This window comes from Pholis gunnellus, assembly GCF_910591455.1.
Source record: "Pholis gunnellus genome assembly, chromosome: 18".
Classification (NCBI taxonomy): Eukaryota; Metazoa; Chordata; class Actinopteri; order Perciformes; family Pholidae; genus Pholis; species Pholis gunnellus.
Genome location: NC_136545.1, coordinates 17,009,746 through 17,131,641, shown reverse-complemented (window position 1 = coordinate 17,131,641; position 121,896 = coordinate 17,009,746). Strand labels below are relative to the sequence as shown.

Genomic DNA, 121,896 nt, shown 5'->3' with positions numbered 1-121,896 from the left:
AACGTGTGTGGTTTCACCCTGACATCGCTAGTTTGATATGACACCCCTGCCGAGGTTGAGGAGAAAAGAGCTATTTGAAAATAAAAGCCGTGCCAAAACTCAAAGTGATTTCTGCAAAGGAGAAATTCACAAACCCCGAACACCTGAAAGCTCTTCAGAGCCAACCACAGGAACATCAACGTGTGAAGAGGCCAAGAGTGACTGCTGCTCTCAAGCTGATCATCGCAATGGGTCCCCGTCATTGCTGCATCATGCCCTGTACTGAGAGTCTTCGTGTGATAATAGGCTCAAAAGGAACCGACTCTGGCGTGATGCAATATCTGTGCTGCAGCACTCACTAAGAAAGTTAATTTATTGCTCATATATGTCCCTGTGGGAATTTGAGAAAACTCGATTGAAAAACATGTTGACAGTTTGATTTTTTTAAATGCCCGACTTGCTTTACACGTAGAGATGTCAATTTTGCTCTGATAAACAAATCCCAATTTCTCGTGTTTCAGAAATGATTCCATAAAATCTCGCTTCATATGGAAATCAGATGGAGTTATTGTGGCAGACTACATATCTCTTGACAGACAGCATCGCTGCACCATAATTGTAGAGCCCTTTGAGGATATCACAAATCCCTGGCGGGTCTGACGACGGATCCCGTCCATGCCAGACACTATCAGCTGTCCAAGCACCGCGGGTGACATGGAACGAAGGCGACACTTACATCAAGGAATATTAAACAGAGGTCTCTGTGGCTCCAACTCCAAAGAACTCTAACTCCATGTGGAGATGCAATATTAAAAGAACAAAGACACTTACAAGGAAATGTTTAAGTCTAGAGGACACACAGCTTTGTATATGAACATATTTAATGATTACTTAATGCACGTGGTGTTAATGTAGATGATCTGATGGTAGGCAGCTTTCAAAGCAATTTTACACTGATAGTATACTGTATATAAGAACATAAATATAAAAGTTTAGCTTGTGAAGTGTGTTTGGGGGCTCTCTGAGGAATGAAGTAAACTTATTCTCAGGAGGACAAGAAGTAGAAAAAGGGCGATGTTCATGGATCGATTTGCAGATGAAAGAGAAATGGCAGATCAGGGAAGCAGAACATTTGTTGAGTTTATGTTATCACAGAGGAAGTCACAGGTAAACTCTTCTCATTATACGCTGGATTTATTGCAACAGTACACAGCTAATAGTACCAGATGTTGTACTTTAATCTAAAGGGCTGCGATTATTTTTATTATCGATTAATGGAAATTAGATTATTATGGATCAATCAATTACCGTTTAATTCATAAATTAAATGCTCATCACATGTTGCAGAAGTCCAAAACCCGAATATATTCAATTTACTATCATAGAAAGAAAAACACAAGATTTTCACATTTAAGCAGCTGGAACCAGCACATTTTGGCTTAAAAACAATTGCCAATTTCGAGGTTAGCTTGAATTCATGGTGTGTGAAATAGAACCCAATGGTAATGAGGTTTCACTGCAGAAAAGTGTAAAATATAGATAAAAAACTTAAACCACTCCTGCAGCATAAACCACCTCTTCGTTCTCCATCTGTGCACTCAATATGTTCCACTGCCGCTAAAGTATGGCTAAATAAACTTTTTTCAGTTGTAGCTTGCATGTTAAACTGCCTACATTGGTGGTCGTTTGCATCTGTGTTCGCTAACATCTTGTCGAAAAGGAAAGAAGCGAGAACGGGACGCCTGGGCAGTTGCATTAAACAGAAAAATAATTAGAGAGTGGTAAAACTTCACTTTTGCAGTTAGTAATGCAAGATATGTGCACCGCCCGCTGAAAAAAGAAGGACTTGAATTTAAAAGGGACGGGAGCACAACCATTATCTCTACTTGAATATGGCTGTACTACTGCTGTCACCAACTTGAAGGACATGCTGATGCAGGTTGAAAGGGGTTATATTCATGCACAAAAGGAGAGTGTGATTAAATCACCCAATTTAATTAATGTCACCTCAAAGTTACATTAAAGAACAAAACTAAAATGCAATTAATTGAGATTGCCGAGCAAACTTCCATACTGGCCCAGACTGCAGGGAAAGCAGACAGCTTCCAGGTCCACACAAACACACAAGCTCCCCTCTGAAGTCGGAAGTGCTCCACAGCCGATTAATTGTCATTTGTCCAAAAAATCCGACTGGTCTCTTTGTAAGGTCTTCCAATAGAGCAGACATTGAGTGGCCATTACTCATTGTGTTGGCGATGCAGTTACTGATCACACATGAAGAGAATAAGGATATCTGGCATCATTTTCTGTCTACAATACAATGTGTTAAAAGTGTTCCGCAGAATCATAATCGTATCACACTGTGAGAAAAATAAAAGAACATTGGTTCACCAGACAACAACAGCGATCCCATTACTAATTCTAATTGCTAAAATAGTCATACTTAGCAGACAAAATAAGCTTTCCATTCAGCCTGAAAGCAGGCCTACCGCAGAGTATGTAGACAATACACACTAAGTAATGTCAACTTTATTATTCATGAATACAAACACATTCTCATCTTCTTGTGTGTATGGCCCCAGTGTGTGTGTGTGTGTGTGTGTATATACAGTATATATGGCTCAAGGTCAGCTAGATAAAGAAGTCAGAGAATCATGTGGCGAGAAAACAAGAAATGAACAAAGAAGAAACAGCAAATGTGTCAGCTTCAACCAATCACATGACATCGGCAATGACCAAGGCTGTTCACGAGTGTGAACCGAAGCCTGTAATCTGCTTTCACAAGTTTGCCTGTACGAGCAGATTTGACTTTGCTAGAGCACACTACCAGCCTTACTGTCTGGGTTTTTTTGGGTCTGTGCATGACACGACACAAGGTTTTGATGATCTGGCGGCTTTACATAGTTTTCATATTCAGAATTGTAAAACTGTGTCCATGTTTACACCTATGTTTTATTTGCAGACTGCAGGATCATCAATTTAGGTTGCGATTAAATCAAAGTGCCTTGTAACATAACAAATTGACGTGACTAAAGATGACACAAAGCAACATGCATTTGATTCAGTGGGAGATGCACCACTGACGGAGCAAAAAACAAAGCAACAAAGCGTAACACAGGTCCATTTGACATTCCTGTCTCTGCAGCAGGCTGCCCTCTGCTTTCCCAGCAAGCATGCTGAGGATATAGCCAGGTTGTAATTCGAATCCCCCCATGGGTGTTCACAGAGTAAAGCCAGGGCAACAACAGTACTGTGTTATCGGTGTCAGAGCCACTGGGTAGACTATATCAGATAAAGGCTCAGGGAGGTGGGGGCAAGGCTTTACCTTGAAGCAAAATGGGGTTACAGCAGTTCATACGGCAACAATCAGAGTACGGCAAGTCATCCAAATAGACTGATGGAGATTGGTCTGTGCAGCGATTAGCTGATAGATTAGCAAAGCATGACATGTGTGCTCTGCCTGAACTAATACAATGCTCTCTTTCAGACAGGTGTTCATGTGTTTAGTTGGTTTTCACGGCTCTGCAGTAATCTGTACTCCCTACTCTGCTGGCATGCTGAAAAGAGATGCAGGGAAGAAATGCTAATCCCTCCCCAAACCCAGAACTGTGTGGTAAATAAAGTGGAGCGACCAACAAGTCTTCATACCTAACAACACAGAACACAACCTGGACACAAGCCTCCCTTCTCTTGGTTGGGGCTGCCTTTATGTTTTACTTTACCCCCATGCAGGTTTTTTTTTGCAAATTAAATGCACAATCAAAGTCTGACATTTGGGGAAATACTCGTATTCACATACTTGCTAAGAGTTACATGAGGAGAACCAGATTGTATACCTGTGCATGGAACTTGAGCAGACAGTTGATTAGCTTTGCATCTCAAGGAGTCATCAGGAAGTTATAATGAATGAGTGAAGATCAAGCGGATACCGCGGTCCAAGGTGGCGCCCCATTCATTCCTACGACAGTTGGTCACTGTCGCAGTTGGTACGGCAAAATTCTTTTTCAGACTTCTGCGTTACTGGACCCATGAAGTCAAAGCGTTAAACATTTTTTCTGGCTGACTTCCTGTGAGCTCCGGAAGACAAACAAATGGTATAAATAGTTTGACTCCCCTAGACGTTCCAAACTTTATTGAACCGAATGGATCAAAATCCAAACGTATAAAGAACCAGTGGAGGAGTTTGTGATACCTCACACAAAAATATAATCAGTGTTTTTTAGGCAAATCGTGCACAACAACATATTAGGGCCATTGCAGGTATTGTAAATTTAGAAGAACAAAAAAAAAACGTTTTCATTTTTGTCAAGCAACCGCATCCCTTCACTTGGATTTACCTCATCACACTGCAGTCAAGCCGTCAGTCGCATCTCCATGGTCCAATCAGCCATTCTTAAAATTGTAGGGCACCCATGTATTTGACTATATACTGATTTTAGGGGAAATTAATTCAAATGGCCCAGATCAAGCGGACAGGGAGAGCTACGGACTTGGAGAAGTTAGAGACTGCGTCCAGTTTTCAAAATAAGGCGTCAACAAAGGATAACATACACAGATAAATAAGATTGATTGGATTATATTCACAATATAAAACATGTTACCTGTGTTCCTTATTAATTAAAAAGACAATAACATTAAATAGTGAGGGGGAATGTCTTTAGTCTTCAATGACTGATACACTTATTCAGACACAAAATCAAACATTTTTAATTTAGAGATATGCAAATAATAATGAATTATAATGGCACCTCACGTATTCAGAGACTCTTGCAGGCTTTTTTGATCTTCATCATCTCAGGGAATATTGAAGTTTTCTTTTCTCAGATTATTACCCCCATTATACTCCGTAATAATAATAATAATAATCTTTAATTATTGTATTTGTACCTGGGGCTCTAACACTAATAGTGTTAGAGTGTGTGTTACCACGTCTACAGCGCTTGAGTGTTATGTGCTGGAACTATTTCTCTCCTCATGCAGCGACTTCCTGTTGTCATTGTGTCTATCTCCAACGTAGGCTCATGTAACCTCGTTAAAATGAGTCACTTAATAAGACTATAACTTAGTAACTTGTTAATATATTGCACAAAATATTACACTGATGCTGCATCAGCCATCCTCGACGGATCTCTGTGAGAGCAAACAACTTGACACCGTTCCACAAATAAGCGAACACCTTTGCTGCCAATTCTGCACACGCGGAGTGTCAAGACCAGACTTTTAATGTCGTGTGCATCTAGTGGCTCTACAGAGATAGAAACTCAGTCACTGACATCATTTGCTCTCTTTTGAACTATGAATTGACGAGCGCGATCACACACGCCTGGCATACCCTCCTCGGTGTTACTCCTGCAATTTACACCCTCCCAATGAGTCACACTACTTCCAGGCAATTAGTAAGTGCACCGTACCGGCTTGGCTTTTGGCCACACGCAGACACTTCAAAATTTGATCAGTGACAATTTGCATTTGCTGCAGGGTTTCAAAACACCAGGGCATCTTAGGAAGGATGTTCAGCATCAGGAGACATTTGAGTTACCCTGCAGGAGAGGACGCCTGTGATCCTGGATAGTCACTCATTAAGCTAATGTTGGAGTAACATGTATGAAAACTAACGAGAACGTAACAACAAATAAAACTATAAAAGCAATAGAAAGCGTAAACAGAAAGCAATAAAATCAGTCAAGCAAGACTTAAAGACTAAATAGCTGTGGATTTCCAGCATTTCTAACACTATTTTGCAGAACAAACTAATGGATAAACATCCGTATCTTGTCTACATTGAAGTTAAATGTTATGTTGTTTATGTTCCTGAGACATGAGAGCTAATTATATTCTCCCAGGTTGGTAGATACGTAGGCAGCCCTCCCAACCTTTTTATTCAGCCCAGATGAAATAATTGGACGGATGTATTACAGTCCTGCAACAGCCACAGACACCTTTTAGCTGTCGGGATGTAAAGAGAATTTCAACAAATATGAGTGTTGTGACTTATTGGCCCATGAACGCGCAGGTTCGTGACGCTCATACCTTTGGTTCATCTTTGGTTGCTTGCTTCTTCCAGTGACGCTGTAGTTGTAGATGGCAGACTGTAGTTTCTTCTGCTGTGTCAGCATTATTTAGAATCTAGCTTATTGTTTTGTGTCGCGTAATTGAGTTTGTCTTTTTCGGTATAAGCACCATTACGTCTCCAGCGGTCCAAACACACAGAGACGCCGCACCTGTGTCGACTTGTTATTGATTGAGAGCAGAGACCCATCACCTACATGTTAACGGCCCCCTTGTGGCGCAGCGCACTAATTCACCCACACAGATTTAGACTAAGAAAACCAAAAAAAAACACCCATATTGGCTCCAACAATGAGCCAGACGAGGGAATCATGATGGTACATTTTACTGTCAGATTATTTGGATCGATCAATTTGTATTCAAATATATTGTCAATTTCTAGGTATAACCTTATGCTTGGTGATAGCAGCTCCTCTAGGGTCGATAATGCAATACGGGCCGTTCTTTTGTAATTATTATTGGGATTATTATTCGGCGTAAATAAGTTTTAAAAAAAGTTGTTTATAGTTCTGTGGAGTAACTGGGACGTTGCATATGGAAAAGACACGGTGCTGCTGAGTTCATGTCTTTCAAAATGTCATTTTCTAAAGCTCCACAAACAAAACATTTGCCCCTCTATTACAATGGGTTGGCAGCAAGAACACTTTGAGGCGTTATCTAAAAAACCTTTTCAAGTAAAGCCTTAACTCGTAGCGTGGCCCCTCTGACCTAAAGCATTTTCACACTGTGGGTCTGCTAAGGCTGCCTCTCTCACCGAGCTATATGTTCTATTGTCACGTTCCAAAACATTAACAGAGTTTTCTTTTGACAGGTGAGAGGCTATCAAATGTCCGTTGCCTTGTTTGTATTCAGCTTGATCAAATCAAAGTCACAAAAATCGTAACTGCTGTAAGCACGCACGGACGCACTGAGAAACCCCCCACACACTTCAGGGTGTTCCCCATTTATAAAATGTGAATGTTTATTAAATGTTGACAAGAACATTAAAACACAGTATCAAGATTCAGCAAAACAATCTATAGTACTTCACCAAAAAGAAAAAGAAACAAAAAGACAGAGTTAGTTCTGCGCTGGGGACTGAAGGGAAAAGGGAGGACTGAGAGCCGGGGAGAGGAGAGTGGTGCAAAAAAACAACAAGCAGAGCAATAAAGAGTCGGGAGCTGGGAAGAGAAGAGGGGAATTTAGGAGCTATGGAGTCAGGGGGAATTGGCAGCAGAGGCTAAGGCAATTAAGGAGGTACAGAGTAAGAGAAGTAGAAGGTTTGGGGACATGGGGGATCGATCCGGGTGCTGATGCACTGTAATGAGCGGGATAACCGGGAATGATTAGAGCCTCTGATTTCCCTCTTTTATCATCTCTTCCGTCGGAGACTTAGCAAGAGAGAGTGACTGCAAAGGCAGAAAACACAGACGGGGGCGGCCATGGCAAAATAATACTTCACATTGAAATTACAAGGGAGCATCAACATATACAGTGAGCACAACGTTGTGTCGAGGTGACTGAAGATTTTGGGGAAGCGGGTTTTCTCGGGGGTTTTCGGGGCACGAGCGCAGTTCAACACAGTACCAGAGGGTGGTGTCCACTCTTATGGGTTCACAATCACAATAAGTAATAGTTCATTATAATTATGTAAATCTCTCTGGTATCAACACAAATAGCTTGGGGAGGCAAGTTTTACAGAAAGCATCACGTTACTCCAAAATTCCACAGAGAGACGCACTCAGCCTTCCGCTCCGTCGTCTGGCTCATGCACACGGGCATGTACAAACCGAAGCATGTGCATATATGTGTACACACACAGAGATGCTCTAGACGCACACATTTACACACACACACACACGCTCTCTCACACACACTCACAGAGACACGCACACACACACATTTGCATACGTTCACACACTGCTCATTCTCCTTGAGTGGTCTCACACATTTCCAACTTTTACATTTGCTAGTATCGTCTGACATTATCAAACCTCAATACTCTGTGCCGTAAGAACACCAAGCAAGTATTTGTAACACGTGTCCGTGCTTTGATGTTTGAAGAGAGGTGGCAGCAGTCCACCGAGACGTGACCTAGAGCTGGTTGCACACGGCCGAGGTGCTGCACACACACACACACACACACACACACACACACACACACACACACAGCAATGGGAGATCCTTCCTAGCACCGGTGATGACAGAAAAACTCGCAGCTGTTCCAGCATCAGGGGTATTCTGTGCAACATTGCTGTCAGCTGGGGCAACACCCCTGAGCACACATTCAAAATTGTCTCCCAGTGCGACGAGACTTTCCAAAAGCCAAGATAGTCAGAAAAGATCCCATATGTCCAGCAAGGCAGCTAATGTGCCGAGGGGGTTTTAGAATCTCTCTCATGTTGTGCCTCCGTTTCTAGGATTTGTATTTGTGCTGCAGGTTTGAACGGGCGTGTGCTTTAGGAACAATCACATTCCTCCTCTTCACTTGTATCCGTCCTTCTGTTCTTCAGGTAGAGGAAGGGGGGAAAAAGTTCTATAAATACTTCTTGCTTCACTTAATTTTTTATTTTTTTTCAACTGAGGGATTTTTGTGAAGTCCATGTGCTTGAGTATTCTTTGTGTTTTAGCATAGTAAGAAAACAGCTTCACATGCTCTAAAAGTCAAGTACAATAAAATCTACAGACATTTTTTTAAAGCTTTTAGTACATCCAAATAAACTCGATGGAAAAAAAGCTTCAAAATAAAAATTACAAAATTAAGAGACGGAAAAAAAAGGGATTGCACTATTTTCTGCCCACAGTTTGTCTTTGTGCTTTTTCCTCATAACACGTTTTTTCTTTTTCTATTTTTTTGTTTTTTGCCATAACACATTGTAGAATTCCTACTCAGAAGAAAAAGACAGTGATTGAGAGCGTCAAATCTTATTTTACAGCAACTTTCTCCCCCTTTGCATGACAAAGTAACTGTGTCACACATATGAAACCCATAGGCATCACACAGAATGGACGGGACAAAAAAAATACGACAAACCAAAGAAGTGAGAATGGGGGGGTTGAAAATGAGATCAACTGGGGGAACAATGACGCATTATTTGTTTCCTCTTTCATTCTGTGATCCCATTGGTCTCCTTCAAACTGTTGTCAATGTCTTCCCCTTCCTAATACACGTACGTACATTACAGTCTTTGTTATTTCATGGTAACTACAGTACCGAGATGGAGAGTGAAGGTATGCCAGCCATGCATCACGTTTAGTCCGTTGGTGCTAAACATTGTAGTCAGTCGAGACGCTCTACTGAACTCATGACAGGAAATTGATAATGTTAGAGAACTCCGTCTGTCTCTCTGTTGTCGAAGACGCACGCACACACTTGCAACACACACACACACACACACACACACACACATACAAAGTGCTGGGTTACCATCTGTGAATGCTGCATCAGTTGGCCAGTACTCAGCTGGCAGGCAGATCAGACAAAGTGCCCAATATGCTTCCTAATGGCCCAAGTCAGATGAATGAGATCCTCCGATGTCTCTTCCTTTTTCTCATTTATCTTTTTTTATCCTTTTTGCACCTCGTCTTCTTCCACCCCCCCCCCCCCTTCCTTCGACTAATTCAACTCTTGTCAGATTTTTTTTTCCCTCATTCTCGCCGTCTCTGTCTCCCACTAATTATCTGACACCCCGCTCTTCTTGCCACTACCCTGCTGGGTCGCGCTCACACAGATCAAGGATGTAAATGTGACGTAGTGTACCACTGCGCTGTCTCTTCTCACTAGTGAAACTCTGGAGTTCCTCGCAGGGGGGGAAAAAGGGGGATTTGTATCTCCTTTTTATATTTTGTTAAGGGTTTGTTTCTACTACATTTGGAGCAACCCTCTCCGTTCACAGATTATACAGCAATGGGCAGTGAAACTGAACCGCAGTCGAAGTGCCATGGCAGCACAGATGGGAGGTCAGAGTTACATGTCAGGAGCGAACTACTGGTGTGTGGTTCTGCAGGCGATGCTTGGACCACCACGTCAGACTGAGTAAAGCTAGCGCAGTGGACTGTGGCTTCGCAGCTCTGGTATGCTGCTTTCGTGAACTGAATGATCAAAAAAAATAAATATGCATGATGCTTATGTTATTGTTTTTTTTAACAAAGGGACCTGGGGTAAGGATAATGGTCGCCAGCATGACACCAGTAGCTGAGTGATGGAGGAAGAGGAGCAAAAAAGGGAGTGAGACATCGGGAGGCAAACAACAGAGGCAACTAAACTCAAAGAGGTATGTTTTAGTGAATAAACGATATCAAGACAAGAAACTCTGCCTAGCTGTCAGAAATTGTGGTTTGTAATGTTTGAAAAAACTTTTTTTTATCTACTTTTGTCTTTCTCATTTGTTCTCTGGGTCGCGGGTAGGCCGTATTTTCATCTCGGAGAACTTGAGGGAGTACTGCCAGCCAGTCCAGGAGGACCACTCGATGCCATCGGCATAGGAGGTGTGCTGGCCGCGCAGGTACTGCCCGTTAAGGTTGGCGGTGTGACAGTTGCGGTACCACCAGGCACCGTGGTAGAAGGAGGCGCAGTTGTTCTCCGAGTGGTCGTTGTCCCGGTCTTTGGTGGTGAACTTCATCCCGTTGTGCTTGAGCAGAGAGTCACCTAGGGCGGGAAAAGATGGGCAACACAAATTGAATGTGTGAGTACATGTATAAAGAAATGGGATAAAGGTTTATTTAAAAGGAATGATACAAGCTCTCATAAACAAGTGCAGCAGGGAGATGGCACAGCGTTTGCACCTCAATTGCGCTTTCTAATTTGAAATTGATATCTGTCTGGAATCAAAAAAGAAGACAAAAAGGCAAAACACTATATTTGTGTCTTTCGCCGACATATTCTTGGATCTGCAACGAGAAACCAGTAATTAGATAAATCCACAGGAGATCAACTTGAAAATAGTACAGGACATTTCAATTCATCATTTCTATAAACAGAGGGAGATGATAGGAAAAAAAATTAGGCTCCCCAGTTCTCCAGAGTAGTGCTTCTCATTATCTAAAGCAGGAAGTCAGACGGCTTTGTGGCCAATTTATCAAAGGTTCCGCGGTGACCTTTCTATCTTCCACACACCCAGGGATTTCATCAGGATGTCTGTCAGTTAATTGACAGAAGTGTTGAAAGAGAGGAGAAACGACATAGTTAATGGACTTCATCGCATATGCTGATATCATTCTTTCTATGTTTATCTCCGAAGTATTTTTGTAACTGGTACGGAAATCTTGAAAAGCATGAATAACAGTGACATGGCATTCTTTCCCGCAACCTGTGTGATCACGATCATGATGTAAGACCACTGCAGGCAAGTCGAATCACCTACACAGTACGTGCCCTTAATCGCCGTCTGCAGGGCAAGTCTGATCCACACAATCAAATTGCCGAGCTGAAAATATCTACTCACTATATAAAGATTTCTCATTGGCAAATTCTCGAAAATCGATAACTGCTTCGCCAGCCATTGCTCTAAGAGGCTTACAAGTAAAATGAAAGCAACGCCCTCGCAGACACTGCGGTAGATCTAAAATTTTCAGCAAATGGATGTTCAAACAGCTCATAATGTCCATCGAACTCCCCATACCTCCACTGCACTCTCTGTCCGTTCCTTTCTTTCCAAAGCAGGCTTCACACTGCGACCAGAAGTGGATAGAAGGACAAAGCTGAGAGCAGAATGAAAGACAGGCTCACCAGCAATCAGGTGATGGCTAACAGCCCGTCAGGGCATCAAACAACCCTTAATTGCTCAGGATGTGGCCGCCAAGCTTCTTACCCTCTCACTCTGCCCTATACACTGCTCTCCATTTGGCATTACCATGGTAACAAGTCAGCCGGAAAAGTATTCCGACAGCCATGCCTGATATTAATGTTGTGTGCTGCTCGACATTAGGAAATGAAGGAGACAGTGGGGGAGAGAAGAGAAGAAAAAGCAGCAGCTCAATGGCACCGACGATGGTATTGATGTCCAGGGGGTTTAGAAAAGAGGAGACAAGGAAGAGACAAACCCCCCCCCCCCCCCAAAAAACAACAACAGAGGCACTTAAAGGCTCATTTGCAACACGCTGGATGTCACCTTGGTGGCAGGGGGGGAGCATCCTCCTCTGATGCCCATTAAGATCCAGCTGCTCCCAGCACAAATGAGCACCTGTCAGCTGATCGGAAAAGCAGCCACAGCAGAGCAAAAATACTACTAATAATAACAGCACTCTGCCTGGAGGGAGGCCAAGGTGAGAGCGCGAGCATCCTGAGAGAGTCTGAGTACCCTTAATTTGACTGGATTCAAATGTCCAACAGGCAGATGAGTTCAAGGTCAGGCCAGGCTGAGGACAGGGGACCAGGGGCATTACAGGACACTGTATCTGGGGAAAAGCTGTTACAAACACAACACATTGCCTTTTTTTTACTCCCCTGTCCCTTAAATACCTGTATCCTCATTTTTACTTACCTCTCTCCTGTTACTCCCCTGTTTCTTTCCACACCTGTCCCCCCCTTCATCCCTCCATTCCAGTTCCTCCCAGCCCCTCCCTCCCTCCTCTCCGCTTCTTTTTCTTGCCCGATCTCTCATATCTGTCCCCATTCTCTCTCTGTGTTCTCGCAGCAGCGCTCCCCAAAGGTTCTTTAAATTGCTTCCTCATTTCAAACGGCTGCTTTCTGTTTACGCTGCAGGTCAAGCAGTGCAATTAATTGGCAGTAATTTAATCAAGGTGACAGGTAGCTGGCTTGGATCTGAAGGTTGTGGAGCAGAGACACAGTCCCTCTCCCTGTGCTGCTGTCTGCATGGTTTAATAACAAGTGGGCACATCTACTGAACTGTAAAAATAAAATTATTATTTCACTATGAGGCGGCATAGACTGGAAGTTGTCTGGAGGTTTCAGCCACTGCTGTGACTTATGTATTCGCAGTAAGATTAATAGAAAAACAAACGTACAAACACGGAGTTAAAATCAGAGTACAAGCACAGGAAGTCTTGCAGGCAAAGTCCGGCTATAGCTCACAGAGCTTACATACCTGCATTGCCAGAGTAGTCTCCCACAGTCAAAGGATATCCATCATCATCAGCGTCCACTGAGAAGAGGCCTACTCCAAAGGTTCCATACTGGGCATAAGCGGTGCTATTTTCAAAGTCCTCCAAGTCGATACGCAGCTCATAGTTCCCCTGGATGGACAGGGCATGGATCTGCTTCAGCCCTGCAGGGAAAAAGATTGAGACACAGACCAAAACAATCCATTACAAAGTACTGCCGTTGTTCTCAGCAAACAATTTAAAGCCATCTCAGCAGCCTCTCAACGACCGTACATTTTCTGGAAATAAGATGTAACATGGTTTTTGGCCCATTTAGAGTCTCCCGCTGCATTTTCTTTCTCTCGAAAACAAGATTAGAGTTTCTTTTCAAAGGTGCGCGGAGTGTCTACCGCTCACAGAACTGTTTGACATGAGGACGGAGAGACCAGCCCAATCCCCTAAAACTATGCATGTGATTTGAATCGAAGTCGTGAGACCCACTTCTTCACATTGGCACGCACTTTCAAGATTACAACTCAAGACAATCTGTCACAGCAAACAAATTACGATCACGCACATTTGCATCAACATTGCAAAATGTCTCTTTTGTGTTTCGTATGCTCTACAGATGTATTTTCATCTCAATCTCACGGGAATATCCTAATTCTCTCTCGCCCACCTCAGCCTCATACTGCTGGGTTAAAGCTCATCCATTGCCTGTAAAAGACTGTGAATGTGTCTTTAATTGCTCTGAACTCTCCATGAAATGGTGGGGCAAGGATATATTTATTTTTTAATAGAATGTTATGTGTTGTTTAGTTAAAGTTCCAAAATATTTTTGGGCTATTTTTTGGACTACATTCAATAAAAGAAAAACAAAGTATTTCTTCAAATAGCAGGGCTTCACAGACTTATCCAGGAAGAAGGTGAATTGCTTTTTGAACCAACTGAATCTTATTCACTCAAATGAAAAGGTATTCATAATTCAAAACATCCCCCTGCTCTGTCTCAGGAACATCAAAACCAGTCCCCTAACTCTTTCAAGGATACTTAGCTTGATAAAAAGTTGTAATATCGAAGAGGAACATTTTAACAGCAGGGTCAACAACTGTGTCCTCTTGGTAATGAGACATGCACAGTATGTTGAAGTCAAGTGTAGTCTGTTCTTTTAAATGGACTCAAGCTTTTTTTCCAAAACACACTGATGAGTATTTCTGCTCTCACTACAAAACTAATCATGCGATCATTTCAGTTCCCTTCAGATCAGCTCTAAAAAAAAAAACTGCTGAGTGTGCACTCACGTTGTGTATTTACTAAAGCAATGAAATGATGGCTTAATAGGCTAATGGGATGTACTGCTCGAGGAGACATTACCAAAGAAGAGTAGTAGCATGTGGTCGGAGTCCTCATTAGCAGGAATAGGTAGAGGTCTGATTGTGCTCAAGAGTTTCATAGTTTTTAAGGCAACACTAATTTGCTTTTCAGAATAACAAATAAATATATAAATCCTCATTAACTTTTGATTGCACATGTATGATTAGGCATCAGATCATCAGATCTTTAGTCATGAATGGAAGAAACACCCTTGAACTGATTTGCATATTAACGTATATTGTCCCCGCATCTTAATGTCTTTTTGTTTCAGGAAAAGTATGTTTGTATGAATCCTCGATTGTGGGTCTATGCTTGGAGTCACTACTTACAATAAAATCTCTTCCATAAGCCAAAGACACACTAATCTAGTTCACATCCACCTGTCTCAGCTATTGAACATCATTTGCCATCGCTTCATCGGATGCCCCGAACAGATCTTTTAATTGTTGCTCAATCCTTTGGAGAGAATGTGTTAGACAGAAAGTGCCGGAAGGAAAAATGGTTTCCATCCCTTCTTCCTTGCCCCCTGCTGCTCTATGTTTCCCCCTGCTGCGTTGGACTGATGGTGCTTCCCAGGGCAAGTTTCACTCTACCGAGCTGATCAAAGGCACGAGAGGGATAGTGTGTCAGGCGGAGAGGAGCAGCAGGAACTCGACCTGGGTGTCTTGAACGCAAAACTCAAGGCAGGAAGACAAACAAACGTGAACTCAGCCTCAAGACTAAACAGCCTTCCTCCATGCTTATAAATGCACTCGATACGGTTGCAGTGTTTATTCGGGAGACAAAAAAAAGAAGAAGAAAAAGTTGAAATAATGCACTGATGCAGGGGCTTCAAAGGCTTCATAGTTAACACTGGTTGGATTTAGAGCATGGAGAAGAAGCTATATGCTGCAATAGCTGGTTTAAGGCTTGTTTTCCTGGCACTCCTGTAATGTGAGTCAATGCAGCTGCACCGCACGACGAACGGTGATTTTATGAACCTGAACGCTGTCATTTTACCTCCTACTGCAATCATCCCGTTCCCAAATGAAACCCCCTTCTCCCTTTTAAAGCTTACTATCCTCGAACTGACATTGCCTAATTTGAATTCCGTCGTCGTCGAGAATTGCACTCTGAGAGCGCCTCGTCTGAAGTAGAGGGCTAATTTGATGACAAACACAGCTGAAAGAGACTCATTATTATTCAGAGACAGAAGCTTGCAGTCTGGGCCACGGCACTTAGTTTGGGTTTAATCTAGCCCAATGGGAGGTTGATCCCGCTCTTTCCATTTTCACAGCCGATCAGAAAATTGGAGGCGGAGGATCAGTCATTCATACATTCATGGGCAGGTAACTTCACGCAAGTCAGCTTTCGTTTCATTCTTGCACACGAATATAAACATGTGAGATACAGACACGGACAGAAAGACACACAATACAACACATTTTCGCACTCACTCGGAGAAACAAAAATGGCTCATTTTCAGAAATATATTTTGTCACCTAGTCCTTTGAGAGAAAGTATCAATCCACACAAACACCGAAAGGGAAAAGTACCCTGCAGTGATTTGACAAACTTCAAAAGAAAGACTTAGGATGTTTTCTCTTTCAGAAAAAAAAATAGAAAAGAAAATACCAGATGCAACACAACTCTATTTAAAGACTCTGCAGCTTCCAACTGTATTTACATAACTCTTATTCAGTCGCTAATTAAAGCCCCAGAGAATCTCAGCGAGACTCTAATTCAGAATAATTAAAGCGGAAGACAAGTGGAATAACAACGGAAACTTCTTTGGTTAAAATCTAAATGCTCAGGTGTAACTCCCTGTTAATTAAATGCTATTGTTAGGTTATTTAAAATGGGTTCTAATACAAGGGAGAATTTTGAGGTGTTTTGCTTCAGAATTAAAATGCTGATTGCTCCGCTGGGAAGAGACGCTTCTCTCTTCTCAATGATTTTGCCGTTTACGGGAAGCTTAGCAGAGAGTCCAAACACTTTGGTCCTCCTACGCGCTTTAGGATGGCTATTAGGGTATGCCTTCTTTATTTCTTCTATTCTGACTGCTTTTATATCTTATTAAGGGCAGATTACTTTTTAATTGCTGTTTGTTTTGATTGTACGGTCTACTTTGTTTTTAACTCTGCAGGACATAATAATAATAATGACAATAATAATAATAATAATCACCATAATGCTAATATTAATATTAATCATATTGACAATAACATTTTTAATATTATCAGTATTTTATAAGAAGTCTTCATTCACTCCAGGGTACTTCTCCGTTAGGTGTTTGTGTGGATTCATACTATTTCAGCATCATAGTTTCTCTGAATGTGTGTGCAAAGGTGTTTGCTGATGTGTGTGTCACATACATAACAAGGCCGAGAGTCTACCACCGCGCTAGCGCCTCGGTGGGGCTGTACTTGACGAATGCTAAATTTAGCATGGTAACACACTGACACTAACAGTGAGAACGTTTACCATGATCACAGTCTAATTCTGGCGTGTTAGCATGCTAACTTGTGTTAATTAGCATTACACACAAAGTACAGCTGTGTAGTTTGATCAAAAACCAAAGTGTTGGACGGATTAAAAAGTTGACCGGATGATGGTGCTCGACGAAAAGTTAAAGGAAAAGATAGCAGAATGGGCCCGTGCCTCATTGTTGGCCATCTAGCACTTCAAACAACCACTAGTGAATGGGTAGTAATCTTCTCTGAACTTCTTTCTGGATAAAACTCCATATCACACAAGCACCATACAGGAATAATTACTCAATGTCTCCTAAGAAGAAGATTAATAACACTGGAAAAATCAGCATCTCATTTTGAACAATCAATGTGTTTACTGATAAGGAATCTCATTTAGAGCGTGCCTGATTAACAAACACGTCGATGGGACACAAATCTTTAAGCCTTCTTTGGCATTAAATCATCCATGCCATTATGGTCTCCTTTACAATGTCTACACAGATACAGCAGAGCTGAGGGCTGATAGGCTGTAGTGCAGTACCTTCCATGGTATGGTGTCCACTGAAAGCAAAACAATATCTTCATCGTGTCGTTTGTGATGACTATGAAGCACTTCAGGTGGCAAAAATACAAAGAGCATCCTCTCTTCAACACGTGAAAAGCAGGCCCATCTTACAATTTCAATAAAAATGATATGTATCTGCAATTACCTCATTAAACTAGGCCATGGTAATCCATACCTCATTTTCTGAGGTTCACGGGAAAGAGGACAAATTTAGCTTGTTTAGAACATGAAGACGGTAATTTGTCATTTTGATCTTTTATTCATTCTAAGAGGGCATGCTGTGTTCTCCAAAGAAACGAAGCTGAAGCCCTCCATTGATTAAGCCATTACCACCAGAGACTCCTGCTCCTTAAACGTGATTTTACAGATAATGAGACTGACATCAATGACTTGATTAAAAATGGAGAAGAACTCTGCGAGATGTCTGTGATTCCGCTAAAAGGCCCAAATATTAATGATTTATTTGCTTTTATTTGAAAAGTGTGTCGGGGAATGTATTGGAGGCCTTTCGGGGACGGGTTACAGTCTCGGCGTAGTGCAGCACTACAGGGCATAAAGGAAAAGAATGAAAAACAGATCTCTAAACCCAACAGAGAAATGATTACACTTCTCTCTGCCGCTTGTGACATTTCTCAACGTTAATTATTCATCATGCTTTTCTCCCTCTGTTGCTGGGGGGCAGCTCCTGAGACTGTTTCAGCTGAAAAGGAGAAAAGGAGCAGCACTCTTCCATCTCCTCCTACCCGCTCCTACCATAACTCAACCCCTCCCTCGTTTTGTCTCTCTTTTTTTCTTCCATCTCTCCCTCTTGCTTGATCTTGCAGTCAAGCTCTTTTGCTCACAGATCGTAGATGGGGAGGAGTTAGAAGGGGATGGGCTATTTCCACAGACACAAGGACAGTCGCTGTGTGCCCTTTGCCAGTGGGGTCTGTGAACACGCGTCTGCTGAAAGGCTTGCTGTCGCCGGCTCTTAGGGAATAGAATGAGGTTCGCTTTTGTCGGCACTCCCCTTGTCATGAAAAGATGGGAGCGCAGGGAGAAAAACAGAGACAGGTGTGTGCTGAACCCTTGCTGCTCCCGAGGAGCCGACGATGACATTTTCTGGGACAAAAAGTGAAATAATGTTAAGATTAACTGTCTCACCTCCGACATGTCTACCTCTGTTTTTTTAAGTTTCCTTTAGCAAATTCCTATTTTCCCTTTGTAAACTTATGTCATTTATCATTAAAAAGGAAAATATTATTATTATGATTTCTAATGTTTGCTATATATGGAGGGATAGTTTTAATGCATTTGTCCTTTGTATGCTTTGAAGTCTAAGCTCCTAATCCGCCTGCACAAACATCCATAACTTGGAAAGGTCATATCCTTACTCACTCACTTTTCACTTTGAATGGTGAATGCTCAGACTAGCAGTAGATCAATCGAGATGTGGCCTGTTATGGCCGCTAACAAGGTCCAAATTCTTTCATGCTTGTTGAGGAATAAAAACAAAGAGTGTGGGGGCCGCACTTTTTTTGCTTGGTTGGTTGGTTGGTTTGCACTCATGCACGCTCAAGCGCCCTGACACAAGCGCATAAGAGGCTGATTCCACTGTATTCAAAAGCAGTGAAATACAGAATATTCCTTCACTGAATGAACATTTTGGCGGCACTATTTGTTCAGCAGCGAACACACGGTGCCGTTCCCCAGGCTGAGTCTAATTTGGGAATAATGATCTTGGGAATGTTTGTTCACTTTGCCCACAGCGCCCTCATTACTGCTTTCAGGAGTCACTTGCTTCATCTTTGAAGATAGATACATTTAGCAATATATTATTAATACACATTGTTTCCTTTGAATCCTTATGGGTTTCTGAAGACACTAAAGCTCGCAGAGTTGCAGTTTTCCGACCTGCAGCATTGTCACTGAATTAAATCCAGCAGCTTTAATGGGAGCCATCTCACTGTGGCATAGATGGAGTTGGCTCAGTGTGACTGCAGGTCTGAAGAGGTGCCATGAATGGTGTGTAAGAACAAGGAACTATACAACTCTGTTATTTTGCAACCGGACAGATATGTTAATACAATAATCATGAGAGCAGTATAACATATTTGGGCTTCTGTTCATTACTTTTTATATTCAAGGCCAAAGGGCCATATTTAAGTGGGCAGTTTGTGCACACAAAGCTATACAGCACCACAAAGGCAGACAGCCACTGAAAGGAAAGTTGTTTTTGCAGCAGTCCAGATGAGCTTTTAAGTGACAAAGAGAGACAGAGAGACAGTTATTATGTCGGTGTTCTAATGCAAGGTATAATTAAATGTTAATCCACCACAAAACACGTGTTCACTGTGCTTTAAAATTATCGTCCTCCATCAGGGACAGCTCCAACTGCAATACCATTATTCTAAGTGGCTGGAAGTATTTTGGAGGTTTTTATCTGATTAAAGCAATAAAATACAATATTTTAGCTGCATCAATACAAATCAACAGAGCTGTGGAAGATATATATACACAGTATATATATGTATAGCTTGTTCACCAGCTAGCTAACTTATTCAACTTCTTATTCATCCCTGTTTGCTACATTTTTACCACTTATCGAATACTTTTATCTTTGGTTTATCAACTCCCTTTAGCCATCTTTTTCAACCATATATACATTACTGTTAGCTTACTATTCCAAAGACACCACGTCTTTGACTACAGCTCAGCTCTGCTCGTTTAAAATTGAACTCTCTTTAACTTTCTCCTGTGACTGAAATCTCTCCGCCAGCTGTCACTCCGTTTCCTGTCGCACCACGTCTCCCGGCGCTCATTTGAAATGAATGAGTGCCGGTCACTTTGTCTCTTGTTGCTGCTGCCAGTGTGAGCTCACAGTGAGACATGAAGGAGGTGACAAGTTGGCTCATGTTGCTTGTGATGTAGCTTGAGTGGTTTATTCTCATGTTTGTACTGTATGGGTCAAATGCTAGTGAGCATATTTCGGCGCTCCATCCACAGAGACACTCGTCTGTTTACTTGAAAACCTTTTCATCCTTCATACACGATCTTGCGTTTCTCTGTCATGACAATAATTGATGAGCGGGTACATTGTTTTAATAGATGGGGACAGGCAGATGTTATTGTAACAGCAAGATGCATAGCTAATTGGCAGTTTACAATGATGAATATTAGCGATGAGGCTTGATTAAAACTGATTCATTTACCCCTCCAACTAACATTTCTAACAAAGAATTATAGCAACCAATAATGCATCAAGACCACACACACACATACACACACACACACACACACACATTTCAATTCATCGCTGACTCCCTCCATGTTTATTTCCTTCTCATCATCTCAGCATTTCACCGGTAAGACCCACGTGGAATTTCCTCGTGGGACCGTTATGATATATTATGTATAAAACTTTGCCTTTGCTCCAAGAATAATTCATACAGACATATTTGAGCACAGAAGAGGATGCCAAAATGTCAGCTATGACTACGCAGTTGACAGTGATTACGGATGGTTCTAATCATAGAAATGGAATATGAGTAGAATGGATTTTCCCATTGAACTCAACGCAAGCTGGTTCAGAGCGGCGGCCATTTTTATGTGTACCGTTGCCATTGCAACCGTTGTAGCGGGCTAACTTTCATTTAAACTGAACCGACTTACAGCAAGTCGGGGACTCACCAGGTGAGGTTTGCAATAAGGACTAAAACGAGCAGCGGAGGAGGAATGTTACGAAGCATAGACACCCAGAGTGAATGAGAAAAATGTAACGACTCCACGCAACCTCCGCACTCCTGTCATAGCTCAGGAAAAGACATTGCTATCGCCAGATGAGGGACAAATCTTTTCTAAAAAATATCGCAATAAAAGCTTCCAATTTATCTATATTTTATATGTATGAGGTTATCGCTTTTCTATTGATAGTTTACAGAGCACTTCACTGGTGCACCTCATCGTAAGTGTCTTTTTGAGAGTATTTAAATAACAGCGTGGGTAAGTGAGCTGGATGTCATCCTATTGGTCCACTCCAGATGCTCTTCAAAAGCAGCAACGTGCCAAAGTCAGAAATCATCAGAACGGCTGCTAAATACCCAGGCAGAGCCAAGCCAGCTATCTTGTTTATTCCATTCAAACTGGATTCATTTGTTAGTGATGATAGGAGCAGGTAAGACACGGGTGACACAACAAATTTAAATCTCCTGAGGTCATGCAGATTTTAATGTTGGCTAATGTCACATACGATTAATCTCTGTGATGCTTGATAACTCAGATTGATGTCAGTATTAGATTCCAGGTTTGCGTTCAACCTCTCGCCTTTGAGAAACTAAATGCTTCCGAATGCCATCCACTGGGCAAAATAAAGGAGGCGATTTTGCTCAAGTGGCAGGATGTGAGTCATAAAATCATGAGAGAGAAGAATGAGAGCCAACAACCCATCACATCTGATATCATCAGAAATTAACCTTCGGGGTGGAAAGACTGAGCCAAGAGTGGTGAAGGGAGATACAGAGGGAAAGTGGAGAGAGAAAGAGAGGCAGGTAGACAAATGCTGAGGGAGTTGGCAGGCCTGTAAGGCTGTAATTCAGGGAGAAGACCACATTAATATTTAGAGGTGCTCTCAGGTAAAACAAAATGAGCTCCAGCTGGAATGCCGCAGTCACACAGACACAAAGCTTCAAGGTTCAGCGGTAGAAGACACAATTTTCTGGAGGTAAGTAAATTTGCTTCAAAGAATGTTAATTTTGCAATAACAGGCCTCATCACATGGAACAAGACAGGAACAGATACATCCACACGAGGTCTTCATGGTTATACAATTTCAAACCTGATCTAAACCAGGCCCCATGGAAAATCCACCTGAACCCGAAGCAAATAAAACATTTAAAAAATCTAAAAGGAACCCCAAAACAGTCAGAACCGATCCAAAATAGGCCGACAGATAATCCAAAATATGGTCCAGAGAGAGAGAACACCATCATCGGTAGCAGCTGGATTCACCATTAATTACCAAGTAGCTGTGGTTAAAAAAAGCAGCAATGCATTTTTATGAGATGGCCGTCGATCCACCATTTTGGTCCAGACTGAAATACATCTGCATGGATTGGCATGACGACTGTACAGACATGAATGGTCTGAGAGGATGGTGACTTGAGGTTGGCATGTCTTGACAACTATTTGTATGGATTGCCATGAAATTTGGTGCACAAATTCATGTTCCTCTCAGGGTGAATTACAATGTTGGCGACCCCTTTACTTTTCATTTCCTGTCTGCCCAGATACCATCAGCTTTGCAATACAAAAACATCAGCATGCTGGTGTTCCTGTTCCCATTCGCCCCTTGCAATTATTTTAAAACACATGAACAGAGCAGATGGTGAATTCACTTAGATCCACTTGGGTATTAGACAACTGGACCCCGGACCCAGGTCAGGACAGAACTGGACCTGACTAATATAATTTGGTACAGGGTCGAGTCTTGATAAAAATCGAGAGAACGGGAAAAGACCTCTGCTACCTCCAATACTCGATCTGCCCTGATGGGTTGAGTCCTTGGGGAGGATTGGTAAAAAATGTGGAATGCTTTAAAAGGATTGCTGAGCAGCAAATCTAACCGAGCAGAGAGGAAGTGTTGGTTGAGAAGGAAAGACACTGACAGAGAGGGAAAGATAAGGGGAGAGAGTCGACCTGGAGCAATGCATGATGAGCATGGAGTAGAGATGCCACGAAGACTTTGATCACGGGCACATAACACCATTAAAGCTAGGCAAGGGCAGTGTCTCGCTAAGCCCCACCTCCTATTCCAGGGTCAAAGTAATGAGGGGCTTTTGAGAGAGAGAGAGAGAGAGAGAGAGAGAGAGAGAGAGAGAGAGACCGAAGGGATACGCATCTTCAGACCCTTCAGCGCCGTGTGCCTGTAATGAGGTAGCTAAGAGTTTGGCACTAATTGAGCACCAGGCATCATTTGTCTTTTAAGTCATGACACTCCATCAAATATTAGTCAACAGAAAGAGTTTTTCTCACTATTCAGTAGGGTGGCCGAGAAGTGTTGACCGAACGCGAAAGCCACAAAGCAAACGCAAAACCCGCCTCGACATCGTGAGGTTATCGTTGCCCAGTGTGTGCGTGAAACAAATCTAACTGGTGATCGATTCTAGCTCATCTAGAATAAATCAACCAGCAATGATAGCCGGCTTTTTTCATTGCCAACTTCCGTTGTTGCTCACTTCTGGCTCTTGCATTTGCATTGTGGAGGTTATATTTGTGTTAGGATTTTTTTATTTGTTCGACACATTCCTTGGACACTCAGCTGATCAAAATCACAAATTCCCTGACTGATGGAATAAAATGAGGTTAAAATAGAAGCTAGAGAATTATTATTATTTTTTTAAATCCTATTGCCATGGCCTTCAAAAGTTCATGGGTACACAAATGTTCACGTGACCTCAAGAGTTGAACGAGGAGAACATGTCTATGAAGAGCTTTCCATAGAGGTAGTAATAATTACAAACATTATGAAAGTAGCACTGGGGTGAGAGAAGTGAGAGAAACATGCTGTTCACAGTCACCCTCGCCTCACCTCTTATTCACGGTATTATTCACAATGCAGTAGCTCACAACAGGGATGCAATCCTGCAGATAAATGTGCTTATCTCAGTGCAGAGGAGACGAGAGAGCGTTAGAAATGATGAATTATCTATGTACAAAGTACTGAAAAAGTGACACGTGTTTTTTTTAATTGAAGGCCTTTAAGAAAACCATGATGAATGATGAAATGAATTATTACGTGAAACAGAAAAGATGTGGCTGAAATCTGCGTCTTTGGCATAGAGACATTTCTGTCATTAGGAGATCAATCAATCACTCCTCAATATACATTTCAATCACCCAATTTGTGCTCGTTCAGCATTCCTTCGTGAGAAGATTCAGCTCATACATTTTTTTACAGCTTCAGGAAAATAAAATCCCTTCCCCTTTTAAGAGCCTTTTCTCGAGCAGGAGCTAAACTAGACTTTGGTGTCGGCACAAGTGGGGAGGTGTTGGAATACACCTGTAGGCTGGTGATGAGAGGCATCAAATAAAGTACCTCCCCGGTCCTTGTGGAGAGGGCTACGAATTGCTCTGGTTCTCATACATATCGAAATTACTGGCAGAATTGCTGCAAATTGCAGCTATCTCCTCTCCAGCAGTGCAATCTAGTGCAGATGGAGAGTCTGCCAGCATACAGCCACACCAATCAGAGACAGCATATACCCTCCTGAAGGAAGCAGAGGCAGAGCTGGAGGCTGAGGCATCATTGTAACAGCATCAGGGCTGATTGGCAAGACCTCAGCTGGCCGGCTCACTGGATCCCTGAGCAGCCAGCATCAGTGCGTCGGACTGACAGAGGAGGAATCACACTGTTGAATAATTGATTGGATATGAATGCAGTATTGGAGGAGCTTTAACTGCAAACACTTACGTGTGCTTTAAATAATAGATTGCCTTGGGATTCAAGTCCTGGGAGATATTGTAGTTTATCTTTGTCTTTGTTGTGCAGGATATGGTATAATATCATATATTCTTGCATTTCCTGACAGCTGGGTTGAACACATCTATGTCAGTTCCCCTGATATGTTTGGATTTGCACTCTGCAGCTTGTGCTTGTACTTTAATCAACATATCAAGTACATGTAATGAACATGTGCACCTGTACTCCCACTTGAAATCCCCTACACGTAGTAGTGTTAACTAAGGTGTCCTTGTAGAATAAGAGGTCTCTGAAGCTTTTGTTCTAGAGACACTGTTATGGTGGAGAAGAGTACATAGAGTACATATTGGAATTATGAATATTATTAATTTCTATGTTGAATACCGATCTGCAGCAGAGTGCATGTTGTGATTTTTTAAGTATGAATCGTAAAGGGTGAACTCATGAAGTGAGATAGAATGCTTTTGATGTCGGTAGAGAAAAAATATTCTGGAACGAAAAATATTGTCTCAGAAATGTTGCCGTGAGTCACTTCAATGAGCACACAAACGGCTATATTTGACAAAGCATAGCACCCACATTGAGAGCCACTTGTGAATGACCTCAGAGACCCATCATTTATCAGTCATATGCATTTACAGTGCAGTAGTATTGCTATTGTTCCTTTCCGGGGATTTTTGCTCTTCTTTCCGAGTATTAACTGAATAGTCAGGGACCATAATGTAATGCATAATAAAGCCATTTTCATGTGGAGCCACTTATTACGGCAGCAATTGTATGCAACACTCATAGAATTTTACACTGTGTCATATTGAGGAATTAAACATAGCGTTAGCAAACTGCTGTGCTTGTGCTAACCCATGAAATGGTTTTCTGGATTATAATTATCAGTGGGTACGGCTGGAGGGAAGTCGGCAGGGTAGGAAGCCAACAGGCAGTATGAGCCACATGGGTACAGTGCGTGGGCAGACAGTGACTGTAAAGAGCTGCACAAGGCACTATAAAACAATTAGTCTCCTGATGTTGGGGTCATCTTGAGGTGATCACAATAAGCATTGTTTGATGTTAGAATTGTGTTGTGAAAGGTTCGACCCATGGAATTAGTATTCCATTTAGTATTACTGAAAAAAGGTTCCATTATAGATTCAGTAGGATTGCAGGGAAACTGCAATGAACACATCATGGTCCTGTATAATTAAGTGGCTTGGATAATTATTTATCAAGCTGTGCACTTATATTATTCAGCCAAATAATTACTGATTCACCGGTCTAATGAAAATTAAATCTTGAGTGAAATAGAGTATGTTTTGGTAATATTTCTTCTTTGTTAATTGCTTATTATTACATCAGTGTTGTTCTGTTTTTTTGGATTACAGGCTACATGCTTTATGCTACATGATGATACACTGTAACGACATATCACCATGCTTATCATCGTTTACCTGCTGCATTTAAAACAGCAACATGCTCAAATGGAGCTAAAACATGCTAATGCTATACAAATACATATATGCAAAAATATGCAAACCAGCATGATATGGTAGAATAAAGTGTCTGCTCTGCAGTGTCTTGACATTCTATTTGGAAACCACATGAAGAGACGCAGCTGGCTTCTTGTGTACATCGGGAGTAATTCTGTCAACGCTTTGTGGATACAGCGGTGACATGAAAGCGTGAGTGGTTAATGAGTCGTAAAAAGAGTACCGACTTACAACCACGCCATTGTGTTGAAAGAGCAAACTGACATGTTGTAGGATACGTAAACTGACAACTCGTTTCTCTAGTGGAGTCTGGGGGGGCCTAACGTCACCTGCTCTAAACACCTCACCGGATTTAGAAGTTAGCGTTTGCTTCCTCAGGCATAACAAAGCACCATAAGGACTGGTTCTAAATTGCGCCATAGACAGACTGCAAATTATATTGTTAGAATGATGTAAAATGTCCAATAATTCTTAGCTGGTTATGGGGACTATTGTGAGAAGCAGACATGATTAATAGTTTAGATAGCGACGTGATAGGAGGAGAAACAATGGAGGCGACACACAGGTTTGGATGGTGAGCACCCGGAGGAATAATGAGGCTATTTATTCCCTCAAAACGGGAACGGAGAGAGTTCAGGTGGAGACTGTGTAAAGCCGTGTGGAGAGTTTCTCTAAGCTGTGACCTTCCTGCAAGGTAGCAGCCTTTATTGACTCTACACCAGTTTCAAATCAGCCTCTTATGCACATTGTGGCTGTGCATGTATATTAGCTTGTGCATATTTGGGCTCTGTTCATTTATGCATGTGCATCTGATAAAATACTCCTGGCAGCAATATGGTGGAATTGCAAAACGCTATTCATAAGGAACTGAAAAACATTTAAAGTAGCTTGCTAATCTGAGGCAGTTTTATAAGATTGCCATGAATATAAATGTCATATATACCTTTTTAATTATCTTTTTGCTTCAGCCCCTTTTTCACTCGATGCTTCGATTTATGTTTCTCTTCCCTCCTAACAGCCTATTGGATTTTTTTCCTCCTACCTAACCACTGTTTCTCCTCTTCATTGCGAACAAATCCTTGCTACGGTTGCTTATCTATTTCCAGTGACCTCACCAATTTTCTGCACACATCATCTCTCCCACTTTTATTCTTTTTTTACCAGTCTTCTCTGTCAAACTCCCTTAATGTATTAATTAATAATGCATTTTCACAAATTGTATCGGCTGGACATTGGCAAGCTGTGCAGCCACCTTTGAATGAGGCAGGAGCATCATCAAGACGGGAGTAATAAATCTCCCAGAGAACAATCGATCGGCACTCCGTCGCCTTCTCTTCACTAACCTGTGAGTAGTATGAGCGTCACTGACCCTTGACCTGGCTGCTGTCTGTGGTACTGCTGCCAAGCTGAGAGAAGACGGCAACACATGATTGGGGTGTTTGGCAGATTTCCACAGATAAACCATTGACAGGGTCAAGGCATGTCTAGCCAATTCTTTTAGCTGCCGCTGTCTACAATGGATGTTTCTGAAGGTTTGTGACGCAATTCCATCTTGGACTTCAGGGACATGAAAGGAAAAGTGGAGGAGAGGGGAGAGTTTAGGAATGGTCCCCATGAGTAGAATCAAATGTATTTAGTTTATAATTTAGTTTATTCAAACCCATGGCCCTTACCATTTTGATTTCTATCTTCACACCGCAAGCTACAGGTCCTAACCGACAGGTGCTGAAGCTTTCCTCAAAACTTTAGGCAAGGAATTAAAAGAGAAAAAACGTATCTAGGATTTAATATCCCAGTCTGTCGGTATAAATGTCTCCCTGAAGACGCTTATAATTTCACTGCAACCGCATATGTCTATTAGCACGTCATCTTTGTGAATTGGAATAGTTTTTCCAATGAGGCTCATTTGCATAAAAAGGGGGCTGTTACCTACTTTAAACATGTGCAGATAGCATAGTGCACCGATAAACTATTTGCTTAACGGGGCGTTTAGCGGTGCATTTCACCCCTTGCGGGTGCTTTGAGAATTACTTGGGTTGGTTTTGTCTTATATGTGGAGCAAAAAAGTTGCACAATCTTTTTGTGAATTCGCCCCTAAGTGTCCACAAACAGAATAATTGAAAAAAAAGATACACAAAGAAAGGCAAAATGGGCCGTCATCCTCACAGGAATTGTGATGTTCTTTGATTTGTGCTCTCTTTTGTAGATACAGTCCTCTTTAGATTTTCCACTGTGCGACAAGAATACAAATACAAGCCTCAGGATGCTGCATTGTTGTGGAGGCAAGCTGTGGTGGATAAATGTGTGTAAGAATGTATTTATGCTGGTTCCTGGGAGAGAAAAAGATTAGGAGGAATGGAATGATTTTAGAAAAGAAAAACAGAAAAATGGTTGCAAAGGTTAACTCTGTTCAATATGGTGGCGTATGACCTTAAAGGAGCTGTATTTAACGTTCTAAACATGAATATATCACCAAACAACGGAGCTCTTATACTCTGACGCAAATAAATACGGGCAACCATCAAATTTAAAGACCTCATCCACATTGTCGAAATCATCTGAGTATTCAGACATGACATAGAAAATATTTTAGATAACACTAAGCTATGATTTTTGTAGTCTAACACAACACACTCTGCATGGACAAGAGATTTCAGAAGGAGGCTACTCCTATGTTCCTCTCCTAACGTTGTCAAACACTTATCAACAATCAGAGCCTGTCAGTCGCAGAAATAAGCAATTTTAGTGGACGTAGATGATGGCGTCAGCTCGACTCAAAAGGATTCCATTGCCGCCTGGTGAGCGGCTGCTCTCTGCAACACTCTCACTCAATACTGGAACAATTTCAGAAACTGCTGTCCCTTTCAATCGATCGGACACAAAAACATGGAGAAATTAGGGTCTGAAAAATATCAAAGTTGCTCTTTTAAGAGCCCTTCATGAGAGATAATGTGGTTGTGCACCATGCAGTGTGGTCAAAGTCAACAACCTTGACACTGGTGGCTTAAAGACTTTCAAACAACCGCAGCTAAATCAAAGCATGTCTGTGGTTCAACAACACTAGGCTGTACCAACTCTTCAACAGAGTAACATGCTAACCAAAAGGAGTAGGTTTGCATATGGCATCCACACAGAGAGCTTTATTTTCTTACAGCGAATAAAGGCTCTCTTAAAGCTATCAGTCCCACTAAGCGTGTGTCCTCGTGTGGGTGTATGTTCTCTCCATACAGAGGTTAAATGGGATTCCATGCTGCGAGTGGCTCCTCTGCTTCTCTAAGCTCTGTATAGTTCTACAGGCTTGGAGTTAATTGCCACAGACTCTGTGCTGTTTCACATTGATCTGAGATACACGGGTCCTTGCACAGACAAAGAGACAAAGATACTTTGGATAGGAGAGAGATGGAAGGAAATTAAAGGGGCAAAAAGAAAGACAACAATGTCCCAGTCCACCTACAGGTTTACCATGTGTAGTCGTGTCTACACTTACACTATGCAGGTTTTTTTTCTCTCGCCCAATCTTTTCAGGCTGCCCTTTTGATGTGAAGTGGCCCTCACTCGCTCAAAACTGCAACAGACAGCCAAGCCTGTCAAACGCCCATCTCTAAATTATAGTCATCCCCCCGTCTGACTCCTGTCTGCAACCCTCGCTTATGCATAAACACACACAAAACACGCAAATGTCTTATTCTTTGTGGCTAACCTCCCTGTAATCACATGAGCTTACACTACTCGGGTCGGGCTAAGAGCTCAATTATAGCTCTTGTGTGTGCGCCCCACTTGTTTAAAAGGTGAGCTGTATGTTAAGTGGCTAACGCTGCAATTTCTGCAGAATTCTGGGCAATTTTTGTGCTTTTCTATCTCCTCTCAGTGGCAGCTGTAAGTGTATCTTTAATGAGGCAATCAGCCGAGGAATGTAAGATCACGATGAGGCACTCGTCAGATAGAGAACAACTTCCAGGGACAGCAGTTAAGACGCATGGATCTTAATGCATTGCTCCCCTTCTCGTACTGCTGGGGACCACCACAGAAATATGAGGATATATGACACGCTCTGAGCAACCTCTCTAAAAAGAGAATCACTAAATACTTGACGCGAAAATGACTCTTCTTTTTGTAGTGCTGGAATGTGATAATAGAGAAATATTGGCAGTTGTTTGGGCTTGTGGGCGATCTGTTCTCCGAAATGAAATTCATATGCTAATGACTACCAAGAACCAGAACTAAGTTTATTGGTGAAGTATGCTTTCACGATTGGACACAACAGGAATGTGGCTCTGGCTATCAGTGCCTCTCCATGTGCAAAATACAGCAACATTTCAATCATAGAGACACCAACAAATACACAGCTATACAGTGTAAAGAGCAAACATAAGCCAATCATGTACCATATCAAGTACACTGTGAATACATGGTTCTGGACTCATTGGAAACTGTATGTAAGTATGAGTGCAAAACGGGTCGAAAATAAATAATTATGTGTACTCAATAATATGATGCCGTATGCAGCTCTAGGCTTGGAACAATGGCTTACAGCTGCACAGCGAGTTGGATGTTATGTACAGGGTAGATGGCACTGCACAGCTGTTGGGCAGATATTGTTTTGAGACACCATGCGGCTGAGTTATCTGTTCATTACTGCAAAGACGCGTGGAAAGAAATTGTTTCTGTGCCCGATCGTTTTGGTGCACGCTGATCTGAATTACAGGGCTGCAACAGAAACACAAGCAGATCCGATCACCCCGGCATCATAACCACAGGATGAGCGCGGGATGAGAGTCCATACATGAAGCTATTAGAGCCTTTAAATATGTCATTAAATAAAGTTTCACTTTAGTTCCTGTGTTGTTTACCTACTCTCTCTTTGTACACTAGTTGTGCAGTTAGATACAAGCCTGTCATTTTTTTGGAAGCCAAATCTAATCAGAAACAAAACCACTACTGGAGTCTGACATCGCAGCATCTGGTTGCATCTCTTGCTATAGGAAATGACAAACTGCCAAACAAGGACACGATCCACAACATTTTCATCCACTTTTAGTCCTCGCCGCCTCAGGATGAAGTTGTTTTAATTAGGCTTATTTTCAGTTCACATCTTCTACAGCTGTCTTATTAAACAGTTGAATGACTGTATTAGTTTTTTTTGTTTTAGATTCAAATAATCCATGAGGGCTACACATGTCCTATTTTCCCTGAGGGATGTTCCAGGCCGATTTTCACCAGAATTCAACTAGAATTTCCACAACAGATTGTAGGCGACAGTGATCAGGATCAGAAAACCTGGCATAAGGTTGGAGAATAAATCCAGGCCATGGTTATTAAGGGACTCTGCAAAACATGTTTGACTCAGTTCTGGGGGGTAGATAGGTCGGTGCAATGATCTTTTCATCAGTTTGGACCATATGTTTTAGCCTGCTCTTTTCCCGTTTTGTTGCCAAACCAAAGCACCCAACCAACAAAACACCCAACCTACAGTTGGTGTGTACAATTGAAGTAACAGCTCCCGTTGCAATTTCCTCAGCTGGCACAAGTAGAGCAACCTCTGCTGGGTCTTTTTTACGACGCTTGGTGTAAACCTGAACATTCCAATATAGGCCGCGGTGTTGAGCGGTGAGGGAGGTTGTATGGGCAGCTGAGTCTCAAAAGAGCCTGGTGTCCCCAGAGGCACAGTCATTTGTGTAGAGGAAAAAGAGAAGTGAAACGAAAACACACACACACACACACACACACCGGAGGAATGCCAGAACAGAAAAGCGTTCTCCTGTTGCATTCTGTCTTTCAGCAAATTGGTGATTGAACAGCCTGCATACGAGTGAATCATCTGTATCCAAGCTGTTCTCATACCGCGCTATACCTACGGAAATGAATGTGCTGTAATTTGTAGATATGCCACGAAATCAATTTGTATGTAATGCACGTAATCATGAACCAGGAAGTATTAAGGAAGTATTAAGACCGCAATAAAACCACTCAGGGCAGGCGGGATTGGAGGTGGATGGGTCAAACAAAAACCGGTCTTTCACACAGGAGATTGCTGTTTGTGCCCTGTGTGAAACAAAAAGTCAATATTCTTTGTTGATATAACAGTCTGTTTTCGGTGAAGATGGAAGTTTACTTTGGAAAGACTGTATGCATGTAAGGAGCGGAATTTGACACGTGTCGCCTGACCTTTGTAGGAAAACGCACAAAGAATGAGTACATTTTTCGAGGAAGATACTTTGCTGTATTTGATTTGAGTGAGTGAATTCACTGACAGAGGAGTTCCATGACAAGAAACAAGACCCATGCATACAGTAAGTTTCCACTAAAGACTTTGCAGGATACGTGCAGTGCCATAATGACTGCTTCATTAACCAACGTATTTGCCTGGTAGACAAACTGCAGGGGATTCAGCAGGGGGGCTGTGATGTGCTTTATGTGGGCCAACACTAGTTTTTCAAAGAACTTTGGGACTACAGATGTGAAGGAAACACGCCTGTAGTCATTGCTCCTGCCATGCGAGCTTTACAGGGAACACGATGGTTATGGAGCATTTGAAAGAAGAGAGAAGCTCATACAAAGTGAGTGATCTGCTTAAAATCTGTGTGAAGATGGCAGCCAGTTGGTCACCACAGGCCTTCAGACAGAAGTGAGAGACGCCATCTGGGCCTGGGGCGTTCCTGGTCTTGTCTCTGAGAGAGTCGCAAGACATCCTCCTCACTGATGCGGCACGCAGGTTGACTGGCGGGAGCGGTGAGTGATGGGAAATCATTTGCAATTGAGGGTTGTGTTGGGAGTGAGTTGGGTCCAGAACGATTTCTTTTGTGGCTTTTCACCGTTCTTCTTTTGTCCCTGCTCGAATGCCTTTTCCACTGCTGTGGACCTCATTCGTTGGCCCGATGAAGCCGCCTGACTTTGGCTGCAAAACAGTTTCGAATGCTGTATAGAGGGAACACATGTTCCGTCCATCTGCACCTCACAGTGTTGCACTACCAGTAATCCCAATAAGATCATTGGCTCATGGCTTTTACAATTTTTACCATGGGTTTCCTGGATTTTGTAAATTGGGAGAAGATGAGTTGTGAGAAGCACAACAGTAAGCATCCTGTTTCCTCATGACTGAGGTTTGCTAAAAATTCCCAAGAATAACGAGTAGTGAGTTCTTGCTCAATACTGGTTATCTGGTTAGCCAAGCGTTGCATTCACATACAAGCTTGAGGCAGGATGCAAACACTGGCCAGAATTTAGGAAGAAAACTGCTTTGGTGAGTAAAATGGTTACCGTTGATGAAAAGAGCTTGAAGGTGAGGGCAACAGATTCTCTGTACCACCGGGGCATCGATACACCAACCTTCACTGATATAAAAGCAGATTGTCTCCCCTAATTGTCCTGATACACCGGCTCTAAATAGGTAGTCCACTCCTCCGAGGAGAAAACTAGGCAGATACAATGTAATGTCCTGGATTGATTCATCTTGTCAGGTTTACGTGACTCAAAGCGGCAACAGAGAGTGAGTGAGCCGTTCTTGCTGGTTCTGTCGAAGAGTAACATTTTGTTTATCTTATTGCCCAGAGAGCAAAGATCCATCAAGCGTACAGTGAAACCCCAACGGTGGGAGCTTAAGCAGTACTGGTGTGTTTTCCCTGTTGCTTCAGAGGACGGCTGCTCCTCAAACTGTGCCATCTGCAAAAATCCCTGTGTGTGACGAATATAGTGTCAGAATGATAACAAGGGATCAGCAGTTTTCCTCCCTTAAAGTACAGCGTCTGTGTTTAAAAAAAAAGAAAAAAGAGAATCTTGACTTTAGCTCTAAGTTTAGGGTTTTCTCCGTTAGATCATCCACATAATTATTGTACTTGTGTATTGATTAAAGAAAAAAAATGTTCACGGCAAAATGACTGCAGTATGACAAAGACAAAAAAGAAGGATGGCATTTTGCCCTCTATTGTAAATAAATAAACGGATGACAGGATTCCAATTCGGCAGTTGGTATGACAACGAATTAATATTAATTCCTATTACTCGGAGCTCCCAAAAAAACTAGAATTCTATTTAGAGATATTGATTAAGCTGTTAATGCTCCACTGATTGATAAAATTGAGTACTGCTCAAGGATGCCAAGTGTTTCTGTTTGTCTCTAAGGGAAACCAAAACAAATCTTTGACTCAGAATGAATATAATAAGATAATTCTGACTCAAAAACCTTTTTGTTTTAGTCAAACGAATCACTTTCCTGCCATTATACCGTCATACACCCAACAGTGTGAGCTGAAATGACAACAAAACCAACAACCAAACTTTTTGACGAATAGCCTCCAGATCACTTTGGAAACATGTCTTCTGAATGTCACTCCCCCGACGACAGGTTTCACCAAAAGAAAAGGACAAAATGTCACAGGGAATTGGTTGTGTCAACTTTAGACTGATATTCCATAATTCTACAGAACACAGTGACAGCTTCGGGTTTTTGTTGTAGTATGTTGTTTACACAAGTGTATACGCAAGTATACATTATAGCTGCAGTTAATAGACTCAAAGCGAGGAGAGGGGACATGATTATGACAATAAACAATTTGTCTGTCCTCTTTCTGATGGATTTAAGTGCTGCTTTCAACACTAAACAGACCGAAGTATGTTATTGTAATAGGCCATTTGGAAAACTAGGTTAGTCTCTTTGGGACGGCATTAAACTGTTTCAGGACCTGCATTACATGTAGACAAGTCTACATCAGCCTGCGAGACCAGGTGTCCAATAGATTTGATGGCAGCAATAAAATTGCCTTGACCCAGTTTCATGCTCTTTATACACGGTCTTTGGGGAGGGATTATTCAGCAATATGTTAGTGTTTACAGTTATACACACAGCATGGTGAATTATATCTGTAGCCATAGAGGATCCAAATTATATTTGCTGTCTGCATGCGTGACATACTCTTTATCCAAATAACTGCAGATCCATGATGTCCTTCAATTTAAAAAAGAAAAAAGGTACCATATCAAAGACTCTTTGCTTAACGTCCACCGCATATAAGACCAACTCATTATATGACTCACTATAAAACTATACCTTCATCATGAAACAGCAGCTTTAAGCGGTCTTAAATCAAATATTGCTGCAACTACTCTTGACACCCCGAGTGAAATCTTCAGGCATCCCAACTAATTAACACCTAAAACTGCCAAACCGCCAAAGGAACGGATAAAATCTGAAAAACAGGGATGCTAAATTGAGTGTATATCATTTGCATGTGGTACCAAATGTGCTCGAAATTTGTGAAAGTGTGATTGTGTCATCCTGCATACACAAACTAATACATGCAGTGAAGGAGAGAACTTGGAAAAAAGAAAAAAAACAACACAAGATGTATGATTTTGTTAACTCTTGACTGCTCTCTTATTCTTCATTTTCTCCCCACCGCTCTTCTTTCGGATGACTTTTATTGCCACTATCAGCACACTATTGGAAGTTCAATACATGAGGAAAAAATGTGAAATGAAATCCAGAATCCAGCTGCATATTAAGATAATGAGATGGGTAAAGATCTTCAGAGGTGGCGGGTGGCATTAGTGAGCAATATTTGTCTGGCGGAGGTAATTGCGATGAATTTCTTTCTGTAGGCTGCAGGCAAGCATGGATCCATTTCTCATTTTTGCCCTGAGGGTAATCGATGATGGGGGTGACGAGACAACAGCACACCTTGAATGAGCAAGGGTACTCTGAAAGGTTCAAAGTAGCCTGCTGGCTCATTGAAATTCAGTCTGCTAAATCCGGAGCTTTCCATATTCACACCATTTTCCCACAGTGTACCACAGGGAGATCTAGCTGGCACTCTAACCACGTCTTTTATTATGGGTGCACTCTGTAATGGCCTCAGGTCAGCAACGAGACCTAGATGTCCATTAATTCACATAACCTCTGCAAGCGCTGTACAGTACATGCAAGCATTCCTATATCATATATCCTATAGCAAGGACACAGAGTGGTGAAGGTGGCGAAGAACCCAGAACTGTGCAGGCCCACCTAATATTATACAATTACAGAGCAGCAATCCCAAATGTTTTCTGCGGACCTGCTGTTCTGGTCCTGCAGCCCAACGTATTTACATATTGTCAATTACGAATTACTTTACGCTCACTTCTGATGGCTAAGTGCCGGAAATAGATTAACGTTAACGTTCTGAAACCACCCTTTGGCTACAGGTGGCACAAATGTTACATTTGCAGCACCTGTTCCGTGTTCATTTCCTTACACGCATGTGGCGCAGATTAATCCGTGTGAAAATGTGTGTGTGTGTGAGTGAGTGCATTAAAATCTAAAAAGGCATATATGTATAATTACATTGCAGGTTTCCTTCATTTGTTATTTCTAAGATCGGCTTAACGAAACAGATTCTTGGTTTGATTGGAATGAAAGTGATCGTGAACAAATCATTTAACATGTGCCATCGTTCATTTACACGACATGGACAGTCCAGTAACCGGAGGGAACTGTGTTAATCATTGATGATGATGATGATGATAGATGATGATAGATGATGGGAAGTAATGGAAATATTTACATTTAATTCAATATATTTAATTTTATATATGCTATTGGACTGAATTCAGGAAATAATTCATTATATTTTCTGAGGCAGATATTTTTTGTATGTGATTCTTGCATGCAATGTATGTGTACTTTTGTCAATAAAACCCCTGCATTTCAGTTAGACATGCTTTACAAACGTAATACGCCACTGCCTGGCAGTGCAGCACAATGGCGGCGTGCTTTAATCGAGAGTGCTGATGGGAGAGTATCTCAGTGGTATGGCACGCACGTCCATAACCTTGACCATGACAAGCTCGTGTTTTTTTACAGAAATAGACTTCTTCAAGCTCCACTTACTCCACCCGCCTGAGCTTATGCACACTGCGATGAAAGGTTTTTAAAGACACACACAGACATGGTGATATCTCATTAACACTGCTGCTCAACCCACATTTCCTCAGGAAACTACATTTCTGCAAATGCTTAGCGCTTGTGGGACCGGAGTTTTTTTTTTTTGTAAGCGGACCAGATTTCCTGATCACTAATGCACTCATAAGATTATGGAAGCAGCTTACTATCCCAGTATTTTCCCCATGGATGCTGATTGGGCAATGAACTGTCTTGTTCAATGACGACGTTGTTTTCACATCAACTTTGTGTGATGTGATGAATCCCTGGTGGGCATCTGGCCAGCTTCCGAGTGTTTTTGTCACCATCACAATTTCACTGTGTTGTCACCGTCACAATTTCACCGTTTTTGGCATTGAATCACAGTGCAGTCACAGTGTGTACGACGTGTTAAGTGGGAGAGCGGTAGCCCTGGAGCGTCTGGGATCGGGACTAAAAGAGTGTGCTTGAATGGTGGCTCATGGTTCATACCGCATCCAAGTACGAGTCAGCCGAAATCTATCTCGTTATCAACAACAGTGTTTATAGAACGAAGCTCTCTCACCTTTTGAAAAAGCCTCCTTTCAAGATTCTCGCTGGTTTGCTTTTTCTAGTTCAGCTTTTATTTGTAGACTGAAGGTAACTGTGGTGACTCAACTGACTGAGTGCTAAACACAAAAGAACAACAACGTATTGAGGCACACCACTGGGGATGTTTGCGTATACAGGGATAATGGCTGAGATTATGCAGCCATAGAGAACCAGAGAGATTTTGATTGTGTGATTAGATGCTCCCACAGGGTCACGCTCCTCAGCTGCAGTTGTTTCTAATTAAGTCACTGTCTTGTTTTCAACCGCATATGAGCTTCATTGGTAGTCAATTTTCATACTTAACACCTGATGTGAGAGAAACATGGTTTTAGACTCCGTCTCATCATTCTCTCCCGCTTCTTGAACAAATGTCAGTCCAATTAAAAGGGAGCTGCAAAGGCCAGTCTACGATGGGAAGCACTGGTTGTCTATTTCTACACGGTATGAGTTGTTTTTTTACAAAACATGTTGGAGTATGAATGTTAATAGATAAAACACAAATGCAACATCTTATATGAAGGTCTAAGCAGATAACTTTGAGCCACTAGAATGGACGTGATGGAGCCGCCGCCCAAGACGAGAAATATTTGAGTCTACTTAATGAGAAGTGGTGTGAAGAAGAGGAATTTGGCTTTGGAAAAGTTGATAATTTCACACTCGAATTCATTTCGGCGTTGGCATTCTTTTCCTGTCAAATTTGAGAGGAGGCATGGACTAATGTGTCATGCTGCCAGCAAGAAATAAAAGGATTTGGACAAGCACACTCTGAAAAATGCAAATTATAAGCAGAAGGCGACTGTTGAAAAGCTGTGAGGTTTGCAAAAAAAAAAAAGAAATTATACTGTTGTTGTGTTTGTCATGTGAAAATAAAAAAAAAAAGATTATAATTGAATTGCTGGTCTTTTGGCTTGTGTTGTGATATTGTGATGCTGAACAGACTCCTCTCATGAAGTGCACTTTACACACATATTTTGATTTGCTGCAATAATGTTTGTCGATGTCACTGAAGTGGTTTTCATTACTGAATTCTTGATGATGATATGAAGAGCCAATGTCATCCAATGTCTCTGTCTGCCTCTCTTTGGGTGTCTCTATTTTTCTCCATCATTCGCCGTGACTACTGTCGCTGTTTCACTGTCAGAGTGAGTTTCTCTATTTTTTTCGGTTTACAGTCTAAATGCTGTACTTCAGACGATATCCCGTCTTGGAATAAGACGATATCATACACCAAGAGATCCCCTTCACACTGTTCCGTTAACTGCCAATTTACAACTTATTTATGATGATTATCATGAAGTGTTACTGTTTTATCAATTCCAGTCAAGCTACAGTGACCGCAGTGGATAACACTGTGTAAAAATCCACTTTCCAGGGTTTGGTCTGCCCTGGCAGGTCACATTACACACACTATATATGAGTCATACATTGCCAAACACACGCACAGACACAGTCTCACAGCTGAGACACTTACCGAGCCAGTGTTCACCGGTGATCTTGCCGAATCCCTCACGATAGGACTCCCATGCTCTGAAGAAGTTGACCGAGCCGTCCTCCCTGCGCTGGATCACCTACGCAGCCAAGACAGCAAGACAAGAGGTCAGGGGTCGGATGGGATTCATCTCACACGGAGAGTGTCTCATCCTCCTCCGCGAAGAGGCATTCGAAGTCCCACTGTTGGTCGCTGAGCTCATCTAGAACCAAACTAAATGAACTTGCTCTTTCACAAATGAATAATGCAAATGTTCTTCCCTCTAAAAAGGCAATTTGTCGGAAGCTAATAAAAGGAATCCATTAAATCTTTGACTGACTTTGAATCAAATCGCCATGGATTTTACATCCTTAATTGAAGTCCCAGGAAAGAGATGATATTCATAAAACAATAATGCTTAATACAAGGAGAGGGACAGTTCTCTTCTTCTTCTGTACTGTGAATCAGGACATTCTATGCAAGCAATGGTGTGTGGAGAAAATAAGTGGTAGTTCATTTTTATTTTTCATTTATAAAGCAACCCTTTCAGTACGAAAAACAAAGGGTACAGTAGATATTTAGCAATTTAACTCTACTGTGTGTGTGTGTGTGTGTGTGTGTGTGTGTGTGTGTGTGTGTGCGGACACATGTGTGAGGTGACAGTGCAGCATCTGTAACACCCAATGAAATTGTCTGTGCATTAAAAGTGCTGACATTCGAAGTGCCAGATTGAGGATGAAGGGAAATTGGAAATCTGCTCCTGAAGAGGAAATGCACGCAGATGGAAAATAGCCTCGGACTCGCAGTTGGAGGGCTGTGTTAATGTTGAAATGACAAAGGAAATTCCCTGAGACAGTTTATGTTCTGCGTGACTAATCCCTTAACATACCATAAGGTACCAGATGGCACCAACAGACATATTTGCTTTCAACATCAGCGCAGACGAAGAACTCAATCCTGCAGAGCAATGGCAAGAATCTTCATCCTCGTATTTGTCTTCATTGTGATCATCTTAATCATCATTACTGTCATCATCAGTTATCAACACCATCTAGGGAGTGTAGGGATTCTCCTCCTTATCCTCAAAGACGCTAACTATCTCATGTCCCCATTCAGAGCTCTCTGAATACCTCCATTATAACGTACACAATAATTCCAAAGATTGATTTCCTCCCTTATTCCAGAGATATGATCATCTTCAAACCGAACTTCCGTTGTCACGTTCAAGATCCTTCCTCTCATCAGTCCGGCAATCTTGTTCAGGAACCTCAACTCTCCAGCATTACCAAGGTAGAGGTTTCCAAAGATATGCATGTGCCTCATTGCAGCCACTCAATCCAAGTTAGACAGGACAGCAGCTTGACTCTGGTATTCTATATTTTTCAGACTGTGAACCATAGCTAGACTCATTTTTTGAGGCCAATACAGATATCGATATGGGACGTTGAAAAAATCTGATACGATATATATTGGCTGATATTATCCTTTTAAAATATACGCAAAACATAAGCAAACAATACACATTTATATTTTATGTATATTTTCAATTGTGTCTTCCCTGCATGCTTTTACTGTTACACTATGACATTTGTACGGAGGTCAGAGTTTGCATGAAGCCGTCTGCTAAACACAAACAAACAAAAGGGATTTGCAGCAGCTTTTGCACAAGACTCTCACAGGCTTTGCCCCAGTCACGGAGCATTAGACCGTCACACTAGTGTCCCAGTTATCTTAACTTCCTTAAGCCGATACAGGAAATCCAACTTGACCCTTCTACAGAATTTGACCCCTTGTATTAAATCTGAATCTGAGATCAAACTAATAACTGTTATCAACATGAGTAATACTGTGTTACTCATTTACAAATGATTGTTTTATGATAACCGGTATCAGACGTATTTAGTTTTCCTGTATCCATCTACTGGATAGGTATATTATTGCTGATGATTCCAACATTAATATATGGTTTACAGTGTAAATACTGTAAATAATGTCATCAAACGTTCATACAGAGGGCTGGAGGGTAGTTCATTTTCACATTACAAGTGCTAACAGTATAGAACAGCCTAATGCACAGATGGAGAGATTTCAACTGTAGGTCGGCTAAATAAAAACAGCCCTAGTGTTGTATACTCATGTTGTAAGATATGTGTCAGAGTGTTATCATAACACATGGCAGCAAGTGTGTCACAGGATATGACAGCTATCTTCTAATAACAAACATGTTTATGCTCTGTTAAAAGATGTAGAGTTATATACATATATATAGTGTTTAACTCAATGAAATCTTTTCATGGTGATAATAAAACGATGTGTTTGACTCGTGGGGACCAATAACTCGTTAATAAGGCTGTTACTGTAATGATTAGACAAATCAAAAGACCTTGGGGAAGAGGCTGTGGCATTTTACCGAGCAAACAACGCACCGTCATCGTGTTACTGATATGTCAGCAGGGCACTGAAGGACCGTCAGGGAGCCGGCCCCTGTTGTGTTTTCTACTGATTCCCTGGGTTAACTGGTGAGATTTATGTCAACCTCTCTGCTAAAGGCACTGCAGTGAAACACCAATGTCTCCAATGCAGAGGCCAAGTGCCGGCTGAGGAAATTACAACATTCATGTTCCTAAAGTAACCGCCTCCTTATCTTACTCCCTTCTTCCTCGTAGCCCTCTTTGCCCCTACATTCAAATTAGCTGACGACTTCAAATTGATAATGCTGTTAAAAATGAGGTAGAGTTTTTCCTTTTCATCCATCCCTAATTGTTTTTTTCTCTCTCCCCTGGCACTCACTGTAAAAGCAGCAGTTTATGGAGGCATGCGAATTGCCAAAAGTGCCCCCTCAACTCAATAAATCACACGGAAATCTTTGCTTTTTTTTAACAAAGGTACACCAAAGAAAGTCAAACAGACGTGCCAGACTACAGTCAGCCTTCTATTTAAATCCTCTGTGGCCTTTCAGAACAATTTATCGCTCACATTATCACAGCAAGCCAGTCTGGATGCATACATGGAGTATAGCCACCGACAAATATTTAAGCTAGGCTGGAGACGGAGCGAAGGGAGACTGAATAGCAGTGTGCTCTCATACCATTATTGTTCCAAACAAACAAAACAAACAACAGAATTAGGAGACAACCCCTTATGTTAAATTCAGAGTTTAGCTGTGGCGTTTACGGTCAACAGTTATTGAAGATGGCTTGTGTGCCTCAGCTGAAGTCTCTTCCTAGCGTTGCCCTGATGGAAAAGCTGAGACGACCAACGGTATCTGCAACTATGAATCACTGGGACAGTGAGGAATTGACCAGTGGTCACATGAAGCAGTACTCTACAGCATGCAGGTGAACCAGCACGCAGCTCAGTTCAGATAAGGGTGAACACTCTTGTCTTTCTGGCCCTGCCTCCTTCCATGTGTAGCATCCTTGTAAGACTGGAGAGCCCCTCTGAGGTTGCATTGTTGACCCTAAATGGCCAGTATCTGTATGTGTGTGTGTGTGTGTGTGTGTGTGTGTGTGTGTGTGTGTGTATGTTCCCTGGAGGCATGGAGCTCACAGAGATCTCCAATCCTCTTCTTTCACATGTTTCAACAGGGAAAGGCGGTGGTCAAAAGTTCAGGGTGGAGGGAAACATCGGGTTTGAGGAGTGGGTGACAATGCTGTGAAACATACATGTGTGTACATTGTTTGTATGTTGGTGCGTCCATGTACAGCAGCCATCCTCATGCTTATAGTGAGGCTGCATGTGCACATGTGTCTGCATGTGTTGTATGGAGAGCCTAAAAGGTCATATTCAACTGAATTTCTGTTTGTGCATTTCAAGAGCTGTTGAATAAATGTGTTTTAGGCCTACGTGCAGCGCATGCACGTTGCTTTTTTGTGTGTGTGTGTGTGTCTCCGTAATTGTATTCATGGTTGTATAAGCTTGTGGGTGTTAATATTAATGTTGAAGTTTGTGGGCAACATGAAAAAGTTTTGTTGCTTCTGGCCTGTTTTATTACTGATAACATGCGAGTGAAGAACACGGAGAAATATGCAGCCAAGAGGCAGATAAGCAGACAGTACAATGTCTCTGGCTCTTACATTATGGTTGGCTCATAAAGTACTTGCTCCCAACACTGGTCAACACGGTTGCAGAGAGAAAAGGGCAAGGAGGAATTTAAAAGACTGTTAGCGCCACAAAACATCAGCTTTTCAATTTCACCTTTAAAGAAACAAGAGTCAGCGGACCATTTCAGAGTGTATAAATGTGCATGAGTGCATTTGTACAGTAGCACATGGGCCTACTGTGGCTCAAATGCTTGTGTTTTATAGTGCCTCGGCTACTATGTCACCTCACCACACCCCCCCAACACAGCCACAAACACAGTTTCCACTGTGACGCAGCGTAACATCCCCAACGACAAATCCTGAGACACAATGTCTGGCTAGTGGGCAGAGCCGGACATCAAAGCTGTTTCCGTCAAGGTTAGAAGCTGACCGAATTGTTTTATCATGGTGTAGGGTCGGTGATGCTCTAGCCAGACATAGACTGAGAACTGCAGTAGTGACACATGTTATTCAAAAGTTTGACCAAGGAATCAGTGTTACACATCATACAGTACAGAACCGTCGCAATACAGACCTACAAGATCAATAGTGACTACAGCCTGTATTCACTGGTAGCAAAACAATATATAAATGCTAATAAAACGCCAGGTTCAAGAGAATTTCTACTCCTTCATTATGTAGGTTGTATCTGCATTGCACTGCTCATGGAAGTGAAAATTGTTTGGAAGTCAGGCGGCAACCTTCTCTTCTGAAAAGTGAAGCCAATGAAAAGTGCCATTAACGTGCATCCTTTCACAGGGCCAGCGACTCTTGGCGTTTCTAGAAAGAAGTCTGATTGTATAGAAGTCTATGAGAAAATAACCCTACTTTTCACTTGATCCGCTACCTCAGTAAGCATTGTAAACTTGAGTTTATGGTCTACATCGCTCGTTTCAAGTCTTCTTCAATACAGCATGTTGTTCATTAAGTCAATTATGGTCCCGTTTAAAGACGACAAAGTAGGGCGTGGCTACCTTGTGATTGACAGGTTGCCTCCCCCTGCGTTGTCCGGTCTGGGATTTGTCCTTGTTTTCCTCTTCGAGTTTTCGTCTCACAACTTTAACCCTTTCACAGTGTGTTTTCAGTTGATGATAGTTATTAATTGTAACATTTTCTACAAAAAGCCTTCTGCGTTCGGTTGTACATAACCCTCTCCTGTAACTTCTGGCCGCAGGAAACCAAGTAGACTGAACTGAGTGTTTCTGGAGTTCCAACAAATGCAACGGACGTCTCTGCTCTCTAGCGGCTTGCGTTACATCAACTACAGGAGTTGCATTCGCCCAGTTGAATTTTCATTCATATCATATTAATAATTTAAGCTCATAAATGTAATAGTTTGGAACCAGGCGCTTCAGTTTTTGGATCAGGTAGCTCATAAAAGAAGGCACGTAAGATAAAGCTTACCACCGCTGTCATTTCAATGTGCCAGATTAATCGACATTTCAGTAAATATACTGTAAGTACCAATAGTAAAGGACTCGGACACAATCTGAACAAACATGCAGCTGCTTCATAAAGGTCATTTTCATTGCGTTTGTATTGTATTGCATTGTTGTGTGTGTTTGTGTGTGTGTGTACCATCTGTACGGTAAAAATAAAGGATGATTCTGGGACAGTTACTTTTCAGCTCCCTCTCATCTTTTAGCTCTGGCACTCCCCACCAGTCTTTTTCCATACTGCAGTGTTTTAACTCTTTTTCTTGCAGCTTTTCTTTGCAGCTCGAAGGTAATTCATTCTTTATACATGCTGTTCTACATGCCCCACAAAACCTAAACAAACCATCTCTCGGAGGCAACTCCCCCCCCCCCCCTCCCCTCCATCATCTCACAATATGGTGTGGAGCGTTGTTTACAAGTTAGTAAAGAAATCAATCTCAAAGAAGTAGCTGGAAAACCAGTAATTACAAAATATACTATAGTCTTGGCGTTTTCCAATTCATTATCATTTATGAATATCCACACACATTATACTGCGTGAACACTTGTTTTTGTTTCCTGACGATGTTACATTGATGCACCAATTATCTCTAGTCATAGAAATATATACAACTTTTAATGACTTTTACTCAAATTTCCCTCATTTAAGAATAGTGTTAGCTGTCTTTCTCCCCACCATACTCTTTTTTTTTAATCGATGCACATGTATACAGCACAAAGGCAGACAGGCCATACAGGTGAAGGGAAGTACCTTTGAGGCGGAGAATGGCTGCTGTAACATGTTTTGTCAGAGTGTCTGTGTCAGCAAGTCGCCAAAAAAACGAAGTATTGCCAGTTGAAAGTCTCATGCACTCTTCCTCCCAAGTCAAGGGAACTCTGTGACAGTTTGTCAGAAACGTGAGACCCGTGTTCCAGGACTGCAACCCAAATACAACTTGTAAGTGCGAATGGTAAACAGTCTGAGTTATAGGTCAACTATTTAAACCCGCAAACAGTTACGTCAAGTCAAGCGGCCAAACAGTGTTAACAAGGAAAATCTCTGATCCTTAACCATCTCACCAAGCACTTGCTAAAGGGCTGTTGCATTGGCATGATCACATTAAGCTCTGTGTAATCTCTGCAGTAGATGAAGGCTACTTAACAAGGTGCCTTAAGCTCTTCAGCAGGCTTTCTGTCACCTACTAGGAGCCCACAGCATGCACAGACGGACACCCTGACTGACAGACTAGAGTACAGGGAAGAATCAACACGAGCCCTCTGAAGCTGATTGGGGGAGATTTACAATCTGGCATGTGACCGGGTGGAAAATAGGAAATGTGCCAATAGCTTGTTAGCTCCTGGCATGTACACACTGTGAGCACACTATGTTTATATGTTTGGTGCTTTGGCAGCAGATGTCACTTGTTACCGCTGCTCTACACTGACTAACTGAAGATAATGTGCAACGTCTCCAGAGAGTGATTAATGCATCAGCAATTACAGTACAGAGAAAAATGGAAAAAAACCCAGAAAAACAGGGGAAAAAACCTAAACAGTTGTGTTGAGGCTAATAGAATCGGCTCCAGAAGCTGCATCCCTTCATAGATTTAAGATGGATTAAAACTGACAGAGGAATTGCAAACAATTTGATTACATTGTTAACAATATTGATGATATGGTTATAAATTCAACACTGTCTGACGAAAGCGCTCATGAATCTACAGCAGTCTGCACAATTGCTATCTTCAAAGGGGACTGCAAACATCTGTTGGTGAATGTTTTATAATCCTATCAGAAAGACAGATGTGTTCTGAACACAGTAGCAGCAAACGGGAACAGAAGGAGGAACACAGTCATCCACAGAAACTCTTTCTCCCGCTCCCTCTCACATGTGTAGGCCTGAGCACCATTTCTGCACTTACGTGTACTTACTGCAGGTAAAAAGATGACTCCTGGCTTTCAGCAGTAACCCGATTCTTCAAACACCATGATAAACAAGAAACTAGGTTTTCCTTATTGGGTTAAAGGATAAAGAGAAGCCAGATTAACACAGGTAGATTTCTGCAAAGGCTTTTCTTTTTAAATCTGCCTGCATGACAAAGACCAAGTGCAGGGAAAGATTTAGCATCACAGTGGGAACGCGTCAGGACAAAGAAAAGGTCACAACATAATACGATAGGCGTCATAGTATCCAAAAATCACTCAAAAGCTCAACGGTAGCATGCTCACAATAAAAATAGGCTACATTTCATTTTGACTATTCATTTATTGAATTACCAGAAAACATGCTATGTTGTGACATCGCTATAGAGTTTTGAAATGAGGGATAGAATATTCTGGCCATTATCCTCCAGTCCTTGTTTCACAGTGGTTGTTTTTCTGCATGTGAATACAGTGAATCAGACTGCTTTAACTTAAAAATAATTATAATCATGAATAAAACATGCAACAATATATACAGTCGGTCCAAAAGCAACGACATAAATGGGAATCCATCCACATCTATTTGTGTGCCTGCAGATGTAACTGAGAGGAAATGTATAAATCAGTCAATGTTCCCGAACGTTTTCTCAAATAACCTCTGATCAATAATATCCTGAAAAACATGTCTGACACTACCTGTGATACTGTTACTGGTAGACAGCTGCATACTTTCTCTCTCTCAGCAGCACCCGCATGCCAGCTAATGAGGACACAAGTACGTGCTCGTCCAGGCAAGTAAATTAAAACGTCAAGTCACATCTGAATAAACTCGCGGTAAAAATAATTATAATCATGAATAAAACACGCAACAATATATACAGTCGGTCCAAAAGCAACGACATAACTGGGAATCCATTCACATCTATTTGTGTGCCTGCAGATGTAACTGAGAGGAAATGTATAAATCAGTCAATGTTCCCGAACGTTTTCTCAAATAACCTCTGATCAATAATATCCTGAAAAACATGTCTGACACTACGTGTGATACTGTTACTGGTAGACAGCTGCATACTTTCTCTCTCTCAGCAGCACCCGCATTCCAGCTAATGAGGACACAAGTACGTGCTCGTCCAGGCAAGTAAATTAAAACGTCAAGTCACATCTGAATAAACTCGCAGTCCACTCAGCGCACTCAATCTGAACATTAGGAAAACAATTATGTTCTGAACAAAAGTTAGATTGTACTCTGAAGTTTTCAATTTCCCTGCCTCACAAAACATTTACAGATAAGACACAACTGCAAAAAAACATCCATCCTGGATTTTCTTTTTTTTTTCCAAACCAATAAACTAACAGATGAAATATTGAAGAGCTTGTGAGCCAGATCGAGACACTGAAAAGCCTCTACCGTACACTCTGAGAGGCTCAAAAGCACTCCGAGCCTCTAAAGGAGTGATACAACATGCACACAATCGTACATTCAATCTAAAACTTTTACTTTCCAGTTCTTAGCTGAATTGTATATTTGAGAGTGATTGCAGTACTTCTGATAAAAGCACCATCTGATAATGCAGCCCCACGCTGCACTCCGATGTATCTACTCTCATTCATTATTAATGCCGTGGTCATTTTTAGTCCCTTCCTTTTAACAAATAAAATAGTAATAATAGAAGACATTACCCTAAGCCGTGAGGCTGTGTTTAAATGGCATTTGGAATCCCCCTTTGCAGATTCAGGTAGACCACATGCCCAAAGGATTACTTTCTCTGAGTGAGGGGCTTGTGTGTATACATATTTTAGTATATGTGTGTGTGTATGAAAGCATAGGTCTGTAAGCACATATGACCACACATTTACTGCGTAGAGAGTAGCATATGTACGCTTCTTTGATTGTATAGATGTACTATATACTATATACTCTCTCATGTGCGTGCATGTGTGTGTGTGTGCGTTTGTTTTTGTGTTTTGAGGAACTTGGGGCCTCGTAATGACAGGCTTTTTCTTTTACGTCCTATCTGCCATCATCCCTCCTATCTTTGTGGTCAAACAGTCTCCAGGGCCTGAGTTATGGCGGTGGTGAATTACCGACCAATTTCCTCTGATAACCATCCACATCAAACTGTACTATAGTCTCCTCTCTTCCTATTAGTTCTTAGTGGACACTAAAGGACACTAGTGACTTAGACTCTATTAAAATGAAAAGAACGCCCTCACCCTGTCTGGCAAAATGAACACTAAACACTATGTACTGCATATATACTGTATGTACTGCATATATACTGTATGTACGGTATGTACTGCATATATACTGTATGTACTGCATATATACTGTATGTACGGTATGTACTGTATATATACTGTAAGTACGGTATGTACTGCATATATACTGTATGTACTACATATATACTGTATGTACGGTATGTACTGCATATATACTGTATGTACTGCATATATACTGTATGTACTGCATATATACTGTATGTACTGTATGTACTACATATATACTGTATGTACGGTATGTACTGCATATATACTGTATGTACTGTATGTACTGTATGTACTGTATGTACTACATATATACTGTATGTACGGTATGTACTGCATATATACTGTATGTACTGTATGTACTGTATGTACGGTATGTACTGCATATATACTGTATGTACTGCATATATACTGTATGTACGGTATGGGTGCAAATGGACTTTCACTGTCAGCGTTCGTGCTTGTGAGATGATACACGTGATGAACGTCTCCACGCAAATGACTCCTCCACAGGACAGCAGAACAAGAAGAAAGCCATCAAAGAAGAAAGTTTTCTTCGTTTAACAAGTAGGTTTGTACTGTAGCTAATTTATTTCTGCGTTGACGGCACATTGTGCTATTGCGTGGTTATTTTCTATTAAATATTGAAGTTTATAAAGTGTTTTGGCACATTTGGCCGAGTGCTGCTATCCATGGTCCTGAAAAGGGGATTTCATTCTAGCATCTTTTATTAGCATTTTACCTTTTTGTCTTGTTGTGTGTGTGTTTGCATTCCCTCTGTCTACATTTGAGTAAAGGACATGGCAAGAGAGTGAAAATACTGCACTACTTGACAAAAGTGGATTCTAATCTTCCTTTTGTTTGGTTTGGATTAAGGTCATGTTTGCCTTGATTGGTAATTGATACCTGCCCTTCGGCTCTACTTGGTTTCGCCCCAAATCTGAATGTCCAGCTGACAAAATGACTGTTAACTCATGCTACAGTATTTATCTTCTCTGTGTTGATATAACTGCCAGCTCCATAACGCAAACACTATGCACACCTGGCTCTGGGTTTGAAGTAGCAATAGCTATCAAAAGATAGCAAAGAAGCAGCCGCTGCTTCCCTTTGTTTATTTTTTAGGTTCTTCACGTTCGAAAAGGAAAAACAATAGACACGCACGTATATGTGATCTATGAGTCACTATGCCCGAGTCAGTGTCTCTCTGAAACAACCTGACAACTTAGGCTCTGTTATTCAGTGTGTACTTTTATACTCAAATCGCCTGGTTTTAAAAGTTAGTTTCTCATTTATAAAGTTAGAAATATTTGTGGGTGGCCGGGTTGGTTTTGGACAGTCTGATTGTGCATCATGCAGAGTATTACGGAAAACAGTTTCTTTGATAACAAAAAAGCTGTTGCCTTCTGAAATAGCTGAGGGCGTCTGATGGATTTGTTTGGACATTTTTTCTTCAAACTAAAGAAAACCTTGTTGGGCATCATGAGTATAGACCACAAACACTGCATGTGTACCAACGCATTAACAAACCCATACATGCAAAAACCAAACGTTGGTGTGCTCTGGTGAATTTGGATACTGAGAGATGGAGATATACAAACAGACATATGAGCAAACATCCTTATACTGTTAATCACTGACTAATGTACAGTGTTGCGTATTGGCATCTACAGTAGTCCTGGCTTCTTCCTGTCACCATCACTTAAGACACAGGCGTTAACCCAGAGGCTCCCTAACGGCTACCTTTTCACTGCAAATACAAGAGAACAGAAGGATGGAGTTGAAGGCCCCATCTGAATGAATGTATTTCAGAGAACTGAAATGAATTGCTGTTCCCTGCGTATTATTTATTTTTATCCGTATGCCTTCCTTTCTCTCTCAACATCAGATTCAGATGTTTTCATCGGGCCCTTTCGTCTTTGTCTCCTCTGCATCGCACTCTCCTCTCCTCGCCGTCTTCATCTAAGTAACCTTCTCATCTCTCAGACTTTCAGGCAACGGTGCTGCAGTTATGTCAAAGCATGCTAATGAGGTGGCGGCATATGGCTCATCCCTTATTTAAGCTCAACCGTCAGACAGACGGTAAAGCAACTCAACTCACCGTGCATCCCCGTCTCCCTACCTGCCCCCTGTTGGCTCACACCGCGCTGATCTCTTAATGCAAGCGTGACCACAATCAGCTCAACGCACACGGCACGATGGGTAACTGCAACATTATCACTTCAATCTCAGCTGCTACATGAATCCTTTTTCTGTGAAAGAACATGCAAAGAGCCGTTACTTAACACTTTCTCACTGAGCACCGTGCGAAAAGGGAGCAAAGCTGAAAGCACACTCACAAGCTATGTACGTATAGATTCATGCATACACAAGGCACACACGCAAACACACGCACGAGCATTTACCCACCGACTGTCTGGTGTATAACTCTATTCCATCATGCTGTACTAAGCACTCTGTCAAACTGACAGTGTTGTTTTATTTGATGATAGTAGGGGACGACCTTGCCCATCTCGCACAGTTAGTCACCGATTTCCAAAGCGCGCGCACACACACAAACACACGCAATTCACTGTCATGACTTTGAGTTGGAGTTTGACACGTGCTGTATGTGTTTGTAGAGCGGGATGAGAATATATTTAGCTTTTCTAAGCTTCTTCTAAGTATTAGTTATTAGACATTTGTTTTTGTAGAAGCAGGTAGCACCGGTGTTAACAGCTAAGAACAGGAGAAAGAACAGACAAACACGTGTATCTATTTGCAGCCAGAGAGTGCTAGTAAAGCTGTTAAGAGGAAATGGTCCATATTGACAATATGGAGACAGTTTTTACACCTCGATAACATTTTCACACACGAAATGTTTAAAACATCCATGAAAGTGATGTCAACAAGACCGCATCACACCCACAAGCTGGAAGAAGACAGCAGATTATTACTAAATGCAGTATGTATGACACATAATTGACATCTTGCAAATCAATCCCTGAGTACTTTTGAACAGATTCCACAGCCAGCCCCTGGGTGCCGTCATAAATGCATCGGAACCAGTAAAAAGAAAACAAAAAGGAGTTGTGATGGATTCATGTAGCTGAGATTTCAAACTGTTAAAGTGTTACAGGGCCTTAGTTCTCTATTAAGAACTGCTCTTCTTTCCCAGAGGACTGCTACAGTATACTTCAGAACAAAGGGAAATAAATGGCTCTAACCAGTAGGATGGTATGTGTGTGTGTGTGTGTGTGTGTGTGTGCGCATCTAAACCACACTTCCAAATATAACTTCAAACAGCTCAGTGTCAATGTTTGTTCACCTCGCTGTCTGTCATTCCCAAAAGACACAGCGCTTCCAGTATACAGTCTCTCTTAAACAGCTCTGTTTACTTTAGCAAGGCCAGGCAACTGACAGATGTTTGATCAAGGAAAGAAAAAACACACACTTAAAGAAACTCAAAAGTATATCTTTCCGTGTCAACATTTCAGAATCCCAAATCCTGTCAAAATATCATTACACAAAGACGAGAATGCGAGATTTACAATACCCAAAACATAAACAGGTCAGACATGCACCAGCTCTAATGGATTTTTTAGTTTTTTGCACACAATGACAACTGTGGTTGAACATTCATTACATGAGCTGGCTGAACACGTCTCAGCCACAGCGCATACGATTCTTACGAGTTACTTATGCTTCTGCCATCAATTGTCACGGTAACAGCTAACACTAAAATCTCTCCCCTTGTGATTATGGCATCATTTACTTGTCCTACTAAACGCATTATGATTCATCCGATGTACTTTGGGTTTTTTTTGCCGCGTCTCTCAGAACCCTGTTTCATTGTTTGGTTGGCCTTCTTTGTCTCGCTCCTCTTTATTCATTTTCCTTTCAGCAGGCTTCCTGATGGCATTCTCACTTAGATGTGACTAATTAGCGTTGTGTTTTCTAAATGGAAAAAAAAACTAAACATGAAAATGAACGGACTGCTTTCAAACGGGGTCCACGTGAAACTTAAGATCTCCTCGCTGTTCTGTGATCAAGCTTTGATGAGACCTTTTCAGATTGATGCATGAGATTCCTACGGCAGTGCAACTGTAATCACAGCAGGTGTCCAGTATGTGATGTTCTTGTGCCGCACGACTGTGATTCGAATAGAACCGGTGTTGCAGTTAGACAGATGCATGCTCAGTGAATCATTTTTATGTCGTGGCTATTAAGTAAATAATAATAGATTCGTAAAGGCAGACATAGTGAATAGGCCTCCATTTGGATGTTGATTATAACCCCTCGATGAATGTTTCTTATATTTTAAGTAGATACATATACAGCTAATGAGCCTGTGTATAACTGTATTACGTGTTTTTCCCTCTGACTCACCGTCCAGCCTCCTCCGTCTGTGGTCATGTCGCAGTAGACCTGGAAGCCTGCAGGGTGGTGAACAGGAAACACTGAGTAGATGCCGTCCTCTCTCTGACCACTGGCGTACAGATCACCGCAGTCACGGGGACGCGAGCCTAGGGAGAGGTGAAAGTCGCGGGGACATGAAATAAATTAGATCCAATATGGCTTGCAAAGGGAATGATTGCTTGGAGCGGTGAAGTGTAATCAGTAATAAAGAAGAAATGAGAAACACATGAGATCACACTTGTCACACTTTGTCCTCTGTCTACAGCCACAGAGAGGCACACAAGTATACAGATAACATGGAGGAGCGGCTCTGGGTCTGCGTTGTGAAGTCTTCCCGTCAAAATGAAACCTCAAAGTGTTTCGAAAAGGATGGCAAGCTCCCTGCTCTTGAAAAAGGGATAGAACGAGCAACGAGGAGGTAGCGAATGGCTGTGGGGAGGTGGGAGAAAAACAAAGATATATGGCGAGATGGGTTGATAGATGACACGGTGGTACAACGGAGTCTAAGTGCAGTGAAGATAAAAAAACGTGAAAAAAGGACGGAACGCGAGCAGGTCGGAGTGACGACAGAAAGGCACGAGGGCGGTGCGCGGACGTGATGCCGCAGAGAAGACGCAGACATATTGCACAGAGACGGAGAATTGAGATAACACACAAGTTGTAGGGAAGAGGATGAAACGAAAGAGGGTATAGAAGTCGGAGAGGAAGAAGCATGGCTCAGTGAGATATATAGATTTGAGCGATGCCACACAGACAACGAGACGGGGAGAGTGAAGAGAGCATATAAGAAACAGACAGAAAAAGGAGAGCTGAGGAAAAGTTAGTGCAGAGAAGAAGAGACGGCGTCAGGAAACTTGTAAGCTATACAGCAGAGCAGAACAGCTGCACCCTTGTCTGTGACTGAGAAACCAGTTTTACACAAGGGATACACAATCTATTCCCCAGGAGGGACAATGTCATAGATTATGCATGCCAGCCTTCGCAGGGTCAAACCCCTAAAACAGCCGAGAGAGTTCTTGAAAAGGCCGTACAAGATTTTATTTTTCGCCTTCACTACACGATACGGAATGTTTGGTCTCCCAGAAGCCTTTTCGTTTCTCCACGTTAAGCCTCGACTACTGCGCTCCGACTTTCATCATCATCATCACACATACATGGTAACATTTTCCCGGTTCTTCTTTTCATGACAGAAAACCGAAGCTGCCTGGGTTCCACGGGACGTTAAAAAAAGACTGTTTATGCATCATTATTTAAGAATTTGGTCGTCTGCAACAAGAGCTTTCAACGTTTTTTTCAGTTTTTACAGCGGAAATTTTCGAGGTCCACTTTAACTTCACAACTTGGTGCGCACACAATTTACCATAAGTGAAAAATAATTTGGTCTTCTATTGTGTGCCAATTTATTCACATTGCATACTTTTCTATTCCGGTGACAACATGTAACCTAGCTATCAAACTGGCATGATGCGTCACATCCTTGTGTGACCATTCGTCCTGTTGCCTGTTGCAACCATTGTGGACTTTATGGTCCCATGTATTCTATATTGTTCTTACTAATAGCAAACCCAATGAAAAGACCAAACGCAACAATGTGTCTCTCTATCAATACTTTCTGACAATCTATAACAGACGGTTTATAGATTATAGAAATAGCATTTGGGTTCTATTATCAGCTGTGGATCTGGTGCACGACTGAACCGTTATAGCAGCCGGATGTGGGAATCGACTCAAGAAGGTACTCGTGTTGGCAATAAAAGAAATGTCAGCCAGTGCAAAGGTGTGGCTCACTGATGTGTTTTAATAGTATTTGGACAACAATGGAGGTTTTTGGAAAATAATAGCGGTCTATGGCTCGGAGTAATAAGCTATATGCTACTTGTTAGCAGGATCATACTGTAGGATTTGTTGAAGATTATAGAATATTTCTAATGATGAGTGTATGGTTTAGTTTGATGTGCGCATATGCTACTGCATGTGTTGGTGTTGGCACCTTTGAGGCAGCCCACTGCTACGTTGAAGTACAACGAGCAACGTGCAGAGCAACAGATGGAATAAATCGAGAGATCGTTATTGAAAGTCACGTGGCATAATGAGCGAGAAAGTCCACTAAAGGCAGGCGGATGATGTGTGTCAAACAAACACAGGACTTTTCCCCCAGGAGACCCGAGTTTGTGTTGCACTTGTTGTTCGGCCACTATGGCTCAGTGGTAAGCAGTGTCGTCCTTCAGTCAGAGGATCGGCGGTCGGATCCTCAGCTCCATGTCACTTAACCCCAAATTGTTGCCGCAGGCTGTTCCTGCGGTGTGTGTGTGTGAATTGTATATGAATGATTAGATAGTCATGATGGGCCACTGCCATCAGTCTATGAATGGGTGTGAATGGCATGTAGTGTTGAAGCGCTTTGAGTGCGTTCGGAAGACTAGAAAAGCGCCGTACAAGTACCGTCCATTTACCATTCACATAAGGCACTAAGCCTTCGTGAACTTTACAGTCGGTTGTTTTTATGTTACGTTGTTATGTTATGTTGTATGTTAAGCTGTTCCATTACGTTGTTGGGTGACATTGTTGCGTCACTGTTTTGACACAAGCCATGATCTTTTCATCACCATAAACATGATCTTTTCATCTTTGCCTAAACCTAACCAATCATTTCACAAATGCATTGTGTTTCTCTGCATTGAGTTTTTATGCAAGCGTGATACGAGGCTGATATGAAACATATTCATGAAGCGTATTTTTGGTTTAGAAATGTTGACATTCAACCCATCGCGTGGTTTGCAAAAATGTACAATGTCCAAAAAAACCCCAACATTCTGGCAAATGGGTCTCCTGTCAGACTAGGAGAGTATCTGTCCTGAATCTCATCTGTTTGGTGACAAAATCCTCAGTTGCATAAACTCTTCAAAGTAAGTGACTCTGACATCACAGGCACTGCACAGCAGGAACTGAACTCATTCAAATGCACCCCCGTACACGCATCTCCAGCTAACACTGCTCATCTGTGGCAGCCACTATAGTTCTTTCCATCCATGCACATGTCCTGCGTCTAACCTTTTTATATATGCTTTGTCTTTCTCTCTTGCGTTTTTGAAATGCCCACTACTCATAAAACTGAATAATTAATGTGTCAGCAACAGTAACAACAACAGAAATGGGCTTTCACTTGAGCAACGGCACAGCGAAGTCAGGCAGTGCATGAACTGAAAAGTAGGACTCCGACGGTGGTTTCGTAAAACTCAGAAAACCCTGCTACCGTCAGAGCTGAGAGGGGCTTCACTGCTGTCAGGTTTGGATTCATATAACTTTGAAAATCTAATATGCTCTTATGGGAATCCAATGCAAACAGTACAGAGATGAATACTTCAAATATCCACAGGCACAATGGGACAGACAGGCAGCCAAAGATGTGTGTGGATGTGCCCCAAACGTATGCACACAGTCGTAAAGAAACAGACATAAAATGTAAGAAAACGTGCTGTTTAGTGTATGTGCATACAGTTTTTGTTGTTTACCTATCGTATATTAGATGGTCAGTGCCCGATACGCTGACCCAGTCAGGATTCACATCTTATCTGTTATTTAATGTAGCATATACATCAGGTATCTAAACACAAACATTCTATATAAGAGCTGTAATTTCTTACAGCTACAGCTATAGAGATAACTAACCCACACAATAATGGCATAATAATAAGAACACGGATATATTGCCTAGTAAATAAACATGGGTGTTTAGAGAAGATGTAGGTTGTATATCAATTTTAAACAGCGCTGATGTTTCCGTTATTTTTATAGATGTTCTCTAGTTCAGTGTAGATGTCCTCCATGAAAAGGTCAAGGCTGCGCTCCACAAAAAACACAGACTTGCCGCTGGCTGCTGTGGAGCGGAAACCGGCATAGAACTACATGATGTGGATGTGGAGGACTTAGAACATGTGCAACATAAACATGTACAAAGAATGCAAACTTAATTAACATGCTATATACACATATTTTGTATGTATTGTGTGTAAGAGTGCTTTCAAAGAACCCTGCAGCCCGAGCCTTGAGCAGAGAATATGTGAGGCGCTGTCCATGGTGCTGAACCTTGGTGCTTGGTTGGTCGGTTACGGTGAATGCTGTTCAGCTTTACTCCTGACATTTATATTTACATGAAACATGTGGGGTGATCAATTATAAACACAAACAACAGAGAAAGATTTCCTGAAACCGTTTCGTATTGTCAAAGCAAATTAGTCATTTTAGTTTATTAAAAGGGCACCAGATTAAATCCTGGCTCTATATAGATGGCAACATCTATATATCAAGCTACTAAGGGGAGAATAATAGCTGTTTTTTTAATAATACGATGTCATTTCCTCCTCCCTTGGCTGTATAGAGCCCAGGACAAGATATTGTCAGGTCAGGTATTTCTGCTGTGAGGACAGGTTAAAAAATGTTTCAATTTAAATATGTCTTTCTGTATGCTGTCTTCCCTTGCGGACAACATACAGAAATACAATGTAATTCTCTAGAAATCTCTCATTGAATGATAATGACAGAGTAAATATAGAAGGATATATTTATTCTCCCAATATTGCTTGTGTCAATGTCACAAAGAAGAGCAAATTCAAGCCTTCAGCATTCGGTCCAGTGTGCCTCTGCTGAGTCTGCTTTGTACGAATAGGTCTGCATATTTCAGTAACCTCAAATCCCCAAACAGACAAACCCAATAATTTATGTACATTTTTATTTTTGTTTTAAACTTCAAGAGTAAAACTGCAAAAAAAAGAAAAAATGGCTTCCTAAAAAATGCTTTGGTTTTAGTAAACACGGCTTTTCCATATTCATTTGCTGCAAATGGGTGAACTCCTCATATGGGTAAAATATGAATAATAACGAGGCGCTGACTGAACTGGACTGCTCTTTCCAGGACTGTCGGTATGAAATGATGACAACAGGAACAGCCCATGAGCCACACTCCAGCAGCAACAACAGGACTGATGTAATCGTCATTACAACCTTGGACCGGCTGCTGACTTCAGCGTGTTTTGCAGGAATGGATTTTGAAAAAAAAACAGGAAGCTAATACATAATCATCCCTGATTATGAACAGTGTACCAGACATTTCCCTATATGACATAGTGTAAAACACAAACGCGTGTTTAATCAAATGCAAAATGACAGCCCTGCAATAAATGTTACCTCATTAAATTCATTCTCTCTTTTGAGTTTGTTAGAGCAGTGATGATGCTTCACATTCTGTTGCATCATATTGCGAGTTATTCTTGCTCTCCTCATGCAGCTAATGAATTGGCTCAATCTTTTGGTAATGACTTCAGTTATAATACCTGCTGTGATATAACATTCTGCTAACGTCTGAAAATGTATCACCACCCTGGACTCTGGTATGTTTTAAGAAACTGTTTGCTTCAGATAATCTGCTTAAGGCAAGACAAATCTGGAGCTGTGTGAAACACAAGTTCAGCACCACAGACAGAGTTTCAACAGGTCCATTCGCGCTGGCCTATGAAAGCCATGTATCTCAAAGATGTCATGTGGAACAGGCCTGTTTTTCAGCTTTTTCTGATACTTTAGGGGGATTTTGGGGAAGTTTATATTGCTTTAGGAGATTTTTCAATGCACAATAACCAAAATTGGAGATTTCACGAAAATGTATTTTTGGTGTAAAGGTGTGTTTGGTCTTGATCAGCTTTTAGGTAGACTTAAGATAAAATGATATATTACATTTACTAACAAGTTTAATTGACACCACATCAACATTTAAATCCCCAACAGATCTGTAATTGTATTTAATATAGCAACAATAAAAAAATATATAATAATAATAATAAAATAACCTTGTAATTAAGCGCCTTCAACAAGAAGGCTGTCATCCTGATGCAAATGAATGTAAATGAAAAATAAAACTGTATTCTGTACCCAGAAGATCTACTGACATTAAAAACTTTAAGAGCTTTTAGATAAATTTTCAAACCATCATCAGGTGCAGGTAAGAATTCCAGGCGATAGACTGCTGATAGATAGCAGATGTGTGAGCCCATTCAGCACCGGAAGATCAGGCTGATGATGTCACAGGCCCAAACTGTTTGTAAGATAGCATATTAATTAATAAAACACCCGATGAGTCATGTGAAGCACTTCAGTTCCTTAGTGCAAAAGAAAAAGCGTATGCCTTCGCTCTCATGTTTGCAGATTTATGAGACATCTTCCCCATGCTGCTCTCCCAAAAAACGTGAATATCTCTCTCGCTGTGCTATTGTATGCCGTGTGCTATACATGAGTAGTCTTCGCTCTGTGCTCCTTGGCTACCTTTGCAGGAGAAATCCAACAGGGGAATGCCATTGGGTGTACTGTGCCTGGTTAAAAGCCTTCCAATGGGATGATGCCTCGGGCCTTTCTCTGCCTCCCAGCAACACAGCCCAGTGGACATGCAAGTCATTTCTCATGTATAGTAAAAAAAAAATCCAAATCTCTACCAAGGCCACTGGATAATGTGGAGGAGATGTAGCAAAGGGAAACATACTGATATCACCAGGAGATGTTGAGTTAAATGACTATGTGGTAAGATGGATGATAGACCACACTGGAATACAATTTCAAAGAACAGTGGAGTCGGGCTGACAGAGGCTGGGATCACAACGCAGAGCGGAATACAGTGGCAGAAGGTGAAACATATATAGGGGGTCGGTGATGTATGAATAACATACACAGAGGCGGAGGGACAAATTGAGAATCAAGACAGACAAATCTACAAAGAAAGAATCCAATCCAGCCAGACAGGTACAGATCGTCCGACCACGCCTCGTTTCTCTTACCGTTGGCGCAGCCCTTGAAGCGGGCCCCTCTGACTGGTGCCCTCTGCAAGTCGGCCTTGACGCGTGCCTTCAGGCCCACGTTCTCCTTCTGCATGGCGTTAAGAGCATCACTCACTGAGTTCACCACCTTCACCATGTTGATCTGACTGTCTGACAGCAGCTGCAAAACACACACACACACACATGCACATTTATTAACGATATCATTACGCATGGTGCTACAAGCTGTAAAAACCTCACATTGCTTCTGACCATATGTATTTACAACCTTCCAGGCAGTTAGTGAATTTATTTTACTACATTATAAAAGAAATTACGTGTAAAACTTTCCCAGAGTTATAATCGTTAACAGTATAATCATATCAAACCCAATTTGCAATACTAATGCCATTACATCCATATTCCATCATTCCTACACTGGATTTGAACGGTGTTAGATTCACAGAAAACGATGCATGAGCATACTTGACATAACAAATGTAATTTTTGCAAAACTCTTGCAATGCCGTAATTCGGAAGAGCAGAGCAGCCGTTCCTGGGCATTTTCCAAGAGGAATCACATTCGCATCGCCACAAGTACAGTGCAATAAAGAAGACGTATGAAGACATTTTCATCATGGCTGAACAAAGAAGGAAATACATGAGTTGCTTGTCTTCCTCAGAAGTATTTCTCACAGGCTACAAAGTATGTTTCCTGCCTCCAGTCATTTGGAACGAAAGTCTGTGAGTTGTATTGTAAAGAACTTCTTAGCGTTATCGCCAGTAAGCACAGGTGTCACCAAATCGACCAGAACGGAAAGCTTACGGATTAGGACTTTAAAGATAAGAAATCCAAAACATATTTGTTTCTTTGCCTCTGATTTTGTCAGAGTTGCATCACATTTGCATAGTAATGCAACCGCAAGAGGGAACTTAGAAAATTCTCCCCTTGATCTGTCTCACAAAGTCCATGTCTGCGTAGTGTATGCTCTCTGGGTTTGATTGCATGTTAACAGCTTGGGGATGCAGCGCTTTTCAACAGCCAACTCAGATGTCGGTGCACCCTTGAACACACCAGCAAGGACAGTTTTCACAGTAGTTTCAACTGCATGGACATGTGATGACAATGTGACTTTTAAAAAGGGGGTAAGTCTCTCTGAAAAGTGTTTGTATTCTTGAGGAAATGGCACCGATGTATAGTATATTTCATTTGTAGCTAATGGGCTTAATCATTCAATATTTAACCACTGGTACAGCATAGTCCTTGTAGGATCTTTCGAAACAAACCAAAGTGCAAAGTGTAGCAAAGACGCCACATGGTAACCTATCCCATAATGCACCCTGGTGAATGCTGTGAAATACAAAGTGCCCTATGGGAAGCCTGGTGATGAATGTATGTGCTGGGCCTAGCAGAGAGCAGGGTAACCTCTCTGATCTACTGTGGTCACGTTCTTACCTGCAGCCCTTTATGTGCTGTTCGTTAACGAAAGGTCGTTTTTACATATTGCCCTAGTTGGCCAACACATATGCTCAGCCAGGTGTTGGGGACCCACATGTAGACACACTATACTTTTGCTGGTATGAGAAATGTTCTAGCTCTTTCGTACAGCTCACACATTACCCACCGTCTCTCTCTCGCTCCCTTTTTCCTCCACTTTATCACCCACCCACACACACACACACACACACACACACCAAGACATGCAGTGTTTAAAAGTCATTTATAAAGGGGTTCAGAAGAGTCCTATCAAAGGTGTGTCTGTGCAGCTATATTCAGGTGTTAAAACTGCATTAGACAGAAACCCCGGTGGCCTTTCCCTGGCCTCAATAACTATGCAACGCACCTCTGAGGCACAGCAAGCTGCACAGCAATCATATTACATGGGCACTGGGGCTTTAACCCACACACAGTCATAAACAACAACAGCACATTTAGGTTGCCACATGCAAGTACAAAGGAAACCACATGCATGAATACTCAGCCTCGAGTGCTCAGCAGCTATAGGCAGGATGCATAAAAAGATAATTTGGGTTATCTGCTTTGTTGATGTGTTGTTCTTTATGTGTATGTTTGGAAGCATAAAGTAAAGAGATTTTTTTTAAAAGGTTAACATTATTTGATGAATGACTTTGCCTCTATCCTTTCAGTATTGTGATTTGTTCAAAGGCAGTAAACTAAAAGCAGGGGCCCGTCTACAGCCTTTATTTCAAGCCTTGGCTGACACATCAATTAGTAACATGATGTAATTAGCTCTCATCAGGCAGCCTTTCCATTGGCGCACAACATCAGTCACACCACAGCACCTTTTTTTGTAAGTAAAGCTTTAAACACCAGCATTTTTCTTTTTTTATTTAGTTATCACATCTGCGGCAGATTTAGGGAAGGGATAAACGTTTGTGAAGACGTCCTTTTTTTAAATCTCAACACGACTCGCACAAAAACATGTGGCGCCCCTACACTCAAAGTCAAGTTCTGTGGTTGTTGTAGTAGTTAATATCCAGTTTGGTCTAAACTTAAGTGAATTAAACATGATTGAATCATGTGACGTGCATAGCATGTTTGAGAGAAGTCACAGAACAGTGAGGAGGTGCAAGGCTGGAACTGGCGGGTTAAATAAAGTCATTCAGTCACCGTCTGCCTAACAACCCGTCTTCACCTCACAGACCGTGGCTGTCCAGTCGACTGGAGCCCGGAGGGGAGTGAGAGGAGCCATGAAGGAGTCGCCCACTCTCTCCTCTTGAGTGGTGTGGCTCTTGCAAGTTGAAAATAATTTAAAGCCTCAAGCACATTTGAGCTATTCCACGACTTCACTTATGAATCCAAGTAACCGACTGAGGTTGAGATAATGAGAACATTTCAAACAAATGTGCTTTGCGAGACACCTACCAATCAGTGCTTTCAGAGAAACAGGAAAAAACATATCTCTTAATGATGCAGGTCATCAAGGAGCGTAATAATAACTTGTGTATATATATATATTCCCTATGTATACATATTGTCTTTATTTCTCACCATGTTTTCATAGACTAAACAATTCATTGATTAATCCTGAAATATATCCAGCAGAATAATTGTTTAAATTCATAACTTGGAGCTCTGCATCTCCAGATTGTTAACCCCGTTCTTTTGTCACTGTGTTGCACTTTCCCAGCCACCTCTAGGCTCAGACGTTCCTACATCCTGCATTAAAGAGAACGCGCCATCTTTATTATTGACTGGAGGCTTTGTTCATCAGACTACACTTTGTGCCCAAGAGCATCTGCGGGTGGCTAATTGTTTCTCTGATGCCAATAAGCTACAGCTGGAGCTTTGTTCAAAGCCAATTTTGAACTCAGAAAGTGAACTAACGGATACCTTTCTGGATTAACAGGACAAAGTGTTATGTATGCCCTCCATTCACACACTTTAGATTCCACCCTTGCTAACAGATGTTAATTGACCACGAGCACATACTTGACTTGACCTACTGTATGAACGCGCCACAACCTCTGCCTCACTTACTGTATCCCTCTGACTTAACAGAAATCAGAAAACCCCAGACATATATGAGGCCTCTGAAGCATAGAAACAATGAATAAAACATTTCCCCACTGACTGGCAGAACCTTCACACATAAAGGGAATGTTTTCATAGCAAATCTGGTTCATTTCATACAGAGAGTCTCTGGTCTTTGATCAGGCTTTTGATTCTGTCCATGTGTGGTTTGATGTAGGGGTCGTTAGGGGCAAAAAGTCCAGTTGTGCAATTAAATCATTATTCATGAATAAAGTGCAGATGTGACCCTTCAATGTTTCTGCCCGCTTATTGGCCATACAGTATACATATACAGTAACAATCCCTGACATTTTTCTGTCACAGTTTTGACATATCTGTATGTACTTGTACAACTTGATATTACACATCTTATTTGGCTTCCATAATAACATTGTTTCACAAAAAGACATTTCCAGTAATTCATGTTGCACTGAATCATAAGCAATCTCTAAAGGATATTCTTCTTGTTCTAAGTAAATGGCGTAATTACATATTTTCTGTAATTTCCTTAATTAGAGATATCTTTGAAGCTACCCCCCTTTGCTGAATTGAATTTGGTTTCCACATTGTATGTGACTTTTATCATTATCCACTCTTACTGGGGGGTTTTGAAGTTATTTGTATCACATCCCTGCAACAAGCACTCTGTGAATTTAACTTTTTCCAATCCTCAAAGCACTGCGTGTCCACCAGAGAGAACATCTTGAGGCAATATGGTTTTCTATTCTACAGCAGCAGAGGTTGGCCCCGAGATCCGTTCGAGAGGTTGTAGGCGACACTAGTCAAACACATTAATATTCCACAGGCACACAATCCAGTTTAAACTGTGACCTGCGGTTCAAGGAAATCAGTAAGTCATGCTCTTCCTTGCAGCCCTTGCAGTCTTCTTTTCTTTTTTCTTTTTGCAGTCAGACTTTGTGCAAAACTGAATGTCAAGTCAGATGAATATGTGAACCACACATCATGTCTGTTGGACTTCTGCTATGGGGGATCTTACCCTTCCATTTAATGAAGGCGTGCATGTCACATGACCTCACAGCTCGTGGCCATTATACACAGTGGCCTGCTTGTGCTCAGGGCTGCCACTGCTGCTCAGAGCTGAACAAGTACATTAGCAATTGTTTTAATGCAATTTATACCACTGCCAAACGTTTGCACTTGTTAACATGCCGTTGCCGACACTGTGATGAGAACACTTCATGAGAACGTGTTACTGTCAACAGACAGCGAAGCAAACAGCGCACACTTCGTTCTATTTTTAGAATTTGACATACAACTGTCAGTGAGGTGAGACAAATGTCAGGCAGTTGCGTTGTTAAGTGGTGACAGGCTAATGTCTGTTTTAGCTTCATTAGTTATCCACAGGTGATGACTACAGACAGGTGTCTGGATGACTGTGTGTGTGTGTGTGTAGGTGTGTGTGTGGTAATTCCGCTAATTACTTTCTAAATGAAAATAGATTTTCTGACAATATTCAATCTGCCTCATGACAAAATCATATCATAAAGACATTAGATAATGCTGAATCAGGAAAAAAACCCAGTCCATCTGGTTCTGTCCTCCGCCAGTTCAGGTTGTATCTAGAAATCATGGGCAATGTTGTGAGGACATTAAGCCACGAAGAGCCCCCCAGGGCTCAATTCCTGGGCCTGTAATATTCAGGGGTATCTGAGGGAGGAGGAAATGCACTCCCAGTATTATGCGAGAGATTTGACTTAGAGCAACATGCTGCAACTTGTCAAACGCTCCGCAGCCTAACTATCAGTTAAATGTATTGCTACCTTCCTATATAGTCACTGTTCCCATCGACATTGTTTATGTGAATGGAAATGGGTACCTTTTTTAATTTGAGGCTGCAAGCACTTCACGGTGAAAAATGAATGAAGTCGGTTTGTGAAAAATCAAAACGCGTCGCTCCTAAAACCCACCGCAATCGGATTCTCCTGCTTATCTTCTCGGGGGGCATGTGAAAAGGTTTCTCTCTATATGGCGGGGGTGAAACTGTTCTTCAGGGGGGCTGTGGTGCACACGGAGCCATTACTAACACTGGCACAGTCAGCTCTGTCCTCGTTGTATAAATCAGAAATCCTGGCCACAGGTGGCTCATAGATCACACAGTCACACCATCGTGTCAGGCAAAAAAACAGCGGATGTGCACTCCACATGCCTCGCCTCCAAAGAGGAAATCAATCACCGGGAGTGTCTGGGCTGCCATGCACCACCTCCACTTAGCCCCAGTGCCCACTGCGCTATGCCACCTACACAACATTAACAGCAATGGGGACAAGCCCTCTTTCTGCCTCCAGTGGACTACCAATCAGCACCCATGGTTTCTTAGAGAGGCAGTGCGAACCAACCCAGTGAGTTTTTGAGTGATTTCTAAACAATGTTGAACCGCGAGCTAAAGAGAAAGGACTGGCAGAGGCAGAAAAGCATTCCGTTGTTTGAGCTGTATGGCTGGCAGCTATGAAATCTATTTTACTGCAGAATAGAGAGAATGAGCCTGATGGGCCAAAATTAAAAGAGCATGTAGTGTGAAGATTTTCCACGCACATTTAGGAAACGCATCGTCAATAAATCAATGTAGACAGTGCGAAACTAAAGGGGGTCTAATCATGTTTTCACCCAATGTGGAGTCTGACTTACACATCTAGGGACACATTATGTTATCTTATTGAATTAATGGGCAAGTTGTTCGGTTTCTTGAATCTTGATGGGCATGTCTTCCCCCGTGACCTCATCTTCAAACACTAGACTGAGCGAGCTCTACTCAGCGGAACATGAGCCTTATTTGCACTTCAATCTTGTCGCTATTGGGTTCGTGAAGTGCAAAGAGAAATTAACATGGCTGAGTTGGCACTGGCTTAGTGAATGATGGTGTTAAGATTTTGCAGTCAGGAAAAGGAAGGGACTAAATGAGACCGACTTCAAGTCCAATGAGCTGTCACACGTCTTAAGGTGTTTTCCCAATCAATACATATTGATATGGGGTTTCACAATCCAGTCCTTGAGCGCCTCCGTACAGTACTCAGTCGTGACTTCAGTACACTGGACTCAGTTCATCTGTTTTTACTGCTCAACCAATCATTTTTATGTTCAATTATAAACAAATCAAAAAAGAAACAAATAAACATGATGCAGTATGTCTTCACAGATCTAGTTATGACTAAAATAATTGGCGGCAAGCCACAGTTCAGCATCTAAACCACTAGAAACCAAATGAGCACCATTCATGACCATTCATGCAGTGTATGGGATGTCAAACCCTTGCACTTTTTGATCACAGCAGAAATTGATTATTACAATACACTACTTTAACGAGAAGGATGCCACGGCTTCTGCAGATTAATAAAATCATAAAGATACCACCTTCAATGTATTCAATGAGCCCTGGATCTTTGCTTTGGGTGTTTTGCCTGTAGTATGTATCTAATATGAGGACAAGGAACAACGTTGGGCTACACTTCTGCAGAATCTATTTCACCAGTACTGGGGAATAAAATCCATATCTTATTAAGCAGTTTTATTTCCATGATAATGACTATATGATACAATTATTATATAATAGAACTGTAAGGAAAGATAAAGCTGGAATTCCATAATCAATGTCTTGTTTGTGTTACACGGTGGCTCAATTACCACTCTGACCTGGGTGGTGTATTCTCTTTGGCCCTTTACGACTTTGCATGTCCTCTGGCATTTAAACTTGTATACGCTTGTGTGCGCGCGTGTCTCACCTGTATGAGGCGTCCCTGCTCCGTCTGCAGCGTGTTGAGGTCTTGCCCCAGGCTGCCCTGGCCCCTGCGTAAGGATTCATAGTCCATTTTCAGTTGCCCCGCATGGGCTGACAGCTTGGCCACCTCCTCAGCCAGACTGACGAGAAGAGCCCGATCCTGGCCTTTCACTGACTTCAGGTCAGAGTCGTGGTCGGTGAGTGAGTGCAGCAGGGACGTCTGCACACCCTCCAGGCGCAAAAAGTTACTGTTGTAGTCGGGACAGTTGGGGTCGATGAAGATGTTGATGCGAGAGCCATCGCCTCTCTCAACGGTGACCAGGGCATTGGCTTCGTCCTGATTGGTGGAGATGTGGGGTAGGCCGTCAGACATGGGCGGGGCCTGGTAGTGGTTCATAAAAAGGATGGTGCCGGTTACAGTGACAGCCAACAATACGGCCACGAAGAGCAGGATAGTGCAAAGCAGGTAGCTGCAGCTCATCCTCTGTAAGTAGGAAGGAAAGAGGGAAGGAAGGGAGGAAGGAAGGAAGAGAAAAAGGAGGTGTTAGGATCACAGTTGCTAGAAAGTAAAAGTTACGGAAAAAAAAAACTTGCCTTATTAAAAAATAAATGACTTTCATCCATCACTGGGGATATTTTGAATGCCAGATGCTCAGCACTAAAAACATACTCCAATTTGCGAGAATGTAGTTGTGAATGATTTATGTAGAAACATAACAACTGCCAGTTGTCTTGGGAATCAAAACTCTGTAAAACTTCCTGTATGTCATTAGAGTAGCGGCGTTTGCGGCAGAGGGAGGATGCTAGCCTGAGACACCTCTGGTCAAAGCACCGATGTTCCACATTTCCATTTTAGAGACAGGAAGGAAAATAATAAAAACCTGAAACAACAGCAGCCAGGAGGAGAAAGTAAAAAAAAAAAAAAAAAAGAAACGAAGACAGCCAATAGAATTGAAATGAATGAGCAGAAAGTAGAATCCTCTTAGAGGACAAAGGCAGCCCTCTACCAGCAACATGGTCTCCATTAACTGGACTATAAAGGCCTGTATGATGGCTTTTTTATGATCCATTTTCCCACTCAGGTCCAGAGAACTAGCAAAAGGTAGGAGAGAGCAATATGGCCCACCTATGCATGATTAAAAATCCCTGGCTCCCCCATATCTTCCTCCAAATGAATCAGCAAGTGATCTCTTACAGATTTTCTTTTCTTTTTCTGCACTGGAGGATGTTCTCTGTGAGAATATGTGGGCAGGTGTGTGTGAGTGTGTTTGTTGTCTTTTTGTACGTGGAAGTGTGACTGAGTGCATGCTCATTAATATGTAAATTGGATGCACAAGCACAGTGAAGCACATTAATAGACAGCTAATGGTCTACTTTACGAGAGAGGTTTATGTTTTCTTTAATGTGAAGAAAATCAATTGTGTTGTCCAGGAAATACTCCTATCCACTGTGTTCACCCACAATAAAAAAGTTGTAACTTCCCCCGGCAACTTGTCCTTGTGTGGGCTGAAATATGGGCTCTGTGGACAACACAAGTGTGCATGGCATACACTATGTGGCTCCCAAATATTAGCCCACATAGTGATGGCGCAAAAAAAGGGTTCTATTTAAGGGCCTCAAATGTAGCCCTCCTTACTCCGATCATGAGCCAAAGTAAATGCACACAAAAAGGGGTTCATGTGGCGCCTGAGGATGGTTGTTCTCATGTGGGTCCCATTTGCGGCCCCCCCGGCTTCATTCACAACTCACATGGGCAGACACACATGGGGCTAGGCCTGGCTAGTCCCTTCTGCAATCTAATGTGTCTGTATTTTACAGGAAAAAAATGAATTTGATTTTAGCTTTGATTTAGGAACACAATACATGCATTTAGTAGATGTAATTTTTGAGAGGACAAGCTGTTTTACCACCTACGCTAAAGCCAAAGAATAAATCATTCCTTTATTCTGGAGAGGAACAATCATTTTTCAGAAGGTGATTGTGAAATGCCTACTTTCAGCATATATTGCATGTAGTGATCTTTTTTGTGTTTTATTCCTGTAATATATAAGTCTACTTGGTAGAATCTACTAAGTACATTGATGAGAAGAATGCATTATTGTTTTTCTGCAGGGGCCGACTTCTTTGACCGCTGTTTTCTGAACACCACTGACGTATCAGCACTGTCACCGCGAACCTCCCCGAGGCTCTATTTGTCCGAATGGGCTGGAAACTGCGTACACACGCATGCACACATTATTTGCACACAGCCCGTTCTGCCTCATACTGGTAACAGACAGGCAAGCACATGCACATATTGCACATGAAAAATAAAAGGATTACTTTGTCAGAAAATTTCCCACTTCCTCCTGTTTTTTCACCCAAATACATCATCACAGAAAACGGCTCTAGGGAAGTTTTGCCGCACGTAACACTATTCTTTTTTCTCTAACTTAAGATGCAGACCGCGACGGCATGATGAAATCTCTCTTTGCAAGTCAAACAGTGTTTTTTTAGTCTTTTTTTTTTTTTTGCCCCGCGTACTAGAGTGCAGGTGCAGCTGAGTGATTATAACGAGGTCTCGGCTATGTGTGTGGATGTGTACGTGGCAGGGTGTCTGTGCCGTGCTTAATGTGCATAATGGCCTCGCGCTGCACAATGGCTGCAGTGTAACATTAGAACAGTTCCACTGAGCTCTACCGCCAGCGGGCCAGGACATCAGTGGAAACCATCATTGGCACTGCGCTAAATATTCATTGCTAGCAAACTGATAGTTGATTCAACATAGAGAAGATAAATGGTGCCCCCCCCCCCCCCCCCCCCCTATGCGCTGACAGCGACACACACCTAAAGAAAAAAATATACCTAAAGCAGCCGGGCATGTAATGAAACCTTTCGCAGATACACTGTTACAGGCACATAATGGTCCTCAGATGTTAACATTTCTAGCCACGAGGTATGAAGTGGTTTCTGACAGTTTAAGGTACAAATGTGGATGAATAACAGCCAGAAATAAAGGTAACTAAAATCAAGCACCTGGGCGGCGCAGGGGAAAAGCCCGCAGCTAAAAACACAGTTCACAGGATGCATAAATGACTTGACACAGCGACGAGCTTTAGACAATTCTACTCTACTTTACTTCGAGGTCAGGCTGACATGAGGTCAGCAGGGAACGACTTGACAAAATGACGAGTGGAGGTTTTTCGCTTCTGCCTTTTTTGTGTTTTTCAGATGGTCAATACAAAATAAATCCTTCAACCTCTTTCATGTCCCAACAGAATTAAGAATCTGTCAACTCAGCTCAAGAGTTGCAGCGGGGGTATTGTGACACTGAGACTGGTGTGCATGCAGCCTCTAAACACTGTTATCTTCTTTGTAAATGAGTCTCTCAATCTCGCAGCAGGAGCCCTCTCTGTAATTAGTGGCTGACTTTCAGATCCTCTCGTGTCTCTCCTCGTGCCACAGTGTGGGATTTAGGACAACAGGGGAATTCTGATGGTTGGATTGAAAAGGAGAGGCAGAGAATGAGAGAGAATTCCTCTATATGAAAACGATGTTTGTCCACCCACACAGGAACATTGGCAGACGAAAGGCTTTGTCTGCTCATTAGATAAGCGGCAAACACGCGGGACTCTTGCTCTCTCTCTCACTCGCTTTCTCCCCTTCAAATGCAAATATACACATACACACACACACACACACACACATGCAGACTTGATGCTACCCAACTAGAACATATAGAAAGGCACAAACATTGTTGAAAGCTGAATTGGCACACATACTACATGCATGGCAAGCCTGAGGCAAAAACTCATAATTTAGATTTTCCCCGGCCCCACTTTCTATTTCATTCACCTCCAACTTACGAATAACACTTTCACATCGGTATCCAAGTCATGCTGCAGCTACCGCCGACATCCCGCCATGAAATCTTTCCATGATGACTCCAGCCGAGTTAAAAGAATCTGCAGGGCCTAATCCCGTCTAGAACTTGTGTGTTTTTGTACTTGAGCCGCTGCCGCACGGTGGCAACGTGTAATGCGTAATGTGCAATAATCCTTTGCACTGCCATCACCAAAGCAGGGAGAAAGCGGATTGCGAGGAAAAAATCATCATCAATGACACCTAATCCCATCCGCAGTTTAGCAAATCACTGTTTAAAGTGTGCCCTGGTTTTTATTGGAAGGAACGTTGTGGGATATATATATATATATATATATATATATATATATATACATATATATATACATATACAGTAGGACCTAGAGGTTATACATGAAACAATAAAGGGATTTTGGACAAAGGACACTGCTTATTATTCGTTTGAAACATCGGCATATATCCTGGTCAATGGTCAACCTGCAATATCAGTTGTTCCAGGAAAAAGAAGTCCAAACTCCAATATAGAGCTGAAACAATTAGTCGATTAATCGATTAGATGATCGACAGAAAATGTGTCAGCATCAATTTTTTAAGACTAGTTGTTTTCTGTCATTTTTCAAGCAAATATGTTTCAGCCTCTCTAATGTGACTATTTGTTGGGTTTCTGAGTCTACTTTCATATCAAATTCAATATCTTTGGGTTTCTAGTCGGTCAGACTAAACAGCAATGTGAAGATGTCTCCCTGGGAACATTTTTTTTTTCACTATTTCCTGTCATACGATTAATTGGGAAAATAATCATCAGATTAATTGATAATGAAAATAATTGTCAGTTGGCAGACCTATTCCAATTTAACCAAGAGTGGGTAACAAAAGGTGAATAAGTTGATTTAGCCTCTAATTTAGCTATCACTAATTATGTCCTTCTGATATAACCGAGGACACAGAAGCACATGTTGGCGTGTGTGTGTGTGTGTGCATGCCGATCTGCCTGCGTGTTGGTGTACACAGTACGCTGTGGATGACAGGGCCTTACCTTGGCAGGAGTCTCCCTGGCAGTTTCTGAGTCTGACCAGCGATGTTTGAGTTGGGAGGAGCTGGGCACACACTCACAGAATGTCTGCATGGGACAAACAGACAGGGCCACCAGTGTTGGCGTTTGTTCAAGTCACATGTGCAATCAAGCATGCAAGCACATGCGCACAAACACTCACACACACACACACACACATGCACAAATACGCACAGACAACGGTTTTGGGACTCGTATTAAAATAACAGAGAAATCTAAATAGTGGGCGCAGCACATTCTCTAAGCCCTCAAATCTAATATAAAATCATTGTTTAGCGATCAATGCTGCTGGCGCTGATAAACTACAACCACCTACACACAGAACTGCGCACTGACATAGACGGATCTGAACAGGCATCTGTACATCTCAAAGGTATCACTGAATTCAATAGATTATGACAGGCTCGATGAATCTTCAAAAAGATGGCATTGCAAGATCCTCAGTACACAAAGTCTCCTCCTACTCCAAACCCAGAAGCAAAGCAATAAAAAGGACAATTCCATCGAATGTGAGTGGGTACAGCATGTGCAAAGAAGCAGGGCATAAGCAGTTGAATGTGGGTGTTTGTATACAAGGTCTGAACATAACATGCTTCATTCAGCATGTGCGCTTCCTGTGCTCGTATATGCGTCTGGGAGTACTTCTAGCTGCTGCACAGATAAAAGCAGAGTAATTATGAAAGTGGGGGCTTTCTAACTGCTCCAGGAGAGCACGTTGTTCCATGACCGTAAACCCCCGCTGCTCCCACTGTGGAATTGCTTAATTAGCCTGGGATAGCAACGTTGACGCGCGCACACACACAATCGGTGGAACGCCTGCACACAAAATTGACTACCTAAAAACGGATGCAGGAAACATTAGCAATTAATGTATCAGAACGTGTTATATATCCGAGCATGGTGTTATAAGCCTGCGTGTGAGAATGTATACGTGACTGAGACTAAATATGCTCTTCACGCCTGTTATCACACTGTGTGTTTTAATACCGTCAACAGGAGTGTTACAAAATTATTTTTAAGCTGCATTAATTGATTTTCAACCACTAGGGGGAACAAGCTCAATTTGGCGAAGACTAACATTGGTTCGGTTTAATGTAAGTTCATTATTTATTCTCCTTTCATCGCTGTTTCTGTTTCTACTAACGCTTGAGGAAAATGTTTGGATTTGTAGCTGCTCAGCATTCTTCACCCAATTAGCCACTTCTGTCTTCTTCAGTCACGATACCGATAGCTGGGCTTTGGGTATCGGCCGATACGGAGTACCGATCCGCTACTAGTGTTTACTTTAAAAGCTGCCATTTTACACACACATAGGGGCCATGACGCATAAACAACATGAACATTTAAAATACTCGCCGGTGAATATTTCGCATCAAAACTATATAATAATAATATCCGCACTTTGTGTGATGGTATACAAAAAGAACAGCTAAAAAAAAAAAAGTCTATTGACATGCAAATCAGTGAGAGTGCATTGCTGTGTATGCAGCTCACACAGGCATTGTTATGATGGCTGACCAATAGTTCACCCCTTTGCTCGAAGCATTCTCTTCCAATGTGTACGACAGCAAGATGGGGGGGGGGGTAGAAGGCAGCAATAGAGAAAGTGATGGAGGGATATTTGGGAAAGGTGTGCTGAATTCTAATGAGCAGCCTTAGGGTGAGCGATAAAAATCTGTCTGTTCCGTCTAAAACATCGCAGCTGTCTGTGCTTGCAGTACACAGACGAGCTACAGAGCTACCATTACTAAATAAACACAGGCCCCACAGTGAACAAACTAACAAGTCAGCTACAGAGTGAAGACAATTTGAATGGATTTATGTGTTTAAAAAAAAACACCCGAAATAAAAACAGGTCTGTGCGTTTTATGCTGTTGTTGTGTGCACCAATACATTATCATAATATGGACACAAAGGTATAGAGATAGAAAAACATGCGTACACGTATGAACACATTCACACAGCAGAAAGGTTGTGTGTTGCAGCTGCAACCCCACTCCCTGACAGAGTCCTCCCATTACACTGAGCAGCACGTATCTGAGCTTTAGTTTGTTCATCCCCTTGCCTGCTAATGCTCACATTGGGGTTCTTTGCAGCCTGTGCACCAACAAAAAAAAAAAACATGCACACACAGTGACACGGCAATATCTGTGGGGCTTCTTGTTGGCAGTGGTCCCGGTGTGGGCATGACTGCTTGGCAGTGTTTGTCTAGTCCTAATCTGACTCCACAAGCTCCACCAGCAGAGAGGATTTGCACTTAATAGAATATTTGGCCTTTTTTTTTTTTTTTTATTGGTTGGACCTTACACGCAGAGTCCTATCTGATAGGCCAAGTCTTAGAAGACAGAAGGCTCAGACTTATCCCGGGTGTGACTGAACGTGTACGTGCGCTCTTTTAGAATGAGGCGGCCTACGTGTTCACATGAGAGTATGTCTTCGGTGCAAGAATCCTAGCAACCACCGAAGAATGTTTGGATTGTTTGAACTCGTTCTTAGAATATACGGGCACACTTTGCTGAATACCTTAATGTGTGTGTGTGTGTGTGTGTGTGTGTGTGTGTGTGTGTGTGTGTGTGTGTGTGTGTGTGTGTGTGTGTGACAGGGACTTTAGCAAGGTGTGTTTAAACCTTGCTGCTCACTAAGCCGATGGAGTGGAAGAGGATTTGCATATATTCACTTGTGGGCTTACTAATCATTTAACGGGACTTGCAGACTGCTAAATGGAGGGACTGAGACTGACAGAATGATGGGGGGGGGGGGGGTAAAAAGGGGGAGCAGAATAACAAGCACATGGTGTGCACAGTTCATCAGTGGTACATATAAGAGATTATCTATCTAAGTATGTATTGTCTGTGGATATATGGTGTATGTTCGCTATGCCTTCTCAAAGCCACCATAAAGGAACGAATGGGTGAGTGAATAGCACTGCGACATCCTGACAGAATAAAATGATGAGGATTCCCCGCCTGCCATTAGAACTTAAGACGCCACCTTTAAACACAACGAGGCCTTATGTTACCCTCACATTGACTTGAGACTACTCAACACAGAGATGTAAAAAAAAAACTCCAACCCATCTCTTTGAAATGCATTCATATAGTCCATCACAATGAGACTAAGTTGTTGGATGACTCCAACAGAGGACTACATAACGAATAAAGAAGTGGCTTTTTACACGGAGTGTTAATGCAGATGTTCATTGAATTTGAATTTTCTTTTGAGGATTCTCGCTATGGTACATTATTCAAGAACTAATGAACTATAATGACCTAATAAATCCTAAACTAATGACACTCCCAATAAAAAGTCAGTGGCTACTTGAAAGCTGAGTCAGATGATGTGCTATTTCACTTGAGGGGACACGAGGAAAGTCACTAATATGAAATGCATGTAATCAGAAAGTAATAATTAGTTATCGGTTATGTGCTATTAAGCAGCTGAAACCCGCGTTTAGAAACTACATCCAGAAACTCATTAAATACTGCATCATTGGCATACTGTTTAAGTAACTTTTCATTTTCATTATCAACAATCCTCAACTCTGTTATTCAAGAGCTACTTATTTGCTACTTATTGATAAGCAGTTAGCCCCTGATGTGCTTCTTATTTGATAATTATCAGATTTTCTGTACTTCATGAGAAAGTTTCTGTGAAACCATTCAGAAAAACAAAACAATGTTTGTCCAGCACACACCAACATCTAACTATTATATTGCCAATCAATATATAATACTCCAACATTGCAACTCAAGTTGTGTAGTTTTTGCCAAAGTAACTTATTAATGCATGCTCTACTAAGTAGAGTCTACTTTATAACCGTAATGGTTATGTCAAAGCAAGTGACTAATATATGCATCCGCAAAGTGTATTTCACAGATGATTCTGACTGCGAATCTCCGGACTTGGGAGTGTTTTCTTTCCCTTGAACCGGACTGTATTTCAGGTTATTATAGGTATTATAGGTTGTTATTTACCCATGATCACAATATTTTCCAAATCTTTTCCATTAAAAAAAGCAAAAGTTGCAGCAGATGTTTTTTTTCATTAAAAAGGACCACACCGTTTAGTCCACATATTTTCAGTCCCCCCCCCCCGCCCCGCCCCCCAACACCTTCCTAAAACAAAAAGGAATCGAGCGGCAAACAGAAGATTGTCGCATGGACTGCTGAATATGATGAGGGAGGTGTTTACCTTGCTAGAGCCTATATTCTATTCTGCAGACTACAGAGATTTGGGTCTGGATATTTTAGAGGACACTGCCGTAGTGGATGTGATGGCCGGCATAGCAGCTTTTACAGACTTTAAAAGGGACCCTGTACTGTAACTGATGGCTGATGACAGTGCTGGACACTTTTTTTCTGGATTACTTTGCCACTGGTACATAAATAATGGCTTTATATGGTACCAGGAGGGACACTGCTGTGATTTGGCTGCAATACTAAGTACCTTATATGAGGCAATATGATACATCAGACATTATAATGGCAGATAAAATCATTGGTTTATTTTACATGTTCTCTGTCCAAATTATATCCATACTTTCTTTTCAGTTGATTTCTGGCTAACGAGAGTGAATAACTGGGAAAGAGCTCTCCATGCTTTCATGAGGCTGTTTGTTTGTTTGTTTCTACATTCAGCGGATTTCTTCTTCTTTGCTTAGTGGCTGCATCTGCTCGGAGATATGCGTCTCAGAGGTGTAAACAAAATATTCTTTCAAGACACGTTATCAGGACTGGGCCAAAGAAAGCAAACACATCTAAACAAGCCAGTTGGAATAGAGAGTCAATTAAGACACCTGAATTGGAGAGAAATTTCTCCCAAGTTCTCCCACACAACTTCCCTTCTCTGTTCTCTACACGGGCTCCCTGTAAGAGCTTGTGTCCAGTTTAAGACTCTGGTGCTATAGCCTAGAGGGCAGTGAAAGGAACAGCTCCTTCCTATCTCCAGGCCATGGTCAAGCCCTACACCCCCGCCCGACCACTTCGCTCTGCTGCTTCGGGGCGACTGGTTTCCCCCGTCGCTCAGAGGTCCCTGCGGCCGATCGACCCGGTCACGGCTGTTTTCTGTCCTGGCCCCACGGTGGTGGAATGAACTCCCCACTGACGTCAGGACAGCGGAGTCGCTGCCCATCTTTCAGCGCAGGCTGAAAACTCACCTCTTCAAGAAATACTACCCTGAGCCTTCCACTCAGCACTTATTGTATTCATACTAGTTTGCTGCACTTATTGTGTTCGTATTAGTTTGTTTCTGCACTGTACGTGTGCTCTGGTTTATGCTCTTAGATGCATGTTTAAAAAAGGAGATGCACTTATGACTTCTGGTGACTAGTAGTTCTCTTGAATACCGATGTTGAATACTAAAGTAAAAAGCTAAAGTTAGGCTATGAACAAACTACACCATTTTTGCAATTGGGGCGAATATACAAAACAAGGCTGCTGTTTGGCGTGTTGACAATTCGTACTCTCACATGTTAGCAACCACCTTTTGAAGACACGTAAAAGTCCTGAGAGGGGTATTTTACTGACATATTTTATATTTTAGAAAAAAAAAACATTCAGAATACCCATTGACTTATAGAAGAATTGGAACACATTTTGGGGTTTTAGGACTCATTCCTGCAGCACTCTATACAGGAAGCTCCATTGGCTGAAACAGCGAAAGAAAAAATCATCACCATGGATCATGTTTTCATTATATCTACATTTGAATCTTCTGTGTGTAGACGTGTGCTTGAGTTCAACATGTATGTTGAAATTCCGAAAACACAATCAACTGCATCAGCTAAAACGGACGCATGCAAACACAGAGAAATGCTCTTCACCTTCGAAATAAGACAGCATGCCCGAGAAAGAAGAGGGAGGAGAGGCCCGCGGGAGACCGGGGCAAGATGACTTCAATCCTAAGAGACAAATCACCCGCTCTACCCTCCACTGCTTGTCCTTGGCGCTCGCACTGCAATCGGCCCCACACGGGGAGTGAGTCTGTCACCCACTGTCCCTGAGGCGCACGCACACACTGGAATGCAAAAACATATCACTGCAGCCGCTATTATAAAGCACACAATCACCGGGAGGTCAGAATGGCTGCTTGGTGAGCCTGAAGTGAAACGGCGAGATTGAACGAGGGCTTTCAATTCCGTATGGGCGTTAATGGCTTAAATTGTTACCTCTCTTCTCTCACGCACAGAGGATCCGAAAACTGCTCTTGCTTATGCTCCCTTATCCGCTTATTCATTTACTAAGAACCTAAACACATGTTTGGGCAGGACTCCAAACATGTAGGAGCTCAACCAGTCCAACATCTACACATTTTTAGTAACTGTTACAACTTTATGTTCATTATCTTTCATTGCCTTTTCCCCAGCTACTGGTCCTGCCATCCACAGTAATCTGAAAACAGAGGATCTCTGATTTTCTTATCACTTTTTGTGGAGTTTTTTTTTCTTCCGTCTTCATAGAGAGCTTCGGCTTGAACTGCTGTTTCAGTGGGCTTGTATGGCTCATTGAGACAGTGAATGGGAGATACTAATAAAGTTGACTTCTGTTGACTTGATGCAGGCTAAGTAAGGAGGACGACTGCAGGAAACACCATGTGACCACCACATACACAAATGTGTTCTAATGGGGGTGAATGAATGCGAAAGCAGCATTTCTGTGACAGTAAAAAGACATTATTATTGCACTGCGAGGGTCCTTAGCAACAGAATGGCCACCTTGCTAATACTGCTCCAAACACACGGACACAGAGGAATCTTCATTAAAAGCAACACACTCATTCCTACGGAAGAAAGCGGGGAGGTAATTATGCCGCTATTCGCTTTACCTTTGTCAGGAATAATCAAAATGATTCCCATCAAGGATGCCTCACATTTCAACTTCACAGGCTTGCATCACTCTCCACCTCCTTTCCAGTCCACACTTCAATTTCTCTTTTTGAAATTGCTGTCCACTTACAGTCTTGATTGCAGTTGCAAGCACAGTTAAGTGCACCGGCATAATCACGCATGCACGAGATCCACACGTAACCAGACGCGCTAACACACTCACACACCTTTATGAGCTGCACACGCATATACATGCCATTAAAAGACAAGACGGATCTCCGCTCCGCCCCAGCCTTGCTATTTTAATAGAGGTGGTGATAAGAAGGAAGACACTTCTTCAAACCGGCAGGTATCAAGAGCCTCCTCTCCCTAATGTATACATTTGCATACATCGCTATGTGACGACCGTACAGGCGCTCATAAATAATACATGCATGTTATGGATACTGGCGTCTACACTTCATGGTACAGCTACTTTGCAGAATGACTTATGGTAGTGGCTCAAGTAGCACAAAAGGCTGACCTTACACCGCGCGTGTGCCGTTTTCTATCTCTTGGTGTGTGTCTATGACCGTGTTCGTAGGTAGTTGATACCCTAAAACTTGACGGTTTGACCTTGGCAATGAGATCAGATATCGATGCTGATGGTGCGATCCAAGCGCGGTGTTTGCTCCTTTACTCACACGGGTCGTAGACATGCGTGTGTGTCCTTGGTACTTTATATATGAAAAAAAAAGTATTGGTGTGTGTGTGTGTGTGTGATGGTGTACGAGCGCATGTGTGTGGCACCGCGTGACTAAAGGATATGTTGGTTGAGTACCATCGGGTGGTAAGTGCTGCATGTTCGTTCTCTCCCCGAGGGGAGGTCGCGCCGCAGTGGATGTTGGTCTTCGTAGGTGATGGGTTTCTATGTGAAATCAACTTTCCCATGATGCACCCAAGTTACGGGATCACAAACAGACGAACAAAGCCGTTCCCTTGACATGTCAAGTGCAATAGCTCGCCTCTCTGGGCTTTCTATACTGAGGAAGATGGAGCATGAAATAGAAAATGAAGATGAATAAATGAAAACACAGACGTGTACTCGCTCCCGACCCGGCAGGTTAAGAATGCTCTTACATGGTCCTGTTCATGAAGGTTAATGGGAAGCCATTTTTTTCCCCTCAGGTCCTAAACCTGACTTTCTATCCTTAAAAGTGAATGAGAAAGCATTGTATCTGGCTAGGATCTAGCTAGCAGTTACAAAGGGTACCTAGCATGCCAACAGTGTGGTGCTACAACTTGTAGTGGAACTGCTCATAAATACAAAAGCAATTTTCTCAACAGGGCCTTCACCATAATGGAAGCATTCTACTATTTCTCTGCAAAATAACCCTACGTTCAATGAGTGCAGTGCGTACAGTAGAATGGGGGTATGAGCGCGTTGTGAAGGGGCCTCTTCATGCAGAGTGTGGGGGTTTGATCACTGCCTTTTCAAGAGGTAGTATCACCAACAGGGATATGTTCATACAATAGTGTAACTTGGATAGTAGATAGTTTCAGTCTCAGTGTGACTAACTGTTTATTTTGGAAATTGTTAATATAGAAGACATTTCATATTTTGATGCTGTGGCAGCGTTGTTTTTCTGAAACGTGCTAATAAAGCCACATTGAATGGAGATGAACTCTTACTGACTGCCAGATAACCATTATCATGGTATAGTCATGCCCCAGTAATTGGCGGAAACAAATAACGTCAAATTCCATCAGAAAGGTAATTATAAGCCTCCTTTGTTTGAGTGTGAAGCACCAGGCGGATACATATAGAATGTATTTCCTATTCTATTCTTTTCATAAAATCTAACAAACTGATACTGAACTGTTAATAATACATATAATCAATATTTAAAAATGTAACAAAGCTTTTCACAATTTAAGTGAAGGTACCATCCAAATTGTGTCCTGTGGTTCATTCGACTTTTTTTTTTTTGTGGCAGTAGTTTAGAAATTGGAGGGTAATTTAATGAGTTCTGGTGGCAAAAATCTTCAGTTTGTTCAGATGCAGGTAAGCTTTGCATTTCCTCAACATCGGTTAACGCAACAATGTAATCTAATGCGGTCGCATTATCCAGAAATGTAGCAGCCATTTAACACTTCGTACAGCACAATTTGAACCTTGCATGCGGCGTCACACTTTGCTTTAACATTACTGTCGAATGAAGAAAAGAACTGTGACTGTGCTTTGGTGAAATACAAGAGGCGTGTAGGAGAGAGATGTAAAACGGAGGTTTATTCTGAAAAGCTAAAATCTTAAATCAACAGTCTTAATCCTCGGGACTCGGGGAGCTGGCAAATATGAGAAGCGGTGGCTTGTTCTCTGGCTGTTTGTAAAAGGAACTGCCACGACTGTCTTTTTTTTCTTTTTAAATTCATGAACGCAGGAAGGCAATGTCAAAGAAACTGTGATCCAAATGAACACTGAAGAAGGCAACAACCAAATCAAAGTGGAGTGACTGCAAAAAATAGACCAGGTGAGTGTGGTTAGCTGGTGCTAAACATCAGTCACACTCTGGAAGTAACAGACAAGCTATTCACTACGTTCACCCAACTGGAACTATAACACACATCACGTCTAATGTCTGGTTTTCACAACAACTTTGCCACAGTATGGAGGTTCATAAGTGAGGGGGTAAACATAAGCATGTGTCCTCTCATGTTTCTGTGTTCGAACAACAGCATCCGACGAGCAGCCCAGCAGAGCGAGTCTTAGAGATTACGCAGTAATAGATTCAAGATGGTGACAGTTTTGATTTGTGTGGACTCGCACAGTTGCAAATTGGAAATCAATGTGCTATCAAACTTTTCAGAGCGACAAAACTGGATTCCTTTCATTCGGACTAATCGGCACATTTCCCCCAAAACGCATGCAAATCCGGACCGTAAGCCAATTCCGCACGAGTCGCAAAGCAACAGTGAAGCGATGGTGGCAAACATGTTTATATGGTAAGCCCGTTCTGTGGAATGTGGAAACTTTAAAACGAAGACACGCAGGAACTTAATTAATGCAGTCCCTCTCTGGAGTTACGCGATTAAACCACTTCATTAGTGTCTGGAGAGACAACAGACATGAGATGAGAAAGGCAGAGCTTGGGGGAGAGAGGAATGGGGAGGCAGAGAAAGAGCAAGAGCCTGCTTTGTTAGTGTTCGAAAGAGAGACACTTTCAAGGCAATAATTATGACGCCGAAAGAATGTAATTATTTTTCCCAGAATGCCAGAGGCCTCCTAATAGTGATAGGTGACAATCTAATAGACCGTAGATGAAAGTAGCGCATGGGTCTTAATTGGTGTTTAAACATAGCTTGTCTGAACACATCCCGGCTCTCTCCTAAATGTGCCTCTTCCCTGTGATCCTGCCTGGCATGATGTGACAAATTTGATCAGAGGAAAGCCACGTCACCGCGCAGCTCACACAATCTGACAGCTTGCAGCGATAAGCCCGAGGTATCGCGAGTCTTTTAAAACGGTCACGTTTTCGCACTTCCGCGGGGATCCTCAAGCCGCTTCATAGCAAATCCACAATTAGAGGCAGAGAGCTAATCTGAATAGAGATCGCCACGGGTGACTAGAGGATTTGTTTTTGTGTTGCAGATTGCGACGTGTGCCTAACACCATGAGAATGAGTGCAAAGTGAGAAAGCAGTAGATGGAAAGAATCGCAGCTGTTTTATTCGACATTATTCGAGTGAATGACTTTTTTTCCAAATCTATCAACAGTGATTTTGAAAGACGCTTTTGGGCATTTCTCCTTTACAAGATGGTAAATAGTGAAGAGAGGTATCTCACTCCAAATGACTTTTCTCACATGGGCAAAAGTGACACAATAAATTATCCACTATAATGGCTAAACCAATTTGCACCTTGTTGCTGCTTTTCCCAGGCTACTAGTGTGAACACGGCTTTGTGGGAAATGAAACATTCTCTGTATAACTCCTGAGGGAGAGCTGCAGTGATGAGTTAAAACGTCTGGACTCCTAATGGAAGGCTTGGTCGTGAGAACAAAACACAAAAGGGTTTTTAAAAAAAAAAATGTGTTTTTTTTGCCGAGCCTCTGTCAGCTCTCATTTGCTCACTCTCCTCACACAGTCAATTCCCTTTTCTCGCTACTCAGCCGAAACGTCGATTCAAGAAGCTTAGCATTCTGATTGAAATCATAAATCCATTTTATTCATTTCCAGATTTTCATTTTGTCAGATCTGTTATAGAAGAAAGGGCTATTGAAAGCTCAAAACACACAGTATGCAGTGACATTTAGAGGAAGTCACTGCAACAAAGCGATGTAGCAGCTGGTAGCATCAGATCTATTGAGAACTTCTTGAAAGCGGAGAGCAGGTTGTGTGTCTGTCGCTCATGTGACGGAACTTCTTTTTTTCTAATAAACCGTGTAGTCGGGTTACGTTCGCCGCCCTCCCCAATACTCCGGATCAGGGTCGCGGATCAGCGTTTGACCCGTGACCCAGATCACAGCCAACTTCTAATTGTGACAAGGCACATATGGCAGATAATTATTCTGAATAATCTGTTGCCATGGCTATGGCTGACCCTGATGGCCGGTGATGCGCCCTCTTCATGTCCAGCTCTGTGGTTGGAGGCAGTTTGTCCTCTTAAAGTGCTGGGGATTAGAGATGTACATTATCACTTTAATCTCCTCTTTAACCCCTTCGACGAGGCTCTCTCTGCGGGGGTCGCGGCCCCTCGGCTGAGCTGCACATGACCACAGAGAGACGTATGTTGCACTGCTTGTGTATTTCACCAAAGCTTAATATAAATAAGATTTCATTCTCTCTGTGGCGCGGTCCTATCTCAGTAATCCACTTCAATCCTCATCTCCATCAGCTTCAGTGTTTCTTAGTGTATGCCAATGATATAAATACACCCAGCTACTATTGAGCTCTTATTTACTCCGGCTCCCCCTCCGACAGTCATCTTCTCCAAAATGGATAAACAAGCCTTTCACTCTTGAGATATATAAAATAGAAAACAAAATTTACTGTTGAGGCATCCCTCCTGATATCCCCTCTGAGCTGCGTGAGCATGAAATACGAAATTGCTCCGAGTCATAATTGAGTGGCAACGGCAAGATAATTTGTTTTGAGTTTAAAAAAAATGAAAGATTGAAAGTGACTCAAATAAATAACAACAGTCAAAAAGCCATTACAAAATGCATTAGGTACAAATGAACACTTTAATATTTAGTTCAGAAAAGAGCAGACATTTTTTAAAAGATGCCACATTCCAATAGTGCAACCCATGAATAGCAGCCAAACAAATGGATTATGACACAAAGGTGACTCACACACTTTATAAAACAAATGTTGGCAGACGTATGAGCGGAGTGGTATAAAGTGCTTCAACTGCCTCACAAGAAATACTGCGCCTGGCCAGTTTTTTCAGAGTGGGGCAATCAGGCGGCAACGTTCAGGTGTGGATAGTGAAGCCAATACAGAAGTGCCTTTAATAACTTGCATTCATTGTTATGGCCAGCAGGGGGCGACTCCTCTGGTCTAAAGTAGAAGTCCAATAGTGTAAAAGTCGATGAGAACATTACCTTACTTGATGTATTGCCTTAGCAAACGCAAATGTGTGGTCTCAATTGCTAGTTTCCTCAATACAGCATGATGTTCATTTTCTCAATTATGCTCTTATTTAGAGTACAAAGACAAACAAACTGGGTATTTTCCACTACTTGTGAGCATAACCGCACCATCTACTCTTCCATCTGTCCAGCTCAGCTGTCCTTGTCCCTAGCTGTTATTTATATTTATTTGTAGGTGCATTGTGAGAGATGCCAAAAAAAGTCAAACTCCTTGTATGTGCATGCATATTTATAAACAAGGTTGAATCTAATTCTGAAGATGGCGACGGCCTAAATGCAAAAACTTAAAACTTAAAATAGCGGTCATGTTGCTAACCCTAGATTTGCTATCTGCCTGACATCCAATCCTAACTTTAACCGTTCAAGGTCAATACCTGACGTCAACTGTCTTGCGAGAGTTTCGCAAATTCAGGTTCACCATCCTTTGTGTGTCTCTTTCGTGTTTATTGAGGTTGTAAGTCTGCAGTCGTTTGGTGCTGTAGTCGGTGTCTGGCGACGGAATAGCATGTCTGTCCAGAGCTCTTAGTGTAGGGCGATATTGTATGACGTAACACGTTAGTCCTATAATATAGTCGGTTGCCTTAAACCTGTGTGCTCTACTATACTGGACCAAATCTCTAGTAGTGACACAAGATGAGAAAGCTTCAATGCGAGATATATGGAGAAAGTTGTCGTTCTGCTTGTCAGGTGAGTTTACTGATAGCGTCTAATGGGAATCCAAGCCACCGCCATCTCTGTGACCTCTGACCCCACCCGCTGCAGGGCTGACAGCAGCTGTCACGCTCCACATACTGGAAAATCACAGCACACAGCAAACACATCGCAGCCATCTAAACTAAAAAAAAAATAAAACACATCATCATCGTTTTCTCTAGCCGGGCTGGCAGATGACAGCGATGACCCTGAGGTGAAGAATGTCAGCCTATCAAAACAAAGGTCAGCAGACCATGATCCCTCCTCTTTCATCGCTCCTCCCCCTCACCTCTCGTCCCAAAACCTGCCATCGTCCCCTCATCCTTCTCCCCTACATCCACTCCCCTTGACCAGCCTGCCCCAAAGTGCTAAAGAGTTTCTCTCTTCATCTTCAACACATTTGCAATAAATCAATGGGAGCTGAGGGGCTGTAGAAATACTGAGAGCCTGATTGATTTCTTATGTTAGCACATTACAGAAGCCTGTGAGGAGCCTGCCAGATTCCATTGCCCAAGTGAGAGAGGCTAAGAGAGAGAGAGAGAGAGAGAGAGAGGAGCATAACTTTAACATGCAGACACTGTATAAAAGCTGAGGAACCGTTTTCAAGATTTGTAGGCAATTATACTGTTTCTGTGTCGTCACAAATTTAATGTTTTACAAAAAAAAAAGCCAATCTGAGGCCGCTCAGTTTTAGTTTTTAACTTTTCTCTCCAAGTTTCTCGACGCTCGACTTCTCACAAAAATCTACGGACATCACATCCTCTAAATAAGTTCTCACACTCTCTGTAGTCCATCACCATCTCTTGCAGACTGTATCTATTAGTCATTGCATCTGTAAGGGAGATTTGACTAAAGGTGGCAGACAAATGGCTGAGGCTGTGCTCCGCCGACAGCCTCCACAGTAGAAGGGCTTTTTACAATACCAGACTGACTTGCAAGTACAAGTATTGGATTATCTGACCAACGTAGCGAGACAATTGACATTCGAGATTTCTGATGGAAAGTGAAGATGAAAGCGAGGTAGTTTATCGTAGAAAGAAAAAGGGTTATGTGCTATATTCTAACTGTTGCTCCCAGTGTGCCTCCACAAAGATTTTACATAAATTCTCATCAACTGAAAAAATATTCCAAAAACACAAGGAGGCACAGATGGGGCAAAAATAATGACTCTGGTTGTAACAGCATGAGTGAATACTGAATGGGAGCTCCTATTGACATGGCATGCCACGATTTAATAATCTCCCCATGATTGAGGTGAAACTTCATATATGATGACAGATGAGCCAAGATTGAACAAAACTTGTACATTTCTAGACATCTTCAAATCTAATCTGATACCTCAATGTTTTGAACACATTCGTCCCAAAGTATATATATATATATATATATATGATGAACAGGAAATACTGGAACTAGTCGGGCTTTTCATTCCTTTTGATAAATGATACAGACACTACACTTGATCTTCTCGCCTTTGTCCTCCCCCTCATGATGCAGCACAGCTTTGGAGAACGAGGTAGTTGGACCGAATGCTTGGAATTGTCGACGACGAGATACCATTATTGGCCAATTTTTCTGAACTTCAAAAAGACTTTAGCTTCCGTTTTGGACCAGTTCTAATTGATTGGACCCCACTGTATTGCACAGATCCAATTGCAGCACTTGACTATACCACGGACAGAAAGCCAAGTGACTGAACACTGCAGTGCTTGGCCGATGCGTTGGCCAAGTCCTCGAGTGGAATAACACAAACAACTGCAGCGCAATACAACGAGAGAACTAAGGCTTTAACAAACGCTATAGAGTTTAATAAGCAACCCCCCTGACACGTTCTCAACAAAACATTAACATTAAAAGCCTGATAACTGTTGACACTGTCTGGGGTATTAGATTGAATGGTAATGCATAAGTGGTCATTATGACTACTGCCTGTGTTGTGTAATGATACTCTGTCACTCTCATAGTAAACAAAGTCATATCTGCTAAACAGCGGCATGTTGACATTGTCATTGTGAGCATGTCAGCGTGCTAACGTTAGCATTTAGCCTACTGGTATGCGCCTCACAGAGCCGCTAGAGTAGCTGCAGACTCTAACATATGACTTATCATTGTTCATCATGTCATCACATATGATATACAGTATGTATTGTGGAGATTGGTGAAAGAACTAGGTTCATCTGCAGTAAAGAGGTAATATATAGCCTATCTAGTTCAACTGTATGTTCCCCACATGACACGCTTTAAATATATACTGTACCATTTCACTGTGGTTGGCTTTTTCCTGTAGTGTACCACATTAAATGAAGAGTACGTCCGGGCATGTGTCTCAGGTGTCATGTGTCTGCTCAAACAGGGCCGTCTGCATGCGGAGGCGTTTGTCTCTCAGAGGAATGTGTCCCATTCTCTGTGCTGCCAAGTTCCACAACATCAGCAGAAACTACTGGTCTGCAGTACTCCACATTTCCATATCCAATCTCATTCACACTTAGGTATTGCCGAGAGGTGCAGAATTGCACCAGAGGAAACAAGGCGAACCAAATGTTGTAAATATGAGCTTGTCTACTGCCGCCACAGCAGGGGGGTCGGCAACTGCCCTGAAATGAGATGCAAGTTAAAAAGTGCAGAAAACATAATGTTTTCCTCTCCTGCTAATGAAAAACAAAAGGCAGATGGTGTGCGTCAGAGCCACTTCCAAAAGTTTGATGAGTCTGATTCTATTTTAAATGGCCAAAAAGAATAACATGTTTTGGTTTCTTTCAATGACATAATAAGCTATGTGAGTAAGAAAGGGCATTTATTTTTCAATATGAAACTATCTGCTGGATTTTTTTTGATTGATTTAACATTTGAATAATTGAAATGGAGGGTTTTGGGGGAAAGAACAAGCCATGGGAGTGAGTCCTACAATTTCTCATTTATTTAAATGTGCCACTTTCCCCTAGCACATCTGAATAATGGCACACAGTCTGCCAGATTGAATTTTTGATGATGAATAAATAATGGATGTTGGTGGGTGAGTCAGTTAATATTTTAGCCATGAGTTTGTCATAACTGTTTAATAGGATAGCTGCAATAAATACATCTCTGTGTCTCTTTGTGCCTCCCTCTATCTGTGTAGTTCTGTATATTTTTTTGGCATCATTCAATTTTTTATCTCTCTCCTAAAACTATATTTACTTCAAATGCCTCTCGTATCAGGCTCCTAACCCCTTTCATGAAGTTCTCCTCTCACTCCGTTTATCGCTAATTTAAAATAAAATCATATTTATGTTTCAGTTAAGTGAACAAACTGTATCTTTCGGTGGGAACTGTTTTGCTGGACACGGATGACAGTGAAGATATGTTGACCACAAATGTCTTTTGGTGTGAAGGGCTGGGCAACGTGGGCAAAATAGTCTATCCTGATATAGCTCATTTCATAATAACGATATATATTATATATGAAATAATAAGCCTTTTTTTGTAAAAGTACTAGTAAGAATTTTCTCTGCTTGAGTTAATGAATATAGGCTTCACCTATATCATTTTTAAACAACGGGGACAGCAAATGTGACACCAAGGCTCATAATTTATACATGCACATCTCGGTCTGAATGAACTGCAAGCAAAGCCTGACCTCACTGATTAATACTTGGTTATGATTTAATTTTGGTTGAAGAGCTCATCAACACATTTGATATTTGGCTTGTTAAAAGCAAAGCACTGCCCCTGAAGATAAAAATATGCATATGTGATAGCGATGCAGCCTTTGAGGTTTTTCTGGCAATGGGTAACGAGGCAATCGTTCTTTGGTTTTTTTGCATCCTAAGAGCAAGGAAACGACTTAATAGGAGCAACAAGGATTTCTCAGCCTTCATCCTTCTAGTCAATTAATGCTTGCGACACTTGATGGTGCCTGGCCCGTAATGATGCTATTATGTTGCAACGTTAACTGAAGCAAGTCATTAGCAGGTAAATATATGAAGTCAGTATGCTAAGGAAATGACTCTATTTGGCTCAGAGGAGAACCAATCATGGGATTTTTGAGAGGCTACACCAAGTATGAGAGGCTAAGAGAGCAACCCAGCTCAAATTAAGGGCACGTCGGCATCTTAACGCCGCGATAAAAAGGTCTCCTGTATGCCAGCAGTGAAGACGGATGTCACACTATGGCATCACTATCTCAACAATCAAGCTCTGCCAAGCCGCCAGGCATTCCATCAGTTTCCAGAGTTAAAACGGCGCTCCCGTCCTCGTCCCTCTCTCCTGTAATATTCTTCTGCTCCAGATGCGGTGGCCGAGAGTAGATTGATTGCTTGATTAAACTTCTCCATTCATCATAAATTATTCACTGGATTTTCAGAGACTAATTAATTCCCTTATTATTTACTGTTCCGTCTGCGTTCCTCGTCAGAGACGTTACCCGTCGCACGAGGGGAACTGCGCTCAAGTGCGTGCGTTGTCTTGCCGTGCGTGTGCGCTCTCACGCATGGCCGCTGATTAATGACGAGCCGAGGGAACGGAAAGACAAAAAGGCCATTATGTTGTGGCAAGTGTGATCCCTTAAAAGCTGGCCTCTAATCTCAAATCTCTATTTGATCAAGACGCAAGCGTCACATGTGCACAGCTCTTTAACTCTTTAACTCTTCGATTGAGAGCGGCGGGAGGAAATTGGACACTTCTCACTGCAAAATATGGAGATAGAGCCATCTGTCAGTGGAATGGGCCTGGCTCGTTGTCCATCAAGACGGCTGAACTCTGGAACACGTGCGCGCACACTGCTTCTCTCTCATCCCTCACTCCACCACCTGATTCCCAACCCACTCTTTTCCCCACCACCTGCATGCCTCTCGCTGGTGATTTCCAATGCATTTTTAATGATGATTTAGCGGGAAAGTGAATGATAAATTTCAGAATGGCGATATTACGGTCTTCCAGAGTAAAAATAATGGGGTGAATGTACACATTTATCTTTTCTTTGAAGTGTATTTTGTTTCTCCCCACTTTAATGACCCTCCTTGGCACACACACACACAAACATGCACGAGGGGCCAAATCCTGCAGATGGAAATCTAATGCCTCCGCCTGCCTCGTCTCCCTCTCTGCCTCACTCTCTCTCACACTTTTAGCTCCTCTGCTGTGAAACCCTGCCCAACAGGTCAGCCTGCTGACACATCTGTCAATACATACTCTGGGAGGTAGAGTATAACCTTGCCCTGCGGTACCGTCCTAATGTTTCCTACTCAGCATTGCTTTCTTCGCATCCCTTCAAAGGCACAAAGACAAAGAAAGAATCCAACGGCGACCGTGAACGATACACGCTCGCCCACACGCATGCGTCGACATGCGAGTACACGCGTGCATACCCACACTCAGAGGGTGTGTGGTGCATTAAATCAACACAATTACCAAAAATCACGAATGAATTAGGTACAATTACGGTCTATTGCAGCTGTTGTGTTGGATGCGGGTGAGCCCATGGTGATGCTTTGGGGCTTCCGTGATAAGCCTTGTAACTGATCCAAGAGCCGACTGGAAAAAGTCTCTCTTTCCTCCAACAGCACCGTGTGGTACATCTGATAACAACCCTTTGTTGTAGGTATGTGGGATTTTGAGCAGCTGGAATATATCTGCGTCATCTTTGCAAAGGTACATGTGCCCCCAGCTAGCCTGCTGCCTGCTCAACGCTGATCTGGGACCTACTGTGATTCATGCTTACCAAGCCTCCCGTGTCCTTTCATCTCTGCTCTGGGTTACTCTTTTGTTTCTCTACTTATTTTTATTCTCCTGCTTTCATCGACTCCCGTTTTCATTCGTGTTCCTGTCCTTCCTTGCCTCGCCCTATTTTTCTCTCTCAAGGCCTCCTGGCCACCTTGCAGCACCAGAAATCTGATATTAAAATGTCCTGTGCCCCTTTGCGTCAGCAAGATATATGGAAAGGGAGAAAATGAGGAAAAAGAGACATGGAGGAGCGTGAGGGTCAGATAACAAAAGGCGGATGGAGGAAGAGCGAAGCCAAGAGTGCGCATGGGACAGCTGCCGTCATTTGTAACCTTCACACCGGTAAAGCCCCTGGTTTCACAGGGCTACTGTACACGCACGTTACCCAAAATGGCTCCATCTGTCTGCAGCAGAAAACTAAACAAGTGAGCACGCTGCTCCATTAAAGGCACTAAATCCCTCCCTATGCAAAAAGCACTCTTCACTTACATAACGGCTCGTAATGGCTCGTTACAGCTTTGATCCACCAACACACACACTCCTCTCACACATTCATACCATCGTTCTAACAATAGGCCTATACTCCTGCGAGCCACTTAGGCTTTGATACCACAATCCAGCAATGGGCTTCAACTATATAGATGTGTCCAAAGCTAAAAGGAAGATAATGTTGCAATGATGAAAAAATTATCAAAAGAATAGAGGCGATTAGAAAAAGAATCTGTGTGTGTGAGGAGAACATGCCCACCGGAAGATGAAAAAACACACTGCAGCATGGAGGCTTTGGAATTCGTTTTCGTACATGCCAATAGAAAGGCAGTGTTGTTATAAAGAGCAGTACCAAACTGAAATCAATGAAACCGGGGGATTGTTTTTTTTTTTCTTTTTAAATTGAATAACTCCCTTTCTTCCCTCCCCCATACTCTTGTTTCAAAAGGAACAATGGATTGATGCAAGGACGCGATCACATAAGCACGGCATGCACAGACTCACACAAATGTATCAAACTGTCTTTTTTTATATTCCGCGCAGCTGTTAAACACATACTGTACACACAGACTGACATGACCTAATTTGATCAATCTCTCCTCTGAGAAAGTTAACTTCTTTCAACAGCAATCTACTGAATGTACAGCTGGATGCGCAAATGAAACAATATACGCACACGCATAGGCAAACACAAATCCTGGCAATGCTGTCAAACAGTCACATCACACTACAAGACATTTATTTTTTTTCGTGAGGAGTTTCCATCTGTACAGGCGAAGGCGCGCGCCTGCAAAGTGACAGTGAGAGAGACACACAGTACAAAGAGTTAAAATGCCCCAATTTTCACATGCTGAACTTGTCTGAGTGCAGGATTTGTACACATAAATGCATCTTCCAGCCGTGTGTTCTGGTAAGTGATCTGACAAATGGATGGGGAACTTTGGGGGCTTGAAAACTTTTGCTGGCTGGTGTTTCCTCGAGGCCACCCTGAGCAGGGGAGGATGAGACAGAAGCTGAGGTTGTTAGAGTTGCACTGCTACCATAGAAGGACCCCCCCCCCCCCACAGGGAAATCAGAAGCCCACTGAAGCAGGGAAGTCTCTCCGCTTTGCTCTGCTTCAGTCCACACTGCCTCCTATACCTCCAGCCAGCTCAGCAGGTTCATTAGTTTCAACAAGGATACCCACAAAAACCAGCCAGCGCATCATCGGGCACATACAGCACAAAGCTACAGTCTTCAGCCCTTTACTTGCTGTGAGAACATGTAATGTGAGTGGAACAAGTCTACTCTTCACATGTATCTGCTTCTAAATACAGCATTATGAGTAGGGCTGAGAACCACAATTTGAAAGGTGGAAATTTTCAAATTGCAAGAGCTCCCGTTATTCAGAATTTACATAACAGTCCCTTCTGTGTAAAAAAAAATCAGGACCTCCAGGATGCAGACCAGTTGTCTTCAGTCTGTGACGCCAACGCTAACTTGCAGAGCGCAGTGCTGATGTCTTCAGTCTGATTTCTCATATTATCATAAGTGGCAAACTATGCAGCTGTGACCAACAAATATAAAGTCACTTTGAACATCATGGCAGTAGATTTGAATTACTATTTAGCAATCTCAAATATATCAACTATACCACATTAAATATGAAGTAATCAAAGCAAGACAAATTTGTCATTTCTTTCTATGGAAAAATATGCAGGTTTACTTCTCTGACTGGTTAAGAGAATAAAACATCCTCAACATCAAACGACTGCATTACTGTTTGTGAATCTATTAATGTAGAAACAATATAAGTTTGTGATCTTGCTTAGTGCAATTAGATAAGTTTCCATACATTGTTCAGGCCTATTTACAAGATAGAAAGATGTTTGCATGAAGGACGGTCCTGCCCTCTCGGTTCTGCCTGATGTGCCACAGTTACCATGTATGGGAGCCTTAAGGAGTATTAAAGTGAGTTAGTGATACATCCTGGCAGACAAGTGTGTGTGTGTGTGTGTGTGTGTGTGTGCGAGTGTCATGGCTGTCATGCAAGGCTGATATAATATCTGAGCTGGGTCTCTGCCGAGTGTGTTTTTGATAGATGTGAGCCTGCAGTGGGTGAGCTGTCAAGGCAAACCTTACACCTTTTTTACAGCTATGTGTCGGATGCGTTGGAGATACATAAACATCCTAACAGTTTGGTGATTTGCTAACTTATTGATGTGGTGGTTTTGATCCGTTTGTGTTTCCTCATGGCACAAAAGTGGAGCTTGGGCTATAAAAATCCAACATATCGTCTGTAAAATATATACCTCTTTAGTGCAGTGCGTGCATGTGTGTGCGTGTGCATGTGCATGTATCTCAATGCGTGAGTTGGCAAGGCACAGCTGTACTATGGTATATGGTATTCTGCTCATATAAAAACAGTTCTTTCAGTGCTTTGGACAGTTTGGAGCTCTCAAAGTGCTATTGATTGCCTACAATCCAACTAGGCAACCCCATTGGGCTTCATTGAAGTCTCAGCTATACTGTGTGTGTGTGTGTGTGTGTGTGTGTGTGTGTGTGTGTGTGTGTGTGTGTGTGTGTGTGTGTGCATACATGAGCCATGTGTATAGCTAGGCTGTGTGCATGTGCACATGTCACTTAAGATCTTATATTGAGATAAAAGAAGAGTTGCTCAAACTTAGCTCATGTGTGATCTAATAATGATGTCATGGAAACAGATGTATAGCAAACGGCCCTATAAGAAATCTAGCTTGCGTTCCCTCACAAAAAAATAAATAATCAATATTGGTGTTTTTACGGCACAATATTGCATCCTTTGTTGTTTGTGTTTCTTGTGTGGAATGTAATTTTATTTTTTCAGAGCAATCTTGGAATAAATAAGCTGCATGTATCAAACACTTTTATGAGAAAAAATGTTCTCGTCCTTCATTTGGAAAGATTGGAAAGCAGCAACCATAACTTATCACAGCTTTCTTTGCATTTCATTAGAAAAAAAAAAGTTATACGGTAGTGTCACTGGTGCATCCACTCATTATAAGTCCTGGTAGCCATTTTGTTTCTTTCAAGTGTCTGGTTTTCTTAGACACAAGTTAAGTGCATATCTGACAACGTAGCCTCGGTCACCGTTTCTTATTATCCAGTGAATTCGATTTCAAGGCTCTTAAGTAGCACTCTAATCTCCATTTTACTCTAACTGGCCTCCATCTGTTGCAAAAGGGCACGGGTGACAGCACACCTACAGCAACAAATCAAATATGCAGAGTTACCACAATAATCCTTGACCACGTCTTGTAATATGAAAACAAACACCACAAGAGATCTCTATTACGTGATCCCTCCCCACTGGGTCTGACTGTGTCAAAGCACTAAGGCTGGAGATGAAGGTTTGGTGTTACTGCTTTAGATTACAGGGAGAGAGACAGGCTGACTCACGGAGAGGGAGAGGGCGAGTGTTTATGTGTGTCTGTGTGTGATAGCGAAATAACAAGTGCCGAAGATGGAGACCGATAGATGTAGGGAGGAGAGGGACAGATAGCAGCATTAGCCATCCCCATTTTGCACAACCTCTCATCTCATCCAACACTCCCCGATGCCGACTGATCCAGAGCGAGTGGGTTGTGGGACATGCTTTGCATTTTCATCCCCATCGGCTTACCATACAGCATATTAGCACTCCGTTTACTCGATCAGATTTGCTTTATTTGCTTCAAGAACACTGCAATTAACAGGTTAAAAATCACATGCGGTGACATTTTCCTTAGCACAGATATTTTCTTCTGCCAAGTTTACTGATCTGAGACAAAATATGTGGGTATTATAGGACACACAACCATCAAATGAAAACCCAGGGCAGGCATATTTGCTATTTGCATGACCTTTAAGTGGATATAAAGGAGGCAAGGCAGCTTATATGCAGCAAATTGTTGGTCATAGCCACTTAGTCATTGATCAGCTCCATCACAGAACGTAAAGGTTACATCAGCCAACTGTAATATAAACATTAACTACAGCCTTGTATTAGAGGATACTGATGGGACTGTACCTTAAAGAGAACTCAAACACAGGCCCAGTTTAGAGAGCCACCATGCAAATGACTCCGACGGATCTACCAGATCTACTGAGGCACATGACAGGAAGCAACATATTGTCTGACACCTGTCAAGCTTTGTAATTTACGAGACATGTACCACAAGAGGGTTTCCTTCCAAACTATAGCTTCTGAATGACACAATCCACATAATTATAATTGGTTTGAAGTCTAAGAACAACTGGGAGAAAATGAATTGTTTTTGAGTGAACTATTGTGCTGAAAGGGGTGAGGAAGCAAACTGTTCTTTTTTTTATATACAAGTATAAGATATTGGGCAATTCATATTCCCTGCAGCCACCTTTTTTCATAACAGGTCAATTCATTTGGACATTACATCAAACTAAGTTGCCCAGTTTTTTTTTAAGTGAAAGGTACTTATATGCCAAACATGGAATACTACTACTTCTCTTCTGTGTCAAATATTTTGCAATGGCACCCGAGGAAGTTTTTCTTATTTCTGTGATGCCACACAATAACTAATCCCATCCTCGCGAGGAGGTAAGAGGATAGGAAGGGTAAATCCTTCTGGGTTTCCAAAGGCGCCAGGCTTTCTCACTGCCCCGAAATCCGATCCCGGTTTCCTGGGGAGCCCTCTCCCTCATGGGCCGTCAATAGCCCTCTACTGACCTTGTGGAACATTGACTATTCCCCAAAGTGAGCTTGCCCGGCTGCAACGCACGTCGGCTCCTGTCTCAATTCATCCGAGTGGACTATTAGGATGGATGTCCGTGTGCCATATTTCAACACTCCAAACAGTACAAACACGATTTCCAGACATTCAGCTCAAGCACAGCCCAAGGCTTACATGGGAGGGACGATTTAAGAATATTTAGCAAAGACTGAGCCGAGATGCGCAAACAACTATCCGCCTGTTCACACACATCTCCTGCCGTGATTTCAGCATTATCCACTTCCACTCAGATCATCAGTCTGTATATCAAGTAGTCTACTAACACTCTGGAGCGTCGTGTCACGCTAAACGCAAGCAGCCACGGGGACCGTCTGTTCTGCGGCTTGGTTCAGACATTGTGACAGGAACAGAAGTGCCAGTGCCCGCCGGGAGTCGGGGTTATAGCTCGTGTGCAGCTACCGTCGCCACAGCGCACACAGATTCACCCGAGAGACACATTCTCAAAACTCGGCGTGGTGACACTGCGCCAAGCAGATGCACCACTCCTCGCGAACCCCACGGCGCAAAACTGAGTTAACATACCTGGTTTTTATGCCGAGTCCCATCTTCGAGTTCAGAAGAGCTGTTCATGATTCCCCATTGGTCATTTACCATACTACGGAGAATCTGCGCATCCGATCCGCCAGTTCCAGGCGACAGAGAATAAACCCGCTCTTTCGAAGTCTTTACCTGTGATTTAGCCTACTCCATGGAGGGGAAAATTGGCTCTTTAACGTTAAAAATGAAGGGAGGCACAACTACTTCTGTGGGCTCAGCAACCGCAAACACCGCACAAATTACGCACCAAAATCCCCCCCCCTCCTCGAGAGTCTCCCGATTATCTTGCCGTTATTCCAATTAAAAAGAATGAAGAGGAGTGTTGGCCGGGTCCAGGGTTTGTAACTTGACTAACAAACACCTCACAATTATGTTGGATTTAACAAAAACAAAAAATTAACCCCAAAAATGATCCAGAAAACAAGTCGCAGTCCTTTAACTCCATAAAAAGGAACCGACAAAATCTTCCTTGGACTGAGCTTGCAAAGTGCAGTCTGACCTCTCTGTCCATCCACTCCCGGTTCCTGGACACTTGGACACCCAGGTTTGTCCGGACTGTGACTAGTTATGACTGAACAGAAGTCTCCAAATACCGAGCCCGGGGGGGACGGATAGAGCGTCCTTTCTTTGCGCCAGGCTGATCTGGCTGGTATTTTACAGAGATGCCTTTGACAAGCCGGGTACGGGGGAGATTAGCGTGCTCGCTTGTGTGCCGCGCGGGGCGCTCCGTGCCTCCGACTGCCAATCCTCGGTACTCCAAGGCAGCGTTCCTTCCCTGTGCCGCCCTGCCCTCGACTGCTGTGCCGCCGCCTCCCCGCCTGCTACTTCACTTCCACCGCGGTCCCTCCTTTTCCACTGCAAACCCAAACAGCGGCAGATTGTGGCACCTTTATGCGTGATGTGCACACTGTCTAAGGGGTTCATGGAACATAATCCCGGAAAGCAGAGTGCTGATGGAATCCTCTCGCAGGAACACGAACGTGTGCAAATCTACTAAAGGTTGCAACACATTTTGAAGATCGTCTAATGTGTACAATATTATAACCGGAGACCTGGATGTGGTTTAGTGGTTATCTCAAAGTCTTAATGACAGGCTGTGACATCATACAGCACTGCTAATTTGAGTGACAGCCTTTGGAAGTAGAGCTGCTTGTTTGGGACTTTAAAGCAGAGGGACCTCAGTATACTAGAATAATAAACTTATTTATTATGTATCCACATTTTATAATGTGTTGCATATAAATCCAATTTAAAACCAGCTGAGTGCAAACATATAGCTGCAAGGCTCAGCACAGTATAGCACATGACTGAAAATAATGAGGAATACTATTGGAAGAAAATGCACCGGGCTGTGTTTTAGAAGTAGGATTTCCAAACAGGAAATGCTCTCACTCTGTTATGACTATTATAAAGCGTTATTATGTGACACTTGAATAACTTGATTTACATAAGAACTCTAATGTTTGAACTCCAGGTACAGAGTAAATTAAGTTCCTACAGAAATCAATTGACAGTTTTCTGTTCCTGCTGACAGGCAGCACAGCAGAACACAAAGACGCCCCCCTCTCGCTTACACATAGTCATTACCGTCAATAATGTGGTCCACAACAGTGGCCATGTTTTTGCTCAGTTAAGGTGGTTTGATAGACAGATGATTAGAGGTCTAAGCCCTGGTGCAGGGACCAAGGCAAGTGTCAGATTACTCATCCCTGTGATGGACCTGCACCCACGAGGGGGGGGGGGGTAATGCAAAATATGCCTCAGAGTGTGCGTTATCGGCAGGTCTGACATCCACCAGTGGATTGAGGGTACATTGTCACGGTGGATGGATGACACCCCATCTGGAAATGTTTAGGTTAGGACATAAAAGTATAAAAGTTTTCACATTCTCTGATTTAGTATCTTTCTTTTTTGAAGGAAGATGTCATACATAACTGGGCTTTTGATTGACAGCCAGCACACTTGTTTTAAGGTTTAACACATTATCATGAACTCAGCAATGTGTTTCATCAAGAATGTGAGCGTGGCAACGTAAGTGAAGAACCCTGTTGACTTTCAACTTAATGTAGTAACTTTAATACAAAAAAGAAATATAGAAGACTGATAAATTAATTCAATTTTTAATTTTCCACGTTTTTTTCCCCACGTATTAATTGTTTTGCCTCGCTATTCTGTGTGAATATGCTCATCGACTGCTCTTTAAAACATCGAGATCACATTCAGGAAAAAGTAAATGGTAAATTGTAGAGTCTTGACATGTTTGCATATATCACCAAATAGTGACTCTATTTGCATGGATTGTATTTGTTGTGAATCAGAGTAAGGTGACATATCATCGATCATTATGTAAAAACAGACATTTTCACTTATGCCTACTGGAACAAAAAGGCAGTTAACACAAAATGTCTTAACACCCTGAGGCCTTGGTTCGTATTTAATGAAAAAAGAGAAACGTGCAAACATTGCACATTTGCTGACAAACTGCAGGGATATTGAACTTTGTCGATTTCCTTCCGGGCTTTTGGCAAATATTGTAATAACACAGCGATTTACTTCACAAAGAAAAGCCATGACTGTAATATCAAAGGAGAAGGACTAAAGGAGGAGTGACAAATACACACCGGCTGGTGATCATGTCTTTGTATGATAATGTGTGTGCTTGCAGAAGTTCATGTGTGTGTGTGTGTGTGTGTGTGTGTGTGTGTCTGTGTGTCTGTGTGTCTGCTCAGTTCTGGCTCCATGTTTGAATGTCACTGAAACCTGATCAGCCAAAGACATTCAGAGAAAAGGAGAAGTCTCCCAGGAAGAGCTGTTTATCTGTATAATTAGCCGGGACAATACACCCTTTTATTGGCTTTGCTGTTTGATGTGTCCAATATCCAAACGTGTGTGTGTGTGTGTGGGTGTTTTTGCTAAAGCCCTGCTCTTGGTTCAATGTTGCTGTCTGAGCTTTTTTTCCCCTTGGCTGTGTTTTTTTGAATTTTTCACGCATGGAGTGGCAGCAGTACAAATGCACAGAACTGTGAAGAAGCAACAGAGTGAACTGCCCTTCCCAAAATGCCAGGCCTATAATTTGCAAAACTACAGAATTGCAAAAAGAAAAAAAAATAAGAAGGAAATGGAAAGAAATGGAAAAAACAAGAAAAAAAAAAACGATGTATGGAAAAGGACAGGTGTACGAACACTACAGAATACCACGAGTTGGATATGCTAATACAAAGTCGGAGAGGTTTACTAAACAAGTATACAAAATGAACAGCTGTTTGAATCTAGTGCTTACAGTATATGCACAAAGAGATACACACATTGCACAAACCGACATCCGCACACACAAAAAACACACACCGGAATAACTGTAATCGTAATGAAAGTGTCAGTCCCTATACTCTCATCAAAAGAATTCAGTAAAAAAATCAATGGGGGACACAAACAGAGGCTGAGCAGACTGAGGGAGAAGTCTCTGGTGTTATTAATGTCGAATGATGGGTCTTTCTCAAGAATCTCCAGAGGCGGGGCAAAGCGCTCGCACCTCTGAAGTCAAATGCAGCGTTGCACGTCTCCCTGGCTGCTCTGTTAATTCCCTAACTTAGCCCGAGGTTAGCCTTATATAGGTGTGGGATATGATTGAGGTTACTGATACATCAGATCCTTTGCAGGGGCTCCTAGCTTGGCCCTCTGCCCCTGTGTGGGCAAAGCTGTTTCATCAAACACTGCACAGATACTTGCACTTGCAAACTCGCATTCCTGAGCGGCGAGGGGTCCAGCGAGTACACCGAGAGTCTGGTGGCACACCCAGAGTGGTGACATTTACTAATGAGGGTAATTAGACGTAAATCTGGGAGATTGAATTCCATAAGTGGTGGTGCTGGTGGTGCTGATGATGATCACAAAAATGATTGTAATGATTATGAGCTTGAAAATATGGTGGGTGTTTCAAACACTTTACGACTTTTTTTACTGTCTTCATTACCATCTCCAAGCTACGAAGTACGATTATGTTCTCCATCTGTGATAACTAACAGCATTTATAGGATGGATCATATTCTGAGCTCTGCTGTAGTCGTCTCCCTCTCGGGCCCCCACCCTCTCTCCGGTGAGTCAGATGTTCCCTTTTGCAACTTCGATCCATGTTTTTCTGATCAGGCAGCTCCATGTTTTGTTCGTGTCTGTCTCGTTAGAGTTCTGTTTGTCTCTTGGCTCACCGTCAGGATGTCTCCGTGAGCCGCCGAGCTGTGTTTGCTGAATGGTTTGTAATTATCCGCGGGCCTCCCTCGGGCAATGCTCCCGGGGCTCCTCTGCAAGTATATAGTGCTCCACCCACCAATGAACCTTTTCTGTTGGAGCTATGAGAGCAGCGGCGGGACAAGCAACACGCGCATCATAAAAAGGTGCAAGTATGTATAAGGGGCTTATAAAAACATGCGAGCAGAAGAAATCCGCCTTCTCTGTGCCTCGGTTTACCTGCAACCTCATCTTCCTCTGCAATCAACACTGCTCTATCACCCAATTTTCACGTAATACCACTGGCTTCCTCCGTTTCTCTTCCGATTGTACTGTATGGCAAAAAAGCTTACCTACCTAAAAATACACAACTATGTGATCCTATTGCTCTCTCAAGTAACGTCTTTAATGTGTTTTATGTGGGGCCGAACTCCTAAATCCAATCTGTACCCTTTTAGGGGATTGGGAATTAAGTAGGCAGGCGGTAATCCCAGAATTCTGCTCCTGTAATGTCTTATAATTCCATTAAGACTCCTAACCCCCCACTGGGACATCCCTGTACCTGTGGTGTAGCCCAACCCTTTCCATTAAATTCGCTCCGCAGTTCCAAACTACGTGAGTTTGTCTGTTCTCCTCTCTGTCCGTGACTATGTACTATAAGACTAAGTATTGTAAACCAGGTTCCATCTTCCCTCTTATAGTCAAATTTCAAACATGCGATTGCATCTTGAAGGTTATTTATATCTTACAAAAAGTGGAAGGACACCTCGTCTTACACTGCAAACAGGGCGCGTCATTATTTGGAAGCTGTAGCTCTTGGGTAAGAGCCGCCACCAGCCAATGACAGCGCTGTCATCACATTCTTCGCATCTGTGGACCACATATACACTGTATTCTGTGTGGGAACGCTGGTCTCGTAATGATAGTTGGTGGCCTGCCTTCCGTTCTGTCATAATGAGCCTTCAAATCGTGGAGGAATATAATTTGTACATAAATTGGGTCTCGAGCATGTAATCTGCATTTGAAAGTTTGCGATCATTTCACAGACTTTTATGGGACTGCACTGTGTGACCCTACAGCTCTGTAAAAAGATCAGTTGAGAGTGTGAGAGGGAGAGAGTCTCTTCTGTGGCACTATGCAGTGATGTGTGCGAGACTGGAGATGAAATTCTACTCCTCCACTCAGCCCGGGTGTCTGTGCACTTTCAGGTGAAACCGAAGAGAGGGAACCAAAGAGATGAATGGAAATGACATATAATAATCCCAATATCACAGTCCTGCATCTTGAAATAATGCAGCTTATTGGAGCTGATGGCGGATAGGCAGGACTGATGTTAACCTACCGAATACGTTCCTGAATAGAGAGCAAGGTAAATGGGTGCCTTGATAGAAGAGGGATGTGTGGATGAAAGAGAAGCCAACTCTTTCATCTTTGTGTCAAGTAAAAAAAAGAAGAAATAAAATTAATCAGTGTGCAAATAACGTAAATTGCTAAATTGGGGAGGCAGCCAAAGGTGACAGGATCTGCTCTCCCAAAAGCATTTGCTCCCCTAAATATAGTTGGCCTCCTATTTTGTATCTTAATCTAACAATATACGATGCCAACACAGAATATATAAACTGTTTGAATAATTGATACTTGGCTAAAAAGACTGGATGCTGTTAATATGTGTTCGTAGCTAAACCCTGCCATCAGTCAGTCAGTGATGACTTTCACAATATGGAGCAATTGTTTCTCCCAAAAATTGAAAATCTATTAATCAAAACATGACCTTTCAGTCATGGGCATTCATTAAATACATGACAAACAACAAAGACCAAGCATATAGATCATTGTTTCCTGCAGTATTTTGTGAGACTATAGTGGGTGGATGCTCTCCCGGTAGATCATTTTGTACATTTTAAATTGAAATGCTCAATCTGGGGCACTTTGAGAGCAAAATTAAGAGGCTGGATCTATGAAGAACTCTGTTCTTGTAAACAATGTTGTGCTCCAGCAGTGGTGGAATGTAACGAAGTACATCCAGGCTACTCAAGTACTGCACTTAAGTACAATGCTGAGGTACTTGTACTTTACTTGAGTATACTTTGAGTCCACTTTATTTCAAAAAGGGAAATATTGTACAATATAGAGCCGGTCGCTGCGCACCGCTGCTGATGAAATATGTGTAAAATAGGCGTAAAATATTGTCAGTTTAATATGAAACTGTGGCAGAACAAGATAGACTTTGGCGGGCCACTAGAGTCTAGGTAATTAATGGGAAACACTGTAAACATTTATTATTAGCTCAAGATGAGAAACATTCTGTTTGACTGAAAAGGACTTCCTGGTGGTAAATGCATCAGGATCAAAGACCCATCCTCAGTTAAAGATTTGCATTATAGCATAATAGCACAGCCAACAAGAAGTGGACAGTAGTCATCCAAGGCCTTGGCCTATTTAAGAAAGGATCGATAAACAATGATCAATACAAGGGCCTCCCTGCAAGAGATGTAAGGGAGTGACAAAATTCCATTGTCAAAAATCAACCCTCCCCTTACGCTGAATAAACTCAATGATTTCACTCTACAATACATAAAGATAAAGATAACCTAGGTTTAAAAGAACATTGCATCTATTGCAATATACAGCTTAACTGAATGACCTTATTATACCAATGTTTTGAATATGGTCCTTCAACAGATACCCGACGATGAAAGGACTATGGCACTGTTTGGAGTTTCCTATGTAATGGAATTAGAAAACAAAAAGATAACTTTAGCAACAAGAAACAAAAAAAAAAATAACTATTTTAATGAGGCCTATCTTAAGTATCCCTCACATCCAATTTAGTCTCCTGAGGAATGAACATGCAAAGGCACAATGAAGATACAACAATTCAACACTGGCTTTGTGCCAGCTCTTGGCAGTCATCCAATTAACGCCTCAGTGTGGGTTAATGTATTGTCATGCCCCTTTAATAGCCTGCAATTGAGGATTCTTGTAGCAGTGACTAAACCACTAAACACAACATTACTGTGTGCAAAATAAAAAGAACACCCCTTTCCTTTTGAAGGTGATGTCATGCCATACTGTTTACATGTAATGACATTCATTTAGTGCACCTGTTCAATGTGATATTCTTCTGCACCCCATCATGCTTTGAAGTGTAAGCACATGCCATAATTAGAAGGACAGGGCAAACAGTGGTAATAGATTGGGTTTGTAAACCGACATCATGCCCTTTACCTTCTGCTAGACGACACCACTGACCCTCAGGTATTTTTAAACCCCACAACCTCCACAGATTCTCCAAAGGCTGGGCCACACACAGCATTTAAAACAGTGAAAACATACAGCAAAATAAATTCATTCCAATGGTAAAGTTGCACCATTGACCAATTAGCAAACCGTCTTGACAGTGCTGACCTTTGAGGGAACAGAGTCCACAGTGGAGGGAGCTATCGTAGCTTGTTAGCTGTATTGCACCATCCAGTACATTCATACCATGCAGAAGTGAGTACGATCCAATTTATTTTCCATAAACAAGAGTTATATACTTATTCTATATATGAGTAAATATAAAGCAAAATAAAAGGTTGTAAGCTAAAGTTGCTGTTAAAAGACCAATTTGGCCAGAACATATGGTGCACTGGTATTCAAGATAACTTTATCCAGGATTAGCAAATCCATCCTCAAGTTGCTTTTAACCAAATTAGCTGGATGAGAATACAATGGATTTTTTTTTTGCCTACCCGATAACAGCATATTAGCAAGAATTAGTTAAGCCACATTTGAAGAAGACGCCCGGGCTTATAGAATGAAGACCGGAGTTTATGGGGTCATAGTTCTTCTACCCTTTCCACTGTCCACTATGTTTTTTTTGTCTTTTCCACAATGAGTTTTATATGGTTCACATCACATCACTCAATCAAGTAGTACCGCCGGGTCCCTGCGCTCAGACTCAGAGTCATCCGAGGCATTCTGCAGACGACATGACTCCAGGTTGCATTTGAAGTTTGCAGTGTACAGCGCAAACATGAAAAGGGACAGGACTGTTCCCTGCAGGGCTGCAGAGCTACTTACCAGCTGTTCAAAGATGCAGAAGCCAGGGTCTGTCAGGTAGTCGGGTATTAGTATTGTGTTACTGGAACTATGGGGCTAAAACTGATTAACTGCAAACTGAGTAATAGCAATAAGTGAAGGACGTGAGTACAATTGTCCATGACGAAAGATATGCGTTTATCCAAAGCAGCTTTAATAAGCTGCACATTCATATCACAATGTGTGTTTGTACCAAGAGCAGTCAGTCTATGCTGGTGAAAGAATACCTGTGAAAAGCTGTTAACAGGACTGAAATAAGATGAATGCAGTGTGGACGCGATTGCTGTAAATTAAACTAAACAAACAGAAATGATGAATTATGCATATTTGTACTTAAGTATTCAATGTTTGCTTGCTGACGGGTGAAAACATGTATTCAACGATTAAACAAAGTAATGAAAGATTGAAACACAATATAGAGGAGAACATGAAAAAAAAGAAATCCATTCTAAATATAGAGTTGATTACGATGCTCAGGGAAGATAAAAGATGCATATCAAGTATAAGAGCAGATGGGGGGGGGGGGGGGCTCTCATAAACTGTCATTTGCCGGCACTCATTTTATCACAGGTAAAGTTACAAACAGTCCTGTCCCCTTGTTAAATGCTTTGTTAGAGGGACAGAATGAGCACACGTTGTCTTGTATCATCTACATTTTGCTCTTTGAATTTCAAATACTGTGATTTTTTTTTTTTTCCATGAGAGCAAATTGAAGCAAAATGGTATCCCTCCAGTTACAGACATAAGCCCAAGGAGATCAGATGACAGATGAAAACCACAATTTCCATATCAATTGCTTTTGCTTGATCAGACAGCCCTTCCCTTCTGCGTACACAAGCCGTAAAAGAAGTGCACTGTCATTGCACATTGCTAGACGGAAAGATATCTGGTGTCTGTAAGACAGCAGCCAGTTATAAATATGAACATACATATTTCCATTATGACTTAGACTTGAATATGCATGAGATACAGGGGAATAATATGAGTGTACTATATTCACAGAAGTATCTGAAAGGATTACTATAGTACTATATTACAGCTATTTATTGTTGGTGGTATGTGCATATATGCGGACGATGTTCTGTGAAATGACACGCTCACGTTACCCAGCAGACCCCTGCTGGTTGGCGAGCGGGGGAGCTCCGGGAGCTGGTGACCCAGAGGGAAGACTAACACTGTTCAGCTGCACATACCAACCGGACTGCAACTGTACAAAGCCGGGTGAAAATTGGCAAAGTAATCCTTTAAGTAGTTGACGAGCTAACTTTTTTTTCTAGGCGGTTTAGCTGGTCTGTAAGTTCACAAGGGAGCAAGAAAAGTTGGTTTAAAGTATTTTTGAAGGCGGCACTCTCTGAGCACATAACCCAAGGGGGCGGTGATTAGCAAACCAACCAAGCCTGGCGTTTGACCAGCCAACACATTCTCACTCCCAACTAAACAAATAGCTACACTTAGTAAGTGGCCACGTTTCAAAAAGAAGAGCTGAAAGAAGCTGTAAAGCTCTGTAGAGCTGAGAGCAACTACAAAATCAATTGACAGTTCTTTGTTGGATTGTCACTACAAGCGACAACTCTCACATTATAAAAAATATTGATGATAGCTGCTACAGTATTTTGGATTGGAGGTGATACAGTATGCCTTGACATTTTATATGGATGGCACAGCCTGGTCCAGAATCAGCAGTATAGACAGAAAATCTTAATCCCCGTGTGCGCAAATTTAATTGAGTTAAACAACAGAATGCCAAGCTGCATCCTCCCGTTCTCTCACCTTTTATCCATATCCTTCCACAGTGGGGAAAGAGGGGTGAAGGAGGGCAGGGGCGGATCGTTTACTGCTGACAACGCTGTTCCACGGCCAAATTGCGCTAATGTACTGTTAATCTGACGGGACTTCTAACAGGGAAGTGAAGTTAAAGAACATAAATAACTTCCAGCAGCCAAGGAGCTGAACACACCGAGAAGACTTTGGCTCCGGAGAAAAGAAACAACAGTTATCCAACTTCTACACTCCACTGTTGTGTGATGAGCCGTTTCCGCTGGCTATGTTCTGTCTACGACAACAAATGTCTAGTTTGTGTATGTGCCCGACTGAGTGATCAGTGGAACTCCACCAAAAGAGTATAAAAACCTCCTTATAATGAATTATCTCAAAAAGAGCCACAAACGATCACTTGCCAGTTTCTGCTACAGAGTACAGTGCAGTTTGTAGAGAGAGATAAAATAAGAAATCAGCTTGCACTCGAGCCCCGAAGGCAATCAATTATTCATTTAAATATTGCTAATTTGGTAAATTACAGTAATTGCATTTCTTTTAGAAACAGCGTTTGATGTTTTAAGACTAAATGCTAGTTGCCGACCGATACAAGGCTACCAATGGCCGATATATAATGCCAATATCATGTCTCTGTTGTTCTTGTAGTTCTATTGTCCCTAATAAAATACAACAATATAATAATAATAATAATATCAAATGAGACAAAAAATGCTGAAATCTATTAATCATTCTTATGCTGTCTCTGTTTACTTAAGAAGATCTGCACTCCGTCTGCAGTGTCATCATCACGACATTGTTATCACTAGTGCAATACCAAAAATGTTGTAGTAGTACTAGTATAAATAACTTTCACTTTCACTTTCCCTGTCAGAAAATATTTTAAATATCACGTAAACTGACATTGATATATTTTAGGCGGGCGTTTTTTTCGGGTGGCTGAAATATGTTTGGCTGCAGCCCGCGACCACAGCAAGACATTACTTTTCTTCTGTGCACTGAATTCCTGTCTTTTACTCCAAAATGTTCGTTCCGCAGCAGCCACAATGACAAAGTTGCCTGCGGTTGTATTTGCAGAAATGTTTTTGTTATCGGCCGAGTGAGCACAGGCATTGGCCGATGACAAGTATCTCGAAATGGCATTAATTGGCCCAATGTGATTAGTCGTCAACCACCAACTTCTCTACATTAAAAAAAAAGGCCAGCACATTAAGTTTCATGTCTTACAGTACCACATACGTTTTTTTTTACTTTTGTGATACTGAGAGGATCACATAATTCTTGTTATGCTCCATTGCCTCTGGGTGCTGCTTTGGCTTCCACATTGGTGACTCTACTATAACTGTCCTCAGGCCAAAAGTGATAGTTTGCAGTGACAAGTGCCAGAGTAAAAGGGAAACTATGGTCTCGTGTATAAAACAGTGCGTAGGATCCACATTTAATGTTTGCGTACATACAAATGGGGAAATATACATACACCAAAAAAAAAAGTGTCAATTTATAAAACCATGCGTACACCTGCCAGTGTACAATTTCATTTCATAAATTCAAAATCAACTTGCAAACGTGTACGCGTGGATCCGCCTCATATGCCGCCCTCTACACGCACACATTCAACCATAAATGGTCAACGCAAAGCACCTCATGAATGTTGATGCATCGACATGAGCCTGGTGATCAATCGTTCTCTGAAGTGAATGACGGCAACCACCAAGACAGAAATGGAGGTGCTTGTGGGTGAGGTGGTCCCTGAACACTCGCTCCCTTCTAGTTCTTCTATTCACTTCTTCCTCCAGCAGTGCCAGTGCATCCATCATGCGGGCATTACACATGATGGGTCTCACTGCAATATGTATATTTTTAAAGCAATCACACTGATTGCTTCCAAAATGGTCGCGACAATCAGTGGTATACACCACCCTGGGATAGTTTGATAGTGGAACATGATTTATTTAAATCTTGTTATGGTGACCTTGGCCTGCATTATGATTAGGACTCATCATGAGGATATGGAGTGTAACGATTGCGCAAGAGCTCTCTCTGGCTTTCTTTTCCAGACATCGCTAATTTACATAATCCGTACGTGTAGTGACGGTGCATGTGACTGGAGACAGCAGAGGGGGTGACAGTCACCGTAGTGTCTCCAGTGAGCTCACTACAGCCATTTTACACACAAAAAACATTTGAAAATTAGAATCCTACTTGGCGATACATGCACAAAATGCACAGTTGACCACGAGTGTCGGTAGTCCGACCCTCTCCTTTGCGCTGATGAAACATTGAGTGAAATTTGATTTGAGATTTGAGTTGGTTTATATCTTTTACAATTGAAAAGGGCTTATGGAATAGCTATGGCTCACTCGCACAAGCACAAAAAACACTGATGGTTTGGATGATTATGATAAATTGTATGTAAAACAATATTTCCTCAGACTCCGTAACGTGCGTACACAAGTGTCAGAGTTTCCGTATAGGTGTGTTCATTCCCCTGTCTAGTTTGCATTTATCGATCACAGCTTTTGCGTGGGAAGTGGCGAATACCTCTTGCAGGCCTTGTTTTGTGTGAACACACTGGTTATGAATGAGACCCCAAGCAATTACAAATGGGGAGACACATGTGGAAACTCACAAACATGTTGGTGGTCAGATCTAGGCTTTGGCTTTGGAGGATCCAGAACTATGGCAGACATTGTTTTTTAAAAAACTTAAAATTATGGCTCACCTGAAAAACGTTTTGTTTTAGCAAAATAATGCTCCGATACTACAGCATTCCCGTGACATGAGAAATGATCATTTGTTACAGATTGACTAAACTGTCTGGCCAATAACACCTCTATTATGAAATAATGTTTTAATTGATTTATACGATTGTCCCATGAATTGTTTTCATAGTTATTAGTGCAGAGACTTTGACTTTCATCAGTGTGTGAGCGTGCTTGTCCCTGATCCCATTCGATGGCGGCGCCGCCTCATTATTCCAAACTCATTTGTATCAATACTGAATTGCACCAACAGTCCCTACCTTGTCACTCTGTTGAGGTTTTTCACAAGTGCAGCACAAGCTCGAGTGCAGATCAGTGAAAATTATTCTGTCAACACAATTAATTAAACACAACTGATTACTCCACCAGATATCATTTTCATTATTTTAAAAAGGACGGACGTATTACCCCAGCTGCCTCCTCTAACTGAAAACAGGATACTTTTAGAAAAAAGAACAAGGCGATGGCTAAACATAGTGAGATCAATGCTGGCACCAGGAATGAGCAAAAGTGGAACAGCTTTTTTTCTGTTGGATCAAATCATTTCCAATCAAAGTGTCTGCATCTCAATTAAACACCTGCCAGTCAAAAACATTCGTAAACTCAGCTTTTCTAATGTGACCCTTGGTTTTACTGTAATAAGCCAAAACAAATGGTCAATGGACTCTCTTTTCTGAAATGCTTTAAATATATTAACATGGATAAGTGTATATAACCTGTAAATGTGATCTACGTTTGTTCTGATGTATTATTGTCCCAAATATTAATCATGAAGGAGCCTATACACAAAGAAGTTTGCAATTTATTGCATTATTCCAAATAGTTCAGTGTAGATACAGTGTAGAATATGAAGGAATTCTTCTTCAGGGATGCCTACCTGAATAGAGACGTCATTTTGATTTCATTGTACAGCCGTTTGATATGGGAGGGTTACTTTGTATGCAATCTACCCGCCAGTTTAATTAAAACAAGCTTGAAGAAAAGTTGAGGGACCTGTTTGAAGCCTAAGTGAATATTACAAAAAAAACGCCCACGTCAAGGCTATTTTTGCGCAGCCACCATCAAGGCCTGAATCGCATCATCAAATGAAACGGGCAAAAAAAAAAAAAGAGAAGCAGTCCAGTAAATAAAATAGTCTGACGCACGGAATGAGCTGCCTTGGGACGGTGAAAATCAATTAAGTTGGGGGTCCGTTGGGCGTTTGGGGGGGATGTCTGCTGTTCCTGACTGATAAGAACATTTCTGTGCTTGATTTGGTTATGCCAAGAGAAGATTATTGCCTGGCAGGAGCAGCAGTGGGCCTTACTCATTAAGTGGTGGGTTATTGCCAGTCCTCAACACCAGAGCCAAGGTTTCAGTACAATGTCATGGGGGCTGGGTAAAGACTCAAACACGCTGGAAATCTTGTCCCGCTTTAGTTTTGCTGAACTAAATTGCCTGTTTTGTAAGGGATTAGTTATTAACCTTGATCCTATTTTAATGGGAGAGGCTACTTCATCTGATGTTTAGTAGTGGGACATGTGGTGATGACATGTGGTGAAGGTATGGATTTTAGGAATGAGAGTAGGTATCTGTTTATCCTTTAAAAGAAGGCGACACGGGTCATTACATTGGCTCCCCCGCTGCTGCTGTCTATTGTTTCCTTTTAAATGATTTGTGGGATTCTTTTTTGCAGCAGCAGCAGCAGGGTATTGTTTGAACCAGCAGAGAATCCATAGATGAACTGCACCGCCAAAAAAGCTGTCCGTCTGTGGTTCAAGATGATAATTGGTCTCGCATGAGGCAACGCTAGCTTAGTGATACTTGTCTGTCAAATACATCATTTCATGTTAACACATTTTAGCCTTAGTGTGCTGTAAAAATATACCCAAGAGGGACACGGTGCGAAACTTTGCAAAACTTCCACGAAAGCCTGAAAATCAAACCTCAAACTCTAAACCCCAAAACAAATCAAATTATTGTAAAAACAACAACTTCTAGGCTTCATTGGGGGACTGTTTACCCTTATCCCCATAGGTGTGTTCCTGGTTTGCCCTTGAACATGTTTAAAAAGGTTTTAATAACGACTGCATCACCCCAGGTTCTAGGAATGAAAAAAAAAAAAAAAGCCTGTCATGTGTAATTGGTGTGTGTGGCATTGTGCTGAGCCACCGGGACCCAGAGTAAATACAACCTGACAGTGTGGAAAAAGGGAGAGAAAAGGCTCTTTTGATCCCTTATTCATCTCTCCTCTGTCACCGATAAGGCTGGCGGCGTTGGACGATGGAAGGATGATTTTCCCTGAGGATAGAGAGAGGCTGCACTACAGCAACACAATACAGACTCGGAGAGGCAGAGGGGGTGGAGGGTTGAAATCGAAGAATAACGCTAAATGTGAGCGATTACAGAAGCTTTTTCCTGTGGAAACGGTGGACAAAGTTAGAGTGGATGAACCATCTTACCTATTGAATGGAGTGTTTCTCAAACTGGATGTCTTTGAGGAGCTTCTGCAGTTTTTGCTCTCTTCCCTCATCTGTCGAAAGCACATGAAATAAATACCCTACATCTCAACATCTGACAGTAATGCTTTCTTCTTTTTTTCACATGGGCCTCAATGGTGTTGAATGCATTGTATTCAATGTGCAGACAGCTTTCTGTAAATTAATATTGGAAGAAGTAAGTGTAGGTGTTAAGATAGAGAGAAAAAAAGAAGACAGAATGAGAGAAAAAGGGGGAGAAGTGGAGAGACGCGGCTGTTCATTCGAGCATGATTCTATTACAGTTGGTGGCTGCTGTGAAGAGGAACCATTAGAGGTGTAATCAGGATGGATGGATGGATGGTGATGAGGACAGAAGCGATGAGCAACGGGAGATATACAGCTGATGCTTTGTGATTGAGCCATCGCCCATGACCCATAACCCTCCAGTGGGGAAGAACTATAAGAGAATAAAATGACACCTGTCAGTGAAGGTAATAATCACTGGCTCAGTATTTCATGCTCTTGCTTTCTTTCCCTCACCGTCTCTCCTCTGTCTCCCCTTCTCTTGCCCTCGTTGGGTCCTCAGACAGCAGATGTATCTCAGAGATCATTTTTGCTGATGGATTCATGACACGTCAGAATCTTTACTGTTGCCATCGACAAGGTGGAGATTGTTTTAACAACTTTTTATACTTTTCGGCATGATTACATCTTAAAAAAAACATTTACAGGTTTCAAGTTCAATGTCTTTGTAATTACACATGCAAGCTGTCTGTAGCAGTATATTATTCAGTATTTTGTGTCTGTTGAGAACTAAATTGGCATCGTTGGAATTGTTTTTCAAATTAGTAGCCAATGATCGAGCAGAAAAGTGACAATACAGATAATGATAATTGTAAACATAGTCATAAGGATAACAGACTTACTTAATAATAATAATTTACAAAAAGAAGAAAGGAAAGACAAGACAAAAGGGGCAACAAACAGGCAACAGAAGAGCACTCAAGAAAAGGACACATGTAAGGAAGCAGACAACACATAAAGTAACACAAGAGAAAAATAAAATGAGCTGAAAAAAGCAATTGGGCAGATTGCTGCACAAAAGTTAAGAACAAAGTGTAACATGATTTTAGAAACAGGTTGACTTGCATTGAAAAGAGTGTGTTCCTTCCTCACTGAAATGCTGCATTCTGCGGACTGAAGTTGCAGAAAGACTGCCTCCTACATTTACCATGATGCAACTCGGCAGCATGTTGTCATTAGACTCTGTGTTTCAAACTCCTCGCCCAAAGTTTTGACCATAGCCTCTCTATAAAAAAAAGTGTGTAGCCTTTGGGCCTTTTTATGAGCGCCAGCGTCTCTTTTCAACTGTTCCCGGTGAGTAGAGAGCGTCTCTTTTCTGAGCACTTGGAGCGCTTCAAGTTGAAAATCTCTGAACTTTTCAGAAAAGCGCTGGTAGTAAATGGAGGACAAGCTTGTTCTTGGCCGTGTGTGACAAAGACCGAAACGGCCATTTGTGGGAGCAGATCGCTGTGCGGACACTCGATGTTGCTGTCCTTATATTTCCGTACGCTTTGTCTCGCCTTGCTCTAATGGTACGGCTGTCAGATAGAGTGGTGACAAGCTCATCTATACAACATATAAAGCAGGCATCCTCTGTTTGGTGCCCACGGAGAAAACAACTATGTAAAAGAAAAATATAGATTGTAGCCTAAATAGTTATTACAAAGCAAATGAGCTATGCTGGTCTACCATACGGCGGTGGTTAGAGTGGTGATATGTGGAGCGCTTCTTCGTTGAAATGCTGGGATGAAGCTATGGTTAGAGTGGTGATATGTTTAGAGTGGCGCTACCCAGCGACCTGCTGGCCGTCGCTATGTGGACACAGGGCCTTAAGCTCTATTTGAGATAACCCCTAATGGATTTATAAAGCTTTCCAAAGCAGAGGACGTCATACTGTCATACTCTTTTCAAAAGGAGGACTATTACTTCTCTTCTCAAGAGTAAACAGATCTACCTTTTGAAGAGCAGTGCTGGAGTATCTGTATATAATCCAGCTCCTCTGTAAAAAAAGGGCTATTACAAAAGCCATTAGACATTCGTCAAGGACGTGCACTAGTGGGTTGAAAAGAAGCAAAAATAACAGCATTTTTATTTCATAAATAACAGTTGTTTAAAATCAAAATCAAAAGATATCCTTCTTTATAATGTTGAAATGAATCATATCCCTGAGAGCCGCAGACCAGCAAAGGTCTTAGAATCCTATAGTCTGCCTCAAAAAGGACCTGTTTTTATGAACAGCTTCATATCATGCGGAGAAAGTGTAAAACATTTAAAATTAAATTCTCTCAGTAAATTTCAGCCGTGAAGCCTATGTCTATTCGACACGTGGAAAGCCCTCGACTTTCCCTAACATTGCGGAGAGGGTGAAGCAAGATGAGGTATGTTAAAAGCAATCAATCCACACTGTGTGGACCCCTTGGGTTCCAAGCCTGTGCTCTATTTTCTTCCCAAGACATGGTGCTGAATCTCAACTAAAGCGAGGGCTATTCGATGTGAGAAGGGGAGTTGCAGGGCAGCCCTTAGTTCTTCTAGAACACCAGTCCTTTCTGTAAAGGCCCGGTGCGTCACAGTTTATATTCGTGATTAAAATTAGACGTTAGGGTCAGATGATTGCATTCTCCATGTGACACAGGAAATGGTGGAGAGTGAGTGTGAGGCCGAATCAAAACACAATCAACAAAGTAGCTGAGTCCTGTGACGCAGGGCATTACAAATCAAAGTAGGATGTCTATTACAATAATGTCAACGTTGGGACAAATCTGTGAAAACCTCAAAACGTATTTTATATTCTTCTCTTGGTTTAGGTAAGGTTATGGCAAATAAATATGGCAAAGGGTAAGGTAAGAGTTATCAAACAAAACACTTGGTTAAATATGCTCTGTGATTAGGTGATCATTCAAAATGTTAATTTCAATGGGATCACATAACAAAATCATTGAGATATCATGGTCATGTAATCTATAACAACAAGCACATATTGACTAAAATTGTAAAATATATAATTCATTTTGCATTAAAGTTCTTAATCAAATGAGAAAACACTCAGTACTTTGTATTTTTCAATTATTTAAAATCACACAAGAGTGAAAACCATGTGGTAATTTCATATATTTATTTACTGAATTACCAAAAAACATGCTATATTGTGATATATTTATACACATATATATATCGAGATATGAAATGACCTATACTGTGATAGAAGCGTTTGGCCTATTGCCCAGCCCTACCTGTGGAGTCAACATGGGCTCTGCTTACATTCATCACGACTCACAAAAACGCATATTGTGCATCCTCAAGGAAACTATTTAGTTGTTGTTTTTTTAAACCTGCACTTCCATTTTACTTGCTGGCGCACCGCTGCGTTGCTTGGCATGATACCACCACATGTAGCTGAATTATATAATGTGAAACCATTGGCTGTATGATACAATCTGTATCACATCGCCCCTGTGCTCCTGAACAAACAATAAAAAAACATTGCTCCGTAGTGCTACTATGATCAAAACCAAGGTACCTCTAAGATGAGGCAGGGATGGACAGAGCAGGCTAGAAAATAAATTGCAGGGCCTAATAAATGTCAACGTGTCGGCCACACAAGTTGAGCAACATGAGACCTGACATCCGAACCAGCAATAATACCCATTTACATAGACGGCATTTTGCAGCCAGTGCATTCGACTTATAATCAATATAAATACACAACAGTCATCTGTGTCTCCTTACAGAGTTAACCAGAATTAATAGAAATAATTAATAAAAAGCAACAAGCATCATGAAGCCAGATAAATTAAATATGTCTATAATTCTTACAGAATCAACAAAAACTTCACCAAAGCAGACAGCACAGAGGTTTAGCCTATAATAACCATATGCACGAACAATATAGAACAATATAGCCACTTACAGACACATTCAAGCCAAAGGAGAGCTACACAGAGTTCACACACACACACACACACACACACACACACACACACACACACACACACACACACACACACACACACACAAAATGCAGCAGTTGTTGACGTTTTCATCCGAGTGAGTTGAAAAAGCGTGTTGTCCTACTCAACCTGTCAGCAGACAGCATTCTGTGAGACACCCGGAAAGTCCTCCTCAGTCCACTCAGCCTCTCTGTCTCAGCACAACCAGTCACAAACAGCAGAACAGTGACAGGAAGCTGCAGGATGAGCATGCTAGCATTTAGCAATGTCAGCAAAAGAAACGTGGGTGCGTTTGATTTGCGTTCACTTTACGCGTTCACTGGGTGGGGAATTAAATCTGATTCATTAAAGTAGATGCTATGCCAAGGTACAAATAACACTAACCATAACCACAACCCACACTGATGTGACCCTTCATTGTGTTCTATGGGGACTAATATATGGTGACTTGATTATTTATTATCTGTGTGGATCACTCCTGGTTATATTATTCTATTAATCGTAACTATTGTCAACACGTGTATTTAAGCGTGTGTATGCATGAGTGTATGTATGATCTATATTCTATGGGTGCATGTGGATTGTGATGCTGGCAAGTGTATTGTGTGATGCAGCGGCTTGGAGCCCAAGACAGATTTCCCTGCGGGACAATAAAGCGTATCTTATCTCATCATTGTACACTTATGCACGTCATGCACCACTCTGGAGATGAAGCTCCGGAAAGCTTGGACCTCTTCTGGCAGCTTCTTCTCTTTTCAGCAGCCAATCAGATGTTTTGTCAAATGTGTGATTTATGATATTGGGCTATAATATACAGTGTATTGAATTGACTTGACTTCACAATCGCTTTCGTTTATTCCATTCTCACACAGTTCATCATGAATTTTACATGTGACTTCTGCTTTTACTCTGTGAGGGAGTCAACTTAAAATATAGCGAAGTGTAATATTTGTGATGAAAGGTGAGCTACCTAGGTAAAAGTAAAATTGCATTTTTTCATACACAGAAAAAAAACATGAATTAGTCACAGTAAGAAGAGTAAATATCAGGATATATTTGAGGTTAGGTAAATAGATTAAGATCAGTTTCCTCTTGCAAGAGTGACCGTGTAGCTCACACATCGACCTTCACACTTCCTGTCTGCCGTGCACTGGCACAAAACATTGGCACTGGATGTAAATTGTGATGTATGAAATTGTCCAACACGGACATAATTCCTTTGGGTGCTGGGCTGGTTTACAGACAGAACAATGTAGATGAAAGGTGGAAGTGCTTCCAGTATAGCTCTGCTCACACTGTGTCTGATTCATTTGAGGATCTCAGTCCAGTGGCTGTCCACAAAGCTCCGGCTGGGGGTACACCAGCATCAATACCAGATGACTCATTCTCAGCTGGCAACGGAGCCATGAACAAAGTGGTGGCTGGGTAGTGGGTAGAGTTACTTGCTGCTGTTTTCCACCACAGACTGACTCATATGGCTGTAATCCAGTGCTCCGGGGCAGCTGTCTTATCGTCATGGATTGATGAGTTCTACTCACATCTAATCACATTTGCAAAGAACTACTGTCTGAGAGTGAATAAGGAGTTTGGAATAAACACACACTTTTATTTTATTTTTATTTGTATGTAGCCTATAAGCAACCTAGTTGCATGGCCATACAATGTGAATACACAGAGAGAGACACTGCATGTTTGAGTCACCACATGCATAATTGTGATCGATAGAATGCAAGATAAAAGCCTCTCATTTGATAGCGGGATGAAAGGAACGGCAGACGCCATTGTCTAATGTCATGACATATTAATGACGCAGTAATGCACATTCTTAACAAGCTACAGAAATTATACGGCATGGAGTGCGGTGGAAAAATCTATTATTTGATGCCAAAGAAAGTAAATATTCATGAATTCTAACAAATAGCTAATGGCCCAAATGAAGAAAAAGACTGATGAAAGATACTGGTTAATAAAGCGTGACTCAGTGAAGATGCATTGCTCTAATGCACACTATTGTTGGACCTTCATACATAATGATTTAGCTATGAAGCACATTTACATGCCACTTAATTCAGTAAAAAAGAACTGGGTTCCTTTTATTTAATTGTTACTGAAAGGGAAAATGGTGGAAACAACCTTTCATATTCAGCTTCCACTTAATGTTACACCACAGAGTGTATAATGAAGACAGAAACAGGATCATGAATTACAGAAAAACAGTTGGAGTGGAGTGTTGTGGCCAAATGGTAAGCATAAACAGTTGGGCTCCTCTACCAGAGAAGCTACTGTGTACACAGTCACACGAAGCAGCTTTGTGTCAACATTGGGTATAATCAATGTAAACACACTATAACAACACATTGCTCAAAATGTGCACCATGACATGCATCAGGTCTGCGGATGAAAATGACCCTGTAAGGCTAAATCTGGCACATTTACATGATGGACTCCAGTGCTCGTGTTCATTATTAAGCGTGCATCAGCTCTTCTAAAAGGAAATAAACAAACTGTTCAGGTTTTCTTAGCCTACTGGCAAAAGACAAGTTCTCTTTCCGTGTGTGAAATGTACCTTAGTTTATCACATTTATCATAAAATTAAGAATTTGATGAACATATCCTTCAAACCTATGCTTTGTTAAGCATTACTTGTGTTTCACATCAAACACCGAGCCACTCTCATGCATGCACACTTTTATAAATGGCTTGCTGCAACCTTGTAGCTGAAGCGAGGCTAAATGGTTTTTCATTGCTGTTTCTGAAATGCTCACAGTATGTCAGCGTCAGAACCTGCAACCACACATACGCTTCCTGTGTAACCAAAAGACGATTGGTACACATGTACACATGTTGTTTGAGTGCACTTCAGTCAGATCGTTTTTGAGCCGAGTGATTGACGTAGTATCCGACATCATTGGGGTTCTGATACCGTGCCGCCCAAACATTGTATTGCTGAACTATGATTCTTCTCTTAACCCTGTGAAGCCTGAACCATCAAATAATATTTAGAAAATTCTGAATTTTTGATATTGAATTGTTTATTGGACCTTTAGTCCAAAAATATATATACATATTTTTTTTTATTTACCTATATGATATTTTTTTGTATCACATTTGCACATCAGGTATATTTGGCAATTTATTTATCACAACAATTTTTATTTTACAAACAATAACAAATGATGTTCATTGCTTTTTGAACATTTGGAACAACTGAGAAGCCAACTGAGAGTCCAGAATGTTTTTATATCGGGTGCTCTGGCACACAGGGCCAGTGTTGCTAATGGCCTCAGGTGTTTCCACTCTGCCTGACGACCCTCTGCCACACCTGCAAGGAAGGCAGCCAAACGAACAGGCAGACAGGGCAGAGAGGGTTGTCACACATGTCCCACAACACGACCTTTTTGCCATCTAAAAGTAAAAACAAAAAAATTGTCTACTCTGAGTTTCTTTTTTTGAAACAAGCAATATAACAAACGATTTTGATAGCCAAGGATTTGTTATTATATATATATAAAACATAAATTTCCACTCAATATATCTTACTATGACATTTCTACCTTAATTAGTTTAATTAAATAATCAAAACAGTGTATTTGGCATTGTGATATGGCATAATCCAGATTGCATGATGAAATACAATACAAGGATTTACAGGTGAATTCTTACTTTATATACCTGCTGTCTCATATTTGATACCTATATTTTCAACATGATTTTGCTGTAAAAAAATAATGAAACATTAATTAATTACAGGTTGCTTCAATACAGTAAATATTGATATTGAAATATTAGTAACACTATAAATGTTATTCTTACCGTAACTGTTTCAAAATTAGCAACGATTATGATGTCAAGTTTTCCTTTATTGTTGTTTCATGAAAAAGTAGTCCATTGTGTTGTAGTGATCAGCAGATAAGGCACACCTCCATTATGTCAGGTTAGCTTAGCAGTCGGCACCGCAGTGGGCCTCGCAAGCCAAAGATAGTATCTAACACAACCACTTTTATAATGTAACAGAACAGTTATACAGAAACGTAGCACTCTTAAAATCCAGGCTAGCCAATGTTCAGAGATTACTTGTTAGAAGAAGTATCTGCAATCAGACAAAGAGTAGACCGCAGTGATATCGATTCCATGGTCGGATTTTGATGACATTCATATATTATCGAATCAATTGTCGATCAAATTCTAGTTCCAATTGCAGATGCTTTAAGATGAGCCCATGATCCCAGATAGCAGCAGAGCCGCATGCTGTGTGGATGGAGGCTATTTCACTTGAGAGGGATGGGTCTCACCCAACAAAAGGTCAAAGTTATTAACACAGTGGGACTCAATGGAATCGCAGTGGTCCTTGAGATAATTATGAAGGTTGACCTGCCTAAGCCACCTGTCCAACACTCTCATGATAATCCCAGTCAGTGTGCTCCGCTGTGATGTGGTGAGTCACTGAAAGTCGAGTTTTTAGATGTCTCACTGTTATGTTTCATATTACCTTCCTCTGTCTTTGTCAGACTTGAAACATCCCACTCTTTGATGCATTTGGAATATTATGGGATCCCTGTGTGGAGTTTATTTGTTGTTGTTTTTTTACTGTGAGTGAAAATATATCTGTAGCCAGTATGTAGCACTGTAGCTTACAAGCTTCATTCATCATTTAAAAAGGTATCAGATGGCTCGTGAATGGCTGAAGTCTGTTCAGTAATTGGATGCTGCAGCTGATCTGATGGGACTGTAAAATAATAAAGTGGAGCCAGTGGAAGTCAAGGGCAATGTTCATGAGCATGAATTGTAATGAAACAACATGCCTATCTAGAAGGTTCATCTTCGAATGGCTGCAGTCTGCTGTGATACATTGTAACTCTTCAAGAGTTTCAAACACATTCCATCATTTAAAATGGCTGAATTATATCGGTCTGGAAATCTGTGAGATACTACACACTTGCACGACAACAGCTGTGCAACATGTTAGCATTATTAGCCAAGGACTGACTGCCAACTGACAAATGCTGTCCAATTTGAGAAACACATGTCCCATTGATTCCCCCCGTCCTCACATCTCATCCACATTTGTCCGTCCCTTGTATTGTTAGCGTGAGGAACTAAAGAGGGAGATAAAGAAGTGTTTTCTGGTGTTCTCCCAGAATGCCTTCCTGGTTGCAGTCAGAAACACTTCAACAAGTTTTGTATCCACTCATGATTAGTATGATTACAGTCATAGGAATTCAATACAGAATAGAAACAGTTAAAAAACAAGCCTGGAATAATTCTGTTCTTCTTTATGTCTTAAAACCCATGAATAACTAAATGTGTTAGTCTGTCTCTCAATACTTTCTGACTAAAGAAACCAATGTTAAAAAAATAAATACATACAAATAGTTAGATTCAAAAGGCTCAATTTCCTGAAATAGAGGGGCAGTTTTTAGCAAATCAAACAGAAGTATATGGCGCATTTCTTGTGGAGTTTTTTCACCTCTGATTAATACACATTTAGCATGTTAGTGAGTATTTACTGCAGAAGGACTTTGT

At 41.8% G+C, this 121,896-nt stretch overlaps 1 protein-coding gene across 1 annotated transcript; it reads right to left on the bottom strand.

Annotated features, from left to right (window-relative positions):
* Window positions 1–10,409: 10,409 nt before the first annotated feature.
* fibcd1b (fibrinogen C domain containing 1b) lies at window positions 10,410–97,122 on the bottom strand (the record flags this gene model as incomplete). Its single annotated transcript, XM_079179709.1, has 8 exons — window positions 10,410–10,675; window positions 13,074–13,253; window positions 39,351–39,447; window positions 53,398–53,534; window positions 60,246–60,405; window positions 67,497–67,976; window positions 72,390–72,473; window positions 97,051–97,122. The coding sequence occupies 8 exons, from the start codon at window positions 97,120–97,122 to the stop codon at window positions 10,410–10,412; spliced, it is 1,476 nt and encodes a 491-aa protein (XP_079035835.1).
* Window positions 97,123–121,896: the final 24,774 nt, after the last annotated feature.